Here is a 144179-nt window from a genome sequence, read left to right as displayed (position 1 = left end):
ATACCTCAAGGCTTATCCCGATGGTATACCTGGCATTGTGTTAAAATATGTTTTTTGTAGGCTCTTTGAGCTGTCACAGCAGCCACGCTGTACCAGCAACTTGAAATCTTCGTTCATGCCAGTACCAAAAAAATAGTCATTCATCTTACGTATAATTGGCCAATAGCTGTTACTTCATTACTCTAAAAAGTTGTCTCTCCTCGGCAATTTGTTCAATCACATTTGAGAGTGCAATTTCAGATCAATGATCGGTATGGGTTCTGTAAAGCATGGCAAACAGGTGACCTTTTGGCAGATGTAACTTAATTTTGGTGGTCAATCCTGCAACATTTTTGAGAGTCAAGACCATAGCCTCCGACCGCTCAATTATTTGGTATTTCATGCCGATTGCCAAGTTACCATTTTTGGCCTACACTAATCTGCAAGTTTTAATTCAAGTTGTAGGTCAATATATTTGGTAGCTGATGGTAGCCCATATGATGCCTTAACCATTTGATCAATAATGCAATTTGCGTGTATATATTAAACCCTTAATTAATCAAATGCTCTTGAAAGCACCTCGTATAAAAAATACATATCGTTATGCATCCTACGTCTATTCGTGCACATGTATATATTATAATGTTTGTTCTGTTATACATTATTTATGTGCTATCCTTTACTAAAGATAGCCATACACTGGCTATGGGCAAAATCTCAATCCATAACGAATTCTTATTTGACTCACTCATTGGCCTCGCCCAAAAATGTAAGAATTATTCTTGTATTATTTAGTTTCATCCTTTGTTTATTTAAGTTGTGTCTCCTATGTGCTCAATTGCTTTTATTGGGGCTTTCTTGTTGGTACTTCAGTTTCTCCTTATGTCTTGCATTTTTGAAGATGAAGATCACACACTAACCTTGTGCTCTGATTCGATACTTTTAGATTTGCACTGAAAGCCACAATCTTCATTCACATTGTGGTTTTTGAAGGTGAAGTGACAGCCAGCAAGCTTGGTGCCGCTCTTCTGCCATTTACCTTTGTCCCATTTTTGAGGACTCATTGACAGGATGATCACAATTGGTTTCCCTAGCGGTACAAAGATAGTCCACAATATCATGATGGAATGATTGAGCTTGTGTCAATAGACTTAGCGATATCACAAATTAGTACACGTCTAGCAGTCGATTGTGCCACGCACGAGACGGTGAACTTGCCCGGGACTGACATGGCAATCATGAGTCTTGATCTATGCGGCTGAACTTGTCTTCTGCTTTTCCAGGTGATGAAGACCGAGCTGCTCTTGGTGAAGTCGCCACAGCCGACCCAACTATCTAAGCATGAGGCGAACTCGCCTACCACCCCTCCTCCTCCCTTGGGACGATCTCTCGGGATGTGAGCAGGGACCGATTTGAAGTCTGAAATGGATGTGGTGACTGACATGAGCGAAATGTCACTTGTGCCCTACTGATGGAACTCGTGTGGAACACAACTGGCGCTCGTGAATGTTAAAATGAATCTCAATGAGCTCCGAGGGACAGTGTTGTATTTATATACATATATACTGACACATCCATCCATAGTAATTAACTCTGCCTTCTAACAGCAGCAGACACTAAACGTTCCGGGAACTAACTCCTCTGATTGGAGATGTTGCAATGGATTCCAGCGTTAACATTTGTTGACTTAGACTGGAACATACGATGATGGTTGACAGGTGAACAGTGTCTGAGTTTATATTAAGTGGCCCGCATGCTTACAAATAGTAACATTAATACAGACTGGACACTTTAATACTCGTTTATCTAATTAACAAAATGTAATGACACTTTGTGAAACCTATAAGTTACCTAATGGTATTCGATTATAATTGTGCTTAGACGTAACACGTTTTTGGATCCAATAACTATTCAAACAGGAAAAATAAGAAAGTGAAAGTTTATAGTTTTAAATAACTTTTTCAAACAAGGATTTAGAGCACGACACACTGGCAGAGCCAGTGGTTGGGGGGGCGGGGTGGCCCGTGCCCCCCCCAATTAATTATCCGATCAAAATCCCTAATTTTGATTAGATAATTGGAGTTTATTAGTAATCGGCATTTTGGGACCCCCAGTAGCATATTATGTGCCAGGGACTCGATGAGATGGGACAATAGTCTGAGTCCATAATTGGCAATAAGTAACGGCAAAGCAGTTATAAGTGACTCAGAATTGTGCGCAGTTGCGTAAATAGTACACGACTTCCCTGAAGGCATAATACCTTCAGCGAGTGCGATGCCGATCACACACGGTTCGAATTCGACTCTTGATCGATGGCTGCGCCATCGCCACACACACATCGAATAAAAGCAAGGGACAAGTCCTCACTAACAACTCCTCTCATTTTTCATTGCTGGAGGGGTTGCCCCTTTACCTGAAAATCCTGGCTCTGCCATTGACTACACAAACACGAGTGAATCCAAAAATATTGGATTTTTGATCGGTTAATCGATAGTACACGTGTTGTGCAATTTATGAGTCATATTAACATTAATTAATATATGTATGCAGTGAACACTTTGTATTGGCGACGAATGGTGCGAAACGTTCTACATACGCACGTTTGGGTGCCTAGCAAATCTTTAAATATAGAAAATGTAAGTTTATTTGGAAAACCAGTACATAATTGATATGAAAAATAATGGAGCGTAACCCCATGTAAGCTGGGGTGGCTGATAAGTTCTTAGCTCCATGAAAAGGTTTGAAGGGCTAGTGAACTCGATATTAAATGTATTACTTTGAATTAATGTATGATTAAATAATTATTAAAATAACATACGTTATTTTTCATTATATCTAATTATGATGAAAAACTTTGGTACGAATTAATTATCCATGACATTTACCTATTGTATTGATAGATTTTAATTATTACACAACTTATTCACGATTATGGCGCAGTCTTTGAGTATCATCAATGGTCAATTATGCATATAATCGATGGAAATTACGCATATGATCAGGAGCGATTGTCGATCACGATAGATATTCTGACTGAGTTCAATATTATTTAGTCATACATTTTACAATTAAATAATAAATATAATCTCATTAATTAGGTTATTGGCTTTTACGTTTTCTTGAGTAATGTATTATTAATCGTGGTAATGTTAATGTTTCATGCTTTCAACATTCACGTCAGGTCTCAATTCAGATCTCACAACATGATATGGTTGAACTTGAGAAATATGATGCATTGGTAAGGAAGGAAAAATTCGGACCCCTTTGGACAAAGCAACTTCAGCAACTTAGAATGACATCGAAAAAATACTTATCAGAATGGAACTACATTACACATGCAAATATGCATACTCATCGATGCTTACCCAAAGGGTGATATGCGTCAATGATCATATCAAGATCATGTGATAAAGATGTTAACATCTCATTATGCAGTATTTATACAGATATGTTATGTGGAGGGGTTTGTCAAGGTGGCAGTTGTGCAAGGGGTGTTAACACCCTCTACTTGGCACTTAAAACAAAAATGCAAGACCTACAGAAATAAGCTAATTCTGGAGCCCCCAGGGGATAGGTGTTCAATGCCTTCTGGCCAAACCATTTAGAGGAGCCAGACTGAACCCCTCTCAGTGTTTCTCCAGGAACAGATTAATGCGATTGGCTACTTAGAATGTTCAAACACTCGTTGCAGAATAAAACTTGCCACTCCTGTTGGGAGATAGACCAGTACAGCCTGACCTCTACTATACAGGAGGTCCGGTGGACCAGTTCTGGCTCCAGTCATTGAGGTGTAGACAGTTCTGCAGAAAACTGACAAAAACTGCAGGGCGTGCTGGGGGTGTGGGAGCATGGTGAAGAGGTGTGAGAGGTCCCAAGGCTGCGGTGCGTTTGCCTCCCCATCAACAAGAGGCGAAGAATGGTGATTGTGGTGGTAGTTGCTTATGCCCCCCACCAAAAATAAAGATCAATGGAGGGATGCAGACAAGGCTGATGAGTTGGATACCTATAACTTATCGCAGATGCTCTCTAAGGTGGCCCCTCAGGATAGTCATCCTGTTTGGTAACTTTAATGCCTGAGGAGGCCATGACGCAGACACCTGGGTCGGAGTGATTTGAAGGCATGGGTGAGATCAGCTGACTAATAACGGTAGGTGGCTGTAGACTTCTGTGTAGCCCATGATAATGTAATTACCAATACACTTCTCCAGCATTGGTACATCCACACAACATCATTAATGCATGCCGGATCTAATCAAGAACATATGCTAAAAATATATAGTGATGGAACAGCGGATCTGGGCCGATGTGTTTGACACCTTGACCTACGGTGGAGTTGATATGCCCACTAACCATCGGCTTGGCATCTGTAAGATTCGCCTGCCATTTTGCACTCCGGTGGTGGGTGTCCATTTAGGACCCATTCAAATCCACAGTAGCCTGGTGTTACCTAGCTGATGATAGTTGCAAGCAGGAATTTCAACATTGCTTGCTGTTGGAAGAAGTGCAAGGGGCGATCCAGAGTCTGATACCAGGAAAAGAACCGGGCATTTATCTCCCAAGCGAAATGCTGTGGAAAGGTTGTGCCTGCATGCACACTGTCCTACATGACATCACAACTGTCTGGACTACAGGATGGGTTCCGCAGATTTGAAAGGTTGCCCTGGTGGTCCCCCACACAGATTATAACAAATACAGCGGCATCTCCCTCTTAATTATTCAAAATCCCCTTGGCAGACACGTTGAGGAGAGGCTTGTGGAGCCTAAGGTGGTTTCAAACCATAACAGTCCTACGTTAATGCCATATTCGCTGTCTGTTACAGCAAAGATGTAGGGAATTCCCACAAGATCTGCATCTGTTGTATTCACCTGGTCAAGGACTGACACAAGAAACAGGCCTGGGCTCTAGGCTGTTCTTCGTGATTTCAGAATCCCCGACTCCCTGCTTACAATAAATAAGGACCTGAATGATTGTGGGCAGTCCTGGCTAAAGCTACGTGGCCAGGAGTCTGAGCCATTTCCTGTTCACATTCGGATGCGACAGGGATCTACATTATTTAACAATCTTTAACCACGTATATAGAGGAGCTTTCTATGGCTGTACCAGAGCACTTTCCATCTGGTACATATATAATGGGAGGCTGATCGATGGCTGGGTGCGGTCGAGGGATGACTGCCGATTGGTCAACCATGTTATGTATGCTGATGATTTTGTAAGTGCTGCTTACCCAAGAGGAGGAGTTGGAGGCGATGCCCCTGAACCTGGAGTATTCCACTAAGAGGTGGAGTCTTACCATCAGCCCCACCTAAACTAAGCACCTGTCTGGGTATGTTGTGTCAAACACTCCACTCCCTCAACCCACCTTTGGCGTCATCTGGCGTCGTCTGGTCCAACGCATGTGAGACTAGACTCTAAGGAAAGCTGTCTCGGGTGTGGACCAATCAACTTCAAGGACAGTGCATACATTATCAGAGTTATGTTTTTTGTTTGCATTATGACTGCAGGTATTGTGGTCTATGCAAACATGACTCCTTGTAAAAAAAGTTGTCAGTTTTGTTGCCAGATAAAAGGGTAAAAAGACAATTATATTTTTTACTGGCAAATGAGGTTCCAAAGGAAGGCCAAGTTCAAAGGGCTCGCATAATGTACGTTGCCTCAGTAATCACACCGCCCCACCCCCACATCATGCAAGAGCTAAGAAAGGTGGTTAACACATCTACGCCTCTATATAAGGAACGAAACAGTAAGACTTCTCCACAAATCTGTCTCTCCCCTGATGAAGCTCTCCAACACACCGGTGTGCCGTACTAGTGACGAATTGGCATGTTCTGTTTACGTGACAAACCTTACGAGTTGGCTGTGTCGGGTGGTGGCGGGTTTTAACGACACATTTACGCAATCTAACCCAAAAACCTCTCTTATTGCTGAAGACTGGTACCAGCGATGTCAATATTGGAGGAGGCTCGTGAAGGACGCTGCCACTGGGCAGTTGGAAGCAGTCGCCCTCCAGCAACAACGGAAGGCAGAAGAGCAACACGCACAACAACGAGCGGAGCGCCGGCCAGCCAAAATTCAACAAGTTTGAGCAGTAGGGGACACAGCTGGCGCATCTGTCAGGCATTTTAGTTATTCAACCGATGGCACTTGGGTCTCTTCCATTACCTCCTGTCAGCGAGCCTTCAACACCTTACGTGGCCTCAAAGTGCACATGGCCTGGCACAGGTGCCGTGGTGACATCGCCACTTAGTGACGAATGGCGGCTGCTGTTGTACACACAATTAACCAATTATGATATGTAGTGTGGGTGTTAATTAATGTATTGCGTTTTTCTTGTGTGAGGTTGGCGTCACCAACTGTAAGCAATGTGCTTATATGAGTGCAAGAGTCAGTGTTAATCTTCTGTCCCATAAGTTAGTGTTGAATGGTAGGCTTGGTCCACTGCTGGAGTGCTTTGCAATCACCCTGCCTGCTGCTTGTTCACAGGATTGTCTGCGCGTCAGGCTTGATCTGCAGCTCAAGCACGCTGTGGCCTTTCTGACCAGCACGCCTATTGCTCATCAGTCTCTTGGTCGCATGTCGCGACAAATGCCCCGGCACGTTGCGAGTTTGTCACCAGTAGCTTTGGGAGTCACTTGGTTAGCGAGGACCCGTTTGTGTACACGCTTGGAGGTCAACTGCGTGCAGGCAGCCACAGGTTTGAATGGAGACTGCAAGTGACAATTCAGACACTCCAAGCCTCTTCACACCTCAAACAATAGTCAGGTTAACTTGACAACAGCCTATAGCTTGGACAATATTTCAGTGCACACTCAATAGTGGTGTATAATTCAAATCTCTATTAAGGGAAGTTGCTGTATACTACAACGGACGTTTTGCCAACAATTCCCTGGGAAGGTAAATATTCAATAGCCTAACGATACGTTCACAAGCTATCGTTATTCTTATCATGCCCAGCTATCAAAGCCCCTGGTGTTTTGTTGTCCAACTTCTCATTCTGGTGCTAATTGACTTTACCATCTGGTTTTCAGTTCTCGTAACGAAATGAATACGTGTGTAGCTGACAAGGAACAACGAGATTCAAAACAAACACTATCACATTTTAAAATTAACATATTGGCAACATGGATGTTCTAAGGATGCCACGTTTTTGAATAGTGCTGAATAAAACGTGCCATTAGATTTTCAATATCTAAATTTTCCAAACATGTTTTGTGGAGTGTGTTGTTAAAGTTTACAAAAAGCGGGTTACTAATACACACATTATATATCCATGTATCTTCAATGAGAGAGTACCACCCGGGGAATTTTGAGTTTTTAACGTCAGAGACAAAATTTGGGATTTGGAAAGTGAAGAATCACCCCCTCGGCGAGTTGAGGAATCGTCAGGATTTCGGGGCACGATTCGCTAAAATATTGTATTATCTCAAATTTTCCATATTGTTTTTAATGTTTGTTCCATTTATTCCGTCTTATTTGCAGTCACGTTTTGCCGGTGAACATTTAATTCCAAATTAGCAATTCATTTACATATAATTTGCATATATTGTGAATCCTTGATTCACCAGGGCACTCAAACGAGAGAATATATATTATTTAGTCAAAAAGTGTCCTTCACATTTTTACTCGTGATACCGAATTGTTGTAGCAATATGGTACTTTTATCCAAACAAGATCAACTCGAGCACAAATATGTAGCGCCAATGTCGTCATATGCCTCTTATCACGAGAGCTTACGTTTACATCGGCCGTGTGGACTTTACTCCGTTCGCCTCTGCGAGGGGGAAACTGAAGTCAACACGTCGTGTTGCATCGCCTTCGGGCTACACAACGCATGTGGACTCGCTTACGTGCTGCATTGCGTTGCTATACAGATGTGGTAGAACTGGCCTGACCAGGTTTGGTAAAGGCAAGTGCTAGGGTCTGGCAACAGCGAAGATAATGCTTGTGGGGGGGGGGTTCATCGGAGGCGACCGATTGAACGTGTATGCGTGTGCAGGAGCTCCCCATGCCAATCTTGGCAATTTGCGTCATTCGAGGACTGTGTTAATGAGAGCAATAGGTTCATCATAGGTGAGTGTGTAATCATTAACAGTAGGACTAGAGCAGTGCTTTGTCACCTTTACTGCAGCTTTGCACCCCCTTGATTCTCGTAAAAAAAAGATTTTATGGGAATAAATACATACGTAGGGTTTGATGAGACAAAGCAGTTGTACTTCAGTGCTCGTGCTTAATTTGTGTTTCGACCATTTGCCTTCTAAAACAATCTGTCATGTCTCGCACCCCCAGAAAGGGCATCTCACATCCCCAGGGAGTGCGTGCACCCCAGGTTAAGAACCACTGGACGAGAGGGATAGCTGTGCAATGGAGTGTGGGGGTCGACGTCCACCCCCTCCACTCCCTCCTCCTCCTCCTCTTCGGCCGCCTCTCGCCAGGCCCCCGCCGATCGAGTGATCGGGTCCCCCGCACCAGCGCGGACATAACTGAATGGCTCGCTTACCACCGCCGAGGTTATCCCGTACACGTCGAGCGCGAAGCAACAGAAACGGCGGCGGTATGAATATGCACACCCCTCACCCCCCCGGGTGGATAAGCCTTAATTCGCTGTGCAAACAGAGGCTAATGCAGCGGAAAAGAACGGAGGGTATATGACTATGGGGCACGCCTCACCGTGAACGCCGTTTCTACTGTGTCAACGCGCTGCGTAAAGCGTGTATGTGTAAACATGTACGCGAGCGCAAGCCCGCGAGCGCAAGCCCGCGAGCGCAAGCCCGCGAGCGCAAGCCCGCGAGCGCAAGCCCGCGAGCGCAAGCCCGCGAGCGCAAGCCCGCGAGCGCAAGCCCGCGAGCGCAAGCCCGCGAGCGCAAGCCCGCGAGCGCAAGCCCGCGAGCGCAAGCCCGCGAGCGCAAGCCCGCGAGCGCAAGCCCGCGAGCGCAAGCCCGCGAGCGCAAGCCCGCGAGCGCAAGCCCGCGAGCGCAAGCCCGCGCAAACGACAGCGGCCGTATGTGCTGCAGTACACGCGCCTCACGCACACGCTCAAATCACTCACACCACACCCACGCTGACGCCCTGCACTCGCGCTCACGCCGGGCACCCCGTCTCTCCACGCAGACGCGCCACACACAGATCACAGACGCTACGCCGAGGTTCTGCCCACACACACAGAAATCACACTACACCGATATTCTGTACTAGAGTTTATTAATGGCGCCAATACGCATTACCCGGAGGAGGAATATTTCACGAGGAGAGCCTAGCGTAACTCTGCCTATGAACCCAGATACTGAAACGTCCTACCACGTACCTTGAAACTGGACTCGTGGCATCCCACGGACGCTGAGAGAGTCGGAGGGAGAAGGACGAGAGAAGACTTGCCCAATCACTGTCTCGCAGCAGCCCTCGCTGGCATCGCACGGATGCTGTGAGCGGCTTGAAGAGGCAGGGCGGCAGGCAGGGAGTGGGTCGTGACGGCGCGGAGGTTGTAGACAACTGACCCAATCGTCCCGGGGCTCCCACCTTTAAACTCTCAACTTCAAAGGCCTGGGGGGCGTCACGTCGTGCAGCCAATCACGCGCCTACCTTTCGATTTACAACTGATGCCCCGCCCTCACTTGGAGCGTCCGTTACGCCCACACCCATTGTCCCTTGCTCAGGGTTCCTTGCTCAGGGTTCCTTCTTCTCATTTTTCTCCCGTGCCCAGTAGTCCTAGCTTTCGGTCTTGCTCTATACGCCTAATATTCCACCCTCCGTCCTCCCCCCAATGTTGTGTGTAACTCATTGCGTTGGGCCCAGGGAACCTTTTCTTTTTGCGCCCATACAATTTTAAGCCAATTTAGGGGCACTGCAATGTAACCTATCCTGTGGGGTCGGCCAATCTCCTGGCACCGGGAAACCATGGTACTCTCCCCCTAGGAGCTCTTTGGATTAAAACCCGATGTGCCAGGCAACCCCCCGCCAGGACACTATGTGGGTGCGCTGCGTGCGGGTGTGTGTTTAGTGCGGGGGGGGGGGGGGGGGTGGGAGGGAGTCGCGGCACTTGCGGAGTTGCTCCGCGGTCGTGGCACCACAGGAGTTGTGGAAAATGAGAAGCAGATAATCAGGACTATGATGCAGTGAACATCCGTAAGAAACACAATAATTAAATGTTAAACTTTCTTTGAATTGACATTTGAATTGAATTTACACCACCTAACCAGTGAACTGGAAGACATACAACGGGCCCTCAAGATTAATGGATACTCGGACCGTATTATCCGCAAAGCTGTCTCTCTAAACATGGAGAAACAACCCCCTGAGATGCCGATCAAAATCATCACGTTACCATACATAGCAGGCGTTACCAAAAAAATTGCCAAAATCTTAAACAAACACAAGATCCAGGTCCGATTCAGTACAGTACACAAAATCCGTGATCTAATCCCATCTGTGAAGGATGCCATTCCTGACTTGCAATACTCTGGAGTCTACAAACTAAGTTGCATCTGTGGTGATTGTTACATTGGGGAAACGAAACGTCATGTCTCTGACCGGATCCGCGAGCATAAGTCAGATCTGAAACACGGCAGAACTAATTCCTCCGCCGTTGCTGATCATTGCTATAACGCTGTGGGCTCTCATGATATTGTTTTCTCTGAGACCAAGGTGCTCTGCAAGCCGTCTGGCTACCATCAAAGATTTATTCATTAAGCCATCCAGATTTATAAACATAGACATAACTTCAACCGAAAAGACGGATACAAATTGAGCAATCATTGGAAAGATGTTATTAACCAAGTAAATTTTAACAGTTCATAGTTGTGTAGTAGGTTCAAGGAGACTTGGACGATGTAGTCGGAGGCACACTTATTTATTGACTACAGTTGTATATTACAGGTCGAGATATACAACACTTGAAGGGGTATCGGCCCCTTCACCCGTCTAACAGGGAGATCCCACAATCTCTGTCTCGGCTAGCCTACTCCTAGGTCCTCCACTACAGGGCTAGGGGAGGCTAGCTGACCCAGCTCTGGATAAGCTGGGGTTACGGCACCCTGAGTTCCCAGACCGGCTCTTAGAAGAACATCGGCTCTGGGCTCTCGGGGCCACGCCACTGGCTTGCCCTGGTGGGTCCTGAGAAGGATGGCGATCCAGGGGAGTCCCAGGGCCTATCTAGCCGGTCTTCTTTCTTCACTGGTTTAAGCTAAACACTGAACCCCGAGCCCTCCGGCTCACCGCCTTATATAGCAACTCCCCCACCGAGGGGTGGGGCCATGGGGGATCCCAGCGCCGTATTAGCCCCCCAGGCTAAACGGTGCAGACGTAGATGTAAGCATCTCTTCGCGTGCAGGCATAACCACCCCCGGTGTGTTTGTTTGCCCTCCCGTAACACCTCTACAGTTGTTCCATATTATTTAGCGGGTACTAGTCTATTTTACCGAGTGAATTACATCCGCAGCGTTCAGCAGTGCAGCTATTTTGTTTTGAGCTCCAGCATCTTTCTTGACGGCAATCGTGTAGACGTTTTGCTCTCCTCTCCGCACCTGATTCCGCGTCAGGTTACTTACAGCCCCGCCCACTCCCCCCCCTCTGCCAGTCTCATGTTCCCAGTCATTATCGCACAGCACACACAACGCTCCCCCTCTCCTCATTTCCCCCCCCCACCGCCCTCTCTGACTTATATAAACCATCTTAACTCCGGCTTCTCTCCCACTTCAGTAAAAACAATTCTTGCTGTGATTGTCACACCTGATGATGATTGCTTGTGTTGCAATCGAAACGTCGTGATTTTTTTTTTCACCTACGTGACTTTACTGAAAGAACCAAAGAGTATGGATCCTTGCAGTCACGGAAAACTTCTAATCTAGAATGAACTGAAGAGTAGTTTGAGCTTATTTTAGAACCACATTAAAATATTCATCTGGACTACAATTAACACTTGATGGACTTGTTGAGTTATGTTTGTGGCACTGTGTTCAGAATTAAGGTTTTCAGTGAAAGTACAGGGACCCAATAATATTCCCTCATTGAATCTACCCCACAGTCCCTTTGTCATTTATCGGAATGTGCACAATTTCGTAACATCTCAGAAGCTATGCAACATTGTGCCTGCATCGTGCTCGGATCAGTGACCACAATACACATATCCTGGGCAGTAGAGGGCTGTGCAGCAGAACGGTAGTTATGTGTTTAGACGTCTGTCCTATCTTCACGAACACGCACCAACCCGTGGTAAAATATGGGCAAATAGCACCCAGACCCATTCAGTAGTACGAGGTGATAATCCAGCAGTGCATTGCCAAAGTCAAGTAGATAGGTTAAAAATAAAATAAAAAATAACATGATGACGATCGCTTGTGTTGTGATTGAAAGGTCATAGTTTTTTGTTATTTTCTTTGAACCTATCTCCGTGACTATACCGAAAGACCCAAACAATATAATTAATAGTACACGTGTGTCACCGATCACTGAGTAGAAATATCACAGAGAAGAAAGAGTACACAGAACAAACACAATTTTAATTGTATTATTACATTCAGTGTGTGATACATCGGGTGTCTGTATTGGTTGATGGGGGGTTCGGTCTTGATTTCTTGTGCTCCTTTCACATGCTCATGTCATGAACTGCATTACCCAGGAATCACTATAAATATTTATAAACACCCAGGTCTGTCATTCTGTCATTGTGTGATTAACGCGGCACGGATTGGTTGAAGTGCGTCACGTGACCGAGACTAAGCAGCCAACCAGAGGTGTGCCCCTCACAAACATGTACGCCCCCGAACAACCTCGTAACATAATAGTCATGATAATCGCTGTGAGGACAGGAACATCATCATCATTAAGGATGTTGACTGTCCACCCCGTGCACTCACCTTGCTCTTTAGTGTCTACTCGTGTAATTGCCCGGTGATATGACGGGTTCATAAAAAAAGGAAAAATACTAACATTTAAATATTGTATTGATTTATTTAATCTAAAGTTTATCTATATATCACATTTGGTGTAATTGACGATCATCTCCCAAAAGTGCTCCTTGAAATTAACTTTGTTGAATCAGCACTTTGATTTTGGTTGGATTTTGTGATCTTGACAAAGCAAAATAAAGTTGGCCATGGGATAAAAAAACAGGTTCGTTGAGATGAAGTCCAACCTTCTCAATCGTTTGTCCTTGTGACTTATTGACAGTGATAGCAAATGCAGGAATGATTGGATGTCTTCGCTTCAAAAACACGTTCCTTCGGAGTGGGCAGGTAGGAACTTGGTTGGACAGCGCATTCGTGCACGACAGACAGACAAATAATCCCTGGTGGGCAGTGTGGAACCTGTTGTTCCTACCTGTATGTATACAAGATAACTTGACTTTATATTCTTAGGTTTTTTCGGTAAAGTCACGTAGGTAAAACATCAAAATTAATAAAAATAAAATAAAATAAAGATCACGACGTTTCGGAGGCAACACAAGTCTCCGTCATCAGGTGGGACCGTCACAGCCAGATTAGCTGCATCAAGTGAGGCAACTTGACTTTAAGTAGCCAGGCAGACAGCCCCCTCAACTATCGCCCCCCCCCCTCCCTTAGGCCCCTCCCCCCTTAGGCCCCTCCCCTGACCCCCTTTCCCTTAGGCCCCTCCCCTGACCACCCCCCCCCCCATATCCTCAGGCCCCTCCCCTGACCCCCCTTCCCTTAGGCCCCTCCCCTAACCCCCCTTCTGTTAGGCCCCTCCCCTAAGCACCCACCCCCCATATCCTTAAGCCCCTCCCCTGACCCCCCCTCCCTCAGGCCCCTCCCCTGACCCCCGCCCCCTCAGGCCCCTCTCCTGACTCCCCCCTTCCTTAGGCCCCTCCCCTGACCCTCCTCCCTTAGGCACCTCCCCTCTCCGTACCCGGCAGTAGGTCTCCACCAATCAAAGAGCTGTTTGTAAGGTCTCCACCAATCAAAGAGCTGTGTGTATTATATATTATGTACGACAGACAAACAAACAGTCAGACAGACAGACAACTAAATAATCCCTGGTGGGCAGTGTGGAACATTGTTCCTCCCTGTATAAATGGTAAATTCAGATCAGACGGTGCCATATCAATTCTGGGAATGAAGACAATGTCTCCACGATTGAATTCTGTAATTGTTTTAGCCATAATAAAATTATGGTGCATGTCACGAATCACCAGACGTCTGCCATTGCATAATCCTTTTTTTGGGTGGAGATTTCGAATCAGCATTAAAATAGTTCCATTTTTCCAAATCAATTTATGAGGTGGCATTCCAGATGGTGTTAACATGTGCAGAAATTCTACTGGATAATGATTTGTGACGTCAATCGGATCCAAGTAGCCGACCTAGCGTTAAACACAGCGTACAGTATCAGGCGTTAGGCACATATCATCAACACTATATGTATAATTCCTATCAGTGATCCTTATCTAAACCTTTCTTTGACCTCCCCTAAGTCGACTCAGCCTTAAATTAGTACTTGGTGGGGAGACAAAGGCGGCCATACATGATGCTGGCCACCCCACTGTCTCGTGTGCTGTCAGGCTTCATAGGTGCTCACTAACAGCACTTCCCCATTAAAGGATATACAGGTGTGTCTCGCTTAACGAGCGATATACGTTCCAGGGAAATGTATCTTTAAGCGAAAATGTGTGAGACGATCCATTGACTCACATGGTTAAAGCTGAGATACAACTTTTAACCACCTTTTCAACGTGAGAAATATAAAAAAGTAATAAAACAACAAAGGTAACACCACACCTGAAGAACCACAGTGCTTGCAGGTGCCTACCCTCAGCGTCTGCAATTAATTAGCACCCGCCCTATCAATCCCCACCCACCGCTCTCCCACCCACCCATTATATCGCCACCACAAGACCCCCCCTCCCCCACTTCTTTCGCACCGTACGTAGCCAACCGTGCTAATCGGGGGGGGGGGGGGGGAAGTGCATGAGGACAACAAACTAAACACAAAAAGTAGTTCTAAAGAAATTAGTTTTCAATTTAGATGTAAAAGTGAGCATAGCTCCAGTGGCTTCCTAATATCGGAAGGAAGAGCGTTCCAGATGGCCGCAGAAGCGCATTTGAAAGTGCACGATGCAAACAACGTAGGTATGATGAACTTCTTTCGCACCGTACGTAGCCAATCATGCTAATAGGAAGTGCGGGGGGAGGGCGAAAAACTAAACACAAAAAGCAGTTTAACAAAAAAAAAATACTGCGGGCCGCAGTGCGCCCCCTGCCGCAATGGAACGTTATGTATCTTTCCATCAAAACGTGTTCTGAATCAGAAGATGAGTGCTGGATCCAGCCACATTTGCCAATGTGATTTGTAATTTTCATTCTTAACAATGTATCGATAGTTACATTTTAATGTGCAAATTTATCTTGCGACTATTCTTTCTGTTATTTTACTGCCTTTTTCAAGCTTGGGAATTTATGTACTCATGCAATTTGAACTTACATACTTTATGTTGTACAGTGGTGTTATGTTATCTTCCCTAACGCCAGCTGGATATTTTTATTTCGCATGTTCTCCCCGTGTACGTGTGGATTTTTTTTTCTCCAGCCCCTCCGGGTTTCCATCCCAATTTAAAAACATGCGTTTAGATAATTTAGATAATTTTACTGCTATAAATTTCCACATTATAAGCCACTTCGTTGAGCTACCATTTATGCCTAAGTCGCTTATGAAAAAAAGCGAAGAGTTCAGTGGGCTTTACTTAGTAAGATACAAAAATAATTCGTTATTATTTCTATATATTTAAAGTGAGTTTTTTTATCTTTCCTATACTTTGCACTTCTATCGTGTTTTTTGTATCGTTTGTTATTGTAACGTTCTGACCTGTCCCGACTGGACATCTGTTAAAAAAATATTTATAGCTCATCGGATTCTTCAAGTACAAATATATAATCTTATTCTGTAATCACGAACGAAACGTGGATTTACGACACATTTATACGTATGCATTATCACCAAAACACTTTATTATATGAATAATATTTGTCGTGATTCCCTACATGTTAAATGAACTTCCCAGAAGCTGTAGTTGTATATAGATGTTCCAAGTGTAACCTTTGTGGTTATGTACTTGTTAAATGGTGCATATTTTCACGCTTCTTTTGAACATATTTTTGACAAAGTGCTGAGGTGATGACCAGTGTGAACGAGAGACTTCACGTGAACACGTTCACTGATCGATTCGATTCGGTGTGAACGATTCGGTGTGATCGAGTCGGCGTGTTACGTCACCGATTTTAGAATTGGCTCGGCATGGCGAAGAGATTTAGGGCGTGAAGTTGACAGCACATTTCGTCGTTTCATACTCGTGGGCCGGAGAGGCTGGTTCAATAAACCCACCGTGTGTGAACGGAGTCTCCTCCTGGATTTCTTGTGTCCAAGCGTGGAGAGCAGGGAGATCACACCCTGGAGAACTATAGGTTTTTATTTTTATTATTAATTCATTATTGTTGACCACCCCCACTGTTATCAAGAGGACGATCACGGCTCAGAAGAACCGAGGCAAAGTGGGACGCGGGTCACACAAGGCTTACTGTCGTGGTGTAACGGTTGTCACACGTGACTTACAATCCAGAAACGCCAGTTTGAAGTCCAGTGTCTTTAATCCAGGCATGTCCAAAGTCCGGCCCGCGGGCCAATCACGGCCCGTGGTCAGATTTCATACGGTCCGCAGCTTCCGTCTTATAATGTGTTACTTATGGCTCGCTAGATCTGTCAGAATAAATAAATCATAAAACTTTAAAGATGTAATTCCTCCTTTCACCACACGGTGGCAGCACCATTCTAATGCTCTCTGGCTTTGCATCCGTGCCGCGAACCCTTCTCGAATCATTTCTGCCATAGCGACTGCAAAAAAAAAGAGAAAAGATTTCAGTAAGGGCCGCCGCTTTCAGTAGCGGTGGGAATTACAATACTTCTTCACTGAAAATCGAGGCAATTGTGTTTGTCTAATTTGTAAAGAGACGGTTGCCTTGTTTAAGGATTTCAACGTAAAGAGACACTACGAGACTCAACATGCTATAACATACGACAAGCTAACAGGGAGTGACCGCGCTGAAAAGTGAAGCAACTCCAAGCTGCTCTGGCATCGCAACAGCGATTCTTCACGCGGGCCTGTGAGTCAAAGGAAGACATCACCAAAGCCAGCTACGAAGTGGCCATGTTAATAGCTAAACATGGCAAACATTTTACTGAAGGTGCGTTTATCAAAGACTGGGTCATGAAAATGGTGGAGAACATTTGCCCCGAGAAGAAGCAAGAATTTATGAATGTTTGCCTGGCACACGACACTGTGGCACGGAGAGTTGAGGACATATCATCAGATATTCAGAGACAACTGGGGGACAGAGGAGTGGCTTTTCATTATTTCTCATTAGCCTGCGATGAAAGCATCGATGCATCTGACACTGCACAACTACTTATTTTTTAAAGAGGAGTTGATGACAACATGAACGTGACAGAGGAGCTGCTTGACCTCAAAAGCCTTAAAGGGCAAACCAGAGGAACAGATTTATTCGTTTCTGTTTGTGAAGCTGTTGATGATATGAAACTACCATGGAGTAAAGTTTCTGGGATCATTACCGATGGTGCGCCTGCCATGGCTGGTGAGCGAAGTGGATTGTCCACACTGATCTGCAATAAAGTCAGAGAAGAAGCAGGTAACGCTATTAAACTTCACTGTATCATTCACCAGCAGGCTCTCTGCGCCAAACATCTCAAATTTGACGATGTTATGAAACCAGTGGCAAAGGCAATCAATTCTAATCGCTCTAAAGTTCTATACCACCGACAGTTTCAGCAGTTCTTGCGTGACATCCAGGCTGAATACGATGACGTAATATATCACAACGATGTGAGGTAGCTAAGTCGGGGGTCCGCACTGCAGCGATTTTTCTCTAACAAAGAGGAAATTGGACATTTTTTGGGTGAAAAGGGACAACCAATAGAAGAACTGTCCGATCCTGTATGGCTGGAAAATCTGGCTTTTTTGGTTGACATAACGAAGCATCTGAATGCGCTGAAAGTTAATCTTCAAGGAAAAGATGCAGTGGTGAGCCAGCTATATGCTCACATCAAGGCCTTTGGAACCAAACTGCAACTTTTCCAAAGACACTTGGTGTGTCTCGATGCCCATGAGAAGAAAGTTGTGAAACATTTTCTACGGTGCCACCAACCAACAAGAAGCTTAATGGAGAACGCTTTCACTGTATAATCGCACTCTCAGGGGGCGATTTGATCGGAGCTGTGCTGAGGGGATCTCTCCGAACCCCATTTGTTTTTTGGCAAGGTGGAGCATGACTGATGCTTAGCACCTGATTGTGAGGATGCTTGGGAATAGCAGGGGCTGTACGTTTGGGGCTGTGGCTGCGAGGTGGCCAGGAGATTGGAGCGCATCAATGGATTCTTGAATCTCTCCCATATCCGTGGTAGCTTTATCTACATGCTTTCTGTGCTTACTCCTCGTACAAGACGACCCAACCTATTTTTTTGAAATTTGCCAAACATCCGAATGTATTAAGGAGATCTTAAAACGAGTCTTGAGACTCAGTGGGGCTTGACAAGAGAAAAAAATATATTAATGATGTATTATTTTAAAAATGCAGAAGCACATTCGGGCAATGTTCAATTACCGTTATTTTCAGTTATTTATCGGCTCTATTTATTGAAAGAAGAGTTTCTTCACGTCGTGTAGATTAGATGGGTTCATTTGAACGAACTTTAACACTCTGGTCAAAGCGAGTTGGTGAAATAATGTATTATTTATACCCCCCCATCCCGACCTCTGCCCCCCTTCTTTACATATAGTTTGACAATTCTTACCCTGATTGTGCTGAATATTGTTTTTGTAAAAGCTGGCGCGTCACGTTGGTTTCACTTCTCTTTATTTGACCAGCGGTAATGTGACAGGGGATTTCCGTCTCTCTCCCTCGTTTGATCGTAGTCACAAGACGAGACAGAGCCATGGCGAGTAACGACGTCTCGGCTGCGAGCTGCGTGGCGTGCTGTAACCCGCTTGCGTCTCCCTGCGACCTTGCGTGCAAACACGCCGTGTGCTTCGCGTGCGTTGAGGGCGACTTGAGGCTATTCAAAAGCTTCTGCTGCCCGGTGTGCCGAGCCGTGTACGAGCAAATGCCGCCGTCGCAGCCGACTAAGAGCAACGAAGAGGAGGATCTCGCGGATCAGTGCATACAGAAGCAGACCGGAGCGCTGATGGCACGAGAAGACGAAATTTGCTCGACCATAGAAGTTACAATTAAGGAACCGGTCATGGAGACGGTGAGTTTTTTTATAGTCTGCATGTAATCGTTATTATGCTTATCCAATAAAGCGTAACTGACTTTTTGCATTTGAGGGCTATGTATATGTAATCGCAATCGAGTGATACTTCAAGTAACTTTCAGCATTGGGATATTTGAACCTTATGGCGGAACCCCGGAGTTCCGAGTAAACGGAAGTCAAAATCGTAATTAATGTCTTTATTTTTGGCGACTCTGTCTCACTGCGCACATAAACGCCGCGGTCCACCTGGCGCAGATCATTATGTTGTCGTGTCGTCCAAGCGCAGCAAGGACGAAGGCGCAGAAGAAACACAACTTTGATTAGCGAATCGTGTAGAGCTCGTCGAGAGGAATATATTACCGTATCGATCGCCTTCAACAGACAAAAAATGACGTCGCAACACAGTTTATGCGAGAGCCGGGGGCTTATGGGACCCCGGGGTCTCGCCATAAGGTTAATTTGGCCAATAACAGTGACATTGTTTTGTTTGTTTACCACGGGAGGAAAGCGGAGTGCCCATGGAAAACCCATGAAGAAAAGGGGGAGAATATGCAAACTCCACACAGCAAGGCGTCCGAGTTGGGAATTGAACCCAGTGCCATCTTGCGATAAGGCAACACGTGTTACGATTGCATGTGTTATCTAATCCATGCCTTCCTCTATCTGTCTCTCGAACCAATTCTAGCCAGCATGGCTCTGCTTAGGTGGAAACTTTTTTGTCAAAACTGGTCCAGAGTGTGTTTGCATTGAACCAATTCTACTGAAATTACACTGTCTCAGAAGACCGTGTGGCTGTTGGGATGTGTAGTAAAAACGTGGTTGAACAGATATGTGAAGAAAGGCTCGTTATTTTGTTGCTCACAAGTTGGTTTCGTTCTCGTGATTGCAAGCAGGTGCCTCCCCCGTTTGAAACCGATACTCGTGACAAGTGTTCACTGGCAGGAGCAGATGTTAAAAGTGATATCAGCACCGAGCCTGAGAACATCCCTGCGGGGGTGCCGATGAACGTGAACCCACCACCAGCACCGGGACAAATAGTGGAACGCCTCTCTGACAAGACGGACCCTGCACTGCACTGCATCGTTGACAGAGTCCAGGGCCAGAACGACGTCGTCCCTGTCATAGAAAATGAGTCGCCCGTTATAGAAGTGGTGAGTTCTACCTGTGTATATAAAAAATAAGAATAGGTTTTACCCATTCTGGCAATAAAACAGGTGTTAATATGCTCAAACACCAAATAGAAACCTTTTGCAAGGAGTCAAGTTCGCATTAACCACACGTACTTGTGGTGAACATGCAAACAAACATGCTCTAATATATGCAGTCTTTGAAACTGATTAGCATACACCAGAGACAGTCTTCTTTAAGGGCCAAGTCTCACGAGTGTCGTACCAGAGAATGCCAAAAGGCGAACAGTACAAAGACAATGCACTATCAGAGCATTTATAGCTTGGGACTTTTTAAAATACTTTGAAACTGGCATGCAATTAGTACTGTGTAAGATGTGGCGCCTAAAGCAATGCAATTGCAATGCAAAGGTAAAGTGCTCGATTGTGCCATGACTGGCAGAAAGGCCTCCACACGATGGATAATGATTTGCATGTATCTGGCACTTGAACCCCCTCGTATCTGAATAATTAATATGCCCTACTGTAAGATCTCTTTCGTTTTTAGTCAACAAGACACTCAGTGGAAGCTGTCCTTATTTGGTATAAGGTGCATGCAGAACCGACCTGCAAATGGGGAGGGTGAATATCTTGGCTATTCCAATTAATATTGACGGTGACATCAACAAAGATGATCTGATTAATTTTCAAATAAAGTTACTGGATCTCCAACGTCCACAGTGAAGCAGACGGCACGGATGTTATGGTTAACGCACCCCCGCTATTAATCAGGGCGGCAAGTGGGCTCGAATCACAAACCTCTGCAACAAGATGCAAATACGCTACCTGCTCGGCCACATCATAGCTGTAGGGGGCTCGAGAGAGAGTTGCACAATGTCACAGTCATTCATTTATTACATTTCTGAGCCAGCTGGCCTCGATTTGTCTAAATCTAACCCACATTTCACACAGGCAACTGGAGAACAAGACAGACCTAACAATAAAACTAACAAAAACATTCTTGATTTGAAGCTTTCGTGACTGCAGAAATCCATACTCTTTGGTTATTTCGGTAAAGTCACGTAGGTAGAAATAAAATAAACAAATCACGACGTTTCGATCGCAACACAAGCAATCCTCTTAAGGTGGAACAACCACGGCAAGAAAAAATGCTGAAGTGGGCGAGAGAGCTGCCGTAGCAAGAGGTTATATAGGTGTAATAATCCTCCCGGAGACGGCTTCGGAATCAGTCCTTTATTTCCACTTTCAATACACTTGCTCACTCACTCTCCGTTGCTGGCAGACAACGGAGAGAGGACAGACTACGCACTGAGTCCTCACCGCGCACGTGGCAACCCCAGCCCCCGTCCGCGCGTGACCCTGCTCCTGTTAGTTTCAGTCTGCTCTCGATCGTTCTCCCTCACTCGCTCTTAATCCCTTCGTCACGTTGTTCCCCCAGCCAATCGTTCATAGACAGCTTTGACCATTCTCGATGGTTCCCTGTCAATCCCGGGACCACGCCCCTCATCCGGCTCCCCATTAGCTGGGACCCCGAATGGCTGGGCCAATCACTCCTGATGACCTGTCGTGATGACGCATGGGCCATGGTCCCTATCTCAACCCTTATTGGCTACAAGCAGGACCGGCAAGCCAATCCCCACGTGAACCCTCTATGGCTGTTATTACATCACCCCCCCCCCCCCCCCCCCCGGTGAAAAAAATTCAGCCGTCTCGGCTGGGAAAAGGGTGAAGAACCAATTCCGCGACATCTTATTAGGGCACCAAGGTGCATTTAACGATTAGAGGGTGAACCGGCGTTCCTGCGCCTAACAACATGTAAAACAGTCACCCATAATAATTATAAGAAAATCACACCATACATTAGGGCGCCCCTGCAGCGCGTTAACGACAGGGAATTAGCGAATGATCGAACGTTAACGAAACGGAAAAGATTTCGACCGCGTACGCGACGCGGGACCCTCTCCGCTCCCAGCGCAAGGTCGCTTCGCTTCCGGATGAACAGGAGGTGGCAGGCTCGAAGAAGAAGTAGGTTGTTGGTGCATGGTCACGTCCAGGGCGGGCCCCGTTGGAGGGGGGGCAGCGGGGGCTTCCCCAGCCCTCAGAACCTGTTCATCTGCAGGAGGCACAACACAGTCCCCCTTGGGATCAACGGGCGTGTCAAGCGGCGCAGTCGGCCCAGCAGAACCCGGCAGGTCAGCAATTGGGGATGAAGGACCGACACGCGCGTCAACATAGGGTTTAAGTCGCGAGGAATGAACATACCACCGACATTTGCCGTATTGAACGCGGATACTTTGCGAGTTCCGAACATCTACGAGCGTCACAGGCCCCCGCCATGGCCTGTGCAATTTAGGGGATGTGCCCGCCGGTACCTGGGGGCAGTGGAGCCACGCCAGGTCTCCCACTGACCAAGGCATGCGAGTATGCGATCGACGCGCGTACCATTCGTTCCTTGCCTGAGCACGGGCCGTCGCACACCGGGCAGCCTCTCGCGCTTCCGTTACTCGCTCAAGCGAGTCACGCACGTGGTCAGGCAGGGAGCGGGACGGTTGTTTACTCGGTGTACCCAGTTGCACATCGATGGGTGGAACATTTTCACGGCCATACATAAAAAAAAACGGCGAGTATCCCGTGGACGTGTGTGGAACCATGCGGTATGCCGCCAAGACGCCTGGTATGTGCAAGTCCCAATCGGTTTGCTTTTCACTGACCGTGTGACAAAACATAGCGGAAAGGGTACGGTTGAATCGTTCCACCATACCATCTGTTTGTGGATGATATGGGGAGGTGCGAACCTTCTTTGTACCTAGCGCGTCGCAAACTTCCCTAAGCAATTTAGAGGAGAAATTCCGACCTTGATCTGTGAGCAGCCTTTCAGGTGCCCCCTTGTCCATGACATACCCGTTCAGGAAAGCGTCGGTAATGGATGCTGCCGTTTGGTCGGGTAGAGGCCAGGCCATCGGCCATCGAGAAAAATATTCCACCCCGACCAGAAGGTATTTATTGCCCCTAGCCGACGGGGGAAACGGCCCTAGAATGTCGAGAGCCACCAATTCGTTGATACGAGACACTTCAATGGAACGCAACGGTGGTACATAGTGGTTCCGAGGTGGTTTCCTCTTCGCACAGTCATGGCACGAGCGCACAAAATCATTGATGTCCGCCGTCATACCGGCCCAGAAAAAATCCTTTTGCATCGCGGCCACAGTCTTTTGGATGCCGAGGTGCATCAACTTATCAGCGTGCAGAGCACGGAGCAGGTCGTAGCGAAGCGAAGTGGGCACCACCAAGCGTGGTCGGTCAGACACCCCGTCGGTACACATTAGCAATCCCGACTTACCCCGGAACATCTGCCACTTCCAGCCCGCCAATTGCGATTTCTGTTTCCCAATCAACTTACGTAGCGGAGACAGCGAGGCATCGGCCTCCTGCTCGCGCAAGCAGACCGCGTGCGGCAGCCGTAAGGTATCATCGGTGTCCACCGACACCTGCTGGTCCTCCTCTTTCGCTTTCGCCCTTGCGTCGTCCTCATTCGCTATCGCCCCCATAACCGGGCAGGGCGACGTGGGCGGTGCGGCACAGCGGTGCTTGCCCATCAGGCAAGTGCACGGAGGAACGGGCGGCAGCCTCGAGAGCGCATCAGCGTTCGCATGACGGGCCCCCTTTCGGTATGTTATATCGAAGTAAAATTCCTGTAATGATTCCAACCACCGGGCCAATTGGCCTGACAGCTGATCCAATTTGAGGGAATATTGCAAAGCCGCATGATCAGTGCGGACCAGGAATTTCCGTCCATACAGGTACGGCCGGTACAATCGAACAAAATGGACAATTGCCAAAAGTTCCCGCCTTGTCACGCAATATCGTGTTTCCGCAGGGGAGAGAACCCTGCTGCCATACGCCACCACCCTCTCAATCCCATCCTTACGTTGCGACAAAACGGCCCCAATGCCGATATCACTAGCATCCGTATCAAGGATGAATGGCTGTGAAAAATCAGGGTAATCTAACGTAGGCGCCGTGGCGAGGTGGTTCCGAAGTGCCATAAACGAACTTTCTTCCTCCGCCCCCCATTTAAACCTCTGATTTTTGCCAGTCAGAACGTGTAACGGTTTTGCCAACGTCGCAAAGTTCTTAACGAAGCGGCGATAATAGGAAGCGAATCCAATAAACCGCCGAACATCACCCACTGAAGTGGGTGTGGGCCACTCACGTACACACTTCGTTTTCAGAGGGTCAGTAGATACACCGTCCGAACTGATAACATGACCCAGGTAACGGACGGAGTGTTGCAGGAGGTGGCATTTCTTCGGTTTAAACTTAAGGTCAGCCGTACGCATTCTTTGAAAAACTGTCTCAAGGCGTTGCAGATGTTCCTCGAACGTGCGGCTAAAGACAGTTATATCGTTTAGATATATGAGGCACGTTTCCCACTGCAGTCCCGCCAACACCAATTCCATGAGGCGCTGAAATGTGGCCGGAGCCGCGTTCAGGCCCATCGGCAGCCGATTAAATTCAAAGAGGCCTTGTGGCGTGCGGAATGCCGTTTTGGGTTTTCACTCATCATCGAGGGGAAGCTGCCAGAAGCCCGAGGACAGGTCGAGGGTGGAAAAAAATTTAGCACCCGATAAAGCATCCAATGAGTCATCCATCCTCGGTAAGGGGTACGCGTCCGCTACGGAGATCTTGTTCAGCCGGCAGAAATCAACGCAAAACCTCATACCACCATCTTTTTTCTTTACCAAAACGACGGGCGCGCCCCACGGACTATTGGATGGCGAGATAATATCCGCCGCCAGCAAATCATCTACCGCCCCACGCACGTGTTCCCTTTCCGCCGGGCTCATGCGGTGAGGGTGCATACAGACAGGCGGCGACGCACCGGTTTCAATATGGTGCGACAAAAGCGATGTGCGTCCGAGGTCCAAATCATCTTTGCTGAACACATCAGCGTACTGCAGCAATAGCGAACGCAAGGCGTTCCTATGTTCATTTGACAAAGAGGAATTCTCTCCGCATAAATCCGCAATCCAACGTTCTTGTGAACGATCGTGCGGAGGCCCATCCGCGGGCATGCGAGCGCGCGGTGGTTTATTACAAGAGGCGAAATCGGTAGTGGCGTGAGCCAGCACCGATCCCTCCGGAACAACAACGCGATCAGGTCCCCCATTCAAGACCTGTATGAAGGGTGCCTGACCTGGGCGCACGATCGTTTGTGCCACCGCCAAAGAGAAAGATTTCGATACGGAATTCGATGGGGATAATAGCACGCCTTTCGCACCTTTCGCCATCTGAATTGGGTTTCGGTAATGTAGCGGAATAAGCATTTGCGCTCCCGACGGAACCTCGACCGTAGCCGCAACTACAGCAGTAACTGCGTTAACTGTAGGCGCTGTGGCCAGCAGGGAAGGCAGGAACGCCATCCTACGACCCCCCGGCATTTCCAAACAGTCCTGGTCGACCCGTATTCGCAACGGCATCCGGCGCAGGAAATCCGTACCCAACAAGCATGGAACAGCTAGCGAACGAGAAATTAACACAGGTCCTGCGGTGGTAATATTTCCAATAGCGATGCTCACATCCACCTGTCCGCAGATGCCCATGCTCCCCCCATTGGCGGCAACACACGCATCATTAACCTTGCATATCCTGGACGCAGGAATGGACAACAAATGAAAAATTACATCCGAAATGATGGTAGCCGATGCGCCCGTGTCCACCAAGATACGGACGTCAACGCCGTCGATGGTACCCCGTACCGTCGACGAGCCCGACGCCGCAGCCACAATCCTGCGAGCCAATTTCTTCCACTGTGTAGCAGAGCGTGTCAATGGAGCAGGAGAAGTAAAATGACCCTCAGGAGTGTAAGAATGAGTGCGAGTGGATGAGTGATGTGACACGACCTGCCGGGTGTCCGATTTGTGCCGACTCGCCCGAGGTTGTTGCAGCTCCGCGGCAGGTAGAGAAGATGAAGGTCCCCTCGGCGGAGGAGACGACAGCAGAGGTCGGCAGCGGCAGTCGCGGGCGAAGTGGCCCCGTCTGCCGCACTTAAAGCACGCGGCCGACGTCGGCGGGCGGTCGAACGACCCGGCCCTCGCACGCGGTCGGCCCGTGTAGTCGCCCCGCTGGTCGCGCAGCCGCCGGCCCGGAACCCTATGCGGAACAGCAGCAGCCAGCATGTCGTCGTCGCCCGAGTCGTCGGAGCAGTGGACAACCAGTCGCGGAGACCACCCCAGAGGCGGCCCGTCGATCTCGGGTTTCCCCGTCCACGCCGCCATCTGGTCCCACCGCTTGATATTAAACTCAGCGTCCAGGCAGCGCGCCACCCACCGCGATGAAAGCGGTTCGTGGCCGCACACTGGTAGAGAGATGTTGAGCTCCTGAGACAACTCCAGCATGCGGGAAAGGATGAGAGGATCTAAATGCTCGGCCGTCGCGTCGGGGTAGGCGGCCATGGCCATCGCCATCAATGCCCCCCGATAGGCCAACGGCGATTCCTCCGGTGCCCGGCGACGCGACATAAATTTTCTGGTGGCCGATGTCGGCGGGTCGTAAAATTCCGCCATCTCTGTGAACGCGTCCCGCAGCGTCTTCTTCTTGGATGCCGGAATGGAGCAAAAGACTCCCAGAGACACATCATCAAGCAGCGTAGGTAGCGCTCCCAGCGCTTCTTCCTCCGTCCAGTTGACAGATCGAAAAGCTGACTCGAAGCGCCACGTAAAAGCACTCCAATCGCCCCCGGCGATAAATTCTTTTATTTGTGGAAGGCGATGTCCGCGGTGGCAGGCGCGTGCCGCGGGCGTCTCCGGCCGCCGTTCCCGCTCTCCGCTCGGTGCAGACAAAATGGCGTCCGGCGGCCGCGTGGTGGCAGGCGCGCCCAAAATGGCGGCCGACGACTCCGGCGCAGCCGCCCCACCCAAGACGACGGCGTCCTCCCGCGTGGCAGGAACAATGGCGGGTCCCGCTTCCAGAGCAGGATCCCTTCCCGCAGCATCCAGCTGATCGGCGATCTGGCGACCCACGGCTGGTGAGGACGCCACCGCGGTCACCAGGCTTAGCAGAATTGCGCGCAACGACTCAATCTGCTCCGCCATCAGCCGCCATTCGTCTCTTGGTCCTGCGGTGGTCACATCCTCCCCCGGTCGACGCTGAGAGGCGTCGAGGCGAGCGTCGTCAGCCGGCGGCACCAGGGCTGTAGCTCCCAACAGCTCGTCTTCATCCGTCTCGACCTCTTCCTCCGACAGAGGCACGGGCAGGTTCTTTTTTCTGAGGTGCTTAGACATCTTGACGATCGTCCAAACAGTCGCAGAATTACTTCTGACACCAGTGTAATAATCCTCCCGGAGACGGCTTCGGAATCAGTCCTTTATTTCCACTTTCAATACACTTGCTCACTCACTCTCCGTTGCTGGCAGACAACGGAGAGAGGACAGACTACGCACTGAGTCCTCACCACGCACGTGGCAACCCCAGCCCCTGTCCGCGCGTGACCCTGCTCCTGTTAGTTTCAGTCTGCTCTCGATCGGTCTCCCTCACTCGCTCTTAATCCCTTCGTCACGTGGTTCCCCCAGCCAATCGTTCATAGACAGCTTTGACCATTCTCGATGGTTCCCTGTCAATCCCGGGACCACGCCCCTCATCCGGCTCCCCATTAGCTGGGACCCCGAATGGCTGGGCCAATCACTCCTGATGACCTGTCGTGATGACGCATGGGCCATGGTCCCTATCTCAACCCTTATTGGCTACAAGCAGGACCGGCAAGCCAATCCCCACGTGAACCCTCTATGGCTGTTATTACATAGGTAAGAAAGGGGGGAGGAGCAAGGGGGGAGAGAGAGAGGGGGGGGGGGGCTGCGTGAGCGCGAGGGGAGAAGAAGTGAGGCTGTGGGGGAAGTAGGCGGGGCTAGGAGTGGGAAGCTGGGGACACGAGGGGGGAAGTAACTCGGAAAAATAGACTAGTACCCGGTAGGTATGATGGAAACAACCACAACAGTTAAGGCTTTACCTGGTTAATAACATCCTTCCAATGATTGCTCAACTTGTATCCATCTTCTCGGTTGAAGTTATGTCTATGTTTATATATTTGGATGGCTTCATGAACAAACCTTTGATAGTAGCCCGGAGGTTTGCAGAGTACCTTGATCACAGTTTAGAGAAAAAAAAAACATATATACTGTTTAAGAAGAAGAATAAATAAAACATTAAATATAATCAATGGTCCTCGTACTATATCCGGGTACTATTCCAGTACTCAACCAACATAATAGTCCTCGCCCTCGGTAGCAATAAAAGTCGTGGGGAGTTGGGGACGTTGCCAACCCCAGCTACAAGCGATGATCAAATTCTCACTGGCAACGTCCACCAAATAACTGCAACCAGGCAGTTATGGGTTTCAATGAGGATTATGTAGGAAAATTAGGTAGGAGGTACAATGACCTGCTTTGCGACGCTGGCCAGACGTATTTTAGCAGGTGAACTAAGCTAAACTGTTTTGACTAGGTATCCCACTGATCTATTAGCTCTTTTTCAGAAGCGACCTGGCCACAAATGAAGGCTCAAAGAAGTGGATTATTGTGTCGAAATGTATCGCAGCCAAAAAATCAAAACGCATGTTTGTGAATAGAGAGGAAAAAACTGGAGGAACAGGAGAAAAATCCACGCGACCACGGGGAGAACATGCAAACTCCAAATATACCGGCATAAGGGTGGGGATCGAATCCACGACCTCCTGTATACAAGGTGATGGAAATAACATCTCGCCACCGTAGCACTAGCGTAGTAGTGTGGCTAGGAGTAACCAGACTACACACCACCACCTGCGACGCTGCTGATATACTAACTTTGGTTGTATTCAATAGCAGGGGGAGGCTCAAACAAACAATATAAACGTGCCTATTGTTTGCACGGCCACAATGAGATATTCCGCCGGCGACTTACGGATTTCAAGTATAGTGTGCTCATTATTATACCACTGCAGAGCAACATTGTAAGCAAATGCTTGTTTTTCAACCTTCCGGTTTGCTTAAACACCAAATAAATTGCCATATTTTCCAATGTGACAAATTTATTCGATTGGCTCTGTCGGATTTCTCCAGAAGAAATACATATTCTGATTCTGGGTGGTGGAGGGTAATCGTTAACCCGATATAAACACATTATAAAATAGGAAGAGAGTTGGTAGTCAATATTTAATACAAATGCAACATGTTCCTCTTTAAGCATGGGTCCTGGCTTTGTAATACATTGGACGCACCTGGTATGTAATCCTTGTAACACTCAGTGCTGTTCGTGGTTCTCTTCCCATGTAATTCCTGAATGTGAGACCCCCCTGGTGGATGAATAGATACAGTTGCTGCTCACGTGAAACGAGGAGGCGTTTGGTGGTTGATGGATCTGGGGGGGGGGAGTCCGATGGAAGGAAGACAATGCACACTCACACGTGGAGACGGGGATCCACGATGAAAGACTACTTTTGAGGAATAGTGATCATGTGTTAAGTGGTTTTTCACAATCCTTCTTGGCGTTGATTTTTAGTCACACATTTCATTATCGGGATGCATTCCGAAATGATTGATTCCTCCAAAAAACCTGAAAAAAACCCATTAGATTTGATCTTCGGTGCTTTCAGTAAAGTCACGTAGAAAGAAAACAAATTAAATAATATAATACGATGTTTCGTTTGCAACACAAGCAATAGTCATCAGGTAGAACTAAAGTTTAGAGAGAAACAAAACACAGACACGGATACACATAGACAGACACACAAGCAGAGACACACAACATAGACACAAAGACGATTGTTTGTGTTGCAATCGAAACGTCGAAATTCTATTATTCAATTCATTTTATTTCTATGTGACTTTACCGAAAGAACCAAAGAGTAATTCCTGCAGTCACGAAAGCTTCAAATCAAATTAGATTTGTTTTGATTCTCATAAATATTTGACCAGAGTAAATAACCCATTGAGCTATACAGCTCGTTTTCAAGGGAAGCTCTCCGAGCAGACAAATACGGCAGCAAGCGTTATTCTGAAGGCGTGACGTGGGAAATTTTGTAATATTTACATATCGCCTCTACTTGTTTGCCGATAAAGAATAGTGTCACAATTGGCATCAAGTAACGCCACCTTTTTTGATCGCAAAAACACGTCCAACGTATTAAACGATGTTGTAACAGGATCAGAAAAACCCCAAAACTATCCCGAATATAATCATCCAGGAATGTCCTTAACGCTCGTGGCGTCACTCCACATCGACCAGCCGCCCTCATTAATAATCATGAGCAAGTGACTGCACTCCACATGGAGCACCCTCCTCCCTCAATAATCATGAGCAGGTGAAGTCACTCCACATCGAACAGCCCACCTAATTAATAATCATTATAAGGTGACGTCCTCCAAATGGACACCCCCCCCCATTCATAATAATTAGCGGCTGACGTCACTCTACATGGGGAGGTCGAGGCGCCTCCTTCCCCCTCCTCGGCGTCAACTTACAACCATCACTACAAAGGCAGAACCCTCACGCTACGCGATCTCCGTAACGCTATTGAGGCATAGAAGTAAAAAGGACGTCATGATGTGATTATAACCTTTAAATTAAACTATCCTTTTGCCTGTCCTAGCATGGAAGCTGTAATATTAAAGATTTATATTTACGTGTTCTTGTGTGATTGTAATTTTTTTGGAATAGTTGTACGTAAATACATTTTTCTTAACTTAAAAAATGAAAATCATGACTTTGGAACATTTCTTGTTATAATATATTGTGTGAATCTCTTATTACTGTTCAAAAGGTTCCTCTGCAGTTGACGTTCCTTGATGAACACTTTGATCCGCTGAGGATTTTTAGATTTAGATAGAGCCACGTAAATGAGATAATATGGGTTCATTGAGATAAATGCCCACATTTTCAAAAGTCTGACACTTGTTGATCGTCATTGCATAAGCAGGAATTATCGGAATTTGTCGTCGTTTCAGTACGCAAGGAAGAGTGACATCACTTGGAGCTAGGTCGATTCTCGTGATGAAAACGATTTCGCCTCGGTTGCATTCCGATACAATCTCTTGCGGTGATGAAGTTATTTTGTAATTATTTGACCATCAAACGCGATCCATTACAAAGACCGTTCTTCGGGTTGAGATTTCGCAGCAGCATGATAACGCCAGTTTTCAGTGCCAATGTGTGTGGCGGCATTCCTGAAGGCGTTTGATCGTGAAGAAATTCTGGAGGGTAATTAAATGCGTCCGCAGGATCTTCCGACATGATCGAGTCAGAGCTGTAATACATTCGGAGATCTCTGGACAGCTGTGTGATGCTGTTTCGGTTCATTTCGAGAGTGTCCTTGTTGGTATGTGCCAGAATTGCTCTTTTCACAAGCTCTTCAGCAGGCATGTGTTTCAAGTTCTGACCGTAAATTGTGGTGACCAGATCATCAACCGTCATCATTTGAGGTGAAATTTCATTGGAACCTAACGGCACTCCAGATATCTCGGGAAAAGTTCCCAATCCAACTTTCAGCAGCCAATTGCTATGCTCATTTTGACCATCACTCCGAAGGTTTTCCGTGAGAGTCAATTTGGTAAAACGCTGCCATAATACGCTGGATTTGATGCAGCACTCGATTACATCAACACGGGTGCCTTTTGCTACAACCAGCAAAGTATGTCTGAAATCGCCACCGATTACGACGACTTTTGCACCAAACGGCCTTTAAATCTGCATGATGTCGCGCAACAGCTGATCGATGCATCGAAGGCTATGCTTTGTCAGCATAGTAATTTCATCAATGATGATGAGTGAAGCTTGTCGTAGGGTTTCGCCTTGTGGCGAATTCAGTCTCATCGACGAAGAAGATGTGTCGAGGAGGAGAACTGGAAGCTTGAATCCGCTGTCAACAGTTCGTCCGCCTTTCAGTAAAGTCGGTGCGATTCCAGTGGTCGCAAAAGAAAGAGTGATTTGACCTTTTGCACGAACAAATGACAGCAACGTGGAGTACAAAAAGTATTTCCAGAGCCGCCAGGACCATCTAAGTAGAAAAGTCTGTTGTGGACATGCTCATCGTCGACAGCTCTCATTATTGCTTTGAAAGCTTCAAATTTTTGCCCATTAAGGGAGCAAATTCTCGTTTCAGCTTCTTGTTCTTCTTGCACTGCGTCGTATAGCTGAGCTTTGATTGGATGTCCTATCGATTGCGGAATACCAATTGATGCGCAAGACAATCCATGTTGTTTGAGAATCGCGTTGATGTCGTGCAGAGCCATGTTCAATGCAACATTTTTGTCATGTCGCCATAGATAATCCAGCGACATGTCAAGTGAATGCTTATTCCACAAATCGCCAGCGTTTGTTAAGTTTTATCATAATTTAGAAGTAAAAATTTGACTAACCTTTTGTTTCAAGTGCTGAAGAAATAAAAAGACACCAAAAGCACTTTGTTGCTGCGTCGAATTAATTATTTGATAACATTTCAATAAATAAACGTCAAATTTAAAGAGAATTTGCGTTAAAAAATGTTTCTCCACTTATGATTATTAATGAGCGGGGGGCTCCTTTACAGTAACGTCACGTATGGATGTAGCACTGTGCTGCGTAGATTTATTTTTCAGCGTCACTTTCTGTAAAGAAACGTCATATTTGAAGCGATTTTGCGAAAACAAATATCTTTCCGCTCGACCCTCTTCCGCGTGAGTGTAAAAATCCACTCGCTCATGAATATTTTATTATTAATGACGGGGGGGGGGAGGGGGTGCGGCATGTGGAGTGACGTCACGGGCGTTACACACATTTCTGGGCTATTACAGTAGTCATGGTACTGTACATATTTACGATCAAATGTTGGATAGTGCTACATAATCTTTGCGTTTGCATAGATTTCCAAACGTGTTACAATTATGATGAGATACCTCGGCGACTGAACATTACACGTGTAGAGGTGATACGCGCTGGGATTAAGGATCGTATGCACAGTGCGTGATGATTGGCTGTGTAGGTGGTGACGCGCGCTGACGGTGGAGGATCAGGGGTCAGCGCGGGGTCGTGGGTTACGGGGTACCGATTGGCTGTGGGCGGTGACGCGCTGAGAGGGAGTGATCAGGTGGCAGCGCAGTGTGATTGGTGGAGTAATGTTAACACGCGCTGGGGAAAGCGGATCGTAGAGAGAGTGCGTCGTGATTGGGTCATTAAGGAACGACGCTCACGTCGACGCCGCATCAGCTCCGTCTCTCGTGAGCAGGGGCTATAAAAGGGGATGCACACAGGCGTAAGGGCAGTGTGTAACCAGCGAAGAATGAAGACGGGGATGAAGACCTAGAGCCCTGCGGTACCTAGCCCCGCTGTCCTAAGGGGACCGGGACTCTGTGTAACCCAGAGGCGAGTGTAGTGGGTGTAGCCATAGGTCTACACGAGCCGAATGTACTATGTGTAGCCAGGGCATAGGGCTTACACGGGTTGAGTGTATTGTGTAGCCAGAGGCATAGGGCTTACACGAGTCGAGTATATTGTGTGTAGCCAGAGGCATAGGGTCTACACGAGTCAAGTGTATCGGGTGTAGCCAGAGGCCTAGAGCTTACACGAGATTAGTGGAGTGTGTCGGAGGAAGAAGAAGGACCACACGTTGTATTGTGATACCTAAAGGATTTAATAAAAGTGTGTTACCCGTCAAGAAGTTCCTGCCGTCAATTCCCATACTTCACACGTGTTTAAAAAAACTCTTGGCAAAGTCTTGTTAATTGGTGTAAAACCACGGATTTCACAAAGGTTGGGGCATCTTGACGGCAATTATGTTGTGAAGTATGGGGCCGTCTATAAATGACGTCCTTCGATTTTTGACGATTTTTGACCCCCCCCTCCCTTCGTCACACGGCGTCACAAAGAGTCAACCCCCCCCCTCAAATATGACGTCACAAAGCTCTGCCCCCCCCCCCCCAAATTAAAACATGCTTCAAATCTCTTTTAACTATTGTCATTGTAGTGCGTATTTAATGTGGCGCTACACTCTGATGTTGTAAGAGAAAACATGTATTTAAAAGTTTATTTATTTAAGGAAAACGTGTTGTTTCTGTTTATTTTAAGTTGCGCATTTTGATATGACGTCACATTTTTCACCCCCCCCCCCTCGTCACACATCGTCACAAATGTCTGACCCCCCTCCCCCCTACGTGCGTGACGTCATTTATGGACGGCTCCTATGCATGTTCTCGCCCTGTTGTGTATGGGCTTCCTCTGTATTTTCTCGGTTTCCTCACATAGCTAAAAAAAATATGCATTTTAACTTTGTTTGGCCGAAACATCTCAATGCTGAAAAGATATACATACGAATAACTAAAATGGGATTATGCATGGAAATATCGACGGGACCCTCCTGAAAAAAAGTATTGGAACTCAAGTGAGGCAAGCAGATGAATAATCTTCTTGGTTCTTTCGGTAAAGTCACGTAGAATGGAAATAATAAAATAATAAAAATAAAACATTTAATTATTCTCACGACGTTTCGGCCACAACGCAAGCAGCCGTCCTCAGGTGGAGAACAGTTCTGTCGAGAAGACAGAGTCTGATTGACACACCCCAGGCTTGGAGCGTCTATTTAAGCTGGGATGGAGGGGGGAAGAGCCCCTTGACAAAATAATTTTCATATCAAGAGGAATTTAGCATATTCATGAAATGCAGATATGCGATTAGTACTACTTGTGAAATGTGTAGGAGGTTTGGCGGGGGGTTTAAAGTCATTATGCCCGTGCATTATGCAGGATTAGCAGCATCAAAGGGAGGGGATAGGGGTAACATTAATAAAGGGAAGGAATGTTAATAGTATGTAGCTGCAATAACTAAACCACCACGTAAACAACTAAAGTATAAACTACATAGTATCATCAGTATACTAAATATACTCTCCAATAAGCTGAGCTACTAACAGTAAGTAATACATTACAATTCTATGTCGCAAAAATATAATATGCTTCCAGCTAAACTTTATTCTCTTACATCACACGGGTCTACACCGTACTATATACTGCCATAGACAAACCCAACATTAAATTATATACTGTATTACTATACACCACCTTATACATTGTAATATCACACTATGTATTATTCTACCCACCCTACTGTATATCGAACTGCTGTATATTCACTATACAATTACGATACTATATATTACTTTGTACATTGTATTAAACATTACAATTTTATACCTTTTATTATTATACAATCCGCTATACACTATACCATTGACCGTCGCGTGAAAGATACTAAGAGGAAGCAACGAAATATGTCAATGGGAGAGTGGTGGTAGGAGACTTGCAGCGGAGCAAAAAATCCATTCCCTGCGGAGAATACAAGATATATAGTCAATGCCAGTGAGTGGACTGCGGTCTGAAAGTCACCGTAAACGTGAACACAATCAGTTAAGATCCGAAATGGTTTATTACGTCCTTCCAATGATTGCTGAGCCAGAATCCATCTTCTCGGTTGAAATTGTCTCTGTGTTTGTATATGTGGATCGCCTCATGAACGAATCTCTCATGGTAGCCAGATGGCTTGCAGAGAACCTCTGTCTTGGAGAAGTCAATATCATGTGAGCCCACTGAATTGTAACAGTGATCTGCCACGGCTGAGGTGTTTGTCCTACCGTGTTTCAAGTCTGCTTTATGTTCACGGATGCGGTCCGAGACATGTCGTTTGGTTTCTCCAATGTAACTGCTACCACAGAGGCAACTTAGTTTGTAGACGCCACTCACTGGCATTGACTATATATCTTGTTTTCTCCACAGGGAATGGATTATTTGCTCCGCTGCAAGTCTCCAATCACCACTCTCCCATTGACATATTTCGTTGCTTAATAGAATAGACTAAAGCATCTATTAAAATATCATCATCATCATCACGATCAATGGGAAGATAGCACGTATGTGTCCACTGCACATTTCGTCATTGTTTCCACTTTCCTCTGTATTGTACCAATAAGGTCAAGAAGTGCACATCATTCTATCATCGATCTATTTTGTCGTCAGGCCATTCTCTGTTCGGCCTTGCTCTTTTTCCGTTTCCTTCGATTTTTCCGAACAACATACTTTACATGTTGTTGTGTCTAAATAGTGTCAGTTTGCTTCTCATCACTGGTTACATCAGGTATTCTGCTATGTGCAACTTGTTTTATTACTTATACGTTGGTCAATCTTTGGGTCCAGTATAGATGCAGTATACTTCTGTAGCAATACATTTAGAATGCCAAATATCATATACCTGTCAGTCTTTTTCAATGTCCAAGTCTCCCAGACATCAAGTTCAAGTTAATTTATTAGGTATAGCCCTGTGAGTCATTCGGCTCTTGAATCGGGTGCAACCGCAACAAACAAAAAACATGAACGAAAAACATCTTAAAGTGAATATGTGACTGAGCGCAAACAGAAAATCCATACACATCTGTACTGAACACGCATGTTATTAAAATTAACCTCATGGTGGGACCCTGGGGTCCCGAATTAACGGAAGTAAAAAGCGTCATTAATTAATAATTCTTTACGATTCCGTCCCACCGCGCACATAAACGCCGTGACCCACCTGGCACGATCGTTCTGTTGTCATGTCGTCAACGCGCAGCGAGGACGAATGCGCATTTGAAACAAAAACTTTTTAACTTTTATTAGCGCATCGTGTAGAGCTCGTGGAGAGGAATAGATTGCCGTATCGTTCGCCTTCAACAGACATAAAATGACGTCGCAACGCAGTTTATGCGAGAGCCGGGGGTTTATGGCACCCCGGGTTCCCACCATAAGGTTAAAATATGCACGTCAATATCAAATCTAATCACGGCGGTGCGGTGGCGCCACCTGGTGGATGTAGCGAAGCATTGCACTTTATTCAAACCAAAAAATCGGCAGTTGATTTTGAACGAAAGCATGATTCCAATAACAAGGCTGCTTGTATGTCTGTCTATAGTTTTCTGGTTAAATTTGTGTTGCTATTTCTTTTATACCTGATGAAGATTGCTTGTGTTGCAATCGAAACGTCGTAGTATGCTATTATTTAATTTATTATTTTATCTTTATACGTGACTTTACCGTAAGAACCAAAGAATAATTCCTGCAGTCACGAAAGCTCCGAAATTGAGATTGAAGGCTGGAGGAGGTTTGAACACACATTTAATAAATGTTTGCTCTTTAATTGGAGGAGCACAGCACTGCACCACTCGCACTGCACCAGGGTGCCGCGGTGGTGAGATGTTAACTCCCTCACCTGATATGGAGGAGGTCCGTGGGTTCGATCCCGATCCCGATCCCGACGCCTGCATATTTGGAGTTCGCATGTTCTCCACGTGGTCGCATAGATTTTTCTCCGGGTCCTCCGATTTTTCGAAGCACACTTAGAAACATGCGTTCAGAGTATTTGGTTACAATCAATTTCCACATGATAAGCTACTTCGTTGAGCTACATTTGTGGCCAGGTCGCTTCTGAAATCGAGCTGTATAGCTCAGCGAGCCCTAGTTGGTAAAAAAACAAGTTTTTAGTTTATAGCGCTCTGAACGCGGTTTGCAATAAGTTAAATGCAAATTCACGGTCGACATCAATGGCGAGTTGATATCACTAACCTACATTAACCAGCGTGGTGAAGTATGGTCAAACACGGTGGAGGCAGGCCGTCGTCCATAAAATAAAAAGGGGCGTGAATCTCTTTTGCTATTAATCGTGAATCCCATGAGGATGTAATGTTAAATCCATTCAATAGTTAATGTTTTAATTAATTCGCTCATGGGGTCCAACCGTTTGTATTGAGTGCTCTTGCCAACAACATCTGTTAATATAGTGTCATCTTTTGAACAAGATTTACTTTGTTGATGAGATCCTGAATTTCAAGTTTCAATTCTGGAGCCTTAAGCTATGCCATCCAAGTTTAAGAGGCCAAGTGTCTCTACATTTTTGTCATACCAGAATAAAAATAACCATAGGAGAGGTTTTTTTTCTCATTTATTTTATTTTTACAACTGATAATGTAAAATTGAAGCTTCATATTACATATGTTTTCGAATTTCGGGGACCCTCAATGTTAGGCATTTTGCAGTAACCTAGCTTATGCCTGAATCGGGACCTGCAGAGTTTCCTTGCTTAAACAAATGATACTGGATAACATTGGTAGGGAAAGTCAGGACGCAGATGGACTAAAGAAGATGTGTCTGTATTTATATTTGGAGATTTTTTTTGAATTATGCTAACATGCGAACTCCAAATATGCAGGACAGCCTAATTTGGTCTTATGGCTCGTTTTCAGAAAGGTCCTGCAAATTCTCTACAGTAGGGGGTGATGTTCCCAGGCGTAATCCAAAACTAATAATTTGTAGGTATTTTTTCAGCATTGGGATGTGGTCTATACCAGTTTGGCCAATGCGTATTTGTTTTAGCTATGGGAGAAAAAATGGAAAATGTACAGAAAACCCACGCCTGCAAGTAAACATAACTATCCCATATTTTACTGTACTGCATTCCCTTAGCAAACCGGGGTATGGCTTCTCGTAAACGCCCACGTGAAGAGAGTTTAACAAACACCATCTGTGCATTATTCACCAACCCTAGCTGTTGTCTCGACAGTGCTGAATTACTCATCCAGATCGATGGCATTCAAGTCGTGTTCATACATTGCAACATTTCCCTCGCGGCGTTCAGTTGGTGCTCATAGTGTTTCAAACGCATTAATAATAGCCTCGTTGGACACTGGGACATTGTACCAGATCTAGTATGAGTACCATTGATCAACGTTTTTTGTTATTTTAATTTTAAATAGTATATATCAGAGGTGGGACAAAGTCATTGTTATGCAAGTCCAAGTCGAGTCTGAAGTCATCAAATTCATGACTCGAGTCTGACTCGAGTCCAAGTCACATGACTCGAGTCCACACCTCAGAGGTGGGACAAAGTCATTGTTATGCAAGTCCAAGTCGAGTCTGAAGTCATCAAATTCATGACTCGAGTCTGACTCGAGTCCAAGTCACATGACTCGAGTCCACACCTCTGGTATATATGTTATTTGTCTCTGAACTGTAATTCTGAAATGTTATTGTTCGTTTTAATGTTAGGGTTGAAACACTTATTCTGTGCTGCTCTCCAGTTGCCTGGGTAAACATTGGGCGAGGTGTTGCCCAATTCTAGATGGCTTGCTCAGAAACAGACAGACAGTAACGTGCCTCAGCATATCCACCACCATCGCCTGGCTAAATTATTAAGACAATTTTATTGGACTGCGCCATTATAACTATTTGTGTTATTTAAAGATACAAGCACACTATTAATTCAATACAAAAAAATTAGGATAACGATGGTGATAATTATCACGATGACGTCGTTTCCCGGAGAGAATAACTTTCGTTTCATTTCACAGACGTGTGTATAACCACAAGATTTCCAATTTGCTCGAGTTGTTTTTTGTTTTGTCCTTCTGTAATAAAGACATTGCCTCCTTCCTCATTATTCGTCGCTGCCGCAATTACAATCGCTCAAAAGCCACGGGTTCATATCACCCGTCACAATAAGCGACAAGTTGTGGAGCCCTTGAACCTCCTGACCATGTCCTGTGCTAAACCATGCACTTTTACGTGTTAATGTCGGCGGGGCAGGCGTCTCCCAGTAGGTGCACCTCCAATATATCAACATCACAACACACTTATACGTGCAAACGCGTTTGTGCAAATGCAGATACGCACATAAAGGAACTGTCATCTCGAAGTCCCTTTGTTGGCTACGCAGGGGCAGGTTCAATGTGGAATTCACGCGATATTGTTCATGGCTCTCTTTCTGTCACTTGGTTAATGTTAAGACTTCCATTCCCCACACCTTGGACGAATATTTGTAGGCCAAGTCACTCCAAGTTGGAGACCTGACTGTGTTTTCCTAATGTACGAGGTTCAATGTTGATCGAATACTTTGCGGTACCCAGCAGAAGGATGTAAATGGGTCTTGACTGGGCCTTGCCAGGACTTATACAACTTCGGAGAAGCATGTGGAGGGACCAGGGGGCAGTGAAGCCATGACGTGTCCCCGTGGTGAAAGGTCGGCGCAACAGCTGTTGCTGCCCAACTTTTTTCATTTTGCAATTGTAAGTGCGACGAGTCTGGCATTGATGGTATCATAGGCCTTGACCAGTTCAATAAAGCAGAGATGGAGGTCCTGTCGGAATTTCATACATATCTGCTGTAGCAAATGGACAGACAATATGGCGTTTGTGCAGGACCACCCTGGCGTGAAACTACAGTGGGGATCCGCAAGGCTCTCCTCAGCGTGCCTGGTTCGGCGATGCTGAATACTCATTGCCAGGACCTTTCTTAGCACACTGAGATGCCCTTGTAGTTGTCCTCGTGAAGATGAGGACCACCAGGGCATCATTCCAATCCTGCAGAATCTATCGCATGGTCCAGACTATTGTAATTATGTTATATAGGTCAGTTTGCACACAAAGGCCACCCTCCCTCAGCAATTTGCTGGCACTGCAACCCCAGCAGGTTCACATCTACCTTGCCATATCATATTTTCTGGGGTGAGGGATTTCCCCTCCCCCAAGAACTCACATACATGCTCAGCAAACCTGCAAAATTGCAAACGTGAAAAAATGAGGTCCGCACATACCTGGCTACACACCTGTATACCCCCACAGAACCACTCCCCAAATGCCTCACCTGCCTGTCATTACACTTTTACTTTGTAAATCTCTCTCTCCCTCCTCTCTTTATGGCCAGGTGTCTCTCTTTACTACAAGTCTACCGTTGTTTCTCTCTTCCCTGTGTCTCTATCCCCCCGTGATTCTCTCTCAGTGTTTCTCTCAGAATCGGAGACATATCCCCATTACAAGTCTCCGCTCCCGTCGTTCACGTCAGGGGCAACCAAAAGAGGTGAGACACACGAGGCGATCCAGTAGAGGCACAGAGGCACGAAGAGATGCAGGGACACACGGAGATCAGCATGGAATGACTGTGTAGGCATTAATTCTAGATTTGAAGCTTTCGTGACTGCAATGATTCATACTCTTAGGTTTTTTGTTAAAGTCACGTAGGTAAAAAATAAATAATAGGCATTACTGTTGCACTGTAGGAATACCGTGACAATGTCGGGAATGGATGACGCAGCCTCCAGGGTGGTTCTTGTTTGATCTCATGGCGAGTGCCATGTAAGATTTTGTTCACACGGAAATTTTATTTCGTAATTGAAAAGTGTCCATAGTCAATTTCGCTAAACGCGATATTTCGAAAAACTGAACGTTCATAAATCGAGGGATACTTGTATTGGGTGAGGACAGAGACGCAGAAATACACGGGGAGGCACGGAGAGACACGAGGGTACAAGGACAGGCAGGAATATGCGTATAAAAGGACACGGAGATGCAGTTATGCGGAGACACAAGGACATGTAGAAGACACCGGGTAATGCAGGGAGGTGCGTGTGAATGTTTATTTGTTGTGTTTAAATATGGAGAGCGGTAGTGGAGAGGTTAGTGCGCTAAACTACGAATCTGGCGACCCGAGTTCGATTCCCACTCATAGCCACCAACACCAGTGACGAGTATCTGGCCTGCGCTTGGGAATCCCCTACGTTGTCTCAGCACAAAATGAGTAACTGGTGTGATCTAGATTTGAAGTTTTCGTGACTGCAGGGATCCTAACTTTTTGGTTCTTTCGGTAAAGTCACATAAGTATAAAATAAAATAAACTAAATCACGACGTTTCGGGCGCAACACAAGCATCCGTCATCAGGTGGGACAACCACAGCAGCACTCCCCTCCCCCTATCCCACCCCCCTCTCTATCTGTCCCCCCTCTCTTACCTATATAGCCTCTTGTTACAGCAGCCATTTTGCCCACTTCAGCAATTGTTTCTTTGCTGTGGTTGTCCCACCTGATGACAGACGCTTGTGTTGCGCCCAAAACGTCGTAATTTATACCTACGTGACTTTACCGAAAGAATCAAATAACTTGTGTGATGTGTAAACATTGTCACTCGGCAAAAGCGACCGGGCATGGCACTGGGCGACCACCCTCTCGTGTTTCTAGCCAGCCTTCATAGGCACTGCTCGCAAACAGCAATTGTTGCCCTGCCAGTCTGTTAAGGCTATACGGGGGGCTATTTGGCTATGATCTTGGAGCCCATTCCAGCCTTGTGTAGTTCTACAATCTTGTCCCTGACATCCTTGGAGAGCTCTTTGGTCTTGGCCATGGTGGAGAGGCCATAGGCCAACGAGTCAGATATCTGACCCCCATGAGGAGGTACTTGTGCCTTTTCCAGGAGACCGTGAAGGGACCCAAAATGTCCAAGGCAACCAATTAATTCACCCATGACACAACAAGAGACAGGAAAGGAATCTGCGGTCGCGTGGCAGGAGATTTCCAGTGCGCACAATCGACACAACTTTTAATCAGGAGGAGGACATCACTCTCCATTTTGGGCCAGTAAAAGTCCTTTTCATCATTTATGCACACCCAAATGCATTCACTTTTCGTGTACAGCCTTTGTAAGTTTGCCCCTTATGACCCTGGGTACGATCAGAGCATATCGCTGGGACTCCCCCTCCCACCGCATGAGGAGCACGATGGAAGGGCGACCCACAGGACCCGGGGCCCAAGACGCGCGCCGGCGCAACATCAACAACGAAGCATCATCAAACTGCAGCTCATGTCTCGTGATCGAGATTTAGAATAGAATCACATGGTGACTGAGTGCCCGCATCCCACGTTGTCCCTGCTGCCATGAGCACCATGGGCACCTCCCCTTGTGGGGGCTTTATCTCGACGCGCCTGAAGTACACGTGCACGCGGCATGGGGTGGCAGCCGGGACAAGGCATCAGCGTTGACGTGCCGGGTGCCCTTCCTGTGCACCACCGTGAACGAGAATCCCTGAAGGATCTAGAGCCATCAGGACAACTGGCCAGAAAGCTGGTCAATGTGCTGGGAATACGAGAAGGCCGCATGGTCCGTGCGAACTACAAAGTCCCATCTGTACAAATAAGGATGATAGAGCTGAATAAAGTGGACCATGGCCAGTAGCTCCCTGTGCGTGACGCAATAGCGCTGCTCGGCAGGAGACAGGACTTGGCTGCCGTAAGCAACCACTCTCTCCGTTCCCTTGAAAAGCTGGGATAGGACTGCCCCGATGCCTGTGTCGCTGGCATTGGCTTCCAAAACGAAGGGTTTAGTGAAATCGGGGTACGCGAGTGGGGGGAGCATGTGCACGTACAGAGTGGAGAGCAAGGAAGGAATCCTCTTCAGCCCTATCCCACCGAAATATCTGGCCCTTGGCCGTAATGCTGTGGAGCGGTTTAGCAATAGTGCCAAAATCTTTAATGAACCGCCAGTAGTAAGAAGCGAATCCAATGAAACTGAGGACATCTGCTACCGATTTAGGCGCCTGCCACGTACGCACACAACGTCTTTTCTGGATCCATGGTGACACTGGCCACACTAACTACATGCCCTAAGTACTTAACCAACGTCTGAGGTAAATCTTAAACAACTACGCTGGTTTGGTCGTCTGCGTGCGTATTTGGACGTTAATTGATTTACGGACCCGCCCAAACAGCTCGCTCTGATTCGATGAAAATAAAACAGCCGGCAAAAAGCCACAGCTCACTTTGATTCGATGAAAATAAATAATTAACACGCCCGGAAGAGAGCGATAGCATAGGTCTGGCAAGGTCTGCGCTGCAGTGCTGCAGTGCACTGTGGGCGCAGACCCTGTGCTGTGTGAGTGTGGTGTGTATACAAGTGTGCGAATGGTAGTTACGCTAATATTACGTTTATTTATGTAAAAAATGGGTGCTGCGTGCTGCGATTAGTGGAGTCCCCAAACAACTTTACCTTACGAGTAGGCAGGGGTCGCTATACAGTAAGTCTTAGCAGACTGAACTGGCAGCTTCACCTGCCGGGACCACGGCCAGTTGCGTAGCGCACCCCTACAGTTTCGCCCATGGGTCAATACCCCCATGGGGTAACCCAGCTGACTGTTTGATGGGTATGTAATAATCCTCCCGGAGACGGCTTCGGAATCAGTCCTTTATTTCCACTTTCAATACACTTGCTCACTCACTCTCCGTTGCTGGCAGACAACGGAGAGAGGACAGACTACGCACTGAGTCCTCACCGCGCACGTGGCAACCCCAGCCCCCGTCCGCGCGTGACCCTGCTCCTGTTAGTTTCCGTCTGCTCTCGATCGTTCTCTCTCACTCGCTCTTAATACCTTCGTCACGTGGTTCCCCCAGCCAATCGTTCATCGACAGCTTTGACCATTCTCGATGGTTCCCTGTCAATCCCGGGACCACGCCCCTCATCCGGCTCCCCATTAGCTGGGACCCCGAATGGCTGGGCCAATCACTCCTGATGACCTGTCGTGATGACGCATGGGCCATGGTCCCTATCTCAACCCTTATTGGCTACAAGCAGGACCGGCAAGCCAATCCCCACGTGAACCATCTATGGCTGTTATTACATCACCCCCCCCCCCCCACCGGTGAAAAAATTTAGCCGTCTCGGCTGGGAAAAGGGTGAAGAACCAATTCCGCGACATCTTATTAGGGCACCAAGGTGCGTTTAACGATTCGAGGGTGAACCGGCGTTCCTGCGCCTAACAACACGTAAAACAGTCACCCATAATAATTATAAGAAAATCACACCATACATTAGGGCGCCCCTGCAGCGCGTTAACGATAGGGAATTAGCGAATGATCGAACGTTAACGAAACGGAAAAGATTTCGACCGCGTACGCGACGCGGGACCCTCTCCGCCCCCAGCGCATGGTCGCTTCGCTTCCGGATGAACAGGAGGTGGCAGGCTGGAAGAAGTAGGTTGTTGGTGCATGGTCACGTCCAGGGCGGGCCCCGTTGGAGGGGGGGCAGTGGGGGCTTCCTCAGCCCTCAGAACCTGTTCATCTGCAGGAGGCACAACACAGTCCCCCTTGGGATCAACGGGCGTGTCAAGCGGCGCAGTCGGCCCAGCAGAACCCGGCAGGTCAGCTATTGGGGATGAAGGACCGACACGCGCGTCAACATAGGGTTTAAGTCGCGAGGAATGAACATACCACCGACATTTGCCGTATTGAACGCGGATACTTTGCGAGTTTCGAACATCTACGAGCGTCACAGGCCCCCGCCATGGCCTGTGCAATTTAGGGGATGTGCCCGCTGGTACCTGGGGGCAGTGGAGCCACCCCAGGTCTCCCACTGACCAAGGCATGCGAGTATGCGATCGACGCGCGTACCGTTCGTTCCTTGCCTGAGCACGGGCCGTCGCACACCGGGCAGCCTCTCGCGCTTCCGTTACTCGCTCAAGCAAGTCACGCACGTGGTCAGGCAGGGAGCGGGATGGTTGTTTACTCGGCGTACCCAGTTGCACATCGATGGGTGGAACATTTTCACGGCCATACATCAAAAAAAACGGCGAGTATCCCGTGGACATGTGCGGAACCATGCATTATGCCGCCAAGACGCCTGGTATGTGCAAGTCCCAATCGGTTTGCTTTTCACTGACCGTGTGACAAAGCATAGCGGAAAGGGTACGGTTGAATCGTTCCACCATACCATCTGTTTGTGGATGATATGGGGAGGTGCGAACCTTCTTTGTACCTAGCGCGTCGCAAACTTCCCTAAGCAATTTAGAGGAGAAATTCCGACCTTGATCTGTGAGCAGCCTTTCAGGTGCCCCCTTGTCCATGACATACCCGTTCAGGAAAGCGTCGGTGATGGACGCTGCCGTTTGGTCGGGTAGAGGCCAGGCCATCGGCCATCGAGAAAAATATTCCACCCCGACCAGAAGGTATTTATTGCCCCTAGCCGACGGGGGAAACGGCCCCAGAATGTCGAGAGCCACCAATTCGTTGATCCGAGACACTTCAATGGAACGCAACGGTGGTACATAGTGGTTCTGAGGCGGTTTCCTCTTCGCACAGTCATGGCACGAGCGCACAAAATCATTGATGTCCGCCGTCATACCGGCCCAGAAAAAATCCTTTTGCATCGTGGCCACAGTCTTTTGGACGCCGAGGTGCATCAACTTATCAGCGTGCAGAGCACGGAGCAGGTCGTAGCGAAGCGAAGTGGGCACCACCAAGCGTGGTCGGTCAGACACCCCGTCCGTACACATTAGCAATCCCGACTTACCGCGGAACATCTGCCACTTCCAGCCCGCCAATTGCGATTTCTGTTTCCCAATTAACTTACGTAGCGGAGACAGCGAGGCATCGGCCTCCTGCTCACGCAACCAGACCGCGTGCGGCAGCCGTAAGGTATCATCGGTGTCCACCGACACCTGCTGGTCCTCCTCCTTCGCTTTCGCCCCTGCGTCGTCCTCATTCGCTATTGCCCCCATAACCGGGCAGGGCGACGTGGGCGGTGCGGCGCAGCAGTGCGTCCCCTTCAGGCAAGTGCACGGAGGAACGGGCGGCAGCCTCGAGAGCGCATCAGCGTTTGCATGACGGGCCCCCTTTCGGTATGTTATATCGAAGGAAAATTCCTGTAATAATTCCAACCACCGGGCCAATTGGCCTGACGGCTGATCCAATTTGAGGGAATATTGCAAAGCCGCATGATCAGTGCGGACCAGGAATTTCCGTCAATACAGGTACGGCCGGTACAATCGAACAAAATGGACAATTGCCAAAAGTTCCCGCCTTGTCACGCAATATCGTGTTTCCGCAGGGGAGAGAACCCTGCTGCCATACGCCACCACCCTCTCAATCCCATCCTTACGTTGCGACAAAACGGCCCCAATGCCGATATCACTAACATCCGTATCAAGGATGAATGGCTGTGAAAAATCTGGGTAATCTAACGTAGGCGCCGTGGCGAGGTGGTTCCGAAGTGCCATAAACGAACTTTCTTCCTCCGCCCCCCATTTAAACCTCTGATTTTTGCCAGTCAGAACGTGTAACGGTTTTGCCAACGTCGCAAAGTTCTTAACGAAGCGGCGATAATAGGAAGCAAATCCAATAAACCGTCGAACATCACCCACTGAAGTGGGTGTGGGCCACTCACGTACACACTTCGTTTTCAGAGGGTCAGTAGATACACCGTCCGAACTGACAATATGACCCAGGTAACGGACGGAGTGTTGCAGGAGGTGGCATTTCTTCGGTTTAAACTTAAGGTCAGCCGTACGCATCCTCTGAAAAACTGTCTCAAGGCGGTGCAGATGTTCCTCGAACGTGCGGCTAAAGACAATTATATCGTCTAGATATATGAGGCACGTTTCCCACTGCAGTCTCGCCAACACCAATTCTATGAGGCGCTGAAACGTGGCCGGAGCTCCGTTCAGGCCCATCGGCAGCCGATTAAATTCAAAGAGACAGTGCGGCGTGCGGAATGCCGTTTTGGGTTTTGACTCGTCATCGAGGGGAAGCTGCCAGAAGCCCGAGGACAGGTCTAGGGTGGAAAAAAATTTAGCACCCGATAAAGCATCCAATGAGTCATCCATCCTCGGTAAGGGGTACGCATCCGCTACCGAGATTTTGTTCAGCCGGCGGAAATCAACGCAAAACCTCGTACCACCATCTTTTTTCTTTACCAAAACGACGGGCGCGCCCGTCGAGATAATATCCGCCGCCAGCAAATCATCCACCGCCCCACGCACGTGTTCCCTTTCCGCCGGGCTCATGCGGTGAGGGTGCATACAGACAGGCGGCGACGCACCGGTTTCAATATGATGCGACAAAAGCGATGTGCGTCCGAGGTCCAAATCATTTTTGCTGAACACATCAGCGTACTGCAGCAATAGCGAACGCAAGGCGTTCCTCTGTTCATTTGACAAAGAGGAATTCTCTCCGCATAAATCCGCAATCCAACGTTCTTGTGAACGATCGTGCGGAGGCCCAACCGCGGGCATCTGAGCGCGCGGTGGTTTATCACAAGAGGCGAAATCGGTAGTGGTGTGAGCCAGCACCGATCCCTCCGGAACAACAACGCGATCAGGTCCCCCATTCAAGACCTGTATGAAGGGTGCCTGACCTGGGCGCACGATCGTTTGTGCCGCCGCCAAAGAGAAAGATTTCGATACGGAATTCGATGGGGATAATAGCACGCCTTTCGCACCTTTCGCCATCTGAAGCGGTTTTCGGTAACGTAGCGGAATAAGCATTTGCGCTCCCGATGGAACCTCGACCGTAGCCGCAACTACAGCAGTAACTGCGTTACCTGTAGGCGCTGTGGCCAGCAGGGAAGGCAGGAACGCCATCCTACGACCCCCCGGCATTTCCAAACAGTCCTGGTCGACCCGTATTCGCAACGGCATCCGGCGCAGGAAATCCGTACCCAACAAGCATGGAACAGCTAGCGAACGAGAAATTAACACAGGTCCTGCGGCGGTAATATTTCCGATAGCGATGCTCACATCCATCTGTCCGCAGATGCCCATGCTCCCCCCATTGGCGGCAACACACGCATCATTGACCTTACGTATTCTGGACGCAGGAATTGACAACAAATGAAAAATTACATCCGAAATGATGGTAGCCGATGTGCCCGTGTCCACCAAGATACGGACGTCAACGCCGTCGATGGTACCCCGTACCGTTGACGAGCCCGACGCCGCAGCCACAATCCTGCAAGCCAATTTCCTCCACTGTGTAGCAGAGCGTGTCAATGGAGCAGAAGAAGTAAAATGACCCTTAGGAGTGTAAAAATGAGTGCGAGTGGATGAGTGATGTGACACGACCTGCCGGGTGTCCGATTTGTGCCGACTCGCCCGAGGTTGTTGCAGCTCCGCGGCAGGTAGAGAAGATGAAGGTCCCCTCGGCGGAGGAGACGACAGCAGAGGTCGGCAGCGGCAGTCGCGGGCGAAGTGGCCCCGTCTGCCGCACTTAAAGCACGCGGCCGACGTCGGCGGGCGGTCGGACGACCCGGCCCTCGCACGCGGTCGGCCCGTGTAGTCGCCCCGTTGGTCGCGCAGCCGCCGGCCCGGAACCCTATGCGGAACAGCAGCAGCCAGCATGTCGTCGTCGCCCGAGTCGTCGGAGCAGTGGACAACCAGTCGCGGAGACCACCCCAGAGGCGGCCCGTTGATCTCGGGTTTCCCCGTCCACGCCGCCATCTGGTCCCACCGCTTGATATTAAACTTAGCGTCCAGGCAGCGCGCCACCCACCGCGATGAAAGCGGTTCGTGGCCGCACACTGGTAGAGAGATGTTGAGCTCCTGAGACAACTCCAGCATGTGGGAAAGGATGAGAGGATCTAAATGCTCGGCCGTCGCGTCGGGGTAGGCGGCCATGGCCATCGCCATCAACGCCCCCCGATAGGCCAACGGCGATTCCTCCGGTGCCCGGCGACGCGACATACATTTTCTGGTGGCCGATGTCGGCGGGTCGTAAAATTCCGCCATCTCTGTGAACGCGTCCCGCAGCGTCTTCTTCTTGGACGCCGGAATGGAGCGAAAGACTCCCAGAGACACATCATCGAGCAGCGTAGGTAGCGCTCCCAGCGCTTCTTCCTCCGTCCAGTTGACAGATCTAAAAGCTGACTCGAAGCGCCACGTAAAAGCACTCCAATCGCCCCCGGCGATAAATTCTTTTATTTGTGGAAGGCGATGTCTGCGGTGGCAGGCGCGTGCCGCGGGCGTCTCCGGCCCCCGTTCCCGCTCTCCGCTCAGTGCAGACAAAATGGCGTCCGGCGGCCGCGTGGTGGCAGGCGCGCCCAAAATGGCGGCCGACGACTCCGGCGTAGCCGCCCCACCCAAGACGACGGCGTCCTCCCGCGTGGCAGGAACAATGGCGGGTCCCGCTTCCAGAGCAGGATCCCTTCCCGCAGCGTCCAGCTGCTCGGCGATCTGGCGACCCACGGCTGGTGAGGACACCACCGCGGTCACCAGGCTTAGCAGAATTGCGCGCAACGACTCAATCTGCTCCGCCATCAGCCGCCATTCGTCTCTTGGTCCTGCGGTGGTCACATCCTCCCCCGGTCGACGCTGAGAGGCGTCGAGGCGAGCGTCGTCAGCCGGCGGCACCAGGGCTGTAGCTCCCAACAGCTCGTCTTCATCCGTCTTGACCTCTTCCTCCGACAGAGGCACGGGCAGGTTCTTTTTTCTGAGGTGCTTAGACATCTTGACCATCGTCCAAACAGTCGCAGAATTACTTCTGACACCAATGTAATAATCCTCCTGGAGACGGCTTCGGAATCAGTCCTTTATTTCCACTTTCAATACACTTGCTCACTCACTCTCCGTTGCTGGCAGACAACGGAGAGAGGACAGACTACGCACTGAGTCCTCACCGCGCACGTGGCAACCCCAGCCCCCGTCCGCGCGTGACCCTGCTCCTGTTAGTTTCCGTCTGCTCTCGATCGTTCTCTCTCACTCGCTCTTAATACCTTCGTCACGTGGTTCCCCCAGCCAATCGTTCATCGACAGCTTTGACCATTCTCGATGGTTCCCTGTCAATCCCGGGACCACGCCCCTCATCCGGCTCCCCATTAGCTGGGACCCCGAATGGCTGGGCCAATCACTCCTGATGACCTGTCGTGATGACGCATGGGCCATGGTCCCTATCTCAACCCTTATTGGCTACAAGCAGGACCGGCAAGCCAATCCCCACGTGAACCCTCTATGGCTGTTATTACAGGTACAATGGGTACTTTTCGGTTTATCCGGCTTATTACCATTATTATGTATTGACGTTGATCACGTCTCCATGGACGGCATGCTGCTGCTGGTAAGGGCATGTGTTTTATAATATGCAGCATGTGTCCGCGTATCATGTTGGCTTTATTTTTTCGTTTGCCATTTTTTTATTGTAAACAAAATGGCCACCGGCAAGTTTTTAACTTGAAGAATCTACCTCCCGTCGTCGCTCGGCAAGCTTGTTTGCATTGATAGGGGCAACCGCGAGTTGGCATTCTGTGCATGTGCAGATGGCGCTTTGGCACCTGGCTCAAAGTTAACAATAAATCAGCGTACATTGTACAAAGTGTGACTTTATTAGTTAAATTAGACCAAGGGCAAAAACAAATAGGAAGTGTTCATCCGGAGGTTTAGTTTGTTTTTATTGTGTACTTTGTTAAAACGTAAACAATAGTTTGCAGTTGAAAGTGTTACGGAGAAGGCGGATACACACATACAGACAAAAATGCACTTTTATAGATAATATACAGGAATTATAAGGCCGATTTATAAAATTTGTTTGCAACACTCATGTTCACTCAAAGAAGTGATGTTTTTACTGTGAACACCAGAATCCACTTTTGGGGTTCTGTGGAATCTGCAGTCCACGGAGCCATGACGTCACGGGCAGGTCATGAACATCCCGGCAACTCCAGGTAAGCAAGGGGAGCGGCGCTGAAGGAGGTGATGCGTTTCCTACTGCTCTGTCGAGCGTACAACAAGGCACATGCCGGATGTTGAGCTGTACATATTTTACACACATCCCAATACGTCTACTGTGCTGCACGTTAGAGGGGTGATAATTTACGCATTTAATTTGTACTAACATGCATCTTACCACTTGATATATACCCTTATATTGAAATGTAGAGAAACGTTGCGAAGTTATATAATAATGCTACTGTACTAAATTCAAATTGCTGCGTGAATAGTGCCCAGCATATTGTCACTGCAGTGGAAATTAATACAATTCAATACAACGTTTGTTGCATTAACAGTTTTTTCAAGTAAAGTAGTAATTGGTGGCTGAGCAAAGTTACCGCTACTGAATGGATAAAAGCACAACATTTTGCATGTGGGTCTTTCAGGTCCTTATACAGGATTAAAATGTAAGCTCGGAGTCCTCCTGAGTTTTGCCTCGTATCCCAACAGAACACTGAATTCCAAGATATCCAACAACAATTTAAAGTACAGTTTGTACCTTAGTTGCTTTTAGAATATTCAGATAAACATTGTTCCTACGGCCAGAAAATGCTATTATTAGGTGGTTTAATGCATTTCATAAAAGTGAATCAGAACCACAAGACTATGTTTTCGACTATTTGGTTAAATGTAGCAATATACCACGTAATGTAATGAGTCCCAAAATTACACTGGGAATGAATGTGTGTGTCTGTGTTTGCATGGGTGCACATATGTGTGTTGGTGAAAGTGAGCAAGCATGAACGTGAGTGTGCATGTGTTAGAGTTGAAGGTTCATTCATTCGTTTCTCCATCCGCTTGTCCCAGTGAGGGTGGTGGTGGCAGCATGTTAACTCTCCTTTCAATAATCCTTACTAATATCTGCTTCAAATATCATACAGGAGTCCCAGGACTCCCTGTAATGCCACAGTGGCGAGATGTTAACTACCTCGCTCGGTATACAGGAGGTCGTGGGTTCGATCCTGACCCTGACGCCTGTATACAGGGTGTTTAAAAGAAATGTACCCAATTTGAAATCGCTATATCTCTTCAACCATGAACCGCCCATGAATGAAACTCTTACCACTTGAAAGGGCGGGGCATAGAATATCAAATGATTATTGCTACATGCCTCTCCCAGCGCACAAACAGCCCCTAGCCTCAGTCATTCACAAGACACACTGCCTCAACGTTGGATATGTCGCACTGGACCCCAAGACTTGGCGCAATACTCTTGGCCCCCAAGATCCCCAGACATCACACCCTGCGACTTTTAATTGTGGGGATACGTCAAAGACCGTGTTTTTGTGCCACCATTAGCGACTAATCTGGATGACCTCAAAAATTGAATCACGGCAGCAGTAACTTCAGTGGAAAAAGACACTTTGAGAGGCGTTTGGAACGAATTCAACTATCATCTCGATGTTGTCCGTACAGCAGGTGGAGAGCACATAGAGCATTTATTAATGGTTAGTCAAACTTGATAACTCATTAAACCATTTGTAACTTTTTGTGTAATTGTAAAATGTTGCCATCGTGAAATATACTGCTTTGAAATTGGGTCTATTGTTTTTAAACAGCCTGTACAGTATTTAGAGTTTGCATGTTTCTCTTGCCGTAGTCTCGTGGAATGTTCTCGGGGTCCTTCGGTTTTTCCCTCCACATTTAGAATCAACATGCGTTTCAAGTATTTGACTGCTATAAATGTTTTTCTGATAAGCCACCTCGTTGAACTATCATTTGTGGCCAGGTGGATTCTGAAAAAGAGCTATATAGCTCAGTGGGCCTTTCCTAGAAAAATGAAAAGAGATAGTACCTCACCATGGGTGAAATTATTATCTACAATACAAAGCCATCAGAATCAATTGTGTTTATTTGCTTCTCAGGTTTTAGCTGCCACATGTCAAACAGAGAAAGCTGTATACATCACAGACATGCTGTTATATAATCCCCATGTATATTTGCAATCATGAGGTAGCTGATACTAGGAATTTCTAGTGGAATTAACGACGAAGTGGAAAGCAGCATCCAGTCTCTGTAAATCTATGCCCCCACCTGCATTGACGTCAGCAGGAAGAATATTCCTGTACTGGTGGTGGTGCTGTTGGTCCTGATCGAGGCGGCGATGGTGGAGTGCTTGGTGGTGAATCGCATACGTGAACCTCCTAACACCTGTGAGTGCTTGACACAAACCTGAATCTGCCAGCACCCCCTCTACTATCACCACCACCATCATCATTACATCAGCTCCATCTCCGCTTTCATTACTACCATCAATACGACCACCACCATCAATACGTTCCTCACTACCGCCACCGCTACTACATCCACCTCAGTCACAATCACCATTATCACCACAATCATTTCACAACCATCAACACCACCATCACAATGATAACCACCCATTATCACGATCAGCATTATCACCAGCACAATCACAACCGTCATAAACTAACTATTGTCACTATGCATCTCCCCAGCCCCACCTACCTCCACGCTCGTGGTTGAAACGTTCCGCTTGGCTTCCTATTATGGAAACCACATGGTCCTGCAGAGGGGACCGCGTGGTGCCTTCGTGTGGGGGTTCGGGAGCGTGGGAGCCAAGGTGGTCGTGAGACTCTACAACAGGAGCAAGGACTTGTTACAGGAGCACAGGAGCATCGTGTCGGCAGGTCTCTCTCTCCACCATGCTGCAACTTGGAGGCTCTTTATTCATTAGTGACATAAAACATATCCGTTGAGGCGCCCTCGTTTGTGCCAAGCCCGGAGCCAATTGCTCCTTTATCCTTGCATCGCTAGAGGGCCCTGACCCTGGGGTTTGAGTATATAAAATACCGTTATCAAACGAAGATTGTAGTAAGGTCATCAATGTCATTATCGGAATTTATTTATAAGACACAGTAGATATGAGAATAAAAGTTTGATTATAACGCTCACGTTAAAGCTGCTGCTTGGGGTTATTTCATCACTCCCACTACACCAGCCAATCAGCCACTAAGAAGAAAATTCCCATGCAACATTGCCGGCATGACATTATTATTTGGTGCGCTTAAGCTGGTCGTGGTTGAGGTATCATGATTATCGGTAACAATTGACTCACAACTGGTCCTGACCAACCCTCAAATATCTCCTAACTTTAGGATGACAAAGTCTTGATGAATCGCTTATTTACTTGGAGTCACACGATGGGGCGTCATGGTGGCAAGATGTTATCTGCCTCACCTGGTATGCAGGAGGTCATGGGTTTGAACCCGACCCTGATGCCTGTAGATTTGCAGTTTGCATGTTCTCCTGTGGTTCGCGTGGATTTTTCTCCAGATCCTCCAGTTTTCCCCTTCACATTTAGAAATATGCGATGAATTTTGCTGTTATACATTTCCACCTGATAAGCCACTTAGATTAGCTATAATTTGTGGCCAGGTCGCTATCTGAAAAATGGCTATATAGCTCAGTGAGCCTTAAATGGTAAAATAATATTTTTTTCATAGTTTTTATAGTTTAAGTTTAATCTTGAACCAAGCTTACACAATTTTATGGGTATTATAAGTCGTGCTGCGCTCAGGCACCTTGTCTCTTGAGTTGCCACCCAGTTAAACAAATGAATGGAAACAGGAACACACGATGTATGTTGGGCTGTTGGGGCAAGTAGTGTCAATAAGCACCTATTTAGCCTATGTCAGCTATGTGTATGTATATTTCCGGGACCCTTTCGGCCAGAATTCAGATGATAAAAAAGTTGTATCATTTCTAGCAATAATATAGGAGGTGTTAAGGTGTTAAAACACCAAATGTACACACATTACAAAGCGCCAAATCTGCATTAACCACACATAGTTGTGGCAACACGCAAAACATGCTTTGGTAAGCATTTTCCTTAAAACTGGTTGACCTACACCAGAGGCAGCCTATGTAATGCCTTGTCTAACCAGTGCTATAAAACAAAGGTCACGAAAATGTGTCAAGAAAAATAAGTGGGCTTGGGTAGGGCACATGGCTATAAGGGACGATGAATGACGGTCAAGAATAATAATGGAGACACACCCAAAAATAAAATGGGTCCAAGAGGATGCTCACCGAGGAGTTGGAGTGACTAATTCACCTCATGTACCAGTGCTGGATGGATTGTTGCATCACAAAATCATTAATGGTGGCGGTGGCTTGGAAAAGCTTTACACCAGAAATGCTATAATCATGACTGATAATAATGATGATGAAAAATCAATTACTTTCAGGAGGAAAATGTGCTGACCAATGTGGGTAACCAAATTCCTCACAAACGGTTCTTTCACACAAGAGTTGTTAGATTTAACATTTCAGTTGATCAAAGGGAAAAAACATTTTCACAAAGCGCCAAGGCAGCAGTACCCATGATATGTATGCAATATCACCGCTCATTTAGACAGTACCCTTTATGAAACCAAGAGAGAAATAAACACATTGTGAAACATGATACATCGTTGCCTCTTTTGCAAGAGTCATCTGGGATGTTGATTGAAAGCAAAATGGGTCATGAAGGGAAGGCAACGAAAAGCAGGGGTGTTTTCAAGCTCAAGTTAAACATGGGCAAGATGAATCAAAGACCCGAAGACTGTGTATGAGGAAAGGTTTCTCCAGGTACTTATTTTTCTCCCACATGAATTGGCCAATACACCATATATAGAGGACTGCAGAGCTTGGGCAATTGTTGGCATTGGCTCACTCTGTGGCTGCCTTCCTGCTTGTCTATTGCTCCTCGTGCATCTTGGTCATTCTCTCTCTAACTGCGTAAGCGAATATTGGGGGCGCGTTAAAAGTTGAACTAAATATTACAAGGCTAAATGGCGTACCTATGTATGTGTGTCTTTGTGTGTGTAGAGTCACACACGTGGTCCGTGACTCTGAACCCCATGGATGCTGGGGGGCCGTTCTCTCTCAGTGCCACCCAGCGGAGCCCTGTGTGGAGGGGCACTGGGAGGGAAGCGGTGAGGGTTGTGATTCGCGACATCTGGTTCGGAGAAGTGTGGCTTTGTGGGGGGCAGAGCAACATGCAGATGACTGTACAGCAGGTAAGGTTTCTCTTCATCCTCTATTTGCTACCAGCAATTCCCCACTGGCCACGGAATGCGCTGCAGATAGCCCCCACCCCTACCCATAAAGCTCACACCTCTGAGTAGCACGGTTGGCTATGTATGGTGGGAAATAAGTTCAAGATAGAGTACATCCCCTCTTAACGACCACCCCTGTTAATGACTACTCGCTTAACGACGGGCCTCTATAGAGCCCAATGTGTTTGCTTATCGACCATTCCCCTGTTAACGACGGGCTAATGACGAGCACGCGACTGCCAATTTCGGCCAATTGGCGAGATACAAAGTGGTCTGACCAGAACGTGGCCAATCAGCGACGTCCATTCATGAGCCTTGGGGCATTGTTTACATACAGTGTGTCTGCTGTGTTTTGAAGTGAGAACATCTACTCGCTGAACGACCAAATCACTTCACGATCGGTTTTGTGGAATCAATTACCATCGTTAAGAAGGGTTCTAGTGTACATACAATTATTTCTGCACCTCAGGATTAGTTGCAGCTAAGGCCACAGCGATCCTATGTAAGGGTTATAAATTTATAACATCTAGAGCCTCAAACAATTAAAAAACTGTACGTCTATCCAATAATGTTGTTTAAACACCATTACCAAATGGCTCATAAGCACTCGTTTAGAGGCTATAAGTGCACGTTTGAAGTGTTGAGTATCGACTCTCTTGCATGTTGTTTTACATACCTTGCAGTCGCTGTACAACTTGTTAATGAAAATTATTTTTGCTGTGCAATTCTTATCTTATATATATTTACTAGCAGGAAGTACCCGGCGTTGCCCGGGCGAAAAAGACAGACACACACATCGACTTACACACGCTTACAGACATTGACCCACATACACACATATGGACTCACACACATACATACATAGACTGACACACACACATATGGACTTACACACACACATATCGACAAATACACACATGGACCCACGCACACACATATATAGACGCACACACAACACCCTACACACACACATATCGACTGACACACAGACATCGACATTAGATACACACATATAAAGTTACACACACACACATTGACTTTCACACACAAATCGAATCACACGCACATATGGACTAACACACACACATGGACTTTCACTCACACATACATCGACTCACACACATCGATTTAGACGCACACACAATTTATTTTTTATTTTCACTTACACACACATCGACTGACACACAGACACGCACACAAGGACTTAGACACAATAATCGATTAATATTCGCCAAGTAAATTTAGAAATATGAGTTGTTAGCACACAAACAAAAATTGTAATATTTCCAAGGTGATTATTAAAATAATAGGTTTCTATGGACGTGAATGTAGTGAAAGAAGCAATAAATATAAATATTAGTTGTCTGCACACAAACATTATTAATGTAATATGAGCAAGGTGATTATTAAAATAATAGGTTTTTATCAACGTGAGTTTAGCGAAAGAAGCAAGAAAAAAGACCAAAGAGTAAGAAAAAAAATACTTAACATTGCCGTGGTGAGGCCTAGTCCCATGCAGAGCCCCCGGCCTCGCCTAGATTGCCCAGTCGGGCGAGGTGGAACCTTGGCAGGCTGGGGGCTGGGCCACTACCCCCGCCCTTCCCCCCCCCCACCATCCCCTCGCCCGCACTACAATAATAGTATATACGCACTATAATATTAATATCTACAGACTCTATCGTAGTAAGCACACACATTGGGGTGGGGGAGGGGGAACATTAAACTTTGAAGAATTTACTTCAGCGTTTATTTGCATTATGAAGGTGAAAGATAAATCCCCCCCCCCTCCACCGATGACGCATGTGCATTTCCAGGGAAAACCTCCCGTCAGCCGAGTAGTATACTAAATAAATAAATAAAGATACATCGCACTAAATTGCTCATTTAACTAATTAAAAGTTGAGGGATGTGAAAAACGATTAGCGCTTGCCCACCACGGGGCTTACGGCGTGATACCAGCTAATTTTTTCTTACCTAAACCCCACCGTTTGAGAGCCAAATCCTTCGCAAGTGTGCGAACACACACACTGACAAAAATTTTATTTTATAGGTAAGACTAGCGGGAGTACCCGGCAGTGCCTGGGCCAAAAAGACACATCAACTTACACACACACATTGGAACTTTTAGAGCAGGTTGGCAGCAAATGGGTAACTTTGGCACAAAACAAAGAACGCCATCAGGTTGGTATCTTGTGGAGCCAGGGCCTGTTGTTGGTCATTTTCTTCGGTGAAGTAGATGCATTGCCCATTTTGGAGTTGAACTGACAAATGGACGACTGTGGGGGAACGCTCGTGGATGGGGGAGGCAAGAATGATCCAAATGGCCTCATTGCTCCTGATGTATCTTCCTTGGACAAAAAGTGTAACCTCATCCACACTTGGCCTGTCTTTTTGTAAGGCAAAGACAGGCATGTCAAAACCGTTGATGTATTTGCAAACATTTGATGGCTTGCACAGAATTGCAGAATTCCACATGAATGTGGCGCTCGAAGATCTTGAACAGAAGAGAGCAGTCGGGAACGATCCACTGGTTGTCAACCTTCATGTCAGAGTTAGTGGCAGGTCTGAGCGTTGTTTAAAATCTACCATTTCTGCAACGATATGGAGGATAGGCATGGCCTGACTGAGTGTCTTCCAAGAAGTTGCATGGATACTTCTTCGTACACCTGCGGTCTTGCATACATGGCGAAATATGATTGAACTGCCCACATGGGCCATAGACCGTTTGCTTGCAAACCACATCAAATAGGACAGGGTCTTGATGGGGGTCAGGTATCTCAGCACTGACAAATGTGTCAATGTCACTTGAATGAATTATTTCCGTCATCAATAGCAATGAGGAAGACACGTTTTTGCCACTCTATGGTGTGCAAGTTACATGTTGTCTTTCCAAAGAAACCGCCTTCCTTAGTCGGAATAAGCCTGATGAGTTCATCAATTTTAAGTGTGAAGACCCTTGCAATGATGTCATGTGTGTTTGTTGCCTTTTGGTTTGGAGAAAGCTCAACCTGGATGTATGTATCTTGATCCACCGGTGAAGGATGAAGGCAAAATAACGAATCTACCCATATTCTGAGCGTTTGCATGTACGTCAGCAGTGATCGTGTCCCTGGAATGAGCATACTGTTTTATACGAAGGCGTTTTTATTAAGTTGAATGTAAAGAACACACTTAGTAGAATTGGTTGGCGCACCGTAATGTGGTTTCCTCCTTCTGTGTCCATGATCATGAAGGAATATAAGACTTTAGAAGAGACAGTTTTGTGAGGATGTATTTGTCGTGTAGCTTTGATAATTTGAGGAATTTGGACGTGGTACCTATCTTGAACTTGTCAAAGTATAATGGGGTATTGTAGGGCATCATATGCTCTGCTTGTGTCAGGAAATCGTTTTATGGTGTTGTCTTGGTATCGAAGCACAATGTCTCATACCGACTGTGGTGGTACCTGCTATGATTACAGCAATGCATACTGACTGTGGTGGTAAATGTTATCACTAAAGTAGTACATGCTGACTTTATAGCAGTTTTTATCGACTCTATAGCCCAAAGTACTCACCTGACAGAGTGGCGTGGTGATGCCTAGTCCCGTGCAGAGCTTCCGGCCTCGCCTACATTGCCCAGCCGGACGAGTTGGCACCTTGGCAGGCTGAGGGCTGGGCCGCTACCCCCCCCCCCCACCCTCCCCCCGCCCGCACTCCAACAATACTATGCAAGCGCTATAATATTAATATCTATGGACTCTATAGTCGTAAGTGCACACGGTAGGACCAATACCTCTGCCGTTGCTGATCAATGTTTTAACGCAGTGGGATAACACAAAATTGACTTTTCCAAGACCAAGGTACTCTGCAAACCCACCGGCTATTATCAAAGATTTGTTCATGAAGCCATCCAGATATATAAAGACAACTTCAACCGAGAAGATGGGTACAAATTGAGCAATCATTGGAAGGACGTTATTAACCAGGTAAAGTCTTAACAGACTGTGATGTCTCCATCCTACCTGCCCATGTCAGCTGTTTTTTACGACTCTGTGTGTCTTTCTCTCGCTGTCCGTGCTGCCCTGCTTCCTCCCCCCTCCCTTCACTCCCCCCCCCCCCCCCCCCCTGCAGCCGACCCCTCTCCAGTGTTGCTGCGGTGGACCACTTTACTCCAGTGACCCGGGGCTGCTGCGGGGTCCACTTTCTGCCCCGCCTGCTCCCTCCTTCTCTCTCCCCCCCTACTGCCGAGACTGAAATAACCTCGTGCCACGGCAGATCTCTCGCCGACTTCAACAAACATTTTTTCTTGCTGTGGTTGTCCCACCCGATGACGATTGCTTGTGTTGCGATCAAAACGTTGTGATCTATTATTGTTTCTACCTACGTTATATTAAGCCCATACTGGCAACATTTGCATAGCCTACCGTCAAAGTGTTCACCTCGAGGTAAAAAATGTTGAGTTATGCACGTCATGGATAATCATGCTGGCAGTGGGAATATCTCCAGTTTTACAAATGTGAGAGACGATAGTTTCAGAAAGTTTTTTCCCCCCAATTTTAAATTATGAAATTCGCGTGGTATAAAGCTGCATAACGCCTCTCAACATTAATTTATTATGCTTCAGCATCAAGCCTCTCAACATAAATTTAGTATGCTTCAGCATCAAGTGCCCCCTTTATGGTAATCAGTTTTTAGCAGGGGGGTGGGGGAGAAGTCTTCCGTAACGTGCGCCCCAGCGCATCACTGAGCAGATTACAGCCACGACGGCATGCACGCAGTCAGTGCCGGATTAAGCTGGTGTGGAGCCCGTAGCATAAGTTATGAAGGGGCCCTAAATAAAAAGAAACCACAAATATTAAAACACAAATTTGTAACTAGCATAGTAAAGTAATTGTATTTTTTCATTTGCTATACAGCCAGATAATTACGACAAATCGCTAACCTTAAACACAGTCGTTCATAAAAGTTGAAGGCAGTGTAGTACTATGGCAATAGAGCAAGTGCAAAATCACTGAACCGGAATTGATAGCTTGAAAGCATTTAGCGCGGGGCCCTTGAAAGTGCAGTGCCCGTAGCATATGCTACGTTCACGACTCGGATAATCCGGCACTGCACGCAGTAGCGATGATAAACAGCAGTAGAGACTGGACCCACACCTCTCAAAACATCACTCAGTCCCAGGTACAGCACTCGCAGCTTCTGGGGCTGCACTGCTTGAAGCTATCGTAGTCCTGGTTGCGGTTCCTCCCCATTCCAGCAGTAAATCAGGCCCTCTTGCTGCACTCGGTGTGGTTCCTCCAGACTCCAACAGACGATCAGGCCCTCTTGCTGGTGGCTGATGATGGCTGCTGGTTCATCTCTGGCTTGGTTTCCTTCGCCCCTTTAATCGCCGGTAAATTAGCATAATTGGCCTTCCCCACACCCATTCAACTAAAACCCGTCCACCAGCTATCACGGACACCATAGGGAAGCCAGGGATGTGATCCTCAACTTTCACCTCATCACACTGCCTCCCTCCTCAGGAGAGGCAACGTTTGATTTGACTTCATATCCCGCGAGTGTGAAAGAGAAGTTACACTCCGGCTTGCCCTAGGCAGGTACTATTGACATATACTCAAGTAGTCGGCACCAATATTGTCAGCACCTTTAATACTTGCGTAAGGTGTACGGATATAGTTGCAGTGACAATGCACATCAAATCACTCGGTCAATTTCAATTTGTGTTGTTAAGGGAAATGAAGGGCTTGTGATCTGTTTCCAATATGTACTCGCTGCCATATAGGTACATCCAAAACGTATGGACCCCACCCCAATGCTAAGCACTTTTTCTCAATAGTTGAGTACCGTGTCTCCCTTAGTAACAATTTTCGACTGGCATACATCACGGGAAAATTGTCACCATAATTCTCCTGCAGCAGCAGATCAGTTCCCAAACTTGTGTCTGACGCATCTCTATGCAACATGGAGGTTTTCCCTTAATTGGGCAATTTCAGAATTTTGTCTCCAGTGAGACCTCCTCTCAATGTTTCAAAGGCTACACTGGCATCCTCCATCCATTTCAATTGGTTTGGTTGGCAATTAGCGGTCATATTGGTCAGAGGTTTGGCTATTTCAGCGAATCTTGGAATACATTTCCGGTAATATCCTATTAAGTGTAACACGTAGGCTTTTACGACCAATATCATCCATAATACAGGTTTTTTTTTGGTTAGATCACGTAAATATATAAATGTGTCATTAAACCCGTCACCACCGAACACAGACAATTAGTAAGGGTTGTCACGTAAACAGAACATGCCAATTCGTTACTTGTACAGCACACTGGTGTGTTGGAGAGCCAAGCCACAACATTTACAATCCGAGTACGACGTTTCACAAGTAATTACAACAAGCTTCATCAGGCGACAGCCAAATGATGGTACAACCCAATCCGTAATTGCTTGATGGGTTATTCGTCACGTGCTCTGCCTGCTCTCGTTGTAACGGCGTGAGCTCTGATTGATCCCTTACTCTATCATGCCTTTATACCCTTTCTAGTTTTGTCGCACCTGGGATATTACCTACCATGACTTTATACAGAGGTTCCTCTATGCACATGGCATTAACAACTCCTGAAAAGTAAGGGGACATCAATTCAATCTTGTCTATTGAACACGGGCGTGCTCTCCTATCCATTAAAACAGACAGTATTTACCCATTAATTGGGAGTTAGCCATAATTGCTTGTTATAAAACGATTCCACTGCATCCAGTGTCCCCGAGCATCCTTACATGTCTAGGTCCCTGTGGGATATTCATTATTCCTGGTTGCACTAGGTTTTCGGAAATATCTGCCCACATACCCAAAACTGGAATTTTTCCACTACCCATTGATGTGTCAGGCAAGATGCATTTTCCAGATGCCACGCGTTTTCGGTTGACTACATTTAAAGGATGACGTTCAAGAACCTGGGCGTTTCAGGGCAGATGCAGAACCTCATTTTGATGTCAAGCAGAGCCTGCACGGACAAAGTTTATGCCAGCCACTGGAGGGAGTTTTCCTGCTGGTGCATCAAGGCCAGTTAAGACCCACTGTTGTGTGGCATACGAGCTATTGCCAATCATCTCTAGGTAGTGTTTGAGAGCGGAAGCGTCCATAAAACTACGCCTTTCAGATATTTCTGCCATTTACACACTTCTCCGGAGTCCAGGTGGGTTCCTTGGTGGTGATGTCCAGGCTCCTGAGAGCCATGTTTCTGGAGAGGCCTGATAGGCCAGCATCGGTTGCTCCTTGCCAGCCCGCCGGCCTCTGTCTCTATTGGACAGCGGGCTGACGAGGGTCGAAGTAGTTCTTTGTCTTGTATGGGAACTCAGTCAGGGTAAACGCAACCTCGAAAGGCCGACAAGGAACATCCAGTGGCGTTGATGACCCATTCCACCAGAGCAGCGGTAACATTTTGTACCAGGGCATCCAATATGCCATTGCAAATTATTTGTAAGGTAGCGACTTCAAGGTGGCTACATACGTTTTTCAGGCATTACAGACTGGATACGATGGTGGTGCTTGTTGCAGAGGTCCATGGTTCTAATTCAGCAGGCCACCCTGGTTAATACAGCGGATGTCTCTCATCATCTCCAATAAAATGTAGCATACACAGCATCATCACACGCAATACCCCATGTCTCTGTGTCCCTATGTTTCCATGTCTTTGTGTCTCAATGTCCCTGTGTCTGTGTCCCTTTATCTCATGTCTATTCTTTACATGTCTGTGTCCCCATGTGTCAGTGTCTCCATATCTCTGTGTCCCCGTGTCTTCATGTTTCTTTGCTCTATGCCTCTGTGTCTCTATGTCCCCGTATTTCCCTGTCTCTGTGTCTCCGAGTCCTTTTTCCCTGTATTATTCTTCCCATGTCTTTATCCCCATACGTCTCTGCGTGCCATGTTTCCACGTCCCTTTGTATCCGTGTCTATTTTCACGTGTCTCCATATACCTGTTCCTCTCTGTCTCCATGTCCCAGTGTCACTAGGTAGTAAACACAACATTGACCCTAACTCTGGGTCTCTAAATCTTTATGTCTCAGTGTCTATCTCCATCTGTGTCCCCATGTCCCTGTGTCGGCATGCATCCGTGTCCCAGTATCTCCGTGTCTCATTGTCCCATGTTTATTGTTCCTGTAACCGTGTCCCCGTGTTTTTTGTGTCTCAGCGTCCCTGTATCTCTATGCATTTATGTCTCTAGGTCTCTGTGACCCAGTGTATCTCTGCGTATCGATTTCCACACGTCTCTGGGTCTCTGTGTGTCCATGTACCCGTGCCTCCATGTCCTTTGGTCCCTGTGTCTAGTCTTCACATGCCTCCCGTGTCCCTGTTCCACTGTGTCTATATGTCCCCATGTATCTGTGTCACTAGGTCACTCAGGACTAAACGCGAGCTAGAATCTAACTCTGGTTCTCTGTATATGTTCTTCCCGTGTCTATGCCTGCGTGTTCCCATGTCCAGGTGGTGAACGCGAGTTGGGAGCTGGCTCAAGCCGCAAACTTCCCTCTCGTCCGACTGTTTGCTGTCTCCTTGAATACATCGCTCCAGCACCTGGACGACTTCTCATCAGTCGAACTCCCCTGGAGTCTCCCCACAGCGGGTACGTGTTCATAATTTAGCACCTCTCGGAGTTTGACACAGAAAGTCCAGGAATTAGCATATGTGTGGCAAGATTTTAATTATATTGATATCTGGTACCAGTATTGTATTGAGATTTAATACAGGAAACTGCAGTGAGTATAGCCTTCAGCTGACTAAAAAACATGTCCCTGTTCACTCAGTGGAACAGACAGTGAACTTGTTCATATCTAAATTATTTGGGTCTTTCGGTCAAGTCACGTAAAATAGAAAATAATAGATCATGACGTTACGATCGCAACACAAGCAATCGTATTCAGGTGAGAGAGAGAGAGACAGCTGCTGAGACAATGTCTTATTTCGGCCTGAGATGGGTGCATCAAGGTAAGTGGGTGGAGCTAGAGATGGTCTAACCACAGAGGCTGGGGCAGTAGCCTTTGTATTGTGAGAGATTAGCATGATAATGGCTGGGGCAGTGGCCTTTGTATTGTGAGAGATTAGCCTGTCCTGAGATGGGTGCATCAAGGTAGGTGGGTGGAGGTGGAGGTGGTCCAACCACAGAGGCTGGGGCAGTGGTCTTTGTATTGTGAGAGATTAGCATGACAATGGCTGGGGCAGTGGCCTTTGTATTGTGAGAGATTAGCCTGTCCTGAGATTGGTGCATCAAGGTAGGTGGGTGCAGCTAGAGATGGTCCAATCAAAGAAGCTGGGGCAGTGGACACCCAGCCTGTCAATACAAAGACATCCAACCGAGTCATGAAACTCAGAGAGTCAGTTAACATCGATAGAGAGGATGGAAACATCATAGCAATTTAATACTTTACCTAGTTAATCACGTTCTTCCAATGATTGCTCAATTTGTACCCATCTTCTCGGTTGAAGTTGTGTCTATGTTTATATATCTGGATGGCTTCATGAACACATATTTGATGATAGCCAGTGGGTTTGCAGAGTTCATTCGTCTTGGAAAAAATCAATATCGTGTGAGCCCACAGTGTTAAAACAATGATCAGCCACGGCTGAGGTATTGGTCCTACTGTGTTTCAGATCCGCCTTGTGTTCACGAACACGGTCCGGGAAATGTCGCTTAGTTTCCCCAATGTAACTACTGCCGCAGACACAACTCAGTTTGTAGACACGCGGATATTGCATGTCAGGGATCACATCCTTAACAGATGGGATCAGATCACGAATTGTATTTAGTGACCCCTGCTATGTATGGAAAGGTGATGGTTTTGATTGGGTCTTCAGATGTTTTTTCCCCCACGGTTGGGGTGACAGCTTTGTGGATTGTGTGGTCTGAATATCCATTAATCTTGAAGGATTGGTGTACGTGCTCCAGGTCACTGGCTAGGTGGTGCTGGTCGGAGGTGCAACGGGCCCTATGGTGTAGGGATTTGATGAGATAATTATTCTGGGCTGGATGGTGGTGGGAGTCAGGTTTTTAGATAGACATCTATGTGGGTGGCTTTCCTGTAGACAGAGTGTCCCAGTGATCCATCTGGTCTCTTTTCGATTAAAACATCCAAGAAGGCTAACTTGCCATCCTTTTCTACTTACATGGTGAATTTGATGGCTGGGTGTTTGGGATTTATGTGCTTGAAAAACTGGTTCAGTGCTAGCGGGCCATGTGGCCAGATGACGAACGTATCATCTACGTATCTCTTCCACAAGGAAGGACGTAGCGTGGATGCCTGGATGACATCTGTCTCAAATTTTTCCATGAAAATATTGGTGACCACTGGCAATAAGGGAGAACCCATTGGGGTACCTTCATCTTGTTTGTAGAATGTACCATTCCAGGTAAAGTAAGTGTTGGTGAGACAGTGTCTCACCAGGGTTGGTACATCAGCATTCAGTCCTTGTTGGACCAAATCTTCAATGATTGCAATGGTGTAAGACACAGGAACTTTGGTGAAAAGAGAGACCACATCAAAACTTACAAGCAAATTACCTGGAGATAATGAGATTTCTTTAATAAGAGAAACCAAATGAGCTGAATTAAGTACAGCTGAGGTGGTCTTGTCAGACAGAAATTGGGCCGGTGTGTAGGTGTGTGAGTTAATGATGTAGATGATAGGACGGAGTGGTGTACCTTCTTTATGGATTTTTGGTAAGCCATAAAATCTGGGTGGTCTAGCAGCAGAGGGTTTTAGAGAGAGCCGCTTGGTTGGTTCGATTAAAGATGTCGAATCAGTGATGATATTGTTGGTTTTCGCAACCAGGTGGTTTATAGGATCACTATTGATTTTGGTATATCTCTCACCTGAAGACGATTGCTTGAGTTGCGATCGAAACGTTGTGATCTATTATTTTCTATTTACGTGACTTGACCGAAAGACCCAAAGTGTATGAATTCCTGCAGTCACGAACGCATTAAAGCAAGATTGTTCGTATTTATTAGACCCGTTTTGCCATTTTGTCGATGATAAAAATGACTTTACCTTTTCTGGCAATAATGCAGGTGTTAAGATGTTTAAACCCAAAATAGACACCTATTACAAGGCACCAAGTGTGTATTAACCACAAATACTTGTAGTAAATCATGCAAACAAAATTGCATTGGTCATGTATGCATTGTCATCGAAATTCAATGGCCTAAACCAGAAAAAGCATATTTTATGGCTTTGTCTCACCGGTGCTATAGACAAAAGAATGCCACAAGGACGATGCAAATGAAAAAATATTAATAGCTTAGGTTAAGTAGTTATATCTACTGCACCTTTTTTGCAAGTGTAGTGACATCGGGAATGTCACTGTATGGTGCCGGCCTGAGAGGGCCACGGCACGCGATGCACTGTCATCGCATACACCCCATAGGCGGGTGTAGTACCAACCCTAGCGGGGCTTGGTGTGCGCTGGGATAGCGCGGGCACTACACATAGCATGTAGTGCGGCCTCCCACATGGGGGAGTAGGAGAGTATCAGCCCAGGGGCAGGGTTGCCCCGAGCCAAGGCACTCTGGTTGACCCCGCAGACACGTGATCTGGAGTGTCCACAGAGAGGCCCCCAAGTGGGGGGACTCGGGGGTGATCATGTGTCCGGGGAGAGCTCTCGAGAGGAAGCTGGAAGGCTCTAGAAAGTGGGCGGGGCCAAGGGCGGAGCAGCCCCGACCCGTGGCGGATATAAGGCGGGTCTCTGAGAGGGATTGGGGTCGCTGCATTCTACAAGGTGAAGCTCTACGTCTACAAGCTGGAAGCTCTACGAGACATAAACACGTGGTCGGGACCCGAGTGAAGGCCCGACCCTTCGTATCCGTAACTTCTATGTATAGGGTAGTTAGCTGGGTGGTCACCACCCTAGGCTGTATCTTGGTGTTATGTGTTGATGTTACAATAAATGGGTTGCCTCTAAAGAACAACATCTGCGACTCAGTTTGACTCACTACACCAGTATCAAGATGATAAACAAATAAAAGACAACCATTACAATGCATCAAGTCTGAATTAACCACAAATGTCACAAGTATGTGTTGTTATGTGTCTTGAACTTCTTTTGCACCATGCATAGCCAATTGTGCTAATTGGAGGTGCCAGAAAGGGTAAAGCATTTTCTTTATTTGGTGTGTGAACGTCTTAACACTTGTATTTATTTCCAGAACGTATTTCATTTTATTTTGTTCATAATGGCAATGAGTCCCACAACTAGGGGGGAACCTGAAGGCACATCCACACGGAGAACATCAATTGTGCAACCAATTCGCTCTCAAAAATGTGCAACTAATTTTCGCTTACACCCAACGTTGGTGGTGAATATTTGATCTGGTCCTGGACCTCCCCTAGATAGACTGACAGTTAAATGAGTACCTGCCGTGCTGTATTAATATCAGCATTAGGCAGATAAAGGCGTAGTCGGGCATGTTGTCAGGCAACCACCTCATCACGTGCCGTGTCAGCCTAAATAGGTGCCTGCTAATGGCATTGGCTTTACCAGATTGTTAAGAGGTTACAGAGGTAATCGTTGACCATGTCTGTGTATGTCTACGTCTCTCTGTGTGTCTAGCCCGCCTGGGCAAAGGAGAATACACCGTTTTCTCTGCCGTCTGTTGGTTCTTTGGCCGAAACCTACATCGCACTCTGGGTGTCCCTGTGGGGTTGGTGCAAACCTGCTGGGGGGGCACCCCCATCGAATCCTGGTCCTCACCCCGAGCCCTGGCATGCTGCGGACTGAATGCACAGCCTCAAAGCAAGTACGTGTAATAGAGAGCGATTGACTTGTATAAAGACACATAGACCCGTATAGGGAGCATATATAATCACAAAGAGTGAATGGGTGATTGTTTATGTATGTATGTTGAACTTCTTTTGCATTGTTCGTAGCCAACCGTGCTAATCAGAGGTACACGGGAAGGACAACAAACTAAACAAAAAAGGCAATTTTAAAGAAATTAGTTTTCAATCTAGAAATAAAATTGCATAGCTCCAGTGGGTTCCTAATATCAGAGGGAAGGGCACTCCAGACAGCAGCAGAAGCAAGTCTGAAAGCATGCGATGCGGTGACTGTCTCTGTTTGATGGCTAGCAAATAACCACTGGGAGGATGACCAGAGTTCGCGTGATGGTCTATGCTCCTTCATGAGATCAGCAAGGAATTGTGGTTCAGTTGCAGCAAGCGCTTTGTGTGTAATGCGTGCAACTTTATAATGTATTCATTCGGCACCCAGAAGCCAATGCAGCTTGGCGAGCACTGGACGGACATGGTTGGATCTTGCAGTACTCATCATGACACGGGCCAAATCATTTTGTACACACTGCTGCTTGGTAAAAGTAAATTGCCAGACGTCCCACAGAGTACTGACTTGCAATAATCGAGCCATGTCGATGTTATGCTACATGCAACCGTGTTGGCTATGGCACGACACATCATGGTCGAATATATCATCGAGCACTGATATGAACATTTTAGGACCACGTGGTGATCAAACAACATTTTCTGATTGAGTGTGGTGCGCAGGCTCTTTAGATGAGTAGAAAACTGAATCTTGGAGCCTGTAACCACCACACCTAATCCTCCCACATTTGTTTAACCTGAGCCTGAGTGCCAACCGTTAGAACTTCCGATTTTGTACAAAACACACGTGTACCACTCACATGCAATCTTTGAGGTTACCGATGCTCTCCATATCTAACTTGGACTTCACTGTGATATACAATTGTGTATCATCAGCATATTGATGGCACTTGGTGCCATACGATAAGATGACATCGGTGATGGGAGAGACACGTTGAAATTAGGAAGAACCCGAGGATGGTCGCCTGTGGTACACCAACTAGACACGGCATCGGCAATGAAGTTCGTCACCCAGCTTTACGAACTGTGATCGACGATGTGTAGGTATGACTTAATCCACTCCAGTGCCATACCTGAAACACTGAACTTTGACCTCAGCCGCCTGATGAGTATATAATGGTTGATAGTGTCGAAGACAGAGATCAAGACCAACCAATGCTGCAGTGCACTGATCATCCATGATCTTGTAGAGGTTATCAGTGATGTTTAATATAGCCATATCAGTGCTCCAGAACTTCCAGTATGCCGACTGCAATGGGTTAAATCTGCCCATTGCAGCGAAGTGCAGAAGTAACTGCTTCAGACAAAGGCACTATATAACCCTTGAAATCGTACTCAGATTTGATTGGGCGATAGTGTGCAGAGTCACTATGACTCAAACCAACTTATTTCAGGAGCGGCGTTATCAGTTCCATTTTTAACCAGTCTGGGGAAAAGGCTGCGCTGAACTAAATATCTGCCAGGTGAACAATCAGCGAAGTAAGCACGTCTGAGCATGATTTGATAATTGACATGTGGATATAGTTGCGTAGCGACGTCTTATTTGGCAGGGGAGTGATGAACATCGACATCTCTGCCACCAAAGTTTGTGCCAGGGTCTCGAGTTTTGCATTGGTTCCAGGTTGATTAAACTCAGATGGCAGACTGCATTGCATTCAAGTTTGAAACATGCATCTTGATCATTACTATTTTATTGGTGAAGAATGTTGCAAGGAATGTGCAAAATAGGTTAACTAGTTGATGGGGGTTGGAATGCAGCAGACCCGTCACGACATGTCACAGAATATGGGGGTCACGAGCCAAACAATTTATTCGCAGAGAATATAACAATCTGCGAGACTCAATAATGAGTTGGTTGGCAGATATGCAGGTGGCTGTGCAAGAAAGTCGGACAGTCTTGAAATCATCCTCCTCCACCTCCGCTTAGCAGTGATCGCCCCTGGTGACAGCCAGTTACTGCACACTTTCCCCATTTTATTTGTGCTTATTCGAATGGGCACGAGTTCATGAAGAACAGCAGTGATGTCATTTTCGAACTGATCTGCAAATGAATCAACCATCAATACAAGATTTAGACACACCGGTGATGACCAGATGTCCAAACGGTAAGCACTCTTTGGTTCTTTCAGTAAAGTCGCGTAGGTAGAAATAACATAAAATTGAATATAAAAATAAGAAATAAAATATAAGCATGTGGTTAAGTCGCTTCCAGTCTCTATATGATATCGTTGTGATGGGTGGGTGAATAATCGGTAATGCCATTTTGCACATCACGTTATTGCTTAATTACGTCTGGTGAGTCGTCATATACCCAGGTGTTGGTAATGGCCAATATGTCGAGTCCACAGTCATTAATCAGATCCGAGATAAGTGCAGTCTTGTGAACTATGGAGCGTGCGTTGATTAATCCTAAGTTGAGGAGCCCTGGTCAAGGGTTAGGCTCAATACCTGACTTCGGCAGCAGTATATCAAGGGGGAACTGCACATCACCAATGTGTACAAAGCCCCTAATTCAAAATGGCCAAAGCCAGCACTCCCAAGTGCACCAATCTGAGCCCTATACATTGGTCACTTTAACAGCCATACAATGTGAGGTTATGCAGTAGGTCAGGCTGACGGTGAAAACCTCACCGAGGGGATATCTGCTGAACATCTACACCTGGTTTTCGATTCCAGGCAGCAAACAACTTTACATTCTGCTCGCTGGAAATGCGATGACAACACGGACCTCACCATCGTTTCCAAAGATGAAAGTGGGAGCACACTTGACGTATCCCGCCAAATACTCTGAAGTTTTCCCAAAAGTAAACATAGGGCCATCATCACCCACATCGGCATCCAAATCCCCAATATTTAGTCAAAACGATTATCAAGGCTGAACCTGGTCAAAGCTGACTGGAACCACTATAAGGAGGCTGTAGAAAGAGTAATGAGTCGAATTCCGGCGATCCTGGAATGTTATTACCGTTTTTTTGGCGTCCTTACTGCAGCTGCCAAGAACAGCATCGCCCAAAGCTTCCTGAAGAATACACTCCCTGCTGGACAAAAGGGATCCAGGATCTGCTCCAACAGTACAACCAGTCGGGCAGCCCATAGGTTGGAAAGGCCCTGCTAGAGTCTTTAGACTCAGTCAGACATCAGCAGTTGATTGAGTGCATTGAAGGCCTGGAATTCACACACTCTAGCCACCATGCCTATTCCCTACCACGACATTTGGGTGCTGCTAACCAAGCAGAAGACTCGACCGCACAAGTCCTGCCCGACTCTATAGCCTCCAAAATAGTGAAGAACACTAAAGGACCACTTGACAAAACATAAAGCAAGAGTACCTCGCCAATTAAACCAGGCATTGGCCTCAATTTCTTCACAAGACCCGACCATCATCAGCACAGAGGAAGTGATGGTCTGGATAAAATTAAGAAAGGCAAGGCTGCTGGCTGAGATGGTATCCCCCCCCCGAAGTCCCCCATCAGTTAGGCCCTCGGGGACTCCAATGGCTGGCAAACCTGTGCAACAATATGAAGAAAACCAGACGCATCCCAAAAGCATGTCGGGAGGCTAATAGTCATTGCAATTCCCAAAACCGGGCAAGCCAACTGACGACCAGGTAATCTATAGACCAATATCACTCCTATGCACGGCCTATAAATTCAGTGATCCCTGAAGAACAAGCAGGATTCTGGCCTAGACACACAGCTGCAGTGACCAAGTTTTGGCCCTTCCGACGCACATTGAGACTGGATTCCAGAAGAAATACAAGACCGGCGCAGCCTTTGTGGACTTGTCATTGGCCAACGACACAGTCTGGATTAAGGGTTTGACCATTGCTTGCCTCCAAATAATGCAATTGATATGGACTATGTTGAGCAATAGCCAACTCCGTGTCGATATGAGCGGCAAAGCCAGTTCACCCAGGTTACTCAACAATGGATTAACACAAGGTTCATTACTCATGCCAACGCTCTTTAATGTCGACACCAGTGACATGTCACAAACCGGGTCACGCAAATTTGTAAATGCGGATGGCAACGCAAGCAGCCATTTTCAACGATATCGAATCCATGGCAGAATATTTCCGGAAATGGAGGCTGAAGCCAAATCATCACAAAAAAACAATCACTGCATTTCACTTTGATTATAGCAGCACCAAACACACTAATAAAATGACCTTCTGCAGCAACACAATGCAACACAACCCCACTCCACCTTATCTCGGTGTGAAGCTAGACCTATGCTAATCTTGCATGACCACCTGAAAAAGGTAGCCGCCAAGACCAAACAAAGGTCAACCTCGTCCAGCAACTGACAAGCACACACTGGGGAACCTCTGCACCAATGCTACGGATATCAACGATGGCCCTTATGTACTCTGTAGTCGAATACTGTGCACCAGTTTGGACTAAAAGTAGTCACACTCGACTTGTTGATGTCAAACTAAACATTGCAATGCGGTGTATCATTGGAACCCTCAATTCGACGCCAACACCCTGGTTGCCTGTGCTATCACACATCTCTCCCTCACCCATCTGTTACAATGCTGCAACCCTATGGGAAGTCTTGCGAATCGAGGAAAGCAGTCACCTTTCCATTCATCAGGACCTCAATAACATCCCTCGTCATTGCTTGAAGTCACGTAAGCCCTTTTGGACCCATGCGCTTAACCCCAAACTGTGTGAATTCAACCAAAATGAAGCCTGGAGAGCTGAATGAAGTTCAAAATAACCCACAAAAAAGCACCTTGTAAAATACCCAACGCAGAAGATCCCTGGGTTTGATCTTCAACGAAGTTCATGGTCCACCCTAAATCGCATCCGCAAAAACATGGCAGATGCGGATCCCTGATGCACGAATTAAACATTAAAAATGCTCCAGTGTTAAACTGTGGTTATCTAGAACAGACATTGCAACATAATGACGTAATGCCCGATCCACAAATACGAAGGAGACATCACAGAGACACACTCTGCTGCTCCTCACGCGATTATCTGGCTTTACCACCTGAATGTGAAATTGTAGTTGCTGCTCTGCACCTACATCAGCCATACAAAAGAATAAGAAGCACCAGTATGGCGATGAATGTGCTCTTTCGTGATCGTGTGGATGCAGAGCAGAAGAAGAACTGACCATATCTGCAGCACAAACATGTGCGAGGCATGACAACAATTGATAAACAAGGCCGGATAGGAGTCAGCATTTCCACATCAAATCGTAGTAGTGGGTGCCGAACTCGAGTAGTTTGAACCAGAAAGTGGACTGATCAGCACTCCCTTCTGGACGTTCCATGCTAGGCCGAGTCTGCTGGTGAGTCGCACCGCAGCATCAGTGGCGTTTGGATGGGATAGAATTGATCCAAGCCAAGAGTAGTACTCGGTATGGCCCCCCATTTTCCAGGGAAGAGGGGAGGCATTCCTTGACCAGACCGCTCGTCTCACTCAGTCGGGTCCCGTGAGAGCAGGGCCCGACTACAGACATCTGGGTAGCAGCAGCATAAGCAGAAGTTGCAGCATCATCATTCCAAGGGGTTGTTGCTGCTTTTGTTGCTGCTGTGATTGTTGTTGTTGCTGCTGTTGTTGCTCTTGTTGTTGTTGCTGCTCTTGTTGCTCTATTTGCTGCTGGTGTTACTATTATTTTGTTGCTGCTGCTGTTGCAGCTGCTCTTGTTGTTTAAAGGCTATTTGCCATGTCGCGCTAGAGCCAAATTTTGATACGCTGCCCTCACAACACATCTTCGTCTGGCTTGGGGCCAAGCATTATCTAGAGGCATCTCCGCACACGCATTGCATGTGACGTCAGTCAGTGCACAGTGAGGACACGGTGTCATCACATCATCTCCACGCGTCTTCCACTCATTCATTGAATGAGATATCAGGCAGTACGTCATGTGGACATGGCATTACCACGTTATCTACACGCATTACAACTCGTTCATTGCTATATTCTTGGTTTTTTCGGTAAAGTCACGTAGAAGGGAAATAATAAAATATTAAAAATAAAACATAATAAAATAAAATTCTCACGACGTTTCGGCCACAACACGGCTGCTTGTGTTGTGGCCGAAACGTCGTAAATATGAATCCCTGCAGTCACGAAAGCTTTAAATCGTTAATTGCTGTTTACGTTAGCAACACGACTCGGTTTTCCAGTGCAAAAGAGATATCAGAGGCAATTGAATGACTCAAGACAATTTTAGGACATTGGACCTTTTGCCCAAATTATATATGTACACATCAAGGCGTGTGCATATGTAGTGGCGGTACGTGCTGGCAGGGGGGGGGATCGTGTGAGAGCGCGTCGGGTGTGGCTACATCGCGGTCCGCAGGCAGGTGTCCACATCGCGGTCCGCATAGGCCCCGCCCCCTGGAGCGGAGGGCTATATAGGGCGATGTGCAGCAGCACTCGGGGAGTTGGCAACCAGTGAAGACAGAAGACGGAGGAGGAAGAGATAGGTCCCTGAGACCCCTAGCCCCGCTGTCCTTGTAAGGGTCGGGACCCTGTGTGGCTCAGAGGCGAGACCATGGGACCCGCGGCCGGACGTCCTTGTGAGGGCCGGGCTGTGGAACCCAGTGGTCGGGACCCATACCCCAGCTAGGGTGGGTCTGCGAGTTCCCCTGGAAGCTACGGGGCCGGAGAGCCCGTGTCTGTGTAGCCGGGTTGGAACGCGTAGCATAGGCTGTAGTTCGGCTACACGTGTTAATGTAACTAAGTAGATGTTAATAAAAGTGTGCTACCCGTCAAGTGGTCTCCCGCCGTAATTACTATATTACACATATAAAACAAAAAATGTAATAATGTTTTACATAGTTTATGCTCTACTGAATGTCTATGAAGAGCAAAGTATAAGCCTTTTCGCAGTCTATCTAATCTTTTTAAGCTTATCAGTGTGGTACTGGCCACGTCACCTCATCATGAGCTTGCTATAACAGCACTTGTCCCAACAGTTTATCTAGGCTACATCAGGGATATTTGTCTTTGTCTTTGAGTGTAGTGATCAACTGGAACCGACCGTGCTGTGGAACGCAATGATTAACCCTCTGCTCAAAATGAGCCTCAAAGGGGTAATCTGGTACCAAGGTCAGTGACATCAACACATATACATGCATACACTCATACATACACAACAACAGTTGCCATTTGCCACTTAATGGCAGTGACATTGCCACAGCGCTTTTGCCAGGCTAGGAGCACTTTCAGACTATCACAATAAGTGTCAGTGGCTCGTTGGTAGGTTACGGGACAGGTCCAGGTGTTATGGGTTTACTGAGATGATCGGCACCACCTATGCTGCCCATTGTGCCTACTTGCTGCAGTTTAGCTACCCAGCATTGCGCTCATTGTTGTGACCATCAATCTAATAATCTCTGTTGTTGGAAGGCAACTGATTTAAACTACCCATTAGCATCATTAAATAGCCTCCTCCATATGGGCCGATATTGACACTGCTGGTATCAGTAATCAGCCCCAAATTCTCTCACACCACATCAGTCCACCACTTCTCTAGCCTGTGCCGTGCCCATGTAACTTCTTTAATCCCACAAAATAGAAGGTTCTTGGTCAAGTGCAGATGTTAAAGAAGTCCACATTTCACAAGTATGTAGAAAAGACGTCATAATTGTGGCCAAGAAGACTCAAAACTTCGTATAAAGTGACAGGCCAGATATCTTCCACACGGCGTTAAAGCAGCTGATAATACGATAAGGCTATTCGACTGATTCCAAGTGATACCTCTGCTGCCAAACCGAAGCTTGTCATAAGCACACTGCCCAAATAAGGCAACTCCTCCAATCTCTCTACAAGTACCTGAATACTCATATGAAGTTCAGCGAGTGGAGTATTACATAAATAAAATACCTAGGCAGGTGCTTTGTTTTAGTCAGGCTGATGGTAAGGTCACACCTCTGAGTGGCACACTCCACGGTTAGCACCAGTCTCCAACTCCTCAGAGTGAGCACCAACCACGAGATCATCAACATACATAACATGGTTGACAAATAGGCCACCACCCCTTTCCTGCAATTGGGGATTAAACCACCTCCCATTGTATCTATACCAGATAGAGATGTATCTGTAAAGCAATGGAACGATTCCCAAACTGTGTCATCAAAGATGTAAAATAGTGTAGGGGCCAGAATAAATTACTGTTGCATCCCAAGGTGAACAGGGAATCACTTTGACTACCGGCCATGCAGCTTTACCTGGGCCTTCCCACCACGATAAAGGTAGTTAATAAATGAGTAGAGGGTCAATGGCATCCTTCCAATCCTGTGAAACCCATTTTGTAATATCAGCACTTGTAATGATATCAATAGGGCAGCCTGCACACAATAGCCAATCTCCCTCAGAAGTTCACTTGAGAAGTCATCTCTGCCTGGTGTTTTACATGGTTTTAGGCTCTGGATCTATATTTGTACTTATTCAACAGATGGCACGACGGCGCCACTCACATGAGATGGCTATTTCCTCCAATATTGAGACAGCAACCCAAACAGGGTCAACCTCACCTCGCCCCAGTATGTTATTTCAGCTAAGGAGTTAACCCTCCCGAGCACTTTACAGGAATTATCAAATAATCAAAACATACATTCTCTTGGATTCGAGATCACTCTCTTTCCATTTTTGGGTGCTGCAGCTTAGGTTTTGATGGGAGTAAAGAGTGATTTCTCATCTATTATAATATTGGTAACAAAAGCCTCTATGTTAAAGTGGTTTGTGAGTTGGCAGATTAGCTCCAGAGATGGTAATTTGGTGTCAAGGAAATGGGCCTAATTCACTGTTCCATCACTATATAGTCCACCAGTTGTTCTTTCTTTGACCCGGCATACATCCATGGCATGTGAATGCACCAATGCTAGAACAGCGTGTTGGTGATTACAAGGCCATGGGCTGCACAAGAAGTCTCACATTCTCTTACCGTTGTTTTTCAGCTGATCTGGCCCATGCCTCCCAATCACTTCTGCCCAAGTAATCGCATTAAAGTCACCAAATAAGATGCTTTTATCCCAAGGGGGCACTTTAGCCAGCACCTGGGACAGGACATATAATGCATCAAACTCATAAGTCTTGCCCAGCTGATGACACAGATGTCATCATCTATGTCTATCTATCTTTGGTAGAAGTGTAAGCTGCCACCACCATTCCTGGAACTCGCAGCTTGCATTTGCCTAAGACTCACTGCTTCCCACGTAGATCAACCACTTTTCAATGCCCCTTCATTCTTTAGTTCAGCTTCCTACCATGAGTGGAGGAGGACACTGTCCACCTCTTGAGGTGGAGACAGAACCAGCCCACCAAACCTCCTGTATTCCAAATGGGTCCAGGAGCTACTGGTTCAGCTCCCAAAATGTGCCTTAAAATGTTAAATTGTTATTGTGTGAGTGTATGGGTCTCCGTGTATGTACAGGTAGACTTGGGCTGAGCGCAACCCCGTAGAATACCTAATCGTAAAAGCGCTCTTTGATTTGGATAAAATGCTTCCAATAAATGTTAATAAAAATATCTAAACATTGCTCACAAGTGTAGTGTCAACGATTCAGAGACAAAGTTTCTATGAGGCACTTTCTTTATTAACAACTTTCACGGTCTCGTCCGCACACTCTCCACAGGAGCTCGCCTGTACTTATGTGCTAGCCATCTAACACTCACGGTGCTGACTGAGATAGTCAACTACTATCCTTCAAAGCACAATATCTAGCGGAGATGGCAGCGACGACGGCGACGAGACGAAAGCAACGACGAATTGAGTCCATTCCCAGAACCGGCAGCCTCGAGCCACCCACTCTTGGCTCCATTCATGCTCCCAGCATGGCCTGGCTCTGCCCTGATCGCACCAAATCGATTTGTTTAGCCAGGTGATAAAGAGTCTCAGGATTCACCTACAATAAACCTCACCACATAAATTTACACAGAGGGCATCACTAAGATTACGGAGGTCCTGGGGGTCTTTGAGAAATTCCTGGACTGGCAGCTCAGCAGCTTCCCCAACCTCGTATCCCACCGCTCCCTTGTACAAGTAGAGTACATAATACTTACTGATGTTAAATTGTATTATTATTTTACTTATGAATTTTTTTTTACCATCTGTATTTTAAGTAATATTACTTCTACCCCAATGAAGCCCTCATATATTGCTCATACGTAAGAAATAATGCTGTCCGGAAACACATCCCCATGTAGTATACAATGTATAATGATACCTTTAGTGCTGCATCAATTAGTGCTAACTTCTCCAGAAACGAATATTGAATGCTGAGGTCTGGCTGTATATCTGTGTGAGTCTATGGATCTCCCTATGAGTCTATGAGATTCTTGCATGAGTCTTTGACAATTTACAGACCGGTGCTGCTTTCACCTTGAGTCCTACAGGGACAACTGAAACGGTTTGGTCCCCGAGGGTCGACTGTTGCGGGGCAATGAGATGGTTGAAATGTTAATATAAGGCTCTTTGAGATATTGCGGTGTTGTAAGCAAGTGCCACCGTGTACATGCACTTCTCTATTTCTTGTTCCTTGAGCAGGTGAGAGAAACACTGGATACAACACTGACCTCTACAACTGCAGCTTCCCAGCCATGATTAACGACTGGCGTCAGGAATTCTACACAGCCACCAATGGCAACACAGACCCGCTTCTGCCCTTTGGATTTGCGCAGGTAAGTGGATTGACCATTGCCGGTAAATGATAATGATCAGCATGATTTAAGTGTATGACTTTATCACCATGGCTGAAAAGGGTTATTTTTACGTGCTTGTTTTTTGTCATCAACTTTTGGGAATCCCGTTCATCAATGTGGCCTGGTTTCTCTTGGGTGAGCCCCTAATGGCAATACAAAATGACACGAGTGTTTATAATATTGGTTCATCCTTATAATCATTATTTCTGTATCTCGCCCCAAGGCCTTTATCCCATCTCGTTCAACATCGTTGACCCCATGTCTGTCTCTACGTATCTTTCCCTGTCTCTTCTCCCTCGCTGTCTCTCTTCCCATATCTCTCAACAGTTCTCTCCTCGTTTCTCTTTCCCCATATCTCTTTACCCATATTGTTCTCCGGGTGTCTGTCTCCCCTTGTCTTTAGATCTCCACCAGTGACCCAGATGACGACACGGACTCGTATCCACGCATTCGCTGGCACCAGTCTGCAGACTACGGTTTCTCCCCGAACTCGCAAATGCCAAAAACCTTCATGGCCGTGACCATCGACTTGTGTGACCGCCACTCTAACTATGGGTGGTGAGTGACTGATTCACTAATTATGGTCCACTAGCTTTACTACCTGGCTTCGCCCGGGACTTGGATTCTTGTCTTATTCATAGTGTGATTATTTAAACACTTGGCCGTACACAACATTTTTGGTTTTTGTTTCTTCATCAGTGACAATGTATAATTTTGTTGGATCCTTTGCTCTTGACATTCCAACATACAGCTGTCCATGTGAGAAGCATTCGTCTGTCAAATCCAAGCCCGTAACTTTAAGTGACTGACCCTGCGATTTATTAATGGTTATTGCAAATGAAAGCCGAACAGGAAATTGTAATCGTTTGAATGAAAATGACAAATCAGTTGGATTCAATGGAATCCTTGGAATGAAGACGTGCTCGGCTTCAATTGGAACAGTTAGAATCGATGCCTCGATGACATGAGCATTTAATGCCTTCACCGTCAGTCTTGATCCGTGACACAGTTTCGGTGGATCCAATTTTTTTCACAGCATGATGGGAGATCCAACTTTCAGCACTAATTTGTGTGGTGGAATTCCGTTTGGATTCAAATAATTCAAAAATTCTACCGGATAGCTTGTCGCTTAGTCTTCATTCATACATTTGTCAATGGAGAATAATGTTTGTGAAAGTGCTTGAATCATTTCTTGTGTAATAAGAGCCTATGTCAGATTCACGTGGTGATCGGCTTTGCCGGTCCTGCTTTACAGCCAATGGGGGGAGAGCCTGGGAGCATGGCCTCGGCGTGATCACGGGATGTCTGCAAGGTGATTGGTTTCGTTGGTCTTGGCCTCAGCCAATGGGAAGACAAGTCGGGGGCGTGGTCCCGGGAGTTGATGGGGGATCTGGAACATTCGGCGCAGGCTATTGAGGATTGGCTGGAGTGTACCACGTGACCCAGGCGTTAAATAAGGGGAGAGAGGAGAGACACGGGGTCAGACACGGAACAAAAAGAGAGAGAGAGGCCACGCGCGAGTGGGGCTCCGGGTGCCACGTGGTGGGGTGTCTCTGGTGGCTGTCTGCCCACTTCCCGTTGCCTGCCAGCAACGGGGAGTGTTTGTGAACTGCAAGAAGTGAAATAAAAGGACGGATTCTACAAGCCGTCTCCAGCGTGTTATTACACTTGAATAGATTTGTTGATTTTATCGACTTTGACGTTTAGTGGTGTCTGAATTGCACGTGCCTTAAGTCATTTGCGATTCAGAAGATTTGCTCCAATGTTTGGATACACGCAATTGATGAGACTCCTCAGAGTAAGACAAATTTTGCAGAATTCTTCGGAGAGCTTGATTTGTCCAGTTTCACTTGTTGCTTCCTTGCCGTTGCCAATGTTGAGCAAATAATCAGATTAATTCTTGGATTCATAGATATCAGATTGGTAAACTCTCATGTTGGTCGTGAGCTTCATTGTTGTGACGTCTCTCCAAAGCTGTAATGAGTTCAGGCAGGCTTTGATTTCATAAACCATCGTGCCTTTTGGAATCACTGGTAACGTTTGGCGAAGATCACCAGCAAGGACAACAATCAAACCGCCCATAAGATTTTTGTTGCCACGAATATCTTGCAGTGTTCTGTTGACTGCCTCAAATCCGTGCTTATGCATCATCGATATTTCATCCCAGAATAACGCTTTAGCTTCTAACAGTACTTTGGCCTTTCCACTTCCTTTCTTGATGTTGCAAACGGGCGCTTCATTATGGACCAAGTCAATCGGGATTTGAAGCGTTGAATGCACTGTTCGTCCTCCAGTCATCAACGTTGCAGCGATGCCAGAAGATGCAACAGCAAGTGCAATTTTCTTTTCTCCTCTGATGCGGGCTAGCAACAAATTTATTAAAAAAAGTATTTCAGGTTCTTCCAGGTACATCGATGAAAATTACTCCGCCTTCGTTGTTGTAATGTCGTCGTAGAACCTTTTGATAAATTGCTTGTTGCTCTGCATTCAACAGTGGCTCGTTCAACGTGACGTAATCCAGCATTTTGTCAGAGTCATATGACAACTCTCAAAGCATTTCTCGAGTCATGTTCACTGCTTTCTGTCGTGAAGGACTTTTCATGCCGATTTCCGACAAAGACTTTACAATCATCTCCAAAATTTATCTTCAATGATCATAAGTGCCTCATTATAAATGTTATCAGTGAATTCCAAAGTCATTTTCAAAATGTCTTCAGACATGCAGTCTTTGTGGCTCTCCCAAAGTACTTTAGGATTTGATGGTTCACAAAACAACAGGATGATTGCGAAGAGAGTTCTGATTTTTGATCGTGAATCCGATTCCTTCGCTTCCTTCAATGTCTCGTCCCATTGATTGTCGTTCTCCAGTAGTCTCAATGCCAGGCAAGCTGCATGACACGTGTTGTGCTCAACTCCATCGACTGTTCGGAGATCCTTGAAGCAAGTTGGGCCTTTTTCTTCGTGCAACAACATTCTCAAGTAGTAGCAATCGAAGTTTCTCATGTGGACTGTGTAAACATGGCCTAGAGCGTCGCCAGATAGAATTCCGACATGTCCTGCAACAATTGCACCTTGTTTGCGTCGACTGAAGATTTTCTTTGACTTGTCCCATGTGTAATACATCAGAACTTCGCAATAGAGCAGTGTTTTTGCAAAATTGTCTGTTTTGCATAGCTCGAAGAATCCTGTCCCTGTTGTGTTTTGTGGATTGGCCGGAATATTTAGCAAATTGCCTTGATTAAAATAGATGCGCTGACCATTTTCGAGGTGAACACGAAGATGCATGACTGTTAGGTATCATTCGTGGATCGGAAATCCGAAAATGCGCCATGTCGCTTCATTACTGGAGATGTACCGGCCTGTTTGGTCTTCCGAGATTTCATCAATTTCCACAATGTTACGTGGCATAGTAAATACTCCTTGATCGGATCCCTTGTGGACATACGTGAGGATGTATTTAATCGATTTCACTGAGTTGCAGCACTCAACGTTGATGTGGGCATCGAACATCTTCAGAAGCAAAGGACTGTATGGAACGATCCAGCGATTATCAATTTCCACATCCTCCGACTTCATTTTGATGGTTGTCGTTTGTCTGTCTTCAGGTTTTCGGCGACGACACAATGGGTAGCCATCTGTTAATGTTTGCATTTCCTTTTGAATTGACGCAGAAATATCTTGCTGCACATCTTATCGATCATGCATGGAGACTGCCAATTCAAAGCGCCGCAAGGACCATGTACCATGTCTTTAATGACGATGTCGTGAAGCTTCTTATCGGTGTCGGGATTTGGAATTTCTGCAGAGATGATTTCGTCGATTTGATTTGTTTTGAGTCCATTCGTCAACCACATCAAAATGTGTGCATGTGGAAGACCTCTCCTTTGCCACTCGATGGAATAAAGCCAATATTTAAACGAGCCAAAAACGTCACCTTTGATGAGAACATTAATGATTTTGATGAGCTTCTGCTGGAAAATTCTTGCACCAAATCATGTCGGTCCGTTTTTGATTGGCCGTTAATCAAATTATCTTCCTTCTCTTTGCAATTCGGATTGAACGTGTACGTGATAAATAATGACGGCTTGCCTCCATGACGAATGGAGGTGATGGCGTCTTGTGCATATTCATGCATGTTTCGTGGCCCTCCGGTATATGGTGATGGCAAAATCACTAACCTATTATTGGGTCTTTCGGTAAAGTCACGTAGATAGGTTCAAAGAAAATAACAAAATAACAAAAAACTTACCGTGATTTTCTGCATTGCCATTGTTCACAATCGCATCTTTCAAGTGAATGTAATAATCGACACGAAACCTTTTTTGGTTCAATCGGATGAAGAGCAATCTTTCCGTCTCAATCTTGGCATACATGTCAACCAAATATTGATGCAGTAACTGTCGGTAATTTAGCAATCGGTTCTCATTCGATCGTACCATCAATCGATAGGCGTAGTACGACATTGCAAACACCATTTTGTTGGCTCTATTTGACGTTCCTGGCTGAACTTGATGGATGTTGATGCCATATCCGTCCTCGCCTCATGAAAACATCAGCGAATATTGCAAGGCATCATACGAAATGTGTGTCTCGGAAACACTCTTAAGGTCATTGTTACGCATAGTCAAAACAATATCGCGTATTTAAAAATCATTTCCAGCAATGATGATGGCGACTTCATTGACTACCAGTGCATTAAAAACACGTGCATGGCCTTGTGCTGGTTTCTTGTTTGCCTTAATGACGATCTTTAGGTCTTCACTTGGATTATTATCAAGTGCCATTTTGAATTGCTGAAAGTAGTGATTGTTTTCGTGCAGCATCTTTTACAAGGAAGCCATCAAACTTTTGTTGGTGCCAGGAATCACAGCACAACTACGTTGCGCATCAGTTTCTTTGTCGCCAGGAAAGTAAATTTGTAGGAATTTTGACTCTTCGTTGGGCAGCGATGGGAGAGAGCCAGCCTTGTGGAACACTTGACCTTGAATTTTAAAAGTTGGCATGAATCCATTTGACTGAGGCATAGGCATAGATGTTCCAAACGAAGTCATTTGAAAATTGCAATTGTATTTGCGGATCAGGCTTAGAAATTATTTCGACTTTGGATGATCACCATTCATAAGGCTCTGCAATGGCTCTGGCAATTCCGGAAGCTCTGGCAACCAAATCTTTCGACCGGAACAGCACGATCCTGGTGTCTCGCCTTCACACTTTAGCGCATTGCAAAAAGTGCACTTCAAAGTCATGCTACCAATGACAATTGGAGGAAAGTTTGAATAATCCAATTCAGGATCATAATTGAATGCTTTGTCCTTCAAATATAGCCAGTTTCTTGCCCGTGAGGCGCCTTGTCGAATTCTCTCCTGCTGGAGTCGATATTTGTGAGCTTCAACAGTTTCAGCCAAAATTCGGTTCTGGTGAGCATTTAAATCACTTTGAATTCGTTGCTGTCGCTGCTCCTCGCTTTCAATAGCTCTCGAGTTTGAAGCTCGTAGGCGTTCTGACGTTCGGCGCTCGTTGGTCTCTTCAGCAGTCTCGTTGCATCGTCGAACAGCTTGTTGAGTTTTGTGCACTTCACGTGCTTGTCTTTGCTCTTCCGATTGTTCGGCTCGTGACAGCTTTTAACTTTTGTGTTGATTTGAGTTTGATAAAAAAAAAATTGGTCTCTTCTTTGTGGGCATTGCTGTCACAAATATTCGTCGATTATAAGCAACGAAATGTACGGAATGTATGGAATTTGTAGGGAATGTCACAAAAACGTTATCTAGCAAGCACTCAATTTTTACTCTGTTGGTTCGGCTCAGCAATATTGATTTACCTGAGCGTTTCCTTATTCAACAATCTCAAAAGGTTTCCTTGAATTTACACAAACTTACATTGTAAATATTTCACTAATGAAACACGTGATGAGGCAACACAACTTTAGAATACTTTTACAATTATACGACTATCTGACTGAACAAAATCCTTAAGAATGAACGTGGCGAGATTTTTTTTCTAAATCGGATGTTTTTCACTCGAGCACATTCAACCTTAAATCACTTATACGCAAGGTCGATTTCATATGTAAGGTCTCGAACGCTGAGCTCTGGCGTCATGAAATTTGCACAGCTTATGCTGTCTGGAATTTATGAGCAATGCATCACATGGTAACACTGTAGGGGTATTATGAGTAATGTATCACATGGTAACACTGTGGGGGTATTGTGAGTAATGCATCACGTGGTAACACCGTGAGGGTATTGTGAGAAATGTATCACGTGGTAACGCTGAAGGTATTGTGAGTAATGCATCACATGGTAACACTGTAGGGGTATTGTGAGTAATGTATCACGTGGTAACACCTTGGGGGTATTATGAGTAATGCATCACGTGGTAACACCGTGGGGGTATTGTGAGTAATGTATCACGTGGTAACACCTTGGGGGTATTATGAGTAATGCATCACGTGGTAACACTGGGGGGGGGGGGTATTGTGAGAAATGAATCACGTGGTAACGCTGGAGGTATTATGAGTAATGCATCACATGGTAACACTGTAGGGGTATTGTGAGTAATGTATCACGTTGTAACACCTTGGGGGTATTATGAGTAATGCATCACGTGGTAACACTGTAGGGGTATTGTGAGTAATGTATCACGTGGTAACACTGGGAGGGGGGGTATTGTGAGTAATGCATCACATGGTAACACTGGAGGGGTATTGTGAGTAATGTATCACATGGTAACACTGTGGGGGTATTGTGAGTAATGCATCACGTGGTAACACCGTGAGGGTATTGAGAAATGTATCACGTGGTAACGCTGAAGGTATTGTGAGTAATGCATCACATGGTAACACTGTAGGGGTATTGTGAGTAATGTATCACGTGGTAACACCTTGGGGGTATTATGAGTAATGCATCACGTGGTAACACTGTAGGGGTATTGTGAGCAATGTATCACGTGGTAACACTGGGAGGGGGGTATTGTGAGTAATGCATCACATGGTAACACTGTAGGGGTATTGTGAGTAATGCATCACGTGGTAACACCTTGGGGGTATTATGAGTAATGCATCACGTGGTAACACCGTGGGGGTATTATGAGTAATGCATCACGTGGTAACACTGTAGGGGTATTGTGAGTAATGAATCACGTGGTAACGCTGGAGGTATTGTGAGTAATGCATCACATGGTAACACTGTAGGGGTATTGTGAGTAATGTATCACGTGGTAACACTTTGGGGGTATTATGAGTAATGCATCACGTGGTAACACTGGGGGGGGGGGTATTGTGAGAAATGAATCACGTGGTAACGCTGGAGGTATTATGAGTAATGCATCACATGGTAACACTGTAGGGGTATTGTGAGTAATGTATCACGTGGTAACACCTTGGGGGTATTATGAGTAATGCATCACGTGGTAACACTGTAGGGGTATTGTGAGTAATGTATCACGTGGTAACACTGGGAGGGGGGGTATTGTGAGTAATGCATCACATGGTAACACTGGAGGGGTATTGTGAGTAATGTATCACATGGTAACACTGTGGGGGTATTGTGAGTAATGCATCACGTGGTAACACCGTGAGGGTATTGTGAGAAATGTATCACGTGGTAACACCGTGGGGGTATTGTGAGTAATGCATCACGTGGTAACACCGTGGGGGTATTGTGAGTAATGTATCACGTGGTAACACCTTGGGGGTATTATGAGTAATGCATCACGTGGTAACACTGGGGGGGGGGGGGGGTATTGTGAAAAATGAATCACGTGGTAACGCTGGAGGTATTATGAGTAATGCATCACATGGTAACACTGTAGGGGTATTGTGAGTAATGTATCACGTGGTAACACCTTGGGGGTATTATGAGTAATGCATCACGTGGTAACACTGTAGGGGTATTGTGAGTAATGTATCACGTGGTAACACTGGGAGTTTGGGTATTGTGAGTAATGCATCACATGGTAACACTGGAGGGGTATTGTGAGTAATGTATCACATGGTAACACTGTAGGGGTATTGTGAGTAATGCATCACGTGGTAACACCGTGAGGGTATTGAGAAATGTATCACGTGGTAACGCTGAAGGTATTGTGAGTAATGCATCACATGGTAACACTGTAGGGGTATTGTGAGTAATGTATCACGTGGTAACACCTTGGGGGTATTATGAGTAATGCATCACGTGGTAACACTGTAGGGGTATTGTGAGTAATGTATCACGTGGTAACACTGGGAGGGGGGGTATTGTGAGTAATGCATCACATGGTAACACTGTAGGGGTATTGTGAGTAATGCATCACGTGGTAACACCTTGGGGGTATTATGAGTAATGCATCACGTGGTAACACCGTGGGGGTATTATGAGTAATGCATCACGTGGTAACACCGTGGGGGTATTATGAGTAATGCATCACGTGGTAACACCGTGGGGGTATTATGAGTAATGCATCACGTGGTAACACTGGGGGGGGTATTGTGAGAAATGAATCACGTGGTAACGCTGGAGGTATTGTGAGTAATGCATCACATGGTAACACTGTAGGGGTATTGTGAGTAATGTATCACGTGGTAACACCTTGGGGGTATTATGAGTAATGCATCACGTGGTAACACTGGGGGGGGGGGGGTATTGTGAGAAATGAATCACGTGGTAACGCTGGAGGTATTATGAGTAATGCATCACATGGTAACACTGTAGGGGTATTGTGAGTAATGTATCACGTGGTAACACCTTGGGGGTATTATGAGTAATGCATCACGTGGTAACACTGTAGGGGTATTGTGAGTAATGTATCACGTGGTAACACTGGGAGGGGGGGTATTGTGAGTAATGCATCACATGGTAACACTGGAGGGGTATTGTGAGTAATGTATCACATGGTAACACTGTGGGGGTATTGTGAGTAATGCATCACGTGGTAACACCGTGAGGGTATTGAGAAATGTATCACGTGGTAACGCTGAAGGTATTGTGAGTAATGCATCACATGGTAACACTGTAGGGGTATTGTGAGTAATGTATCACGTGGTAACACCTTGGGGGTATTATGAGTAATGCATCACGTGGTAACACTGTAGGGGTATTGAGAAATGTATCACGTGGTAACGCTGAAGGTATTGTTAGTAATGCATCACATGGTAACACTGTGGGGGTATTGTGAGTAATGCATCACGTGGTAACACCGTGAGGGAATTGAGAAATGTATCACGTGGTAACGCTGAAGGTATTGTGAGTAATGCATCACATGGTAACACTGTAGGGGTATTGTGAGTATTGTATCACGTGGTAACACCTTGGGGGTATTATGAGTAATGCATCACGTGGTAACACTGTAGGGGTATTGTGAGTAATGTATCACGTGGTAACACTGGGAGGGGGGTATTGTGAGTAATGCATCACATGGTAACACTGTAGGGGTATTGTGAGTAATGCATCACGTGGTAACACCTTGGGGGTATTATGAGTAATGCATCATGTGGTAACACTGTGGGGGTATTATGAGTAATGTATCACGTGGTAACACCGTGGGGGTATTATGAGTAATGCATCACGTGGTAACACCTTGGGGGTATTATGAGTAATGCATCACGTGGTAACACCGTGGGGGTATTATGAGTAATGCATCACGTGGTAACACCTTGGGGGTATTATGAGTAATGCATCACGTGGTAACACCGTGGGGGTATTATGAGTAATGCATCACGTGGTAACACCTTGGGGGTATTATGAGTAATGCATCACGTGGTAACACCGTGGGGGTATTATGAGTAATGCATCACGTGGTAACACCTTGGGGGTATTATGAGGAATGCATCACGTGGTAACACCGTGGGGGTATTATGAGTAATGCATCACGTGGTAACACCTTGGGGGTATTATGAGTAATGCATCACGTGGTAACACCGTGGGGGTATTATGAGTAATGTATCACGTGGTAACACCTTGGGGGTATTATGAGTAATGCATCACGTGGTAACACCGTGGGGGTATTATGAGTAATGCATCACGTGGTAACACCTTGGGGGTATTATGAGTAATGCATCACGTGGTAACACCGTGGGGGTATTATGAGTAATGCATCACGTGGTAACACCGTGGGGGTATTATGAGTAATGCATCACGTGGTAACACTGGGGGGGGGGGGGTATTGTGAGAAATGAATCACGTGGTAACGCTGGAAGTATTGTGAGTAATGCATCACATGGTAACACTGTAGGGGTATTGTGAGTAATGTATCACGTGGTAACACCTTGGGGGTATTATGAGTAATGCATCACGTGGTAACACTGGGGGGGGGTATTGTGAGAAATGAATCACGTGGTAACGCTGGAGGTATTATGAGTAATGCATCACGTGGTAACACTGTAGGGGTATTGTGAGTAATGTATCACGTGGTAACACTGGGAGGGGGGGTATTGTGAGTAATGCATCACATGGTAACACTGGAGGGGTATTGTGAGTAATGTATCACATGGTAACACTGTGGGGGTATTGTGAGTAATGCATCACGTGGTAACACCGTGAGGGTATTGAGAAATGTATCACGTGGTAACGCTGAAGATATTGTGAGTAATGCATCACATGGTAACACTGTAGGGGTATTGTGAGTAATGTATCACGTGGTAACACCTTGGGGGTATTATGAGTAATGCATCACGTGGTAACACTGTAGGGGTATTGTGAGTAATGTATCACGTGGTAACACTGGGAGGGGGGGTATTGTGAGTAATGCATCACATGGTAACACTGTAGGGGTATTGTGAGTAATGCATCACGTGGTAACACCTTGGGGGTATTATGAGTAATGCATCACGTGGTAACACTGGGGGGGGTATTGTGAGAAATGAATCACGTGGTAACGCTGGAGGTATTGTGAGTAATGCATCACATGGTAACACTGTAGGGGTATTGTGAGTAATGTATCACGTGGTAACACTGGGAGGGGGGGTATTGTGGGGGCCTGTAAGGTCGATTTTTGCAACTCGGGAAGGGAATGACATAGCGAGTTGAAAAAAGTCACGTTGACTTAGAAATTCCAGACAGCATAAGCTGTGCAAATTTCATAACGCCAGAGCTCAGCGTTCGACAGTTTTTGCTGCTTCACACAAACAAACAGATGGATTTTCTGCTTTTTAATTACGATGACTCCTCTCCCTTCTTTCCCCTCCCCTCCTCTATCTAGCCAACTGACGGGCAGGCCTGCACAAAAAGCAGACTTCATCGTGCACTTGAAGTGCGCCCTTCATAGAGGAGACTCCATAGAGGCTAGCTGGCCTCTAGGAAATGCACATTGCTTTCCAAATAGTACAACAATCTGAGGAGCAAGCGGTGCACTGTAGATTACAATAGGAATTAGCTGCTCAGAAAATATCCAAAACTCTACCATTTTGCCGCAGATATTTTGATCACTGACCCCGTGGACAACAGGAGTTTCCGCAAACTGCGGGGTTGCCTTGACTTAAAGGAATTTTCTGATTGTTGGAGAGCAAATTGATGGAGTTCTGCTGTGTATAATATACAGTGCAGTATATAATATAATTTATTGTAGTAAATAGTGTTGTGTAGTATGTAATGTAGTGTATAGTATTAAATAGTGTAGTATATAACGTAGTGTAGAATAGTACAGAATATAATGTAGTGTAGTATATATTAATTTAATATATGATGTATCACTCTGTGTAGGATCCACCCGCGCTACAAGCAGGAGGTTGCCTCCCGTCTGCTGCTAGGTGCACTGGCTGTTGCCTACAATCACAGTTCCTCCATATTCCAGGGCCCCTTCCCAGAGGTGGCCACTGTGAACCTGAAATCCCAGATGCTCGTCATCAAATATGGACAGAAGCTGATCCACCGCAAATGGGGACGGGGCGACTTTCAGGTCAGAGGTCATATTACATGATGTTCGTGTTATCGGTTTCGTATACCTTTGTTGTTGTGTATTACTATTTTTATCGCATTGTTTTAAGTGCTTTGCTATATTCCAGTACGATCAAAGATCGTTTATTTTTCAACTGAGGTTCACTGCACATTACCCTGCTACAAGTTTCTCTCTCCTCCCCCCTATTCTTCCTCCTTTCCTCTCCTTTCCTCCATCCTCTCTGAACGTCTACCCTCTTTTTCCCCTCCCATCCTCTACTCTCCTCTCAATCGCAGATCTGCTGTTCTCAAGTGCTCAGTCAGTGTCTGGACCCAGACTGGCAACGAGCTCCAATCCTCTACGTACAAGACCACAGTGTCTTCCTCGACATCTCCACCTGCATTGGCACCAACAGGGCCGTGACGTCTGTCCGCTATGCTTGGTCTAACTGGCCGTGTGAACTCCACGCTTGTGCCCTCTATGGAGAGGAGCCTACCGCACTACCAGCACCCCCCTTCATAATGGCCGTGCCGTCAGAGGGGGGTTTATAATGGCAGTGTCGGGGGAATTTAAAGCGGTAGTGTCGGGGAGATTTATAACAGGGGTGTGGGTAGGGGGTTCCTAACGGTTGTTTTCATGGGGCCCTTCAGGGCCATGTTGGCGGGTTCATAAAGACCATGTCGGTGGGTTTCTTAAGGCCTTAGCAGCAAAGCTGTCCTCTCTTCTGTGGTGGAGTCTGCTGGACCCCGACTAGGGTCGCCCACCTTCCCCACAGATCAAGACCGTAATACATATTGCTAGATCGACACTGCACAGTATATCACAATTAAATTCCACACATTACCAGTACCATAAATATCTGTATAAAACAATTCCTGTCGCCAACAATGTTGTATATTGGCCTTTTCCAAAAAATAATTTTAAAATGTGATGTTTATTTTGAATTTCATAGTTCCTTGTAGACATGTGCATTCATTACGTTGTGAGTTGAAATACCAGATGGGGCAAACAACTAATTAGGACTAGTGAGACATTGGAAATCAGAACAGGCTTGATAGCTTGGGATGATAATAAGTAGCACGAACCTGTCAAACTCTTTCCTTGATCGAACACAGACATTACCAGAAAGACCATGAATGGGCACTATGCTGCTTTTAAAGTGCCCATGATAGGAAACCTGCCACACTCAACATCTTGAGCTGTTTAAATTAGTAACAAGTCTTGGCATTTGTGATGACCGCATATGAATATTCAAAAACATCATGGTATTACATTGTGACCTTGATGATATGATGTATCACTACATGACAATGCAGCCAAGGGCCAAAAGGCGAAATATTACCATTTTGCATGATCTTATTAAAATTCACGATCATAAAAAAGTGCTATAAGGTCTGGGTTACGCATGTGAAAATTGACAATAGAATTATGTCAGTTCATGATGAAGTGTTGATCAGGAGCATTCAGGCCAATATGTAGATGTTTATGCTAATTTTCCACGACCAAATAATTTATATGTATTCAAGGGTGTATAACCGGAGCCACGCCCGACCGCCTTTGTCTCTCCAGTGGTGATCTTTACATGCAGCATCATGTATTCATTTTATGGCTGAGTCGACCTTGGGGGAAGGGGGGTGGGAACCAGGACCAGTTCAGATAACCGCTACTGCCAACCAGGCTCAATAGGAGAGGAGAAACAAGACATAAACGAGATAGGGAGGCTGTTTTCACACCTCAATGCATGTGCGACACAACAACAGACATACACCATGGGATAACCAAAACTAAGAGCGAACTTTCATTAGCCAATAGACTTTCATTAGGTCGGTATTCACACAGATCTTGAGATGACCTCCGAAGGGCAGGAGAGCGGAAACAGGAACGAGTTTATGACTCCAGAATGTCTGCAGAGCCAAAATCAGAGATTAACTCAGGATGATCGTATGGATGCTCGAGGGTGTGACTAGGAGCAGCTTCATACTCTTAAATGGCCTCGGGAATAAATTAAATAAGGCAGATATTTCTATATAACAAGACAAACATCACATTAATCAGTCTTGCAAGCGCAAAGGCTCCGAGTATCAAAGAGTTTGAGTCTTGCTAAGGCAGACTAAAGAGTGTTCCTGAAAGCTGTTCAATGTTTCTTTATATTCTTCTTTACATGTTGAGTCTCTTGCAGTCAAACTCTGTATAGTTGTTTTGCGAGGAAAATCATTGATAAGCATCCATAGTGGATCCTCATACAGCCTTCCCTTCTACAAAGATATTCTGAGTAGCATACTATTGAGGTGCAAATGAATATTCTTTATATAAAACAGTACTCAGGTCAGAGGTGCCAGGGAATTTGTTGGCAACACGTCTATTGCGGCATAAAGCAACTTACTCAAGTGGATATTTGAGTTACGCACCAATATTAAGTGTGCACAGAAATATTGTTCAAGCTATAGACTGGAGAGCTCTGTTTGTAGTCAAGTCAGCCTGACTGACATTGCATGAGGTGTGAAGAGGCTTGGAGTGTGTCCAAATTGTCAGGTGCAGTTTCTACCTGAACCTGTGACTGTCTGCACGCCGTTGACCTCCGAGCGTGGACTGCAAAGGGTGCTCACAAACCAAGACTAGTGGTGACCAACTCACAATGTGTCAGGGCAAGTGTCGCGACGTGCGACCAACCTGCTGATGAGCAACCTGCATGCCGGCCAGCGAGGCCGCAGTGTGTCTAAGCTGCAGATCAAGCGTGACGTGCAGACAATCCTATGAACAAGCAGCAGGCAGCATGGTCGCAGCACCCTCCAGCAGTAGACCAAGCCTACTATTCAGCAGTAATTTCTGGTAGAGAAGTTAGAAGATGAACACTGACTTATATACTCACTCATCATATAACCACACTCCTTACAGATTGTGATGCCAACCTCGCACAAGCACACATGAATTGACTCACACCCATTCTGCACATCTTAATTAGTTAATTGCATGTACAACTGCCACCTTGACACACACACACCCACTCTACATCACGCATTCGATCATTGAGGCTTTTCAAACCATTTAGTATGCATTTATGAGCACGTATGTCTGCATGAATACTGTTATTTTGAGGTGTCAGCCTGGTTTACTTCTTTTATAGCATAATTTTGTGATTTGATCATTGATACTTTTCTAACCATTTAGCATGAATTGACGAGTACGTATATTTGCATGTGTACTATAGTGCCACACTCAATTTTTCGATGTCAATCTAAGTTCATATCAATGTTGCTTCGATTAAAAAGAGTCTGAGTGCTTCCTTCCTAACTCGTGCCTCATATTTCTCAATTTTGAGAACTGTATCCTGCGGTAATATCTGATTTCTAAGACCTGACAATTGCCTGTAACTGATAAAAAGATAATCAGTAAATGTTATCACGATTGATTTATACCCCTAGACAATGTAAAAGCCAATAATAACTTATTTTTGGTTCTTTCGGTAAAGTCATGTAGAAGAGAAATTATAAAATAATACAAATAAAACATTTTTCGGTAAAGTCACGTAGAAGGAAAATAATAAATACTTTTTTTTATTTGTATTATTAAAAAAAACATTTATTTGTATTATTTTATTACTTCTCTTCTACGTGACTTTACCGAAAGAACCAAGAATATGAATCCCTGCAGTCACGAAAGTTTTACGTCAATAATAACTTGTTAACGTGCCAATCTATTGTTTGATTTAATTAAATAAATTATCTTGAATTCATAGAGTCGAAATAACTATCCATTACAATTGACAATAATCGCTCCTGATCATATGCGTAAAAATCGTTAACCCGATATAAACACATTATTAAATAGGAAGAGAGTTGGTAGTCAATATTTAACACAAGTGCAACATCTTCCTCTTTAAGCATGGGTCCTGGCTTTGTAATACATTGAACGCACCTGGTATGTAATCCTTGTAACACTCAGTGCTGTTCGTGGTTCTCTTCCCCTGTAATTCCTGAATGTGAGACCCCCCTGGTGGATGAATAGATACAGTTGCTGCTCACGTGAAACGAGGAGGCGTTTGGTGGTTGATGGATCTGAGGGGGGGAGTCCGATGGAAGGAGGACAATGCACACTCACACGTGGAGACGGGGATCCACGATGAAAGACTACTTTGGAGGAATAGTGATCATGTGTTAAGTGGTTTTTCACAATCCTTCTTGGCGATGATTTTTAGTAATGTTTCACGTGGTAACACCTTGGGGGTATTATGAGTAATGCATCACGTGGTAAAACTGTAGGGGTATTGTGAGTAATGTATCACGTGGTAACACTGGGAGGGGGGGTATTGTGAGTAATGCATCACATGGTAACACTGTAGGGGTATTGTGAGTAATGCATCACGTGGTAACACCTTGGGGGTATTATGAGTAATGCATCACGTGGTAACACTGGGGGGGGGGGTATTGTGAGAAATGAATCACGTGGTAACGCTGGAGGTATTGTGAGTAATGCATCACATGGTAACACTGTAGGGGTATTGTGAGTAATGTATCACGTGGTAACACCTTGGGGGTATTATGAGTAATGCATCATGTGGTAACACTGGGGGGGGGGTATTGTGAGAAATGAATCACGTGGTAACGCTGGAGGTATTGTGAGTAATGCATCACATGGTAACACTGTAGGGGTATTGTGAGTAATGTATCACGTGGTAACACTGGGAGGGGGGGTATTGTGGGGGCCTTAACCCACTGACATGTAAGGTCGATTTTTGCAACTCGGGAAGGGAATGACATAGCGAGTTGAAAAAAGTCACGTTGACTTAGAAATTCCAGACAGCATAAGCTGTGCAAATTTCATAACGCCAGAGCTCAGCGTTCGAGAGTTTTTGCTGCTTCACACAAACAAACAGATGGATTTTCTGCTTTTTAATTAAGATGACTCCTCTCCCTTCTTTCCCCTCCCCTCCTCTATCTAGCCAACTGACGGGCAGGCCTGCACAAAAAGCAGACTTCATCGTGCACTTGAAGTGCGCCCTTCATAGAGGAGACTCCATAGAGGCTAGCTGGCCTCTAGGAAATGCACATTGCTTTCCAAATAGTATAACAATCTGAGGAGCAAGCGGTGCAATGTAGATTATAATAGGAATTAGCTGCTCAGAAAATATCCAAAACTCTACCATTTTGCCGCAGATATTTTGATCACTGACCCCGTGGACAACAGGAGTTTCCGCAAACTGCGGGGTTGCCTTGACTTAAAGGAATTTTCTGATTGTTGGAGAGCAAATTGATGGAGTTCTGCTGTGTATAATATACAGTGCAGTATATAATATAATTTAGTGTAGTAAATAGTGTTGTGTAGTATGTAATGTAGTGTATAGTATTAAATAGTGTAGTATATAACGTAGTGTAGAATAGTACAGTATATAATGTAGTGTAGTATATATTAATTTAATATATGATGTATCACTCTGTGTAGGATCCACCCGCGCTACAAGCAGGAGGTTGCCTCCCGTCTGCTGCTAGGTGCACTGGCTGTTGCCTACAATCACAGTTCCTCCATATTCCAGGGCCCCTTCCCAGAGGTGGCCACTGTGAACCTGAAATCCCAGATGCTCGTCATCAAATATGGACAGAAGCTGATCCACCGCAAATGGGGACGGGGTGACTTTCAGGTCAGAGGTCATATTACATGATGTTTGTGTTATCGGTTTCGTATACCTTTGTTGTTGTGTATTACTATACACAACAACCGCCCCCTCTGTCTATTTAAGGCCACCCCACAGAGACGATCACTCCTCTCTGTACCTGGGTTGCTCTCTCTATGTATCTTGGTCATATCTGTCTGCTTATATGTCTGTCTATAGTTTTCTGGTTAGATTCTATGTCGCTATTTCATTATACCTGATGATGATTGCTTGTGTTGCAATCGAAACGTCGTATGCTATTATTTAATTTATTATTTTATCTTTATACTTGACTTTACCGAAAAAACCAAAGAATAATTCCTGCAGTCACGAAAGCTCCAAAATTAAGATTGTGTATTACTATTTTATCGCATTTTTTAAGTGCTTTGCTATCTTCCAGTACGATCAAAGATCGTTTATTTTTCAACTCAATTCAATGCACATTACCCTGCTGCAAGTTTCTAAGCATTGTATAATCATAATCTCTCTCCTCCCCCCTATTCTTCCTCCTTTCCTCTCCTTTCCTCCATCCTCTCTGAACGTCTACCCTCTTTTTCCCCTCCCATCCTCTACTCTCCTCTCAATCGCAGATCTGCTGTTCCCAAGTGCTCAGTCAGTGTCTGGACCCAGACTGGCAACGAGCTCCAATCCTCTACGTACAAGACCACAGTGTCTTCCTCGACATCTCCAACTGCATTGGCACCAACAGGGCCGTGACGTCTGTCCGCTATGCTTGGTCTAACTGGCCGTGTGAACTCCACGCTTGTGCTCTCTATGGAGTGGAGCCTACCGCACTACCAGCACCCCCCTTCATAATGGCCGTGCCGTCAGAGAGGGGTTTATAATGGCAGTGTCGGGGGAATTTAAAGCGGTAGTGTCGGGGAGATTTATAACAGGGGTGTGGGTAGGGGGTTCCTAACGGTTGTTTTCATGGGGCCCTTCAGGGCCATGTTGGCAGGTTCATAATGACCATGTCGGTGGGTTTCTTAAGGCCTTAGCAGCAAAGCTGTCCTTCCTTCTCTGGTGGAGTCTGCAGGACCCCGACTAGGGTCGCCACCTTTCCCACAGATCAAGACCGTAATACATATTGTTATATCGACACTGCACAGTATATCACAATTAAATTCCACACATTACCAGTACCATAAATATCTATATAAATCAATTCCTGTCGCCAACACTGTTGTATATTGGCCTTTTCCAAATTTTTTTTAAAAAATGTGATGCTTATTTTGAATGTCATAGTTCCTTGTAGACATGTGCATTCATTGCGTTGTGAGTTGAAAAACCAGATGGGGCAAACAACCAATTAGGACTAGTGAGACATTGGAAATCAGAACAGGCTTTATAGCTTGGGATGATAATAAGTGGCACGAACCTGTCAAACTCTTTCCTTGATCGAACACAGACATTACCAGAAAGACCATGAATGGGCACTATGCTGCTTTTAAAGTGCCCATGATAGGAAACCTTCCACACTCAACATCTTGAGCTGTTTAAATTAGTAACAAGTCTTGGCATTTGTGATGATCGCATATGACTATTCCAAAACATCATGGTATTACATTGTGACCTTGATGATATGATGTACCACTACATGACAATGCAGCCAAGGGCCAAAAGGTTAAATATTACCATTTTGCATGATCTTATTAAAAATCACGATCATAAAAAAAAATGTGCTATAAGGTCTGGGTTACGCATGTGAAAATTGATAATAGAATTATGTCAGTTCATGATGAAGTGTTGATCAGGAGCATTCAGGCCAATATGTAGATGTTTATGCTAATTTTCCACGACCAAATAATTTATATGTATTCAAGGGTGTATAACCGGAGCCACGCCCGACCGCCTTTGTCTCTCCAGTGGTGATCTTTACATGCAGCATCATGTATTCATTTTATGGCTGAGTCGACCTTGGGGGAAGGGGGGTGGGAACCAGGACCAGTTCAGATAACCGCTACTGCCAACCAGGCTCAATAGGAGAGGAAAAACAAGACATAAACGAGAGAGGGAGGCTGTTTTCACACCTCAATGCACGTGCGACACAACAACAGACACACACCATGGCATAACCAAAACTAAGAGCGAACTTTCATTAGCCAATAGACATCACAAGAGTAATTAAAGTAGGTCGGTATTCACACAGATCTTGAGATGACCTCCGAAGGGCAGGAGAGCGGTAACAGGAACGAGTTTATGACTCCAGAATGTCTGCAGAGCCAAAATCAGAGATGAACTCAGGATGATCGTATGGATGCTCGAGGGTGTGACTAGGAGCAGCTTCATACTCTTAAATGGTCTCGGGAATAAATTAAATAAGGTAGATATTTCTATATAACAAGACAAACATCACATTAATCAGTCTTGCAACGGCAAAGGCTCCGAGTATCAAAGAGTTTGAGTCTTGCTAAGGCAGACTAAAGAGTGTTCCTGAAAGCTGTTCAATGTTTCTTTATATTCTTCTTTACATGTTGAGTCTCTTGCAGTCAAACTCTGTATAGTTGTTTTGCGAGGAAAATCATTGATAAGCATCCATAGTGGATGCTCATACAGCTCTCCCTTCTACAAAGATATTCTGAGTAGCATACTATTGAGGTGCAAATGAATATTCTTTAAATAAAACAGTATTCAGGTCAGAGGTGCCAGGGAATTTGTTGGCAACACGTCTATTGCGGCATAAAGCAACTTACTCAAGTGGATATTTGAGTTATGCACCAATATTAAGTGTGCACAGAAATATTGTCCAAGCTATAGGCTGGAGAGCTCTGTTTGTAGTTAAGTCAGCCTGACTGACATTGCATGAGGTGTGAAGAGGCTTGGAGTGTGTCCAAATTGTTAGGTGCAGTTTCCTCCTGAACCTGTGGCTGCCTGCACGCCGTTGACCTCCGAGCGTGGACAGCAAAAGGTGCTCACAAACCAAGACTAGTGGTGACCAACTCGCAATGTGTCAGGGCAAGTGTCGCGACGTGCGACCAACCTGCTGATGAGCAACAAGCGTGCCGGCCAGCGAGGCTGCAGTGTGTCTAAGCTGCAGATCAAGCCTGGCGTGCAGACAATCCTATGAACAAGCAGCAGGCAGCATGGTCGCAGCACCCTCCAGCAGTAGACCAAGGCTACTTTTCATCAGTAATTTCTGGTAGAGAAGTTAGAAGATAAACACTGACGTACATACTCACTCATCATATAACCACACTGCTTACAGATTGTGATGCCAACCTCGCACAAGCACACATGAATTGACTCACACCCATTCTACATATCTTAATTAGTTAATTGCATGTACAATTGCCACCTTGACACACACACACACTCCACATCACGCATTCGATCATTGAGGCTTTTCTAACCATTTGGTATGCATTTATGAGCACGTATGTCTGCATGAATACTGTTATTTTGAGGTGTCAGTCTGGTTTATTTCTTTAATAGCATAATTTTGTGATTTGATCATTGATACTTTTCTAACCATTTAGCATGAATTGATGAGTACGTATATTTGCATGTGTACTATAGTGCCACTCTATTTTTCGATGTCAATCTAAGTTCATATCAATGTTGCTTCTATTAAAAAGAGTCTGAGTGCTTCCTTCCTAACTCGTGCCTCATATTTCTCAATTTTTAGAACTGTTCCTGCGGTAAGATCTGAATTCTGAGACCTGACAATTGCCTATAACTGATAAAAAGATAATCAGTAAATGTTATCACGAATGATATATACCCCTAGACAATGTAAAAGCCAATAATAACTTATTCTTGGTTCTTTCGACCCCGTCGATTACCTGGGCCAGGACAGCCCCAATGCCCATGTCATTGGCGTCGGTGTCGAGGAGGAACGGTTTAGAGAAGTGTGGATACCCCAAGGGCGGCGCATCCGCCAAGGCCGCGCGAAACGCCACAAAGGCGGCTTCCTCCTCAACCCCCCAGCAAAAATTTTTACCCTTGGCGGAGAGTGCGTGCAGTGGCTTCACAATTGTCGCAAAATCGCGGACAAACCGGCGGTAGTATGATGCGAAGCCCATGAAACTACGCACCTCAGCAACAGATGTAGGAGTTGGCCATGTCCGGACTAAAGCTGTCTTTTCCGGATCCGTGGCAACACCTGATGCACTTACATTGTGTCTCAAATACTTCACCGATGGTTGCAACAAGTGACATTTTTGTGGTTTGAATTTCAAGCCCGCGGCACGCACTTTGACGAACACTGCCTCAAGGCATCGCAAGTGCTCGTCAAACGTACGTCCGAAAACAATCACGTCGTCCAAGTAGATTAAACGAGATTCCCACTGCAGCCCCGCCAAGACAATCTCCATGAGACGCTGGAAGGTGGCTGGGGCCGAATGGAGACCCATAGGAAGCCGATTGAATTGGAACAGCCCCTGAGGTGTGCGGAATGCTGTCTGGGGTCTAGAGGCCTCGTCCAGTGGCAATTGCCAGAAGCCTGAGAACAAGTCTAGGGTCGAAAGAACCGCGCACCCGAGAGAGCATCCAGGGAATCATCCATCGAGGTAATGGATATGCATCAGCTACCGAGATCTTGTTTCATTTACGCACATCTCATAAACTGCAGAGTGGACATGATCTTTCTCCACAGGACTAAGGTGGTGAGAATTTAGCCGAAAAGGGTCCGAATCGCCCGTATCAATGTGATGTTCCAAGAGAGAGGTATGACCCAGATCGAATTTACTTTGGCTGAACACATCGGTGAACCTGACGATGAGTTTGCAGAGCCGCTGGCGCTCCTCGGAGGACAACGAGGCGTTCTCGTTGCACAACGCATCCACCCATGATGCGTTGGTCCTCCCTGGAGGCAACACGTCCACCATGACCCCTCCCGGCGGCCAAGTGATGTCGGGAGGAGGGCCCGGGGTGGCGTGCGCCAACACGGCACTGACCGGGACTACGATCGGCGCGGGCCCCGAATTCAGGATCTGCAGAAAAGGCTCCTGGCCCGCCGACACGGCCGTGAAAGCACCCACCAACCCTATCGAACCTCGAAAAATAATTGGAGGAAGACAGGAGAATGCCTGTCTCCGGGAACTCCAATCTTAATGGCCCGTGCAGCCTGAGGGGTAGCAGGACTTGCGACCCTGGTGGGACCGTGACAGACATTGTAGTCAAAGCCCGCACACTAGCGGCTAGAGGACCCAAGGCCGAGGGAGATCGCAGGAACCGCAATCGCTCCCCCGACGGCATCTCTACGCACCCTTGGTCGACCAGGATACGTACGAGCATCCTAGCCAGAAAATCGGTCCTCAAGAGGTACGGCACGGCCAAGGTCCTGGAGACCAAAATGGGCCTGACCAATTCGATTTCGCCGATCGCCACCGACGCGGCGACGTGGCCCAAGATGCCGAGGCTACCGCAGTTAGTGGCCACACAAGCCCCGCGAACTGGCCGCAATGGCCCAACGCTGCGTGGCAATAAGTGAAAAATGGTCTCCGAGACCATGGTGGCAGACGCACCCGTGTCCATCAGGATCCGCACCTCGACCCCTTGCACATGCCCTACAACGGCCGAGGACCTCGCAGCGGAGGCCACAACGCGATGCGCGAGGGCCTTCCACTAGTGAGTCCATTTGGGCCACCCAACCGACGGCTCCAACCCCGCAAAACCCGAGCCTGAACCCCCAGAGAAGACCCCTGGAGGATGGGCCCTAACCCCGCTAGATGTGAGGTGAGGAAAGCGGTCGTGCGATAGATCCGTCGCGACTCGCCTGTGACCCCGGAGGTCCCGTCGTCGGAGACCTGGTTGTGGCAGAAGAAGTCCTCGAGAAGGCCCCAGGGGCGTTGTTGCAGCCCCGTTCGAAGTGGCCCTGCTAGCCACAGCGTAAGCAGATCCCCCACCCCGCGGCCTGCGGACGAGGAGGACCCGACCACCACTGCCTCTCCGACCGGCGCTCCGCGGCCCCCCACCCACGGTGGTCGTAGGCTGCTACGGCTGTGATGGTGTCTTACCCCTGAGGTGCCGTCGCCGCAGCTGGCACGGGAACCCCCACGCACGCTGCCACCGCGGTTGGCCATTGCAGCGTGAGGTGTGCTTGAATGTTCTGCGCGACGGCCAACGTGATCCTGGACTCCTCGGCGATGGACAACATGATGCCCAGCTCCCCCACAATAAATAAATCACTCGGACTTGGAATGTGCCCGATGTGGTCAGACCTCGAAAGCCAAGCAGATCTGAGCTTGGACAGTGCCTGGATAGGTGCCCACCATGCACAAACAGGTTGTCATAGGGCTGCGGGGCCACGTTGTGTTTATATCCAGTTGTATTGTACGTCTATGCTGCCCACCTTTACCAAACCACACTGACCAGCCAGGGTGAAGTATGGTTAAACGGCCTCCACAACCAGGAAGGCGTGAGGAGGCCCTCCTCCAGCAGTGGATTTACAAAAGTTTCGACAGGCATTGTGCGGCGCTCATCTTCACCAGTCGAAATTCCACATTCCCATGGCAGGAACCATCTTTAACCACTGACGACTTTACATGGAGTGATAGTTATTTTACGACTGTAGAGATGACGATGGTTTGCCTATGTCAACCCTTTACCCTACAGTAAATGAAAGTATATGCATTGCTATCAGGGGAGGCAGGGGAAGCAGAGCCTCACCTGTCATACTCCAATGAAAATAGCTGTTACGAAAAGTGAAAATAATAACAAAATAAATATTAAGATTTTTCCATTGATATGTTATAAATATCATTTTTGTATGATTCCAATCATTTTTATAGTAAACATCGCCAAATTTGCGGAGCACCGCTGCAAATACAGGGAGAGACGAGAGGTGAGGCAGCGACGCGCTCAGCCTCCCCACTGATTGCGCAATCCCTCAAACTGGATGGAGCGCAGGCAATAAGCGCGTGCCTAAATTTCGATTTAAAGCTTTCGTGACTGCAGGGATTCATCTTCTTGGTTCTTTCGGTAAAGTCACATAGAAATAATAAAATAACAAAAATTAAACATAATTAAATAATTCACACGACGTTTCGGCCACAACGCAAGCAGCCGTCCTCAGGTGAAGAACAGGTCTGTCAGAAAGACAGCGTCTGAATGAACACCACCAGGCTTGGCAGCGTATATTTAAGCTAGTTTGGAGGGGGAAGAGCGCCTTGACAAAGGAATTTGCATATCAAGAGTAATTTAGCATATTTATGGGAAATGCAGGTATGTGATTAGTACTACTTATGCCCGTGCATTATGCAGGATTAGCAGCATCAAAGGGAGGGGATATGGGAAATGCAAGTATGTGATTAGTACTACTTATGCCCGTGCATTAAGCAGGATTAGCAGCATCAAAGGGAGGGGATAGGGGTAGCATTAATAAAGGGAAGGAGTGTTAATAGTATGTAGCTGCAAGTAACTAAAACCACCACGTAAACAACTAAAGTATAAACTACATAGTATCATCAGTATACTAAATATACTCTACAATAAGCTGAGTTATTAACAGTAAGTAATACATTACAATTCTACGTCGTAAAATATAATATGCTTCCATCTAAACTTTATTCTCTTACATCACACGAGTCTACACCGTACTATATACTGCCATAGACAAACCCAACATTAAATTATATACTGTATTGCTTTAAACCACCCTAAACCTTATACATTGTAATATTACACTATGTATTATTCTACCCACCAGAATGTATATCACACTGCTGTATATTCACTATACAATTACGATACTATATATTACTTTGTACGTTGTATTAAGCATATACATTTTAGACTATTTGTTATTATACACTGTACCATTGACCGTCGTGTGAAAGATTCTAAGAGGAAGCAACGAAATATGTCAAAGGGAGAGTAGTGGGAAGGAAACTTGCAGCGGGGCAAAGAATCCATTCCCTGCAAAGAATACAATGCCAGTGAGTGGAACGCGGTCTGAAAGTCACTGTAAACGTGAACACAATCAGTTAAGATCCTAAATGGTTTATTACGTCCTTCCAATGATTGCTAAGCCAGAATCCATCTTCTCGGTTGAAATTGTCTCTGTGTTTGTATATGTGGATCGCCTCATGAATTAATCTCTCATGGTAGCCAGATGGCTTGCAGAGAACCTCTGTCTTGGAGAAGTCAATATCATGTGAGCCCACTGAATTGTAACAGTGATCTGCCACGGCTGAGGTGTTTGTCCTACCGTGTTTCAAGTCTGCTTTATGTTCACGGATGCGGTCCGAGACATGTCGTTTGGTTTCTCCAATGTAACTGCTACCACAGAGGAAACTTAGTTTGTAGACGCCAGGGTACTATATGTCTGGAACCACATCTTTTACAGACAGGACCAGATCACGGATTTTATGTACTGTGTTGAATCGGACCTGGAACTTGTGTTTTATCAGGATTTTGGAAATCTTTTTTGTGACCCCAGCAATGTAGGGTAAATTGATGGTATTGAAAGGCTCCTCAACAGGATCCTTCTTGATGGTTGGAGTGATGGCTTTGCGGATTGTGTACTAGGAGTAACCATTAGCCTTAAGAGCTTGGCGTACGTGTTTGAGTTCACTGGCAATGTGTTCCTGGTTGGAGATGCATTGGGCTCTATGGTATAGAGTCTTGATGAGAGAATTTTTCTGGGATGGATGGTGGTGGGAATCCGGTTTTAGGTAAGCATCCATATGGGTGGCTTTCCTGTGGACAGAGTGGCTCATTGAACCATCAGGTCTCCTTTTAATTAGGACATCCAAAAAGGGTAGCTTGCCATCTTTTTCGACTTCCGTGGTGAATCTGATGGCTGGGTGTATGGAATTGATGTGGTCGAGAAATTGTTCTAGAGCAGGCCGGCCATATGGCCAGATGACAAAAGTGTCATCTACGTACCTCTTCCATAAGGTCGGGCGTAGAGTGGCAGTCTGGATGGCGTCAGTCTCAAATTTCTCCATGAAAACGTTGGCTACAACCGGAGATAGAGAGGAGCCCATTGGGGTGTCCTCAGTTTGTTTGTAGAAAGTTCCATTCCAGGTCAAGTATGTATTGGTTATGCAGTGTCTCACCAGGGGGGGTACCCCAGTATTCAGTCCTTGATGAACCAAGTCTTCAATGATTGCGATGGTGTCAGGAACAGGAACTTTGGTGAATAAGGAAACCACATCAAAACCGACAAGCAGGTCGTCTGGGGACAGGGAAATCCCCTTGATTGTCGATACCAGGACAGTAGAGTTTAGTACCGCAGAGATGGTTTTTCCAGTGAAAGGCCGTAGGATTTCAGACAAAAAACGAGCCAGTTTGTAGGTGGGGAGTTGATAGTAGAGACAATAGGACGAAGAGGTGTATTTTCTTTATGTATCTTTGGCAAGCCGTATAATCTTGGTGGCATGGCTGCAGAAGGTTTCAACGAGAACTGTTTGGTCTGATCAATTAATGCGGTTGAATCAGAAATGATTTTGTTCGTTTTAGTGACGAGGCTGTTCTTGGGGTCTCTTTTTATTTTTGTATAGCTGCCATCGTTGAGTAGTTCTTGAATAGTATAAAATGTATATGCTTAATACAATGTACAAAGTAATATATAGTATCGCAATTGTATAGTGAATATACAGCAGTGTGATATACATTAGGGTGGGTAGAATAATACATAGTGTAATATTACAATGTATAAGGTTTAGGGTGGTTTATAGCAATACAGTATATAATTTAATGTTGGGTTTGTCTATGGCAGTATATAGTACGGTGTAGACTCGTGTGATGTAAGAGAATAAAGTTTAGATGAAAGCATATTATATTTTTTACGACGTAGAATTGTAATGTATTACTTACTGTTAGTAACTCAGCGTATTATAGAGTATATTTAGTATACTGATGAAACTATGTAGTTTATACTTTAGTTGTTTACGTGGTGGTTTTAGTTACTGCAGCTACATACTATTAACACTCCTTCCCTTTATTAATGCTACCCCTATCCCCTCCCTTTGATGCTGCTAATCCTGCATAATGCACGGGCATAAGTAGTACTAATCACATACCTGCATTTCCCATATCCCCTCCCTTTGATGCTGCTAATCCTGCATAATGCACGGGCATAAGTAGTACTAATCACATACCTGCATTTCCCATATCCCCTCCCTTTGATGCTGCTAATCCTGCATAATGCACGGGCATAAGTAGTAATAATCACATACCTGCATTTCCCATATCCCCTCCCTTTGATGCTGCTAATCCTGCATAATGCACAGGCATAAGTAGTACTAATCACATACCTGCATTTCCCATAAATATGCTAAATTCCTCTTGATATGCAAATTCCTTTGTCAAGGTGCTCTTCCCCCTCCAACCCAGCTTAAATATACACTGCCAAGCCTGGTGGTGTTCATTCAGACGCTGTCTTTCTGACAGACCTGTTCAACACCTGAGGACGGCTGCTTGCGTTGTGGCCGAAACGTCGTGAGAATTATTTTATTATGTTTTATTTTTGTTATTTTATTATTTCCATTCTACGTGACTTTACCGAAAGAACCAAGAAGAAGCGCGTGCCTGTTACTATCTCTCTGTATGTCACCAATGTAATATTTGTAGACCCCTTCATTACATGTCCTCGCCTTCAATAGTCCAGGTAACTTATTTCACGTGTGTATTAAGATATTTAGGCTCGCTGGTCTCATAGAACTGCAATGAAAAAGCAGCAGGGGAGGCAGCTATTACATCTGCCTCATGTCTTGAGCCCATGTAATTGGCGCTCGCTCTACCTCCACGTGAGCTAGCTCTAGCAAAAAAAAATTCGAGCAGCTGCAAAAATGAAAAACGTTATATTTAACCTTAAAAATGTCTCAATTGGACTTTCAATCAAAACAGGGAGTGATAAACAATGGAATACCAATGCCTGAGCTGAAGGACCTACTTCAAACGAAGGGACAGAAAATAACACGGTCGTTTCAAATGGAGTTGTACCAACAATAAGACTGGCTGTGTGGCTGTGCTTCGAAGAATCGCCTTTACTGTTTTCCCTGCCTTCTGTTCCCCACTACCAACGTTTGGACTAATGCGGGATTTTGTGACTTGAAAAATCTACCAAGGAGCCTCAACAAACATGAAAAATCGACAAATCACATTCAAAGCCAAATTGCTTTACAAATTGAACCTGGTGCTCTCACATTCAGAAAAATGTATGCCTGAGTGTAAAAGCTTTTTAAAAGTTGAGGGACTTGTGACGTTTTTCAATAAGTTGACCAAGCGCATCCACCTACTGGACGATGTTGTGCAGCAACGTTTACCAAGAGCAGCGCCCACGAGATGGAGCTCAAATTCGAGACTAGTGCAGATGATCAGCATGTACCAATCTGATCTGCATGCTGTGTTCCGGATGATGAGCGAAAATCCCGATGGTTGGGACAATGACACGCTGCTGATGGCCGCCGGATATAATCTCTGGCTGTCAAAGCATCAACCTGCTGCTTCATGGCATGAGGGCATTTTTTATGAAACCGATGCACTCTTTCGTGTGCTGCAGAATAAAGTAATGGACATTAGATTCTGCTGTGCGCGAATCCGCGACAATGGGAGTTGTGGAACGCCAGAGACTAGAGTTTGAGCGTTTCTATGATCGATTCGAGCAGATATGCGTCACACTTGGCCTGACAGACAATGCCTGAATGATACAGCTGATCAGAGATGAGAGGAAAACAATTTTTATAACATTCTGGACACTATAAGTGTTCAAATGAAAGCTAAGTTTGATCATTTCGGTGAGCCAACTTTCCTTGGTTTGGTCGATTGCACGAAATTGTATTAAATGTCATAACATTTCGATGACACCAAACTGCAGAGTCTATCAAAATATGCAAGTTTGTTAGACTAAAGGCTGATCTTATCGGATTGTATAGTTCACAAATGGTGAGGAACGAATGCAAATCACCCGGACAGCTCCTCAGCTTTTTGGCCGAAAATGATCTGATGCAGATGGTTCCCAAGACGACAAAGTTACTCCAGCTGGTGCTCACTATACCAGCTACAACAGCGTCTGTTGAAAGGTCGTTCTCTGCTTTGAAACGACTCAAAACAGTCGGAATCGGACTGACCAAGGACGACTTTCATCCCTGGCAATCATCTATATTGAGACGTAGAGACTTTTAAAACATCTACAACATATTTGTCCAGAAGGATAGGCGATTGGCTTTAATTAACAAGTAAAGGTAAGACCATGCAATATATATTTTCATTAAGAATAGTGGAACTGTATTCGCCTATAAAACGTGAATTGAATACGTAACTTACCTGTATGCATGTGTTGTAAAGAATGCTGATATGAAATATGAAACACTAGCGGTGAGTACCCGGCGTTGCCCGGGCGAAAAAGGCAGACATGTAGTTACACACGCAAATCCATTGATACACACACATAGAGTTACACGCACAAATGGACTCGCACATTCATACATAGACTGAACAACAACCGCCATTCGCCAGTAAGTGGCGGTGACGTCACCACAACGCTTGTGCCAGGCTATGTGCACCTTGAGGCCACGTAAAGTGTCGAACGCCCGCTGGGAGGAGGTCACGGGGCAGACCCAGATGGCACAGGTCAACTGACTGAGACGACTGGCTGATGCACCACCTGTGCCCCCTATACTGCGGCAACTTGCTGTGCTTTAGCCACCCGGCACTCCGCTCATTGTTGTGAGCGTCGCTCCTCCGCCCTCCGTTGTTGTTGGAGGGCGACTGCCTCCAACTGGCCAATAGCGTCCTTCAGGAGGCTCCTCCACAGAGGCCGATCTTGACACGGCTGGTACCAGTCATCGGCAAGTTGACTCAGCTCCACGTCCTCCTGTACCACATCACTCCATGTCTTCTCTAGCCCGTGCCGGGCAGTTTAGCCCCCTCGATCTGGCCGAAAAAAAGATGTTTAGGCATGCGGTGTCTGGCCATGCGGGCTACATGACTCAGGCAACGCAGCCTTACCTGGCGGAGGAGCTAACCGATGGGACTTAGTCCACATTTTTAAAGGATTTGTGAGCTCCTCACACAATACAGCCTGGTTAAATCCAGGATGGATCGTAGGTAGACCATTCTAAAAGTTTCTAACCGGCGAAGATGTTCCATTAGGGGGGCGCAAGCGTAGAGAAGGGAGGGAATGACCGTGGCCGAGAAGACCTGGAGTTTCATGCGGAGCGAGAGACCAGGTAGCTTCCACACGGCGTAACACAGCTGATGAAAAGATAATGGCGCTCGACTGATTTGGAGTGAGACCTCTGCTGTTAAACCGGAGCCGGTCATGAGCACACTGGCCAGGCATGAGAATGTCGGCAATCTCTCCATAACTGCCGCATCACCAATTGTGAGTTGTGGGGGTGGATTGTTCGACGGTATAAAATCCCCAGGCAGGTGCTTCGTTTTGGTGTGGCTGATGGTAAGGCCCCACCTCTTGGTGGCAAGCTCCAGATTCAGCAGCAGCACATCGAATTCCTCCTCCGAGTGAGCAGCAATTAGCAGATCATCGGCATACATAACGTGGTTGAGCAATAGGGAGCCATCCCTTGACCGCACCCGGGCATCGATCAGCCTCCCATTGTATCTGTAGCAGATGGGAACTCTTCCGGTACAGGCATTGAAGGCTTGACGAACTACATGGTCCAAACATATGTAAAATAATGGGGGAGCCAGAGGACATCCCTGTTGCACCCCAAGGTGTAAAGGGAATGGCTCTGACTCACGGCCACGTAGTTAGACGCGGGGCTGCTCACCATCATGAAGGTCCTTAAGGATGGTGATCAGTGGGTCAGGGACTCGGAAAGCACAAAGAGCAACCCAGAGGCTAGGCCTACTGATGGTATCATAGGCCTTGAGCAGGTCAATAAAGCACATGCATGGACTAAGATGCACACATGGACCTACAGACACGCAAAGAAATGGAGTTACACTGACTAACATGGAGGCATGCACACACATCGACTAACACACACGCACATGGACTGAGACACACAAACACATATGGACTCACAAACACATAGACATGCACTTGAGATACACACACATTGCCGTACACACACATACACATGTGGACTATCACACATAGTGATCGACTTGAGATATACACACATGGCGTTACACACACATATATGGATGTACACACACACACCGACTCACACACAGCAATACGTGGACTTACACACACATTGACGTAAACACACATATGTACTTACACACACACATATGGACTAAGACACACACACATGGACTTAAAGACACGCATGGCTCTACACGCACACACATATGGACTCAAAGACACACACATTGACAGGCACAGCAATCCCCGATGATGGCACAGCTATCAGTATGGCAGTACTACGTATGAGGAAATAGCGTGACGTGAGCGATGGAAACAATAGAAATGTATTGAAGAAATAATCAGAAATGACAGACTGGCAGTAGAGCGTGGCAGCGTCATAAAAGCGCAGCAAAAAAAGGGAAAATTGAGCAACCTAAAAATCCAAAAAGAGTTTTGTGCACACAAACATAATTATTGTAACATGTCAACTTGTTTCATAATGGTAAACAATGAACGTGAGTTGTTATTTGCACGCAATATCTGGCAACGTATTTGTTTAATAATAATAAGCAATGAACGTGATAAATTATCTGCACACAAACATGATTATTGTAATGTTTGTCAACTAATGTGTTTAACAATAGAAAACAATGAACTTGAGTTGTTAGCGTAAGAAGCAAGGAACTTTGTACTTACCATAGGCATGTTGAGGCCTTGTGCCATGCGTAGCCCCCGTTCTGGCCTACATTGGCGAGGCGGCAGAGTTGGCACATTGCCAGGCTAGGTGCTGGGCCGCTACCCCCCCCCGCCCCCAGAATCCCCCGGGCGTGCAAGAATAATGCTATTGTAATGCGGTTGTAAACGGCCCTTCTGAGGTGCCGTCAGGGGGGGAGGAGTTAGGTCACGTGGGGGGGCAGAGGGGTTGAGTATAGAAGGAGGGGAACCGGAAGAGCAAGGGGAGTGACGGGGAACCAGGAACAGAGGAAGGCCACGAAGGGCGAAGCGGGGTGTGGCGAGATCGCCACGAACACGGGGGGAGCGAGGATCGGCACCGTTGGCCAGCGGTGACCGACCCGAAGCAGCGAGGAGGCTGCAGTCAGCAGCGGGGCTGCACAGAGAGGGTGGGCAGCGGGTCTGCATACAGTGACAGCCAGAGGGTCTGCACATAGGGGTAGCAGCAGGAGTCTGCATAGGGGTAGAAGCGAGTCTGCAGGGAGGAGGTTACAATAGATGAAGCAGAGAGTCAGAGGGGAGAGGAAGCTATAATAGCAGTGAATAGCCGGGGGCTACAAATACAGGAGTTATAACAGAGTGCCGTGTGGGTAAAGACGTGAACCTGAATAAAGACACGAAGACAGAAAGAAGTGTTCGAGTCCTTTTATTACACTGGAGTCAGAAGTGAAACGGCATGGCGAAACAACTGAGGAAGAAGAATATCCCATCTCCGGCGTCGGCTTCATCATCGGACGACGACGATCTTCCTCCTGAGGTCGGCTTCACTTCGGCGGAGGGAGAGATCCGTGAGGGCCCGGGTGTGGAGGAGGTTGCCGCTGCGTCCGACCCATCTGCGTTGAAGGACGAAGATTTGAGATGGACCCGGATGGCGGAGCAACTGGCGACCCTAAAAACCGTCATCACGGAGTTGTGTGACCTTGTCACGCCAAGGGCGGCGTTGGTAGGTGATGGTGGTGATCGGCAGGAGCCCGGGTCGTCTTCGATGGCGCCGCCATCGACCACGCGGCGTGAAGACGCCATCTTGGGCGTGGCGCACCACGGAAGGCGGGAAGCCGCCATTTTGGGGCCGCCACGAGGATCGTCCGCCATCTTGGCGACACCGCGTTGCGACGCCTTGCTGAACTTGCCGCCGGAAGAGTCGGTGACGGACGGAAGCAGGACAAGGAGCCGCAGTCGTCACCTTACAACTGTTAAGGAGTTCTCCATCGGGGGCGATTGGAGTGCGTTCGCTTGTCGATTTTTGGCGGCGGTACGAACGGCAAGGTGGACGGACGCCGAGGCGCTGGAGGTGCTTCCGACTCTCCTTGACGATGAGTCTGTTCGTTTTTTTCGCTCTATAAAAGCTGCGAAGAAGAAAACATTGCGTGGAGTGTTCGACGAAATGGCGGACGCGTACGAGCCACCGGATGACGCCCATCGCCGCTTCGTGCAGCGGCAACGCGCACCGGAGGAGTCGCCTGTAGCGTACAGGGGCGCCGTGCTGGAACTCGCGATGGCCGCTTACCCGGAGACGGAGCCTGACCTGCTGGAACCTCTCATCTTGGGGAAGATGTTAGAGTTATCCCGGGATCTGGGCATTCCTATGCCGGCGTGCGGTCACGAGAAACTCACGTCCCGGACCGCGGCCAAGTGTTTGGACGCCCAGTTCAATCTCCGCCGCTGGAAACAAGTCACGGCGTGGACGGGCGGTCCTGTCGTCGATGGGGGGGCCGTAGGGTGGGACCCTACAAAGGCCGTGTACGTGCCGGATGCGACCGGCCCAAAGGAGCTGTCGGCCGCCTCCACTCCGTGGCCGGCTCGAAGCGGGCCGGGGCCGCGGGCTCCGCCGCCGGCGCGGCCACGTCGGGACGGGGTGCCTGCTGCGCGCCGACCCGACGTCGACTGTTTCCGTTGCGGCCGTCGGGGCCACTATGCCAGGGACTGCTGGGCCCGGGTTCCGGGGCCGCCCCAGCAGGAGGCCTCGATCGCGGACGTCCCAAAGAAAGACCCTCCGGCACAGGCAAGTCGGTGCGCACCAGACACCCGGCAAGGCCTGACACCTCACTCATCGCCGTTGTTGTGCGACGCGGATGTTCTAAAATATGGGAGGCCAGTATCTGCGCCTTGTCGCTCGATAACGCAGTGGCGTAAGTTGGCTCGGCGGGTTGTCGCGGCCGCTACAGGTTCGTCCACTGTACCGGGGTCGATCCAAGGGGTGGACGTGCGTATTTTGGTGGATTCCGGGGCGTCCGCGACCATTATTTCGGATGTTATATTTCATCTTTTGAACATCCCACCGGGGGCCGTGAGGCCGGCTTACGCTTCCTGCATCGCTGCGAACGGGGGTAGTATGGGCATCGTGGGACAGGTGGACGCTAATATTTCTATCGGGGGGGTCTCGGCCTCGGGCGTTGTGTTAATTTCGAGGTCCCTGGCGGTTCCTTGCTTGTTGGGCACGGATTTTTTGGCTAAGATGCCCATTCTAATTAGAATCAATGAAAATTGCATTGAACTACCAGGGGGCCGCAAATTGGCGTTTTTACAGTCCACCTGGGGGCGACCGGCTCCGGTTGCCCAGGTGCAGGCGTTATCGGAAGTTTCAGTTGATATTCCACCTGGCTCGCAGATGCTCATTCCCCTACGATACCGGAAGCCGGTTCCGGGTCGGCAGGGTGCTTGTGGAATTTTGCTGTCGCCGTCCGCCGCTGTTACGGGCGGATTGGCACTGGTGGGGGCGCAAACCATTGTCCGTCCGGATCAGCGCCCGTTTTTGCAGGTGTTAAATGCGAGTTCTGAAAGCGTGTGTGTGCCGGCTGGTACCGTTGTGGCACACGCCACTACGGCGTTTACGGCTCAGAGTGACATTCCGGACGGGGGGCTGGTGGGTGGTGTTTCACACGACGGAGGGGTGGACGATCGTTGGATCGCCGAATTATGTGCGGAAAATTCGGCCCTTTCCGCTGAGCAGCGTTGTGCGATTCATAAATTATTAGCGAGCTATTCCGATGTGTTTAGCTCGGACGATTTGGACTTGGGACGCACCTCGCTGCTCTCTCATCACATCGAAACGGGGGACGCGGCCCCTATCCGCTTGAACTCGCGTCGGATGAGTCCGGCTGAGCGTGAGCACGTTCGAGGGGCAGTGGAAGACATGTTGAAAGCGGATATTATATCTCCGTCTAATAGCCCGTGGGGCGCGCCTGTTGTGTTGGTTAAAAAGAAAGATGGTAAATTACGATTTTGTGTGGATTTTCGGAAGTTAAATAAAGTATCGGTGGCAGATGCGTATCCCCTGCCGCGTATGGACGATTCTCTCGACGCCTTGTCAGGGGCTAAGTTTTTTTCAACGCTAGATCTCTCTTCGGGCTTCTGGCAGCTTCCCCTTGACGAGCCCTCGCGGGAAAAGACAGCGTTCCGTACGCCGCAGGGGTTGTTCCAATTTAACTGTCTGCCGATGGGGTTGAATGCAGCCCCTGCCACCTTTCAGAGATTGATGGAGTTGGTATTGACGGGGTTGCAGTGGGAGACATGTCTCATTTATTTAGATGATATTATTGTCTTCAGCCGCACATTTGATGAGCATTTATTGCGGTTGGAGGCCGTTTTTGCCAGAATGCGTTCTGCTAATTTGAAATTCAAGCCTAAGAAATGTCATCTACTGCAACGTTCCGTTCGATACTTGGGACATATTGTTAGTGCGGACGGGGTGGCCACGGATCCAGAGAAAACTGCGTGTGTCCGGGATTGGGCAACCCCCGCCACGGTGGGTGATGTGCGTCGGTTTTTGGGGTTCGCCTCATATTACCGGAGGTTTGTTCCGAATTTCGCTACTATCGCCAGGCCTTTGCATCTCCTTACTGGGAAGGGGCACAAATTTGTGTGGGGACCGCCGGAGGAGGCGGCGTTTCGGAGCCTGCGCGACCTACTGGCTACTGCGCCGACGTTGGATTATCCGGATTTTGACCATCCCTTCATTCTGGATACTGATGCGAGTGACACCGGGATTGGGGCGGTGTTGTCCCAGTCAAAAGGTGGTGTTGAGCGTGTGGTGGCGTACGGGAGTCGGGTTTTGTCTCCCGCGGAAACTCGTTACTGCGTCACTCGCAGGGAACTTTTGGCTATTGTGTATTTTCTCCGCCAATTTCGACCGTATCTGTACGGTCGGTCGTTTATTGTCCGAACGGACCATGCGGCCTTGCAGTACGCTCTTAAGATGGACCAGCCATCCGGACAATTGGCGAGATGGCTGGACACGTTGCAAGAATTCTCCTTCCAAATTCACCATCGGAAGGGTGTGCGTCACGCTAACGCGGACGCACTGTCCAGGTTGCCGCAACAATCCCCTTGTGCGTGTGCGTCGGGGACGCATAGGTGTGGACCGGCTCAGCCCCCCCCTCAGCCTGTCGCGCGGGCAGTGAATGTTCTCGAACCTCCGCTTACACCGGGACCGGTTGAAGGGGGACCGGCTGACGGGATTTTGCGTCTTCCAAGGTCTGTGTGGATTCGGGAGCAAATGTTGGACGATTCTTTGGTGTCGTTACGGAAACGAACGGAGAGGGCGGGTAAGGAAGTCGGTGCGGGTGGTAATTCGGAAACTGCTCCCCGAGATGGGTTACTGATGTGGAGGGAAGGGATACAGGAACACTGGCGTCTCGTTGTGCCTGCGTCATTGCGCTATGAGTTGATTAGATCCTTGCACTGTGACACACTTTTACACCTGGGGGTGCAGAAAACCCTATTGACGCTGCAGCGAGACTATTATTGGCACGGCATGACGACGGATGTCGTCGGTCACGTTCGCGCGTGTCCCGATTGTGCCCGCCGTAAGCCGCCTAAACATCCATATGTTCCGCCGATACAATCGATTAAAGTATCTCGGGTTAATGAGTTGGTGGCGTTAGATATTTTGGGACCCTTTCCGCCATCAGCTAAAGGGAATAAGTATTTACTGGTGGGGGTGGAGTACCTCTCTCGCTGGCCGATGGCCTGGCCCTTGCCTGACCAGTCAGCGGCGTCTATCACGGACGCCTTTCTATTTGGGTATGTAATGGACAAAGGGGCTCCGGAGAGGCTCCTTACGGATCAGGGACGTAACTTTTCGTCTAAATTGTTGGGGGAGGTGTGTGCGGCTCTTGGAACTAAAAAGATACGGACGTCCCCCTACCACCCGCAAACGGATGGTATGGTGGAACGGTTGAATCGGACTCTGTCCGCCATGCTGTGCCATACGGTCGGGGAAAACCAATCTGATTGGGATTTGCATATCCCTGGGGTGCTTTCGGCGTATCGCATGACGCCGCACGCGGCTACTGGATACTCGCCGTTTTTTCTTATGTACGGCCGTGAGAATGTGCCGCCGATTCATGACCAGTTGGGAACCGGTGCGAGGGGGCCTGTTAAGCCTCTTCCTGAGTATATTAAGGACAACGTTCGGCGTGTCGCTGAGGCGAGGGAAAATGCCCGCATGGCTACTGCCAAGGCTCAGGCCAGGAATGAGCGGTGTGCCCGACGTTCAAAGGGGGAGTGTCCCTGGAGAAAGGGGGACCTGGCCTGGCTTCATTGCCCACAGGTGCGGCCAGGTACATCTCCTAAATTACATCGACCTTGGCAGGGTCCGGTCCGCCTCATTGAGGTTCCCAACCCACAGTCGGCGCGTGTTCAGGTTGGTGCACGGCGTTGGTTCGTGCACACGTCCCGGTTGAAGCCATACATTGCCCCACGGCCGGATGCGTCATCTCCCGAAGTTGCCTTGCCGGGGTCTGTTGCTACCGACTCGCCCTTGCCTGTGTCTGCTGACCTTGCGAGAGCGCCTGTCGTACCCTTCACAGACAAGCCGGCCGTGACAGCGCAGGGAGGAGGACCTTCCGCTTGTGGGACGCCGACCGGAGCCGCAGAACCCACGGGACCTGCAGCTCTTCCTATCCCTCCGCGGACGCGAGTACGGGATGTTTCTGGACGCGAGCGGGACAGTGGCGGGCCTCCAATGGCGACGGAAGAACTTGCGCCCGTCGCCCCTAAAACCCTTCCACGTTCCCGCTCGGCGGGTGGGCCGCCGACCGTCCGGGACGGCCCGGCTACCCGTACTCGCTCGAAATCCCTCACGTTTCGTTAGATTGTGTTGTGTTGTGTTATTGTTATAATGTTCTTCAATGCTTCGTGTCTTTTTGCGTGTTGGCCCTTTACACCCGCATTGCTTTTCAGGTTGCAATTAAGCCGAGGTCGGCTGGATTTTCTTTAGGGGGGAGGGTGATGTAATGCGGTTGTAAACGGCCCTTCTGAGGTGCCGTCAGGGGGGGAGGAGTTAGGTCACGTGGGGGGGCAGAGGGGTTGAGTATAGAAGGAGGGGAACCGGAAGAGCAAGGGGAGTGACGGGGAACCAGGAACAGAGGAAGGCCACGAAGGGCGAAGCGGGGTGTGGCGAGATCGCCACGAACACGGGGGGAGCGAGGATCGGCACCGTTGGCCAGCGGTGACCGACCCGAAGCAGCGAGGAGGCTGCAGTCAGCAGCGGGGCTGCACAGAGAGGGTGGGCAGCGGGTCTGCATACAGTGACAGCCAGAGGGTCTGCACATAGGGGTAGCAGCAGGAGTCTGCATAGGGGTAGAAGCGAGTCTGCAGGGAGGAGGTTACAATAGATGAAGCAGAGAGTCAGAGGGGAGAGGAAGCTATAATAGCAGTGAATAGCCGGGGGCTACAAATACAGGAGTTATAACAGAGTGCCGTGTGGGTAAAGACGTGAACCTGAATAAAGACACGAAGACAGAAAGAAGTGTTCGAGTCCTTTTATTACACTATGTAAGCACAAAAATATGATCTACGGAGTCTTTTGTACTATAAACTGGACGCATCGTGTTAGGGGGGGGGGGGGGGAGAAAGAGGACATGACACTGAAGAAATATCCGCAGCGTGATGTGTGTATGTGTGGCCTGTAAAACGCGTAAAATGAAATGTCGCCCGTGAGCTGGAGCGAACGCGCAGCACTTGGTAGGGTCCGCCCCTCCCCCCACGCAATTGGCGTCACTTGGTACGGTCGATGTCGTGCAATAAGTAAATAATGAATAATAGAAACGGCACAAATGTGTTAATTAAACTACTTTAAAGTTTACGGATGGAAAAACGGAATAGCCTATTCCCACCGCGGGGCTTAGAGCGTGCCGCCCGGAAATTTTTTTTATACGTGAAGGCCACCGTCCGAGAGCCAAATCCCCCGAAAGCGCGAGCGAGCGGAGACTTTTATATATAAGAAAGAGAAAGATACGGTCGCCTAACCAATAGTCATTGTGCAATCAGCCAATTGAATGGTGAATTTAAGCTACCTCTACCGGGTTCATGTGTAAATTAAGGGTCTGATACTCGCCAGTGCCTCCCCAGCCATTGACCTCACCGCACGTCACTGGCAAAAACAGTCTACGTAATGAAAGGTCAATAGCACGCAGCATGGCTATTACAATAACGATCACCCCGATTGCAAAGTAGTGAAATGACATTTAGAACCTGATACACGTTTGTCCTATTTGCGATCATCAAGTAAAAAAGATGATAAGACATATAGACTGCAATGCTATAACAATGCACGCATATGCACAACAGTGCATATCCCGACACCGTATTCAACGTGCACAGATTCGTCACTTTAATTTAAAGCATTTATATCAACAATCATAATTATAACATTTAGCCAATCAAAATAGGGATAACATTGCGGCATTTAATTTTAAATCATGTTCACGGTTCTCACCTGCTCGCTCAACTTGAGTATAAGCGTTTTGCACTCCGCGCATCGGAAGGACCATGACGAAGCAAACGATACTATTTATTACGATTATAACTATGTAATTATTTTAATAATAGCAATAGTATTCATTTAATTGTTAGTCTTGCGCAAAAGAAGAGGGAACCACAGCTGCTGCTTCGGGGCCATGCCGAGTGGTGATATAAGCACGCCTTTCATTGGACAGAGGCTCCTCAACAACGGCAGCCGCTTTAATTGGACAAGATGTTTCCCCTCGTAGCTGGGCGTGACCATTCGTGATTTGAAATGATAGGGCAGAATGTACGAGTATTAATGGCAACAAATTCAGTGAAAATCACGAACAGGCACAGGATCGACGAGGCCTGAACGAGACTTTTTTAATGAAATCTTGAATTATCACACGAGACAAGTCTGTGCAAAAAACGTCAGCTCGTTAGGCTTCGTAGATCTGAAAATATTAAGCATCAAAGACTTGAAATAATATAACGGTTATTCAATAGTGGGCCAAGGTCTCCGATTGGAAAGAGGCCTCCAAAGTTATTGGTTGGGAGGCAAGCCTTTGAAGTGATTGGAGGGAAGGGTTTAAACGAGAAAAGCCTGGAAACAGAGTGGAACCCAGAGGCGATAGCTGAAGTTTTCTGCACAGACTCGTCTCGCGTGACAATTCAAGATTTATATTGTTTGGGTCTTTCGGTAAAGCCACGTAGATAGGTTCAAAGCAAATAATAATTAGGAAGAGGGGGTTAGCTTCTAAAGGTAAACTGTTTATAAAGGTTTAAAATGGGCATAGCCCAAATGTCAGCAGCCAATGTTAATGTAAGTGGTGGGCAGCGACCGCGACAGTTGTGGGTTTTTCCACCAATCATAGGGCTTGCCCAGTAAAAACTAGCATGATAATGTAAGATCGCCCTGAGGTGGCTATGCTAATGTGAGAGATTAGCATGTTAATGGCAGATCGCAAAGCAAAAACCTCGAGCTCGAGGAGCGAGGTGGCTGTGTTAGGGTGAGAAATTTAACCTGTTAATGTAAAATCAGTGAGCCGAAAATAACAAATAACATCAGGTGGTAGAATGGGAACATCACAGCTAGTTACGACTTAAACTGGTTGATAACTGATTGCTCAGTTTATACCCATCTTCTCGATTGAAATTGTGTCTGTGTCTATATATATGGATGGCTTCATGAACAAATCTTTGTTGATAGCCAGTGGGTTTACAAAGTACCTTCAAAGTACTTACATTAACATTCGCTGCTGACATTTGGGCTACATCCATTTCAAACCTTTATAAACATTTCACCTTTAAAAGCTAACCCCCTCTTCCTGATGACAAACGCTTGTGTTGCGATCGAAACGTCGTAGTTTTTTGTTATTTTTTATTTTCTTTGAACCTATCTACGTGACTTTACCGTAAGACCCAAAGAATATTAATTCCTGAAAGCAGTCACAAAAGCTTTAAGTCAACACCAAGTTAAATAAAAGTGTGTAAAGAGGCACTGCTACTACTTTGAAAATCAAGAATATTTCACAACTGCACTGCAATAAGATCGTAATTACTGAAAGTTCAACGATGGTTTGATTATATCTACAGCTGCATGCGTTCTTGTAGTGAGAGAAGCCTGTGATTAATATGAATGCTATGGAGCTTCATTGTGGCACGCTCCTGGTTAAAGGTCTTCCCAGACTCCATTTTAAACATTCAGGGCCCTCCTCCTCTGCTCTATCCAAAAAGGTCCATCTACACATCCACAAACTCCTGGAGGTCATCTTTCACCATCACAGTCTGAATCCTCCTGCTTCACGCTGCCTCCATCTACCTGGAGGTCGGGTCCTGAAACCAAATCTTTATCTTCACATTTCACCTTCACTTCTTCACATTTCACCTTCACTTCTTCACATTCCACCTTCAATCCTGGCCACGTTTCAAAGCTGAGAGTTTCTTAATTTTTTTGTTGCTTGAGAGATGGGTTCATTGTAGCATTTTTGCTTTCACTTGGTGCTTTCACCTTCCTTTCCTCGTGGATCTTATCATGCCTGTTTCGGACTGCTAACCGTGCAAATGCACCCCCACACACAGTACACTTGAATGGCTTTTCGCCCGTGTGTGTTCTCTGATTAATATGAAGAGATCCTGACTGTGTAAAGCCTTTTCCACACACGGTGCACTTGAAGGGATTTTCGCCTGTGTGTTTTCTGGTGTATTTTAAGATGTGATACCTGTTTAAATGCCTTCCCCACACAACATGGACTTGAAGGGGTTATTTCCTGTGTGTGTTCTCCGGTGAGACTTCAAGTGGTTAATGTGATCTGCACTGTAGGAACATTGGCTGCATTGGTGCCTTTTAGTAGCGGCCTTTGTTGAGTCTCTCTGTTCCATTTTGATTGATTCTGCAGATATACATTACAAACAATATATGCACACATTACACACTCAGTACAACTAGTAGTATGTATACACATTACACACTATATATATACACACAGCATAGACTTACATGCAGTACACCCAGCAGAACACAATATACACACATTATACACTCACACGCAGTAAACCCAGGAGCTATACATACACATTACACACAATATACACACATACATTACATGCATATTACACAAAATATACAAACAGGCATTAAACACTCAGACAGTACACCCAGCAGCTATCCATATTACACTCTATATACACACACACATTACACACCGACATGCAATACACTCAGCAGTGCTGGATTATCCTGGGAACAAAAATTGCATATGCTACGGGCCCCGCACTTTCAAGGTCCCCGCGCTAAATGCTTTCAAGCTATAAATTACGGTTCAGTGATTCTGCACTTGCTCTATTACTATAGTACTATACTGCCTTCAACTTTTATGAACAACTGGGTGTTTAAGGTTAGCGATTTGTCATATTATCTGGCAATATAGCCAATGAAAAAATACAATTACTTTACCATGCAATTCTAGATTTGAAGCTTTCGTGACTGCATACAGCTGTCGTGGCTGTGACGGTTCCACCTGAAGACGGAAGCTTGTGTTACCTCCGAAACGTCGTGATTTTTATTTTAATTTACTTTTATTAATTTTAATGTTTTTACCTACGTGACTTTACCGAAAAAACCTAAGAATATTTACCATGCAAGTTGAAATTTTGTGTTTTAATATTTGTTTTGTTTTTTATGGCCCCTTTATAAACATATGCTACAGGCCCCGCACTAGCTTAATCCGGCACTGACACCAAGCACTTCTAAGTAAACGTTACATTCATTACACACACATTACACACTCACACGCAACACACACATCAGATATACATACACATTACACTTAATATAAAAATACATATTACATTCATACGCAGTACACCCAGCAGAAAGATACACATCGCACGCAATACACAAAACTATTTTATTCACCAGGTAAAGGCCACTGAGCTATTTGCTATTTTTCAGAAGCGACTTGACCACAATTGATAGCTCAACGGAGTGGCTTATAATGTGGAAATGTGTAGAAGATAAATAATCTAAATGCATTTTTTTTACGTGGAGGAAAAAACTGGAGGACTCCGAGAAAGATCCACACGACCAAGGGCAGAATATGCAAACTCTAAATATACATGCGTCAGGGACGGGATCGAATGCATAACCTCCTTCATACTATAACATCTCGCCACATCACAAACAATAAACATGCATTTTACACTTACACACAGCACACCTAAACACAATATACACTCACATTAAATACATCTCACACAGTACTTACGCGTCACACTTCCCATCAAAGATCCTCCATAGTCTTTTACCAGGGCCAGGTTGTGACAATGCTGGGGGGCCCTAAACTATGTCAAGCTGAAGAGTAATGTCTGTATATGTGTCCATATCGAAATGAAAACAAACGCATTAAGTATGTTTTTCCAATCTCCTTTACTTTTCAAACGATTGAGTAATACGTGAAATTTAGCGTATTTGTTTTCGTATTTAGTGCGTCCCCTTTTGACAGGGTGATAGCCATCGGACTTCCTGTGCATCTTCAGGACGTCCAGATGCCCATTCCACTCCTGCCAATACCGTATTTGCACATCTTATATAGATGTATGTACAGCAGCAGCGCCTTAATCTAATGCGCTTTACAACCATTATACATCTTTAATTATCCTGGAGGAATCCATTGAGCTACAAAGCTATGTCCAGTCGGGGCGGGTCGCACAAGTTACAACACAAAAATACAGAAAAAGTAAGCAAGTGACTAAACCCAATGCATATAAGTAAATAAGAAATAACCGCAATGTTGATGAGCTGACCAGCACACCGCGGGTTAAAGTTACATTATTGTTGTCTCACGGGGGTCAAAAATTCCCATTGTTCATGCTCGGTCCGTTTTTGTTTCATATTTGAGATCAAAGGCTTGTATGTTTGTTCGAACTTTTTCGCACCGTACATAGGCAACCGTGCTAATCGTTTGTGATTGCACTCCGTGAAAACAAATCAACAAAAAATGCTCAACAAGATAACAGCAAACTAGAGCAGCAGGCCAGGCTTGCATTTGTAGGGGTGTCAGGGGAAGGATTCCCACCAATAGGAGGGTTAGTGGGAGGGGTAATCGAGGAGATATAAGGGGAGAACGGGCGGGAAGAGGGGGCTTTTTGGCGGGAACGAGATTGGGACGGCTGGGGACAGGTGTGGATGGGAGAAAAGGATTAAAAGACGAACCCCCTGCAACCTTGTGTCGGCTCTCCTTTACATCTGGTGGCAGCGGTGGTATCTACAATGGCTACGAAGAAGAATCCCCGCGGAAAAGAGCCAAGGGAAGAGGAAGCAGGGGCCGGGGATCCTTCCCATCCCGGGCAACAAGGGGGCCTGCTACCAGAAGCAGCAGCAGGGGGCCCAGACCTCATGGAGGACCGCATGGCCCGCGTGGAGAGGGCACTCCAGGAGCTACTGTGGAGGCTCCGTATGGGGGGCCTGCCGGCACCGGGACCCCCACTCCCACGCGTACTATGGGAGGAGGGGCCACGGGACCCAGAGGCTGACCAGCCAGCCGGGCAGGAGCCAAAACCAACCTCGTCATGCCAGCCGCCGCCGTTCCCGCCAAAACCCCCAGGGCTAAACACCCCTCACGGGGAACAGGTGGCAGGACGGGCACGTCGGCTGGGGCCCGTCGAGAAATTCGTGGCCGAGGGAGGAGATTGGGAGGCGTTTGTCTGCCGATTCGAGGCTGCCTTCCATGCTCTCAAAGAGGCACTGCGAGCGTTGCCATCCGTTCTGGACGACGATGCGCTCGCCTCTTACACCTCCCTTCCCTAGCACAGCAAAACCACGCTACAGGTGGCCTACGAGGCTTTGGGGGAGATCTACTGTCCAGCTGAAGGCGCCTTTAAACGATTCCAGGACCGCCAGCGAGGGGCTAGAGAATCCCCTTTAGCCTACAGGGGTGCGCTGCTCATGTTGGCGAGGAGGGCTTTCTCTCGCCTGGCTGAGAAAGCGCTCGAGGACCTCGTGGTCGAGCACCTCATCGCCTACGCTTGCCGCGCTGGTGTTGTAATGCCCGTGGTGATGCCGGGGGAACGCACCTCGCTGTGGGCTGCCCGGACCCTCCAAGCCCACGAACAGGTCATGGGCCGGGCGCTACCCATGGGCCAGGTTGCTGGCGCAGCGGGGGAACAGCCGAGCCGTTGCCGCGGCGCTACTGGGACCAGCGGTACCAACCGCCGAACCTGCACCGTCGCCGCAGGCTGCCTGTGGGGCAGCTGGGAACGGACCCCTGACGTCTGAGCCGGAGCCATCGCTGCGGGAGATGTACGCGGCATATCCGGGGGCTGGCGGAGCAGAGAGACCAGGGGCGCGACCAGCCGCCGTGCCGCTGGCAGCCGCCTCGACAACACCGCGCCGAGCCACCCCGACGGAACGCCCCGTGGGTCTGCCACCATTGTGGTCGAGAGGGGCATGTGGTGAGGGGGTGCCACACGGAGCCGGAGGCCGCCAACGCCACCTGGAACCTGCCGGGGCCGAACGCCGACAGGAACCAGGCGAGTGAAGCCATCCCGCCTGGCCTCTCGGTTGGGCCGAAAAAATACACTCCCGATGCCGCGACCTTACCGGGAGCCTCCTCGGGGTGGGCGCCGTCGGGTGTCGGGCCCCGGGCCCCGCTGTCCTGGTCGGGGGATCGCACCGGGGCCGGGGATTGCACCGGGACTGGGGACCGCGCCGGGGCTAGGGACTGGGCCAGAGATCGCGTCGCGGACTGCAATCGCGTCGCGACCGGAAGTGGCGTCGCGACCGGAAGTGGCGTCGCGAACGGACGTGACGTCGCGGCCGGAAGTGGTGTCGCGGACCTTGCCGGGGATCGCGCCGGGGCCGGGGACCGCGCCGGGGATCGCGCCGGGTCCGGGGACCGCGCCGGGACCGGAAGTGACGTCGCGGCAGGACGTGGTGTCGCGGCCGGAAATGGCGTCGCGGGCAGACGTGACGTCATGGCCGGAATCGACGTCACGGAGGGAAGTGGCGTCGCGGACCGGCGGGGTTTCGCGGGCGGACATGACATCACGACCGGAAGTGACGTCACTAGTTACCTGCGACGCCGGCGAGTCACCAGGGGCAACAGCCCTGGGGCTGGGGCAGCACATCCGATTGCCGGTGTGTCGTGGAGCAGTTCCACGCACCGCCTCACCATCGCTTTGCGACGGAGCGAGACAGGACCAGGGGGACCACACCATGAAGGGGGACCATACCCCCGTGACAAAGGAAGGGGAGAAGGGATGGGCTCACGGGAAGGTCCACCCCACAATCCCCACCTCCCACAAGGGGGCCCATCCTACGTCACCAAGAGGGGGCAATTTGCACCACATGGAGAGCCCAGCCCGCACCCCAGGGGGGAGCCCATACCATGTACCAAGGGCGCATTCACCCTGCTGCGACACACTCCAAAGGGGGGAACTCTATCTTCGGTCCATTCACATACATCTCCACCATCATCACCGCCAAAGTCACCGCCATCATCATCATCCCTACCCGGGCCAAGGTCGCCAACCACCACTCGCCGACCGGCAGGAGGTTCGGTGCCCTGTGTTCCCTTGTCACCTACAGCACCCCATGTGAGGCCTGACGGAGCGGCGGCACGACCGGGGGCCGCGGGGGCCCGAGAGACAGCGGCACCTGGCAAGGCGACACCGGCGCCACCGAACCAGGGACTGCAAGGAGAGGGCCTTCGAAGGAGGGGGCCGCCACGGTCATCTGCTGCCTGTGGATGTCTGGGCTGTTACGGGACGCTGGCTGGAGACCCGGGCAGGCCGTTCAATTGATTTTTTTGCGTTATATTGCATTGTATGGTTGTGGGGGGGTTAAGGGCGGTCTTCACTGTCAGTGGGGGGAGGCATGGGGAGACTTAAATGGTCCATGGGGGATGCAGAACCGAGGACGTTTTTTTTTTTCTCCGGGGGGGGGGGGGGGGGGGGTAATGTAGGGGTGTCAGGGGAAGTATTCCCACCAATAGGAGGGTTAGTGGGAGGGGTAATCGAGGAGATATAAGGGGAGAACGGGCGGCAAGAGGGGGCCTCTTGGCGGGAACGAGATTGGGACGGCTGGGGACAGGTGTGGATGGGAGAAAAGGATTAAAAGACGAACCCCCTGCAACCTTGTGTCGGCTCTCCTTTACGCATTGACTATGCCCAACAATTTAAGGTGCTTATTTCACAACCTGGAAATCGATTCGACAGATAATTGATATCCGTACGAAAGATAATAATGCATGTCTTTCCTGGGTAAACAACAACAAAAACCAGCTACCACCACGATGCAAACATCTCACCTCGAATTCAAGTGAGAGGTGAGTAGAGCCAGTTGACTCTTTGACCCACTTCCTGGTTCAGGTGTATCGTGACATCACATGGTGGCACATGGGTGGGGCGGGAGGGCCCTGTGACGTCATGAGCGGGGAAAATAGGAGAGTGGGGGATGGTGGAGTGAGGGGGTGTTCATGATGGTGGGCAGGCCCGGGTAAAGCTACGTAGCTCGGAGTCAGAGCCATTCCCTGTTCACCTTGGGGTGCGACAGGGGTAGCATCTGGCTGCACTAGGAGGCTGATCGATGCCCGGGTGCGGTTGAAGGATGGTTTCCTATTGGTAAACCATGTTACGTATGCTGATGATCTGGTGATTGTTGCTCACTCAGAGAAAGGAGTTGAGGTGCTGCTCCTGAACCTGGAGCGTGCTACTAACAGGTGGGGCCTTACCACTAGCCCCACCAAATATAAGCACCTGCGTGGGTATTTTGTGTCATATAATACTTCACCACCTCAACTCCCCATTCGTGATGGGTCAATTGTTTAGAGAGTGGATAGGTTCCCATACTTGGGCAGTGTGCTTCTGACCAGCTTCAGTTTGACAGCAGAGGTCTCACTCCGAATCAGTCGGGCAGCATTATTTTTTCATAGGCTGCGTAACACTGCGTGGAAGGTACCTGGTCTGTCGCTCCACACAAAGCTTTGGGTCTTCTCGACCAGTCATACCCTCCCTTCTCGATGCATGCTAAACGTGGACCCCCCCAATGTAACTTCTGCAAACCTTCAGGCTGGTCTAACTAGGATCCATCCTAGGTTTAACCAGGCTGGAAGATCTGAACAGTCCCATCGGTGAGCTCCTTCGACAGGCAAGGGCTGCATTGGATGGGTCATATATCTTGCATGTTCTAACAGCTTTTGTTTGGCTGGATAGAGGGGGCTAAACGGGTATGGCACGGGCTGGAGAAGCGATGGACTGATGCTGTACAGGATGTGGAGCTAAGTGGACTTGCCGAAGACAGGTACCAGTAGTCAAGATCGGTCTCTGTGGAGGAGGCTCGTGAAGGACGCGACTGGGTAGTTGGAGGCAGTCGCCCTCCAACGACAGTGACGTTCACACAAAAAGCAGAGCGCTGGGCAGCTAAAACACAGCAAGTTGGCACAATACGTGGCAAATGTGATTTGTAAATTTGATTCTTAAAAATGTATCGATAGTTACATTTTCATGTGTAATTTTATTGAGGGACTGTGTATTGTCTTGGTTTGGTCTGGGACTGTTTTTGTTTTACTGCCTTTTCCCAAGCTTGGGAATTTAAGTACTAATGTAATTTGAACGTATATACTTAATTTGTTGAAGGAGCACCACAGTGATGAGATGTTATCTTCCTCGCCTGATATGCAGGTCGTGAGTTTGATCCCGACTCCTGTATATTTGGAGTTTGCAGGTTCTCCCCATCGTCGCACGGATTTTTTTTTCACCGGGTCTTCCGGTTTTTCTCTCCACATTTAGAAACACGCATTTAGATTATTTTACTCCACATATATTTCCACATAAGCCACTTTGTTGAGCTATCATTTGTAGCCAGGTCGCTTGTGGAAAGAAACGAATAGTGCAGTGGGCTTTACCTGGTAAGATAAATTCTAGATTTGAAGCTTTCGTGACTGCAAGGATTCATACTCTCAGGTTTTTTCGGTAAAGTCACGTAGGTAAAAAATAAAATTTAAAGTTAATAAAATAATGGAGATAAAATAAAATAATAAATCACGACGTTTCGGAGGCAACACAAGTCTCCGTCATCAGGTGGGACTGTCACAGATAAAATTACATTTATTAACTTTTAATTTTATTTTTTACCTACGTGACTTTACCAAAAAAACCTGAGAGTATGGTAAGATAAAGTTTAATTCATTTAAATATTTTTTTAAGTGATTTGTTTACCTTTCCTATACTTTGCATGCAAGAAAAAGTTACAAGTATAAACTGAACTTTAAAACATGCGTGTTCAGTACAGCTGTGTATGCCTGCGAGACTTGAACATTAAAAAAGTTAGATATAAGATATTGGCACTAGAAATGTATTGCTATAGTAGGATACTACATCTAAGCTGGACCCAAAGAGTGACTAACATAGAAGAAAAAGGTTGCACATAAAAGACCTGATGCAGGCAGTGATGAGAAATAAACTGGCACTATTTAGACACATCTGTAGGATGAACAACAAGTGTATTGTTCGGAATAAATTAAAGGAACATGAAAGAGAGGAAGACCTAACAGAATGGCTTGACACAAGAGATTGGTGCCATAAAGATGTGCACTACTTGAGCATATTGGCACAAGAGAGGTAAGTGGAAACAAATGACGAAATGTGCAGTGGCCACTTACGGGCTATCTGCTAATGCAGGGGTGGGGAACCTTTTTTCTGCCAAGGGTCATTTGGATATTTATAAAATAATTCGCGGGCTATACAAAATTATCAACTTAAAAATTAGCCTGTTATATTTCGTCAAACATTTAATTAACTCACCCCTAATGTGATGGCTGGAACTGCTTCTCTTTGGTGAGGCGTGTGATGTTCGCTGGTATTGATGATGTTGCTACTCACAACTGCTTTTCGAGGTTTGCTCCTAAATTTATTGAATTTCGAGTCCTGCCTGCGGTTGCCTTGGCAGGGCCAGACCAAATGGTTTCGCGAGCCTTATACGGCCCACGGGCCGGACGTTCCCCACCCCTGTGCTAATGAATTGTGATGATGCTAGTTTGCACTCCTATTGTGTTTTTGTATTATTTGTTGTAACAGTCTGAGCCGGCCCTACTTAACATCTGCAAAAAAGAGCTTTATAGCTCATCGAATTCATCCATTATATGAATACATATTTTGATTTTGATCTGCCAGTCATTGCAATCAACCCATGGCACCTGGGTCTGCCCAGTGACCTTCTGCCAGAGCCTTCAACATTTCTCGTGGCCTCACATTTCACTTCGACTGGCACAAGCGCCTTGGTGACATCACCGCCACTTAGTGGTGAACGGCGGTTGTTGTGAATGTTTGTATTGTGTGCGCACTGTATATGTATGTTACGTGTATGATTTGTGCGTGTGGTGGATGTGTATATTGTGTCGAGTATGCCGTGTGTGTGAAGTTAAAGAAGTCTGAAAAATAAATGTTTAAAAGATGAGGGAGCATTGCAGACAGGCAAAGCCACATATGACAACCAATTTAATGGTAATGTTCAACAGTTAACAGAAAATTAAGTGTCATGCATAACAATCAAATTATACTTCTAAATTACGAAAAATAAACCCTACTTCTTTGCAAATCGACTATTGCATTACACTGAAATTACATATTTACTGAAAGCTTTCACTGTTTGGATTACACCTACAGTTGCATGCATTCTTGTAGGGAGAGAAGCCTGTGAATAACGTGAACACGATGGAGCTTCTCTGGGTCACGCTCTTGGTGAGAGATCTTAATCCCACTTCACACATCCAGGGCGCTCCTATTGTTTTTTCCGTAAAGCCCATCCACACCTCCACATCCACAAACTCCTGGGGGTCATCTCTCCCTCACAGGCCGAATCCTCCTGGTTCATGCTGCCTCCATCCACGGGTCCTAGAGCCGAATATTCATCTTCCCATTCCACATCACTCCTGACCACGTTGTAAGGGGGGGGGGGGGGGAATTTACCTGTAGTTCCTTTGGTTCATTGCTGCACTTTGATTTTCTCTAGCCTTCGTGTGGATCTGCCCATGACTGTTTCGGCATTCTGACCGTATAAATGACTTCTCACCAGTGTGTGTTCTGCTCATGCTTCATGCTGCCGCCATCAAACTGGAGGTCAGGTCCTGGAATCCAATCTTCATCTTCACATTTCACCTTCACTTCTTCACATTCCACCTTCACTCCTGGCCACATTGCAAAGGGGGGATATTGTTCTGGTTCCTGTTTAATAAGAGATGGGGTCACTGCAGCACTTCGACTCTCACTTGTGGATTTGCCATTCCAGTCTGTGTGGGTCTTCTCTTGACTGTTTTGGACTTCTGACCTTGTAAACGCATCCCCAGGCACATTGCACGTCAAAGGCATTTCGCCTGTGTGCATTTTCTGATGTCTGTTAAGATGTGATGAACGTGAAAATGACTTCTCACACACTGTGCACTTGAAGGGCTTTTCAGCGAAGTGTGTTTTCTGATGTCTGTTAAGATGTGATGACCGTGTAAATGTATTCCCACACAGAGTGCACTTGAACGGCCTTTCACCTGTGTGTTTACTCTGGTGAATATGTAAATCTTCTGACTGTGTAAAAGCCTTCCCACACACAGTGCACTTAAAGGGCATCTCTACTGTGTGTGTTCTCTGGTGAATATGAAAAGATCCTGCATGTGAAAATCCCTTCCCACATACAGTGCAAAAGAAGGGCTTTTTACCAGTGTGTGTTTTCTGATGTGTCTCAAGATGCGATGACCGTGTAAACGCATTCCCACACACTGTGCACTTGAAGGGCTTCTCGCCGGTGTGTGTTTTCTGATGTCTGTCAAGATGTGATGACCGTGGAAATTCCTTCCCACAAACAGTGCACTTGAAGAGCTTCTCTCCAGTGTGCGTTCTTTGGTGAATACGCAGAGATCTTGAATCTTTAAATGCCTTCTCACACACTGTGCATATGAAAGGTTTTTCATGAGTGTGTGTTTTCTGATGTGTGTCAAGATGTGATGACCGTGAAAATGCATTCCCACATACAGTGCACTTGAACGGCTTCTCGCCAGTGTGTGTTTTCATATGTCTGTCAAGATCTCCTGACCGTGTAAATGCTTTCCCACACACAGTGCACTTGAAGGGCTTTTCACCAGTGTGTGTTCTCTGGTGAATACGCAGAGATCGTGCATCTTTAAATGCCTTCCCACACACAGTGCACTTGAAGGGCTTCTCGCCAGTATGTGTTCTCTGATGTTTCTTCAAATTGCCCATCTGATCCGTGCTGTATGAACAAAGGGCGCATTGGTGCCTTTTAATTCCAGGCTGTGTCGAGTGTCTCTGCTCCATGTGATTGATTCTGTAGATATATATTAAACACAATATAAATAAAGTTTACTACCTGTAAAAACTCGTTTTCATTGATGAACAAAAGGGTGGCATAGATTAAATTGCTGAACCCAAACAACTACTTGCAAACTACACCGATGTGTGTAAGGATGAAGAATTAAAACCAGTATATATGGGATGACCCAAAAATACAGGTGTTAAGATATTAAAACACCAAACAGACATCCATTATTGCAAGACATCGAGTCTGCATCACCCACACATCATGTTTGTGGCAAAGCATGCAAACCAAATATGCTTTGAAAATTATGTACGCATTATCCTTGGAACTGGTTGGCCTACCCCAGAGCTACAGCCTTCGTTCTGGCCTTGCCTCACCAGTGTTAGAACAAAGAACAATGCCACAAAAGGTGAGCAATACAGGACAATGCAAATACCAAAGCATTAATAGATCGGGTTGAGCAGTTATATCTCGATAGAATGTTAATGGAAGTCAGTTTGAACATTTGTTAAACTAAATTAAATACAGTAATCCCTCGCCACTTCGCGGTTCAAGTTTCGCGGCCTCAGTGCATCGCGGATTTTTCAAAAATATTCATCGAAAAATAAAAATAAAAAAATACCGCCATATCGGCAGCCGTATTGCGGAAAGCAGCGTTGTTTCATCGTGATGCGCGAGAGAAACGGTTTCCCAGGATGCCAAACAAAGAGAGAAACTCTCTCAGAGGCTTTGTACATACTGTACCCACGGGCACTCAGACAAGGCACGTGATTGGTTCCCGGCGCGAGATCGACGAATGAGAGCACGAGTGGATGTACAGTTTCCCGTGAGCTGATTGGCTGCGCATCATAATACGTATCGTATGAGAGAGTGAATGTATAATATTAAGGTTTAATAATTAAATAGATTTAAGTAAAATATGTGAGTGAGTGAATGTATAATATTAAGGTTTTATAATTAAATAGATTTAAGTAAAATATATATATATATAAAGTATAAATATACATATTTTAAACATTCTGGTACCCACACCCACATATACGGAAATTCCTAGGGGGGCCAATCCTACTTCGCGGATTTTCACCTATCGCGAGGGGTTCCGGTCCCCATTAACCGCGATAAACGAGGGATCACTGTAACCCTAGATATCTGATTTGTTACGCGTTTTAATACGTGATTAGTTTAACACATAGGCTTTTGCGACCATAATTCATAAGGTTTTTGGGTTAGATCGCGTGAGTATAAATGTGTCGTAACCCTCTACCACCCGATACAGCCAATTAGTAAGGGATTTGTCACGTAAACAAAATAACAAATAGTTACTACTTGAGCCCACCGGTGTGTTGGAGAGTAAATACACAACATTTACAATTTGAGTACGACGTTTCGCTGGTAATTACATCCAGTTAAGATGAAAATAACCCTGTATAATTCGTTAAAATAAAGATTGTGTGCTTACTTTTCGTATACCCTTTATTTATGTTTTTATTACTCTAAAAATACGTAATTGGGAAACATATTAATCGTTGATCCTGTACTGTACTACAAAAAGTTGCAGGGCTCTTTGGCATAGCACGAGTTCCCACACCGATTAGGTACGTACAGTGTGAAAAAAGTTCAACATACATTATCCAAATAAGGCCAGTGTTATTTACAAATGTTAGTTGTTTTGCATGTGCTTGTTGTACAACCACTGCCAACGGGACCTCACCAAACAATCCACTGAAACTGGCATTGGCCAAACATGACATTGTAAAAAAAAAACTGGATTTGCAAATGACTCAACTGGTTCGGATTACTGCAAAACACCGTCACCTCTACCGCGAAAGCTGGCAGAACACTGCTGGACTAGTCTTGAGACTGACCGAGGTCAAGTAATCAGACAGACGAAGACAAGTTTAACACATAGGCTTCGCGACCAATATTCATAATTAAATAAAGGATTTAGTTTTAGATCGCGTAAGTATAAATGTGTCGAAACCTTTCACCACCCGACATGGCCAATCAGTAAGGTATTTGTCACGTAAACAAAACGCCAAATACTTACTACTTCAGCCCACCGGTGTGTTGAAGAGTGAATCCATAACATTTACAATCCGAGTACATTTCAGATCGGGCCGATTTGCCAGATGCTGGATGTAATTACCTGCGAAACGTCGTACTCAGATTGTAAATATTGTGGATGCACGTTTTTACACACCGGTGGGCTGAAGTAGTAACTATTTGGCGTTACTGATTGGCCGTTTCGGGTGGTGGAGGGTTTCGACACATTTACACTTACGCGATTTAACCCAAAAACCTTTATTATGAGATGAAGGCAAATTACACGAGAATCACCAAAGACGATAACAGCAGCAGTAAGGGCTGCAGGCCAGCCTTGCGTGGGGTAGGCGCCACATTGTAAATGTTTCAGTTTTTTTAGTTTTGCTCCGTTGCCCCAAGCTTGCATTTTGGTGTTGAAAAATCGGTGGGAATTTATGTGCGTACGTCGATACAATTTGTACTGTATACTTTTTAACACGTAGGCTTTCGCGACCGATATTATCCGTAAGTTTTTTTGTTATTTGGGTTAGATCGCGTAAATATTTGCGTATATACATGTTGTGGCTTGGCTCTCCAACACACCGGTGTGCCGTACTAGTGACGAATTGTCCACGTTCTGTTTACGTGACAACCCTTACAAAATTTCGATTTAAAGCTTTCGTGACTGCAGGGATTCATCTTCTTGGTTCTTTCGGTAAAGTCACGTAGAATGGAAACAATAAAAATAATAAAATAAAACAATAAAATAATTCTCACGACGTTTCGGCCACAACGCAAGCAGCCGTCATCAGGTGAAGACCAGGCCTGTGTCGGGTGGTGGTGGGTTTTAACGACACATTTATATACTTACGCGATCTAACCCCCCCCCCCAAAAAAAAAAAAACTATATACATTATTTACATTAATTTATCATGACTCGCTTACCTTTGTCTCTATTGTGGCACCATATGGTTGTCTGTATTGTTTGTTGTTGATGGAAACTTGCTGGACCCCCTCAGTCACAACTGGACATCTGTGAAAAAGAGCGTGATAGCCCATCAGATGTCCTCCTCCTGCGGTTCTAAAATACCGCTCATTATTCCGTTGTATCACAACCAGTCCGCAGTGCAAACTGTACGCGAAAGCAATGAGGCACAGAGAGAGATCAGAACAACAAAACACACACAAGGAGTCCGTCACGTAAATCAAAGTTACATAGACACCGGCGCGATTGTGCCGTGGGACGAGGTTTGCGTTGTGGGCTGACCAGAGCGGAATGCGCGGAGTCTCTCCTCGGCGAGGTGCAGCACACAGAGGGGGCCTGAGGACAAACGAAAACGAGAATTAAAAAATAATCAGCCGAGAGGCATCAGTCCCAGGGCCCGCGCGGCTCGGCCCCCCTCCGCCTTGTAATGTTACAACCTGCACATCGATTCCCACAGCTGCTATATATATTCTCTCCATTGATATGCACAGACAGAGAAGGCATAGGGCGAGGCTTTGCGCCTGGGTAAACAACAACAACAGCAGCAGCTGTAGCAGTGGTGGTGATCTCACGAGACACATCAGTAGCTGTAGTAGTAGCAGCTGTAGTAGTGGTGGTGATCTCACACGGGAGACATCAGCAGCTGTAGTAGTAGTAGCTGTAGTATCAGCTGTAGTAGCTGTAGTAGTAGTAGCTGTAGTAGTGGTGGTGGTGGTGAGCTCACACAAGATACAATAGCAGCTGTAGTAGTAGCTGTAGTAGCAGTAGCTGTAGTAGTAGCAGTAGCTGTAGTAGTGGTGGTGGTGATCTCACACGAGAGACATCAGCAGCTGTAGTAGTAGCTGTAATAGTAGTAGCTGTAGTAGTGATGGTGATCTCACACGGGAGACATCAGCAGCTGTAGTAATAGTAGTAGCAGCTGTAGTAGCTGTAGTAGTAGTAGCAGTAGTAGCTGTGGTGGTGGTGATCTCACACTAAAAGACATCAGCAGCTGTAGTAGTAGTAGCAATAGCTGTAGTAGTAGTAGTAGCAGTAGTAGCTGTGGTGGTGATCTCACACGAGAGACATCAGCAGCTGTAGTAGTAGCAGCTGTAGTAGTAGCTGCTGTAGTAGCAGTAGTAGTAGCAGTAGATGTAGTAGTAGCAGTAGCTGTAGTAGTGGTGGTGATCTCACACGAGATACATCAGCAGCTGTAGTAGTAGCTGTGGTAGTAGCTGTAGTAGCTGTGGTGGTGATCTCACACGAGAGATATCAGCAGCTGTAGTAGTAGCTGTAGTAGTAGTAGCTGTAGTAGCTGTGGTGGTGGTGATCTCACACGAGAGACATCAGCAGCTGTAGTAGTAGCTGTAGTAGTAGCTGTAGTAGCTGTGGTGGTGGTGATCTCACACGAGAGACATCAGCAGCTGTAGCAGTAGCTGTAGTAGTAGTAGCTGTAGTAGTAGCTGTGGTGGTGGTGATCTCACACGAGAGACATCAGCAGCTGTAGTAGTAGCTGTAGTAGTAGTAGCTGTAGTAGCTGTGGTGGTGATCTCACACGAGAGACATCAGCAGCTGTAGTAGCAGTAGCTGTAGTAGCTGTGGTGGTGGTGATCTCACACGAGAGACATCAGCAGCTGTAGTAGCAGTAGCTGTAGTAGCTGTGTGGTGGTGATCTCACACAAGAGACATCAGCAGCTGTAGTAGTAGCTGTAGTAGTAGTAGCTGTAGTAGCTGTGGTGGTGATCTCACACGAGAGATATCAGCAGCTGTAGTAGCAGCTGTAGTAGTAGTAGCTGTAGTAGCTGTGGTGGAGGTGATCTCACACGAGAGACATCAGCAGCTGTAGTAGTAGCTGTAGTAGTAGTAGCAGTAGTAGCTCTGGTGGTGGTGATCTCACACAAGAGACGTGAGCAGCTGTAGTAGTAGCTGTAGTAGTAGTAGCAGTAGCTGTAGTAGTAGTAGCAGTAGTAGCTGTGGTGGTGGTGATCTCACACGAGAGACATCAGCAGCTGTAGTAGTAGCAGTAGCTGTAGTAGTAGCTGTAGTAGTAGTGGTGATCTCACACGAGAGACATCAGCAGCTGTAGTAGTAGCTGTAGTAGTAGTGGTGGTGATCTCACACGAGAGACATCAGCAGCTGTAGTAGCAGTAGCTGTAGTAGTAGTGGTGGTGATCTCACACGAGACATCAGCAGCTGTAGTAGTAGCTGTAGTAGTAGCTGTAGTAGCAGCTGTAGTAGTAGTAGTAGCTGTAGTAGTAGCAGTAGCTGTAGTAGCAGCTGTAGTAGCTGTAGTAGCAGCTGTAGTAGTAGTAGCTGTAGTAGTAGTAGCAGCTGTAGTAGTAGCTGTAGTAGTAGCAGCTGTAGCAGCTGTAGCAGCTGTAGTAGTAGCAGTAGCTGTAGTAGTAGTGGTGGTGATCTCACACGAGAGACATCAGCAGCTGTAGTAGTAGTAGCTGTAGTAGCTGTGGTGGTGGTGACCTCACACGAGAGACATCAGCAGCTGTAGTAGTAGCTGTAGTAGTAGTAGCTGCAGTAGTAGCAGTAGCTGTAGTAGTAGCAGCAGCTGTAGTAGTAGTAGCTATAGTAGCTGTGGTGGTGACCTCACACGAGAGACATCAGCAGCTGTAGTAGTAGCTGTAGTAGTAGTAGCTGCAGTAGTAGCAGTAGCTGTAGTAGTAGCAGCAGTAGTAGCAGCTGTAGTAGTAGCAGTAGCTGTAGTAGTAGCTGTAGTAGTAGTAGCAGTAGCAGCAGCTGTAGCAGTAGTAGTAGCTGTAGTAGCAGCTGTAGCAGCAGCTGTAGTAGTAGTAGCTGTAGCAGCTGTAGTAGTAGCAGAGACGTCAGAGCGAGCGTCAGAGCCCCGGACGCGAGGAGCGTCTCGCGCCGATGACGTCACGGGGAGGCGCGTGCCCCAGAGACGGCGGGGTGGGAGGGGTGAGTTGGGGGGGGTCGGTGGGGGGGTGGGTGGGGTGTGAGTGGGGGGGTGATTTGGGGGGGGTCAGTGGGGGGGTGTGAGTGTGGGGGGTGTGAGGGGGGGTGAGTGGGGGGGTGTGAGTGGGGGGGTGGGTGGGGTGTGAGTGGGGGGGGTGAGTAGGGGCTGGGGGTGGGGTGTGAGTGGGGGGGGGTGTGAGTGGGGGGGGTGTGAGTAGGGGGTCTGGGTGGGGTGTGAGTGGGGGGGGTGGGGTGTGAGTGGGGGGGGGTGAGTAGGGGCTGGGTGTGGGGTGTGAGTGGGGGGGGGTGTGAGTGGGGGGGGGTGTGAGTAGGGGGTCTGGGTGGGGTGTGAGTGGGGGGGTGTGAGTGGGGGGGGGGGGTGTGAGTAGGGGGTCTGGGTGGGGTGTGTGAGTGGGGAGGGGGTGTGAGTGGGGGGGGGTGTGAGTAGGGGGTCTGGGTGGGGTGTGAGTGGGGGGGTGTGAGTGGGGGGGGGGGGTGTGAGTAGGGGGTCTGGGTGGGGTGTGTGAGTGGGGGGGGGGTGTGAGTGGGGGGGGGTGTGAGTAGGGGGTCTGGGTGGGGTGTGAGTGGGGGGGTGTGAGTGGGGGGGGTGTGAGTAGGGGGTCTGGGTGGGGTGTGTGAGTGGGGGGGTGTGAGTAGGGGGTCTGGGTGGGGTGTGAGTGGGGGGTGTGAGGGGGGGGGGGTGGGGGGGTGTGAGGGGGGGGGTGTGGGTGGGGTGTGAGTGGGGGGTCTGGGTGGGGTGTGAGTGGGGGGTCTGGGTGGGGTGTGAGTGGGGGTGTGTGAGTGGGGGGGTGTGAGTAGGGGGTCTGGGTGGGGTGTGAGTGGGGGTGTGTGAGTGGGGGGGTGTGAGTAGGGGGTCTGGGTGGGGTGTGAGTGGGGGTGTGTGAGTGGGGGGGTGTGAGTAGGGGGTCTGGGTGGGGTGTGAGTGGGGGTGTGTGAGTGGGGGGGTGTGAGTAGGGGGTCTGGGTGGGGTGTGAGTGGGGGTGTGTGAGTGGGGGGGGTGAGTGTGGCTGGTTGTGGGTGGGGTGTGAGGGGGGGGTGTGAGTGGGGTGTGAGGGGGGTGAGTGGGGGGAGTGTGAGTGGGGGTGTGTGAGTGGGGGGGTGTGAGTAGGGGGTCTGGGTGGGGTGTGAGTGGGGGTGTGTGAGTGGGGGGGGGTGAGTGTGGCTGGTTGTGGGTGGGGTGTGAGGGGGGGGTGTGAGTGGGGTGTGAGGGGGGTGAGTGGGGGGAGTGTGAGTGGGGGGGTGTGAGTGGGGGGTTTGTGAGTGTGGCTGGTTGTGGGTGGGGTGCGAGGGGGTGTGAGTGTGGGGGGTGAGTGTGCGGGGTGTGGGTGGGGTGTGAGGGGGGGGTGAGTGGGGTGTGAGGGGGGGTGAGTGGGGGGGGTGTGAGGGAGGGTGAGTGGGGGGTGAGTGTGGGGGTGTTAGTGGGGGGTGAGTGGGGGAGGGTTGAGGGGGGGAGAATAAGGGGGTGAGTCGGGGGAGGTGGGCGTGTTTATATAGGGGGTGAGTGGGGAGAGGGTGAGTGGGGGGGTGAGTCGGAGGGGTGAGTGGGGGGGGGGTGATTGGGGGCAGGAAGTGGTGACGAGTGAGTGGCAGCGGGAGTGAGTGGTGGGGGGTTGGGTGAGTCGTGGGAGGTGAGAGCGGGGGGTGTAAGTGGGGGGGGGGGGTGATTTGGGTGAGGGTAATGAGGGGAGTGAGTAGGGTGTGAGCGGATTTAGTTGGGGTGTGAGTGGGGGTGAGTTGACGGGATGAGTGGGGGCGGTGATTGTTATTGGTCAGTGGGGGAGGTGAGTGGTAGGGGTTGAGTATAAGGTGGGGGGACGGGTGAGTGGGGGGTGTGAGTGTAGAGGGGTTAGTGGGGGGGGGGTAGTGGTGAGTGGGGGCAGGGTGAGTGGTGAGTGTGGGGGAGGCGAATGGGGGGGGGGGTGAGTGCGGGGGCTAAGTGGGGTCATGTTAGTTGGGGGGTGAGTGGGTAGAGAGTGATTGGAGAGTGAGTAGGGGGGGTGAGTATGGGGGGGTGAGTGGAGGGGGGGAGGGGTTGGTGAGTGGAGGGGGGGTGAGTGGAGGGGGGGTGAGTGGAGGACGGGTGAGTGGGGGGTGTGAGTGTAGAGGGGTGAGTGGGGGGGGGTAGTGGTGAGTGTGGGGGAGGCGAATGGGGGGGGGGTGAGTGGGGGAGCTAAGTGGGGTCATGTTAGTTGGGGGGTGAGTAGGTAGAGGGTGATTCGAGAGTTAGTAGGGGGGGTGAGTAGGGGGGGGGGTGAGTGGAGGGGGGGAGGGGTTGGTGAGTGGAGGGGGGGTGAGTGGAAGGGAGGGTGAGTGGGGCAGAGTTACTTGGTGGGTGAGTGGGGAGGGATGAGTGGGGGGGGGGAGAGAGTAAGTTGGGGGGTACGTGGAGAGAATGGTGAGTAGGGGGGTGAGTGGCGGGGAGGGGGGCTGGGTTAGTGGAGGCAGGGTGAGTGGTGGTGGGTAAGTGGAGGAGAGGGGGAGCGTGGGGTGGTGAGTTGGAGGGGTCAGTGGGGGTAAGTTGGGGGGATAAGTGGGGTTTGAGTGGGGTTGTGGGTGGGAGTCGTGATTGGGGGGTGCTCGTTGGAAGGTGAGTGGAAGAGGTGTGTGGGGGGGTGGTAACGGTGTGGGAGCAGGGGGAGTGGGGCGGGGGGTATTAGGGGTGAGAGGGAGGGGTGAGAGGGAAGGCCTCGGCAAGGTAAGGTAAAAGTTAAAATGTAATAAAAACAAGCCTACCTTTTACCTTACCTTTTACCTTACCACAATACAATCACTCTACCCTACCTTTGACCCTTTAGCAGGTAAGGTAAAAGGTAAAAAGCAACGAGCCTACCTTTACCCTTACCCCGTACAGATTACCCGATTACAGGGTAATTACTGGGGTACTTCACATGAAAAAGGTTTATAACGATAAATGCTAGGTAGAGCGCTTTATACATATAGAATACTCTCGATTCCAATTTTACACGCTTTCTTTGAACTCACTCTGTCTGTTGTCGTAGTTGTATCCTCAAATCTTGTAACTCAATTTTAACCCACTTCCCAATGTGGTATCGACTGCAAACTTCGTATACTTATGTCATACGAATGACAATACTGTATTCTATCATAAAAAAATAAGAAATATATATTTTTAAACATTATTTTTTACATGTTATGTTTCGGCTTGGATCTAATTGTCAACGGTCAACTGACGTTGGGCTGTAATTGGCCACGGTCCCTTACGTTATGGCAAGCTTCGGGGCCACTTCCTGGAGTCGTGGAGTTTTGCCATTATCAGCACATTTCATAAAAGCGTGTTTTTTAAACGTTTTTTAAAATATTACTTGTTAAATGGAGGCCACGGACTGCGCCACGGAGCTTTTAGCAGTAAACAAGGTACCGTATTTACCGGGTAATACTCCACGCTACCTTTACCCTACCGGGTAATTCTTCCGAGCTACCTTTACCCTACCCTTTACCTTACCCCTTGACATGTCAACACCATTACATTTACCCTTTTACCCGGTAAAAAGGGTAAATTACCTTACCTTGCCGAGGCCTATGTGTGGGGACAGGGTGAGTGGTGGGGAGGTGAGTGGGAGGGGTGACTAGGAGGGGGGGTGAGTTGGGCAGAGTTCGTTCGGGGGTCAGGGGTGAGTTTGGGGTGAGTAGAGGGCTGAGTCGGAGGTGTGGGTGCGGCAGAGTTAATTGAGGGCTGAGTCAATGGGGGTGTAATAGAGGTCGCAAACGGGTTTTGATTCCTTACCCGTACCCGTACCCGGCCGCACCAGGGTCGCAAACGGGTACCCGTACCCTACCCGATACCCGGCTACCCGTACCCGGCCAGGTATCGGGTAGGGTACGGGTACCCGATTGCGACCTCTGGGATGAAGCCATGTTGCAGGCGTGGGTGGGTTGATTCTAGGAACTTGAATTGTGAGAAGAGACAAGACGTTGGGAAATGAGTGACAAACGGTTACTCACCAGTAACTCACGGCCTTCTCACTCATTGAATGAGGTGAGTCACGTGCGGCTACCCGTACCCGGCCGCACCAGGGTCGCAAACGGGTACCCGTACCCGGCCGGGTACTGGTAGCCTGGGTATCGGGTAGGGTACGGGTATCAGGTACCTGATTGCGACCTCTGAGGTGTAAGTGGGGGGGGGGGGGGGGGGGGGTGACTGGGGCGTGAGTGGAGGGGGAGGTGAGTTGGCGGATTTAGTTGGGGGGTAAGTTGGTTGGGTGATTGGTAGGGGTGAGTGGAGGGGGGTGAGTCGGAGGGGTGAGTGGGATAGGTGAGTTGGGTGGGTGTGGGGGGAAGGTGAATTGTGGGGGATGAGTGAGTGGTGAGTGAGGGGGGGGTGAATTGGGGGGTGATTAGGGGCATGGTGAGTGGTGGGGGATGAGTGATGGGGGGGGTAATTGGGGTGGGTGAGTGGGGGGTGATTGGGGGGGGGGCGATGGGGGGCAGGGTGAGTGGTGGGGGTTAATGGTAGGGATTCGTGGGGGGGGGGAGGGGCGAGTAGGGGTGTTAGTGGGAGAGTGAGTGGGGAGAGCCTTTGTGGGGGGGTTCGTGGGGGTTTGAGTGGGAAGGCTGATTGGGAGGGGTGAGTGGGGAAGAGTTAGTTTGGGGGTGAGTGGGGAGAGGTTGAGTGGGGGGTGAGTGGGCGGGTGAAGATTCGTGCTGGATGCAGTCACATTTACTAACGAGATTTGTATTGGAAGTTAAATTGTAACATGCAATTTTATTGAGGGACTGTCTGTTGTCTGAGTGTGATCTGGGACTGTATTTGTTTTGTAGTGGGTAACAAACTGGAGGGAACTTTCACTTAGAGGCCACACCTTTATTATAACAATTTAACAACTCAACGAGCTACAATACGAAGGGATAACACGGCCCCTTCACCCGATATGCTAGCTCGCCTCTGCGGCTATTCCTACGGCTACCCTGCCAGGGCTTGAGTCTTCACTGGTTATAAGCTCGGAGCTTCACTGGTACAGCTCCAGCCTCACCCAAGACAGGGGTTCCGCTTTGCCAATAGGGGTCTTCTCTTCAGGGCTTCAGATCTTCAGTCCTCTTCAGCCGGGCGATACTGACTCGAGCCGTTCAGAGCCCTGACTTATATACAGGGTCCCGGCTCACTCTGCCCCTGACCACGCCTCCCTTCCAGAATTTTCTCGAAGGTCCTGGATAATGAGCTCATCCCCCAGCCCCCTTCCGGGGGCCTG

The 144179-nt window shown here is 47.3% G+C and overlaps 3 protein-coding genes across 15 annotated transcripts in view; 2 read left to right on the top strand and 1 right to left on the bottom strand.

Annotated features, from left to right (window-relative positions):
- Positions 1 to 4336, top strand: part of LOC133338977 (E3 ubiquitin/ISG15 ligase TRIM25-like) — an 11245-nt gene extending 6909 nt beyond the window's left edge. Inside the window, exon 6 of one of the 2 annotated variants that reach the window (XM_061547106.1) lies at positions 1263 to 4336. In XM_061547106.1, coding sequence (XP_061403090.1) covers positions 1263 to 1318 — 56 coding nt within the window. In that variant the 3' untranslated portion in view covers positions 1319 to 4336. The remainder of the gene's footprint in view (positions 1 to 1262) is intronic. The other variant, XM_061547105.1, reaches the window with a different exon arrangement.
- A 36713-nt stretch (positions 4337 to 41049) lies between these two features.
- Positions 41050 to 101347, top strand: LOC133362991 (sialate O-acetylesterase-like). Of its 3 annotated transcripts, none has more exons than XM_061581976.1 (14): positions 41050 to 41246; positions 51552 to 51635; positions 53734 to 53834; positions 54141 to 54332; positions 56515 to 56705; positions 65204 to 65342; positions 69323 to 69509; positions 76594 to 76679; positions 80119 to 80252; positions 80677 to 80831; positions 91949 to 92144; positions 92420 to 96276; positions 97563 to 97758; positions 98361 to 101347. In XM_061581976.1, the coding sequence occupies exons 2-12, from the start codon at positions 51595 to 51597 to the stop codon at positions 92672 to 92674; spliced, it is 1677 nt and encodes a 558-aa protein (XP_061437960.1). In that variant the 5' UTR covers positions 41050 to 41246; positions 51552 to 51594; the 3' UTR covers positions 92675 to 96276; positions 97563 to 97758; positions 98361 to 101347. The 3 variants fall into 3 exon arrangements, with proteins under 3 accessions (XP_061437960.1, XP_061437958.1, XP_061437959.1); XM_061581974.1 differs by having other exon boundaries at positions 53731 to 53834; XM_061581975.1 differs by having other exon boundaries at positions 51528 to 51635; positions 53731 to 53834.
- An 18061-nt stretch (positions 101348 to 119408) lies between these two features.
- On the bottom strand, positions 119409 to 138854 carry LOC133363033 (zinc finger protein OZF-like). 10 transcript variants are annotated; one of them, XR_009757568.1, is made up of 5 exons: positions 136858 to 138854; positions 136327 to 136380; positions 136005 to 136092; positions 131681 to 133046; positions 119409 to 122607 (listed from the first exon to the last, which is right to left on the bottom strand). XR_009757568.1 is itself a non-coding variant. In XM_061582035.1 (4 exons), the coding sequence occupies exon 4, from the start codon at positions 133034 to 133036 to the stop codon at positions 131780 to 131782; it is 1257 nt and encodes a 418-aa protein (XP_061438019.1). In that variant the 5' UTR covers positions 133037 to 133046; positions 136005 to 136092; positions 136327 to 136380; positions 136769 to 138854; the 3' UTR covers positions 131188 to 131779. The 10 variants fall into 10 exon arrangements, 9 of the variants coding, with proteins under 9 accessions (XP_061438019.1, XP_061438018.1, XP_061438020.1 ...); XM_061582035.1 differs by lacking the exon at positions 119409 to 122607 and having other exon boundaries at positions 131188 to 133046; positions 136769 to 138854; XM_061582034.1 differs by lacking the exon at positions 119409 to 122607 and having other exon boundaries at positions 131188 to 133046.
- Positions 138855 to 144179: the final 5325 nt, after the last annotated feature.

This window comes from Lethenteron reissneri, unplaced genomic scaffold, assembly GCF_015708825.2.
Source record: "Lethenteron reissneri isolate LAM-NWPU_2019-01 unplaced genomic scaffold, ASM1570882v1 scaffold_1639, whole genome shotgun sequence".
In the NCBI taxonomy this organism is placed as follows: Eukaryota; Metazoa; Chordata; class Hyperoartia; order Petromyzontiformes; family Petromyzontidae; genus Lethenteron; species Lethenteron reissneri.
The sequence above is the reverse complement of the archived record's forward strand: the minus strand, read 5'-3'. Positions and strand labels throughout refer to the sequence as shown.

Bases quoted from the DNA above. Each gene is read 5' to 3' on its own strand.
- LOC133362991 (XM_061581974.1), top strand. From the start codon at position 51,595: ATGACGTCACGGGCAGGTCATGAACATCCCGGCAACTCCAG. The intron at 65,343-69,322 runs GTACGTGTTCAT...CTGTGTGTCTAG, and splicing joins CTGGAGTCTCCCCACAGCGG to CCCGCCTGGGCAAAGGAGAA. The intron at 80,253-80,676 runs GTAAGTGGATTG...CCTTGTCTTTAG, and splicing joins TGCCCTTTGGATTTGCGCAG to ATCTCCACCAGTGACCCAGA.
- LOC133363033 (XM_061582035.1), bottom strand. From the start codon at position 133,036: ATGGAGCAGAGACACTCGACACAGCCTGGAATTAAAAGGCACCAATGC.